Genomic DNA, 137,525 nt, shown 5'->3' on the forward strand with positions numbered 1-137,525 from the left:
GGGAAATTTTATTAACATTTTTCATGAAAACCAATGAGTCATTTATTCGTTCTTAATAAAACAGTTGCATTTAAAACATAAAAATAAAAGGTTTAGAAACCAGAAAGAAATTTCTGAAATAATAGTAAAGATTTTTCAGAATTCGGTCCATTCTCCTTCCTAATCGATTACAGCTTGAAGACGACGGGCATGCTATCAACCAATTTTTCCAGATATTCTCCAGTTGCATTCAAGTCATTCCATTTTTCAGACACAAATAGAAACAGTTCATCACTGTTTCTTGCATCTTTGGCATGAAATTGCATGCCGTCACTGTTATGAGCTTCATTTAAACTAAAAATTAAATAACCCCATAGGTTCTCAATTGAACTCAAGTCGGTCCCTTTTATCGGCCAATCAAGGGCTATTAATCGAATAGCTTGTTCGTTCAACCGTTGCGTTCTATTTTCTCGGTGTATGCTTGAACTGGAAATAAGATTGAAAATTAGTAGATTACTTTTACTTAGAAAATATTTCTATGACTTTTCTTGGAAAAATGTTACAACTTCTCCCGATGTAAAATAATCAGTTAAATAAGGGATAGAGTTCCCTCTAAGATATTGATATATTGGACAGCAGTCAAATTTCAAACCACTCGTCTTAATGGAGTGACGCAACCAAGCCACATTCTGCACAAAATGGAGTCTGTTGAGCAGCCTGTAGTTTATCGCGATTATATCTTGGCTTATTTAGACGTAAAACACAAATTTTACCGTGTACAGACGAGGACAAAGATTTTTCGCAATAAAAAATTACTAAACGACAAAAAAAACAATTGGCATATTAACATAGTGACGTGCAAATTAAAGCCGTCCAGAACGATACTCGTCCTCCATGAAAACATCTTTCACGGCGGCAATTTTGGATTTTATACCAGCAGAATTAAGTCTCCGTGTCATGAATTTCCTTGATAATTGGTCTACACCGGCTTTGAATGCAATATTGACAGTTGTATTGAAATTGTTTACGGTGGCAAAAGGCTCAGCTGTGTCCCCTTTGCATTATCACAAAGGGACGTTAGTTAATCACGGCGCTCTCGAAGCTGCTGCTTGTCAATCTCTAGTCGCTTATACCGCCACCTCCTCTCCAGCCTCCTTGCCTTTCTCTTTGCCATCTAAATTGCCTCCGATCTCCAGCAATTTTCGGGGTGGAATCACACTTTGCCTCAGTGTTCCATGTTTGGCCAGAAAGCTGGCCAAGCCATCAATGTATTGGTCAAGTAGCCCATCTTCCTCAGTTGCTGGGTCTTTCATAAGTGGCAACTCCATGTGGCTCTCTCTAAAAGCCTCTATGTAAATTTTCTTGATAGATCTGAAGTTCGGATGCCACAACAGAGTTCGAAATCAGTCTGTCGGTCGAGCGAGCGATGACCAAGTCTAAGGTGTTTTCCTCAGTGTGAGTTGAACCAATATAATGCTGATTTCATCTAAACGATCCATAGACTGAGAAGAACTCAGCAGGGACACTTTTGCAGTAGTTCTGCTTTTCGAAGTGGATGTTGAAGTTGAACAGCTTGATTTTGAAACAAACAAAGAGTTGAAAAACATCTCCCTCACCAACAATGAGGGTCTTTACATTCGAGCAGGCAAGCCGCTCAAGAAGCAAGGCAAACTCCTCGAGGAACAGTCTGATACTGTTTAATGGTGAGTGAGAAATAAACAAGAGGTCAATCCGAACAGAAAAATGTATAGCATACAATCAATATACTAAAATGACACAACATCACTGCAAAACTTGGCTCTGCTCTACCAATCGTGTTGGCCGTCAGTATTCTGTTTCGGGGCACCTTATACATGTGTAAAGAACAAATTATTTTTTATCGAAAATTAAACAGATTGTTTTTCTCTACGATTGGGTTTATCAAGGAATCTGAATTTTTAGTAGGTTGTATTGTTTCCCCTGACTTTAGCATCAGTTCGCCGACCAGCCATTCAGAGTTATTTGAGGAATGATAATCTATTAATTTTTTTAATTTTTTTAGGGAAATCGCTTAAGTTAAATTGGTTTGGTTGCTATTTTTTTTGTTGGCTCGATTGGGCAGTGTCCAGAAGTCTACTTTTTAGCTCTCTTGAGGGTTTTGCCTAGGAAGTTTCCCTTCCATCGTTCGTGGGGAATTCCCCTTTTCCCATAAAATTTTTTCTCTCAGTTGGCGTTAATGGCCTACAAATTAAGCCCTTGATGATTTATTATTGCATTACTTAATGCCTGAACTGCCGGCTTTGCCTGGCTTTGCACTCATTTTCTGGAAGCTATTAGGGCTTAGATGAACTGGCTTCAGTTTAGGCAAAGCACTCCGTCCTGTGCTTCCCCTCACTGAATCATACTGAAACAACTTCAGAAGATGCTAAGACCATACCTTTTTACCGGAAATCTAAAATACAACAAGAATTGTAGATGAAATAATAAACTTATCAGTGAAAATAAAAGCAAATAATTCCAATGCTTGGTTATCGACATGACTGAAGATGTGAATTCGAATACTTTTATATACACTTATAACAAGTGCAGAACATCTCATGAAATAAGTGTCAGTGTCATAAATTGGGTGCTTGATAGAGTATTATTGCATCCTAATACTCCCAATGAATTTGAAATTTAATTGTTGGGTTGAGACCACCAGATACATTAGTTAAAACTCTAGCATTTGCTTCTTCTAGAATAAGTATTCATCTCAATGATTTGCAGTTTTTTGTCTTTGGCTGTGTTTTTTTAATGGAAACAGAGATAGGTTGTATCCACCAATCCTTGAAAAGTCAAAATACTAGTACGAGTGATCTGTCAAATGTAAATGGTCTTCGTCTTCGAACTAAAGTTCATTCAGAGTTGATAAATCGTTTTCGTCCTCCTTAAATTCATTAGTCACGTCTACCGAATACGCTGTTAAAGTTTTACGAGATAAATTAATTGATACTTACAGCTATCCATATAAGATTGTATTGATTAGTTAGACATAGAAAGGTTGTGCATCACTAGTCATCGAAATTACTCCGATAAACACAAAACATTTACACGATCTTCGTTCTGTGTCGTGTCGAACTGTTTCTTGTTTGTTGCTTTCGTTTTTTTTTTTTTTTCTTGTTTGTTTTTTGTTGTTTTTATTGTGAGCAAATCAAAGGAACAAGAAATTTTATTATTGTTGTTTTCATATTATGGGTAGTTTATAAGTTTAAGTATAGAACATGGACCCTCAACAGAGAAGGGGCGTAACTTAAACTTGGGGTTTGGAGCTTGGCGAACTAAAATTTGGGGAATGGACTACTGTAAAATGGGTGCTCGGGAAATCGACTTGGGGGTCGTCACTCGCAATTGCGTCGTCTGTTCAATTTTTTGTCAATCGCAATTCTTTTCACGTTCCACATTCCCAGACAAGTGAGACGTAATGTGTTAATGATGTACAATTAAAGGTTTAATATCACAATTCGTGCTTGAATGTGAACACACTTGTTGGATTTTTTAGTACGGAATGAATTTAAAAAGACTGAACACCTATTTTAAACTTATTGCTGGTGTCCTAGCTGTTGAAACTCATCACGCTGTCAGTTTTCAATCAAAATGGAGTCAATCCCATCTTTAACAAATGCTTGAGAGGTTGCAGTAAAAAAAAATAGGTAATGCCTTGACCCTGATTGATTTATACATTTGTATTGTATAGTACACCTGAACAGTGAACACCAAGCGCGACACATTCCTTTTCTCATGGCAGGTGTGTATCAACAAAACTCCATTTGTCATTATGGCCCTTCAACAGCAGCAATTACGGAATGAACTGATAAAAAATGAACACCTGTTTCAGGGGGGCATTGGCCGTCTTGATCGGCACAATCGATCGCAGCCTCGCCGCAAGTAGAGTTAGAATGAGTGGAACAACCAAAAAAAATTGCAAATGCTTATCTGCAAATTTGCAATCAAACTGCCGTCACTTCCAACCTTAAACCAATGTTTTTGATTTTATATTACAACACAATAAACAATACCTGAACCCTGATTGATTTATACATTTTTATTTTATTACCCGAACACCAAGCTATTGTCTACGTCTACGGAGAACTTCCAGCTCTGCCTGCTTTGACCAATTCTCCTGTAGGTCGCGTTTATAATTAACATGCCATTTTGGACGTTAATACGGATATTCAAAGTTCAAACAGAGTCACAAATTGAAAATAATTGTACAAATTTGTCAAAGCTTATAAATTGATTTAAGATTGCAAAATAAATATTCAAACGTTTTGTATTCATAACTTAATGCCATTAACAATGTTTTTAAAGAAATGTTTTTAAATTTATGCACAAATTGGAATTGATGGCTTTTTTAATTTAACTTTAACTTTAACTGCTGGTTTCATTTGCCCTGAAGCATTAGTCCCCCCCCCCCGCTATATAGCTCAACTCCCTAGAGACCACGGACTCTGCAATATTTGGGGCTACTTTTTCATGTCGTGTGTGAACTGGGTGTTCAATCAGTCCATCAGTGCAAGTTCACAAGTAACACTGTGTTTTATGTTGCTGTTTGATTTTTGTAAAAATTAATAAAACCTTGCTTTGTTCCGTGGCACGACAAGTGAATAAATGATTGGGGGATCTCAAACCCACGGGCAAGGGGCCATTTAGACCTTCTTTATAATAGGCATACATCTACACATGGAAAGGGTTTCCAAATAAGAAATTTAAAACCACAACATGATATTTATCCCTGATGGATTTATTGAGAAGTGTCGATCGAAAGTAGCCAAGCGATAAGAACCCGAGCCACTCGCAAGGCGCTTCGTCTCCTTCCAGGCATTGAGCTTTCCGAATTAAAACTAAAAGTTTAGCCTATAGGAAAAGAAAAGAGGGAAACGGAAAAGGATTTCGGAAAGCAGGGTGCACGTTTGCAATACTCGGTTACTTTTAATTTGTTTTCATTTGCTTCTTCCTAGCAAGCGTTGGACGAATAAGTCGAGACCCTGCGTCTGAATGAGTAATTTGTAATAATTATCTCTTTTTTGTTTAAAGAAAAGTTATGGAAAATTAAATTATCGATTAGCATTCCTGTAACATATCCCTTCACTGTAGGTTTATTGGAAAATTGGGATTCACAAAAATGTTTGCCTACACTTTCGGCACTAGGGTTGAATTTTGTCACATTTTGCACTATACAGTAAAACCGACTCGGCACTGTCAACAGTTTTGAAGTACATCTTTCCAGAAAGGGTTCGGTTGTATCGATAAGTTCTTCACCAGTGAACATTGTAAAGTTCGGCACAAACACCTTTCCCTTGAACAACTAGAACTCCGTTAGCCATGAAAAAATACTGATGACGGTTTAATTCCTCCCTTTTCTAAAAACCGCAGATTGTGATACTGTAGCAATAATAATAAAAAATTGTTTAATTAGCATTTCGTACAATATAATTCGCAAAGGCAAATTTAAATTTGTTATTAAATGAGCGATCTTCCCATTTAGATCTCCAGGAGAATTAGTCATACATCCAACCATGGACGCGAAAGTTGAATGGTAGAAAAAGAGATCGAATACATAACTTGCTGGAATGCGTTCTTGTTCACTTGTATTGCGCACACGTATGTCGCTATGGGAGAGTAGTGAAAAGAAAGAGCCGTTGTGACCGATTTCGGCGATTATATGTACATCAAAATCTAATTCAGTTTTGATTTTGCCAAAATTTATATAGATATCACAAAACAGTTAAGATAAAATATACAACATTTCAATCATTGTAATTGTTTATTTTTAACATAAAAATAAAAAAAAAAGGGTGATTAGCTGGGCCAACCCAATAAGCTCGTTCAACAGTATTGCTCATTCGAAAACCCCTTTCCCCAAAAAATTCTGATGAGAAATGGTCTTGCCGCATCATTCCCGATATTCTAATCTATTCACGCAGCGTAAAAGGTGATAAAAGCGATAAATGGCGAAACTGACACAAGAAGTAGCGAAGAAGAAAAATGAAATGAAAGGGAAGTCTTTCTTCCTCTTCATCAATAGGAAGAGAGACGGCGGTTGGTCGTTTGGCTTATCTTTCCTATCGAATTTAGAGATTTAAAAAAAAAGGAAATAACTAGGAAGCGATTTTTTGGAAACAACATACTTACATACCTTTATTTTGTTACAATTTTCTGTCTTAGGTTGTCGTATAGTTTCTGCGGTATTTCAACACCACTTGAGGAACGAGATACAAGATGAACTATGAAGATTAGTCAAGTAGAAATCAACGGAATCAATTTTGGTAGACTCCATTGTTATTTCAATTGTTTAGTTGGCGGGCCAAACCGATGACCGGTATCACAGAAAAGGTCTTTTACTAGACTTTCTAAGAGTTTCTTCTCTTTTCTATATCTTGGGGCTGTTCTCATTCTCTTATTCTCCTCTCTATTTTTTCCTCTTATTCTGACCCATAGAATCTTAGAGATGTGGTTTTTACGGATTTTAACGGCCTGACGGCCTCAAGAACAGCCTATATAAGTTTCCCCTAAAGCCATATAGCGATAATATAAAGCCCACTTGGCTATACGACAGCAATGTGGGCCTTGTTATGAACTTATGACAGCGATGTGGACCTTTTTGAGAAAGCATTGCCATATTTTAAAATAAAACAAAAAAATATGGCAACATGGTAATGGTATAACATTTTTGCTGCCAGAATTTCCTGGCGCAAAGGGGATGGGTATGTTCACCACGTTTTTTACACGGTGCGTACGTGTTTGTGTTTTTGTTGCAACTACCTCAATTGAAAATGGAAGCCTCAATTGGAACAGAATAAAAAATCCAAAAGAAAAACAAATAAAAAAAAACAATGTTCAAGTAATTGAACAGGAGATGACTTGTTTTTGTGCTTTACGGAATTCGAATTGTGAATACTTGAGTTCGATGGCGGGGAAATTTGACAAGTTCTGTAAGTAATTCAAAGCTTTTTTATGTATAACTGATTTGACAAAAAATAGAAAAGTGGGCAAGTTCACGCCGGTCTCGTTATATAGACAGAGAGCAAGGCCGTTGTCGTAATCCATTGTCTGAGCACTCGCTCTCAATTCCGTCCAGTATTATAGACTCGGCTAATATAATTAAACAAAGGTGATGCATATCGGGTTGCTTTTCTGTCATTGTAGTGTCAAAATGTGTTGCTGCCTTTCAAATTTGTTTTCAAATCAAGTTCATAACAGGAGGCAAGATTTAAATCGTAACTATAGCTTCTTTTGCACTCCTTTCCATCTTTGCTTCGCTTCTTTTCGCATAGAAACCTTCCCCTCCTCTCGCTTTTTCGGTTTTCTGATCTCCTTGCGCTCCTTGGGCGCTAAAAGAACGGGAGCGCTTCTTTTATTACCGTCATGTCCACCGGCGAACTGCTAGACGGTGGTTGACGATAGCACTCGCGACGGCTCGTGAACGTTGGTTAACTGGAGTTTATCCATCGAGAACTGTCAGCAGAAGTTTGGCGTGGAAATGGAAGCGCAGTTACTACTACTCTGATACTAGGTTAGTTTATTACGCCGCACATTATAAAGCGGCAATTACTACACGTACTCGGAAACATAAAGAGCAAAACTGAGGGGAGGAAAAAGGGCGGCAACGGCAGAGAAGATTACAGTGTTCTGTCGTATACACTTTTACAGTCCGTTTTTCCTCGTTTTGACGGCGGTAATATTCAAAAGAAAGAAAGGGTAAGCAACTCTTCTGTGGAAAAATTAGTATAGGCATCTAAAAGTTTATTCGACAGAACACTAGAAGAAACGGAATAAAAAAATTATTCGAGGAACAACAAACGGTTGAAAATACATTGGTGGGAGCTGTATAGCAACGCAGCTTGCCTTAACGAGGGAGGGTTTAATTCACTTATCTTATGTATTCGACTCAAGTTCGCCTCTCTCTCTATCGACGGTCCTCTCTCCTGTTAACGGTTGAAACACAGATTGCTTGGCGGCGAGAGAGAGAGAAAGGAAGACGATGGTTGTGCTAGTGTAAATTATTCGGCGAAATGGCGCATAGTCATCGAGGCTCGCCTTCTTCTTGAATTAATCCTCAGTCCAACACCACCACCCACCACTTAGTCTCCCATACATAAAAGATATATAATATCTAATTTGTAAAGTTTTCTTCGCCGGAAAGTGGAAGTCACCAAACAAACTTTGCTTCATAGCCAAAGCTACGTTTTAGTCGGTTTTAGTAAGTTTTTGAAAGTTAAAAACCATATATCTGACATTATCAATGGTTTAAAGGAATGTGCCAAGGGATCACTATTGGGTAAACCTGGCCAACAGTTTCTACGAAAACATCGAATCCTATGATCTTCGACACTTATTTTTTTTATAAAGTACCCACCAAACTATTAGGTACACCCCCCTATTTTTTTAGTGCCTTCTTATGGCACTACGTGTTTAAGACAAAGATTAAATGGCTTAGGCTAGAAATGTTTCCCTTATTTCCGAGTAGAACAAAAGACGACCTGTATTTCTTAAATTCACGAAATTCGTGAGTAACCCCCCATAGCGTTACGCCATCGTTCCCTTTATTAGGTACACTCCTTTTTCCCTCAAAAGTGCCGTGCTGTTTTTAAAAATATAAAAATGGTACTAAAAACCGGAGTAAAATCCTTTTATTTTTATAAAAAAATAGGCACAATCTCTTTCTTTATCTAAATATAAAAAGTGATTTACAATCAAACAAACTAAAACCACCCTCCCGTGTACCTAAAAGTGTTTTACCTCAAATTCAATACGACAAAATCATGATTGGTGCTTCCGTCACCAGGGGCGATGCAAGATACGGTTGTTGCTACAAGCCGCTAACTATCACAGATCATAGATAGATTCACGAAGAAAATTTTATTTTTCAATGTTATTGTTTTTAAATTATTTCCCACTGAGGATGCGAAGTAAGATATAAAATTCAATCCCAAAGCATATCCTATGATAGTTGGCAATTCTAAAAGTAAATTTTTAAATCTGCTATAAGAATTTCTAACTGTAGACCATAAAATTATTTAGATATGGATAAGGAGTAAAAAAAAGGGATGCTATTACAAAATTGATTGTGTCTTTGAACTTATCATTATAACAGTATAGAATCCTAATTTTCATTGGACTTTTACAACTTGAAAACCTTATTGTACCGCCTTTACTTGTAAAAGTTGATGCGATAAGTGATTTTGTTTTGAAAAAATACTTGGATTCAAAATTCTAAATAAACAGTTGTTTGTAAATGAACCGTTCTCTCATAATTTCTCGGTATTTTTTTAAGCCTAAAAAAGAATTGTATCAGTCCAATTTTATCTTAGTTGTATGTTATATTTAAGACCTCCGTTTTTGGAAAAAGCCATCGGAAGGAACGTATCAAATAATATCTTCGACCACTAACACAATATTGCGATGATGTGCCGTCTAGAAAAACATTTTTGAAACTCAGTATTACTGTAGGATAATAAAATACTTAAATCGAGTAGTAAACCAAGGTCGGCAACGTTGTAGATTCCAGTCAGATTCAATGCCATGGAATTCTATTGTTTCATTTGCATTTTTAGAGGAACATTTTTAAGCTGCTCCAGACGCCTACGTTGTGATTTATTTTAAAAAAAATTTAAATAATAAATTCATGATTCCATTAAATAAACGACGATAAATCTTTTGGCGTGAAGAAAAGTTTTTGCACACCCTAAACCATATGTTAAAAATGATCAGCGTAACGAGATCTACAACCCTGTATCAATCTTTTTTCGATATTAGAAAACCTGTGTTGCTAGGGAAGAGCCCATTTTCCTTATAAGACAACTCTTAGTTTTGGCCCTTTGTAGACTCCATGATGGGCGAGGAAATATTTTGCTTCATCTTCCGCCAGACGGGACGCTTAACCATGATCTAGCCTCTCCTTCATCGCGGGTCGGTCATCTGCATCAGATTTGGGTTTGAGCACAAATATGCACAGGAGACTACTGAAACGATCCTTAGCCACCCGACGATTATTCGTTAAATCCGGCTCCCCTTCACGCCATGTTATCGGAATTTCATATCGTACGTCCAGGTTTCCAGTCCCGCCCTGGTCCCGCCGTCTAAGATTGAAACGGTCTGCCTCTCGTTCGTTGGCATGCCGACCAGTTATTGTCGGTCTCGTAATCCTCTGTTTCGCAGAAACTCCTCATCTCTTCAGTTATCTTGGTAAACTGTAATGATCCGAAGACGGTGTGTCCTCGAACGGCCGTAACCATGATGCCATCCTGGACCGCTTCCCTAATGAGCCATTCAAATCTATTTCACGCTGCAGTTTGCTCGTTGGCTCCATGGGCATGGAGAGACCTAACCTACCTAACCTCTCCATACCCCTGGTTCTTCGTACAAAAATGGATTCTTTTCAAAAATTAAATTCATTTTTCAATTTCAAAATTTGTCACAAATATTATTTTTTATTTGAAATAATCATGTTGTTTTTTAATTTTGATTTTGTTTCCATTTTTAATTTTAGAGTTTACTTTCAAAATTATTTTGATTTTTGAAATTAATTTCGAATTTTGTGTCACTATTGATTAATTTTTTAACATCGTTTTTAATTTTCAAAGCGTTTTTCAAATTGATTTTCAATTTCAAATTGTAAATCGATTTTTAGAAAAAAAATTCAAAAAAATGATCATTTGGTACCCCATAGAAGGATTCAGTTTATTTTTAATTACTAAATGATTATTTTTTAATACTTATATTGAAATCGATAAACTATTTTGAAAAAAAAATAACTAGTTGCATAAAATGACAACTATAAAAATCTTTACTTGTCTGCAACCACTGTAGAGGCGCTCACTTTCGACGCATTCCTATTCCTAAAAGTAAGCAATTTCGTTTATCTATGAGCAGCATAGCTATGGCGGTATTGCTTACGAGTGGAGGTAAAGCAGACTAAATATTTGTAGGATAGTCCACAGGCTACAGCACTACAGCAGCAGTTCCACTTTTGTTCATGGTTATGTTGCATGAAATTATGAGGGCCATGTTTTGCCACTAGAAGGGCCTAGAAGTTGGGTCTCGCGACTACTGAGTACTGTATCGTTTTGCTGTCATCGCGTGGGTTAAGAGATTCAACAGATTGTACTGAACGTTTGTCGTTTAATTGACATTCGTCAGTTCTGTCAGGCTCAGTGTTCGCCACTTATTCTTCCAATCTCATTGTCGTCCCTATCATTGGTAATATCTAGTAAAAATCTTAATTTACTTAAATTAATAAATTTGTACTAACTCGGTTATGTTTGATGAACACAGGCTGAACACGTGTATATCGACTCGAAATTTCGCATATTAAAATGGTGCCAATTATTAACTTCAAGGAGGGATTATCATTTGCCGGATTTGTTGTGATTGGCGTAAATTTCCTTATTTCCGGATTATTGATTAACTTTGTTCAACTTTTACTGTGGGTTTGTTTAAAACCTCTCAGTCCTTTTTTGTTCCGCAAACTTAATTATTATTTCACTTATGCAGTTTGGGGCCGTAAGTAAATTTATTAATTATATTTATTATTATATTTATCTTTTATCAAACGTTATTGTAATTTAAAACAGAAATGGAGTTTCTTGCAGAGTGGTGGTCGAGTTCTACATGCACAATCTATACTGATGATCAGACATGGGAAAAATTGGGTAGTGAACATGCAGTCCTCCTACTCAACCATTCATATGAAGTAGATTGGCTATTTAGCTGGTTTTTCTGTGAGCATGTTAGGATGTTAGGGGTAAGCATTCTTACCTTTGGTTATTCTTAAATTATCTAAATAATTCATTTATATTTATTCCTTGCATACTTTACTGTAATAATTCAGGGTGCCAAAGCATTGGTTAAAAAATCCTTCAAGAAAGTACCTATTATTGGATGGACAGCCTTTTTTTCAGAAAATGCATTTCTGGAGAGGTATTACATTTATTTTATTATTTTTATTATTTTTACCTTTATTTGCCACATTTTAAATTTATAGGAGCTGGGAAAAAGACAAGACAACATTAGAGAACCAATTATCTGAGATGACTAACTGTCCTGATCCTGTCATGGTAAGTTGAATACCTAATGAAAATAAATTACCAGAGACTACAGTTTTCACATTTTTTAGTTACATTTGTTTGCTGAGGGAACAAGATATACTCCAGCTAAGCATGCAGCATCTGTTGAATTTGCTCAAAAAACGGGCCTTCCACCTTTGAAACATTTGTTGGTTCCTCGTACAAAGGGTTTTGTTTCGTCAATTGAAAAGCTTAGGGGGAAGTTCCCTGCAATCTACTGTGCTACTATGGTGTTTGATATGTAAGGTTAAAAAAAAAAACTTTGGAACATCTTTTTTATGTTGGTATTTTGATTGTCAACAGTAAAGAAGCTGCTGCGCCTGTGTTCAAAAGTTTAGTACTTGGCCGCCCTATCGCAGCCGAAGTATTAATTGAGCGCATACCTCTTGACGACATTCCAGAGGATAGCGATAAAGCAGCTAATTGGCTACATCAGAACTTCCATCATAAAGTATTGGCAAAAAATAAATTACTCTGTTTTATTTTAATGATATTTTTCACGTTTATTTTGTTTGATTGTCCTTAGGATAAAATGATTGACATCTTCAAGACCGAAGGACAATTTCCGTCTTCTCTTCCCGGTCATCACTTCAGTGGTCCCATTCGCAGTCATTATCGTCCAAGACGTCTTTGGACATTGCTAACTATTTTCATTACATCTTGTTTAACCCTTCCTCCTGTGTTAAATGCTTTCTACTCGCTGTTCTGCTCTGGATTCGTTAACATCGTGATAGGAGTTGTTTTATTAGGACTAGGTAATATTGAAAACCTAGTGGCCACACATTCTTCTTAAAATTGATGATTCATTTTTGTTCTATTTTTCAGTGATCGTCGCGTTGCTCAAGTTGATGGATCTTAGCAGTGCTAGCAAGGGATCAGAATATGGACACAGTCCTCGTACCAAGACAAACTGAACTATATTTCAAGAAAACATCACACAAATTTTGTTACATTACGAAAAGTTGTTTGATGACTAGAAGTTGCACATGCTGCTAATTTTGCTACTGATTAATTCTGGAAGTTAGACTTCTTGGATCATTTGGATGCCTTTAACCTTCTATTTCGAACGCTAATCTGTGGTGTTCAATGTTATTTTTTTTTCTTGCTTTGTTTAAAGAATTCAAAAATGTTTTGAGACATTTATTGTTATTGATTGATTTCCTTACGCGTCTTACAAAGAAAGCGTTCGAAATTATACTCTAGTTTGTCATAAAATGAATCTATTTGATTTAGAACGGGAGCTATAACATGTTATACTTGGAAGAATAAAGTTGAAAAAAAATTGATAATTACATTTTATCACTCTTCGGTGGAAGTAGTCTACTCATTAATAATTGATCAACAAATAATGTAATTTTTCGTTCTTCATCAATTCTTTAATCAATAGGTTATTAATTTTGTTTTTAAATAAATGCTAGTCACCGAACTAAGTCAATTCTTGTCTAGAAAAATTAAAACGTGCAGTCTTTAAGCATTGTATTTGTTCTTATTCATGACTAGTTAATTACAACAGATTCCTGAGAAGGTGAATCCATAGGAGCGATCATATTAGCGGTTTCAGATGAAGGCGAGTGTACTAGAGCGGAACTTTTCACATCATCGCTCCCAAGAGATAAATCTGTGCAACGTTCAGCTGAAATTTCCAAAACCTGAACAAACTGTTCGCAATTAATATCATGAGGAATTGAAAGCAGAATATTAGCATCTGAATCAATTTCTTTTAAGTTTACTGAAACTTTATTGGCGTCAATGTGACATACATCAGCGCCAGAGTTGCTGCATGGTTGTTCAACATTAGGCAACGTTAAAATTTGTTGGGTTACAGTAGCGACGTTTTCTGAATGAAAACCTTCGTTGGTCGTAGATTCTGATAATTCGCCAAAAGGAGCCATTTTAATAGACTTTATTTCTGTGATTAATGAAGCTCTTTCTGTCTGCATTGCTCTACAGAGCTTTTCAAGTTGGGCCAGTTGCTTTGTGGTAGTAAGGAGTTCAGAATCCCTTTGTTTCTTTTCACTGGCCATTTCGGTTAGCAAAGAGTTACTTTTCTCCCAACGCTGTTTCCAAAGCGCCGTTTCCTTTTCCAAGCTCTTAAGCTTTTTAGTCATTTCATCCATTTGAGTTTTAAAGCAACTGAACTGTTGATTGCTGGCTTTTAATGCCTGTTCAATTAAACAAGAAATTGAAATAATTTAAAATCAACTTATTGGACTAATTGGATGCCAATTTTACCTTTTGAAAGTCATCATATTTGTCTGTATACATAGACAACTGGTGGCGCAGTCCTACTTCCTCCTCCTGCATGACTTGACATTTCTTTTGATATTCAGTTAGATCCTGTTTTAACCAAACATTTTCAATGTATAGAAAAATTTGTATCATATTAGTAAGATAGGCAAAATGTAACAAACCAGCAGAAGTATCTGCTTTTCTTTCAGCAGTTTTTCCTTAGCTTCCGCGGAATCCATTCGTATTTTTGCAAGTTTAGCTTCATTTAGTTGACGTTCAATGTCATACTGCTTCCCTAATTTCTCCAAATGTTGTTCCCTTAAGCTGTACTGGTCACACAGCATCTGTAATTTTGTAGCCATTTCACTGTTTTCATCACGTAATTTTTGATTCTTATCATTGTTCTGCTGAAGTAATGCTGAAACTTCAGAAAGTGTTGTCTGAAATTTAGTAGATACTTCTTTTCTACGTTCTTCTTCTTCACGTACACGTAGCATGCTCTCCTCTACCAAAGAACATTTGTATTTAGTTGATGAACAGGTATCTTGAATGTGTGGGATGGAATGTAGAACAATATGGGAAAACTACCTTTTACAACCTTATTCTGTCTCTGGAGCTCACGGCAGAGTTCTTCTAATCTTGACCGAGCTAAAAGAGACTTCCCATTTTCCATTTGCAGTTGTTCTTTTTCCTTTTGTAAAACTGTCATATGCTTTTCATTATTTTTTAAACTAGCAGCAGTTGATCTGTTTTCTTCCAGCAATTCGGCATATTTTTGTGTTAAAACCTACCAGATTTGTATGAGATTTTCATTATACTGATGTATATAAGTTAACCATCATAAAAATTGCTTACCTTCAGTTTCTCTTCAGTTGTTAAATTGTTCATTGATTTCAGCAGTACTTCAACACCGCGCATTTCTTTTTTGCGAGACTTGCTCTTTTCATTTTTCTCTCCACCAGCTTTCAAAATATCTGCAATGGCTTGAGATAATTCTTCAGATTTTGAACTACTCATTGTTTAAAATTTCAACCCTCCACTATGGTCCTATTGAATAACTACGAGGCTTGGCAAATTCAACTTCACCGGAATTTCTACTCTCCTACACTGCTTAAAATGGGGATAAAGCTATTTGTTAGTAACTCGGATGAAAAAGGTGTTCCCAGGGAATTCCACGGAGGCACTTTGGTACGTTTCGGAGGTCTCTAGAAATAGAGTAATATGCAACCAATAACAGTAGGTCCGTCTCTGCTATACTACATGGCCGGACATCCTACGTCCTTTTTAGTTTTAACCCGCGAACACCAAAAAAGTTAAAAAAAAAAGTCTATCTCTATCTTGGCCCTTCGCCGTTGGCTGTTGGGAGTGTTGGCTGCTCTTGCCTCTTGGCACTCTTCTCTGGGGGCGGAGTCTTGGTCGATAAACACAAGCAGACGGATGATATAAGTTCTAGTGTCGAACCTCGCCATCTAGGGCATTGTTATTTTAAAATTCCCAACTTCACAATTATATGAAAGCACGAAAATAACGTCTATTAGTATAAATAATTTTAAGCTAAATGTCCAACCAACAATTTTATTACTAGATGTAAGAAATCGTGTGATCAGAGAAAACAATTACCCTTCACAGATGGAAGATAGGTTTCCATTTTCTAACGCTACGAGCGTTGAAAGCAACCCTATTTAAAAAATAGGCTCCCCAAAAAGTGAGACATCATTGGCCGCGATGTCGAAACTGTATAGCTACTACGGATTTACGGAATATGTTATTGTCTTATTAAAGAGCGAATCCATTTATTACAGTGTTTTCGTTGATCCCTAGAGCCAAAATTGCTGCAATTTCATATCGTTAACATCAGAATCAAATCGTCTATAAAACCATTTACACTTTTGATCTTATTTAGAGTCGTCTTAAAATGGATTAAAATTTCAGTGATTGTGTAGTGGGTTTTCTTTAGAACTTTTTACCCCCACAAATTCTTTGTGAAACGTTTGTTAGACTTTAAGAGACGTGACAAAATTTCTTATTATCGTTATTATCTTCCCGTAATGTTTACAATGTCCAACAGTTCACCTTATCTTGTCAACTTTTTGTGTAAATTGATCTTTTTGACATCTGTGTGGGTATGGGTAGTAGAAGCAGATGTTTTAGTAATATCTCTTGATACAAATTCCACAGTAAATGCTTTTCCCAGTTTACCTGCTAATTTTGGGAAAGTCTTACCATTTGATGGATTGATTGGCTGTGTTGTTATTGCTAATCCTCAAAATGCATGTAACACGATAGACCCTCCTCCAAAGTATAGCAATTGTTCTGATAAATGGTTTGTTCTGATCAGACGATATGATTGTAATTTTGTTGACAAAGTTCGTGCTGCTCAGAATGCTAACTATGATGCTGCAATCATTTATAATGTTGGATCCAATCTTATTGGTAAATATGCTTACTTACGATGCATTTATCACTTCTTATAATGATTTTTTTGCAGAGCCTATGGCAGGAGAAGATGATGATGATATTATAATTCCTGCTGTATTCATTGGACAAGATGGTAAATTATGAGTTCTCTTGTTACATTTCAATAGTTTGACTTACAAATTTTTCGTTTGTTTTTCAGATGGACTAAAAATTCAGTCTTTTTACCAATATTATGATGGGTATTGGTCATAGCTATCAATGGATAAACTCAATTAATTAAGCTATGATTTTCCTTAAAAGGTACATGCTGTTATTGACCAATGAATTGCCATTCAATCTAAACAGCTATCTTCTACCTTTTGCCATTGTTGTTGCAATCTGTTTTGCAATAATGGTAGTTTTTATGGTAAGTGATTTGATTCATCATTTATTTATACTTAACAACGTTCTAAGTCATGATTTCGGGAATAATCATTTAATGCCTGCATAATTTTTTAAGTTGATAAAGTGTGTCAAGGAGCGCAGACGATCTAGACGTATTCGTTTGCCTTCGTCGTCCTTGAAAACCATCCCTACTAACAAATTCAAGAAAGGGGATCCATATGATACATGTGCCATATGCTTAGAAGATTACGTAGATGGCGATAAACTTCGTATTCTACCTTGTTCCCATGGTTGGATTGGATTTCATTATTATTATTTGTTATTGTTAGTCTTAATACGGCCGTGATAAATGAAACCAATTTTTATTCACAGCTTATCACACCAAATGCATCGATCCGTGGCTTACGCGAAATCGCCGAGTGTGTCCAGTTTGTAAAAGGCGGGTAATTGCGCGAGGTGAACATCTTTCTGATTCTGACTCCGAAACGGAGGACGAATCTAGGCCTCTTCTTCGACCAGGAACGTATGGAACATCAGGAGGAACGTTCACTGATCAAACCGTAATTGTTTTTTTATAAAGGTAATTCGTTTTCCCATTTTGAGACATATTTTGTGGTTTTAGAGAAATACTGGAAACAGAACCCATGGTGTATCAAATGCGTTGGTGTTGGATGAAGAAGCTATCGATAGAGGGCATTCCGTTCTTGTATCTGCAGATTCGATTGTTATTGAAAACGAGTAAATCACAAAAATTTGAATTGCTTGTATTATAACGCAGAATAATTGATTTAGTGTCAATTTTAGGGAAGCTACGGTTTCCGGAAACGACCAAGACGTCGGACAGGTTCACGGTAATATTGTTGTTTTGTATTGTTTCATTTTAGTTTTCTTATTTTTCCTTGCCGTAATCATAGAAATTGATATGTCGTCTGACGGTGAAGCAGAACAGCCGCAGGAAAACCTGAATGCCGATAGTTCCGTGTATTTAACTCCTGAAAGTCACCGCTCACGGGATCCTATGAATGTTTAATATCTCTTGTAATTAAATCTTTAAATTGACATGCTGTTATATTCTCCTATTCATTATATGATTTCAACCTAACTTTTTTCTTCATATATCTGGTTGTGAGAAGATGAATAAGACAAATTTACAATTCTTCCGAAACCCGAATTCTACTGTGTCAGCGACAAAAGCGCATGACAACGTTTACCTTTACAACAAGAAATTTGCTAAATTTAATCAATACACTACATTCGTATGCGACAAAGAAAATATTTGACGAAAGTCGCCCCTTGAACGAAAATGAAACAAGATTTATGTCTTTCCTCTTTGATAATTTCAAATAATTCCACATTGAACTACGATCGTCAACGCTGTTGCGTCAGTAGAGGAATAGTCATTGAGCGCGTCTCGTGTTAGTGTAGTATGTTTATTACTAAACCGTTATTCATTTGCATTTTTTTTTAATAATAAAAGTATTCCATTAAATCGGTTGTTATTCCCAAATTATAAATATTTCCACAAAAAATTATATTTGATTCAGTTCCTCAAGGGTAGGCGGCAAAACTTTGAATGTTCGTCCTTGAACCTTTTTTCTCCGTGTCTCACTTGAGGGATATTCTACTAGGAATGGATTATAGTGATATGACATTTTTGTTGTGGGAAGGTAGTGCTGTATTTTAGAGAGGTAAATTTATTAGCGCTCGCTGAGACGACAACAAAAATTTCCCTGTGGAAAACGCCGCAAGTACAAGGTTGTTTCATGAGCGCTGCGTACATGCGAAAGATATATATTTGTTTAGAGTGATAGATAAATATTTCTTCAAAGAATTGAATATGTGTTCATCACGTAATGCGATCAAATTAATTGCTATTATGTAACATGTGTGGGTAAGAACGTGCGCGTAGACTACAATTAGAAATTTCGGATCTCGGGTAATTAATAAGCAATGGACTTTAAATGAATCGAACGTATACAGATCAGCAGCTGTCTTAAGTGTTAAAAAATTGTTCGTTGCACTAGTCAATATCTGTAGTAAGCGCAACGAAATATTTCGTTGAATGGCTAGTTAGTGCATTGGTGCAACGAAATATTTCGTAGCGGTTTACTACAGTAGATATTAGGTGATGTATATATTAGTTGACGCTATCACGTTTCTCCGACATTTCTTTGCGTAATCCCCAATATAAGAATTTGTCTTCGTTGCTTCTTTCAATAACTCGCGTATTCCACATTTTATTTCGTGATGTTTTATCAGTTATTAGACTATGAAACCAAAACCGATTGAAATTCCGTGTGTTAAAATTTTACCAGTATCAATTAATCATCGATTACACAAGATTCAATTTTTGTGGCGATTAACCACTTAAATTTAAAATATTTTTTTTATTTTTACTGTTTGTTACTGTGGAAGAGTGGGTGTGTTGGATAAGGCGTCACCTGTGAACAGTTGTGCCTTGCCTTGGGGATGGGAGTTCAAATCTCCCAGTGAGCATTAGAAGTGGCCCCCCAGTGAGCATTAGAAGTGGCTCACACACCCGCTCTGGCGCCACTGTGGTGTCACAAATCTAGTGAATCCAGGCATTGTGTTCTCTCTTCCCGAGTGAAGACCTCCAGTGAGTTCTCATTGAACCTAGACTCCCAATTGATAATCAGGCGCTTCAGAAATTCAGTACCTGAAGAGATGCTTGATCTAAAGTCAAGCTAGAGTGACATTCATTTCGGCTAAAATTGTTAGCATTTCTTTCTCGAATTCTTGTACGCGAGCTTTTAACTTTGATTGTATTACCTCTTTCTTAAGTCTAACATGAGCCAAGTCCATATTGTAATTTGAATTTTTAATTGAAAAATAATGTGAAAAAAATGGCCATGATTGCGGAAAATGCCAACCTTTGCGGATATTCCGTAATTTTGTCCTGGACTCCTTCGATTCTTAATTCTTTTTCGTTGCTACAAAAACAAACCCGAAATTTTGATAGCCCTTCGTCTACAGTCTCGTAGCTCGATGATAAATGTTTAAGTGTAATCCGGTGGTACTACCTAATAGTCGGGTCTTGCCTAATACCCACTGTAAATTTCTGGAGGCGACAGTGACACGAAGCTCTCTGGGCGACAGATTTCACGACATAATTTTTTATCTCACGGATTTACTTTGTAGGGTAACAATCGAGTTTGTAAACAATCACGGTTGATGAAGGACAAGTTTGGCTCTGATTAGTCTGAAAAGTGAAAACTAAAGAGTAGCAAAAAGTTACCAACAACACGCTGGTTCCGCGCATGGATTCGTACGCTTTCATACAGTATTTTAGATTAAACGTGGTTGAGAATTAACCCTTTTAAATAATGCGCAACATAGAACTAATACATTTTTGGTTCGATTTACGTACGTCTGAAAGTTTAATCCACTAGTAGGAGTGCACGATTGCGATCTGTGCGCCGATAGATGTTTGGGAATTATTAATTAAAGGAAACACACTCGGAAACACATCGGATGCGATTAAGTAAAAAGTGATTAGATGACAGCAGATAAAGAGAGGGTGGTAAGAGGGGTCAATCAAAAAAATCAAAATAAAGAAAAAGGACGACAAGGATTGAAAGAAGAACAAACTGGTAAAGGCGCCACCTGGGTGGAGTGTGTCGACCAGGTGTCGACTGTTCTCGATCCTTCTTTGCGGAAGCCTGCTGATACCTCAAAACATCGATGCAGAATGTCGAATCGAAAAAGATAGAAGAAGGGACGCCAATTGATAGTTTAGTTTTTTGCCCATTTAGGCATTTGATTGTGGCCAAAAGTCGTACGTAATAGTAATAAATAAAGAAAAAAGTAGTGATTTTGCTATCGGTATTATGTCATTTCGCCATAACGATGTTTCGAATGTTCGTTAGTGACCCGCAATCTAATCACGTCACTGTTCACCGGGCACGCCCTTGACACACGGTCAATTAATCCCGCACAACTGAGCCCACTCGTCGGCAAGCGCATACAACTTATAACCCTCTAGTGTGACTTTAGATCAAGCATCTCGTCCGGCATTACACCTTCAGCACCTGATTACCAATTGGGATTCTAGGTCTGAGCCTCGCCCCGCGTCCGGGACCTCTGTCTAGAATCACTAGATTCGCCGAAAGTTCCATCACAGTGGCGCCAAGCGGGTGTGTGAGCGACTAATTAAGCTCACTAGGAGGTTTGAACCTTTGCCTCAAAGCGCATCTGTTTGTAAGTGACGCCTTATTCAATTCACCCGCTCGCCAACTATATAATCTATTTTTAAAAATGACATTGTTTAAATTTCAGTGGATGAGAATTTCAGAAAAATTCACGATTTTTTCCTCATTTTCATTTGAATAAGATCCAGTCACGGAAACGGAGTGTCCAAAACATCTAGATATTGGCTGAAAGGCAGCAACGCAGCAACAGCTATTGACTTTTATCTAAATTTCTTCAGTGATAGGAATTTGGGAGTTGAATCACTTGCAATTTGCGAGTTAAACAATCGTGCGTTTCTAGTAGAAAATTAATTGAAAGATGGCCACAACAGTGAATGTGAACTTAAGTTCTGCTTCTGCTGCAATCCTTATTTTCCTTATCAAATCTTTACAATACTACATTAAAAGAACACCTGATGAAACTCTTTTGAAAATTGTTGTTAATTATTTAAAATTTTTAATAATAATTTAATTAAGAGCGAGAGTGGATCGTTGTAAAATAGGCTGCAAAAATTGATTGACAGGATGCTGGTCCTCTGCGATCCAATGGGTAAGCTGAAATATTTAAACAACTGAATGACGATGACTGGACGGCAAATTTATTAAATAAATTCACCTTTACGAGCTGCCTTCGAACCCCATCAGTAATCCGAAAGATTTCAAACCCATCGGCTGACCCGTCAGCCGTTCAAGCGAGCATGCAAAGAGCCGTTTGCCGTGTGAAATATATTACAATATTAGTTAAGTAAAATTATTAGTTTAATAAAATTTTAGTTAAGTTACTCTACTGATGACAACTAGTCAACTACATATGTTATTTAAAAAAAAAACACCAATTTGGAATGACGTAATTAATAAATTTTCGACGCAGCATCCGTTACTAGCTACCTACAAATTGCAATGTTGTGAGAAATTCGAAAGAAAGAGTTAACAAACATCGATCAGTTGTTGTGGGATTGTGGCAATAAGTTCAAGCATCTTTATTATTGAACTATGCTAGGAGTTTTATCTAATGGATTTCAAATCAAGATACAGACGAGAATGTCTACTAAAAGGAACTTCACCTCTACATGTCATCGAGGCTTGTTTGGCAGATGCCATTCTTAATTTCAAATTTTTCCGAATACCACTTACTGAATGGAATCCTATTTTGTCTGCCTTGAAAAGTAGTTTTACTATTAAAAAAATTTGTGTGGCCAGTGATGTTGACCTAGCAGTCAACGACAAAATTCACAAACAAAAGCTGAAACATCTTAATTCATTTATGGAAAGCCTTAGTGTTCATTTGAGCCACAATCATATTTTGACCAAATTGGAATTAGTTGGTTTACCTTTTAGTTATGCAGATATTCAACAGCTTAGTAAGGTATGTTATTCACAGTGCTGTTTTTGTGGAAATGCTTTATGGAATTTTATTTTATTGTTAAAAATTTGCAGGGAATTGTTGATTCGGATTCATTGCAGCATATCAGCCTTGCAGGAAGCAAAATTTGTGATGAAGGATTAATAAATATTTCAGAGGCCATTAAAATGAAACCCAATATTGGTAATATTTTATTTTTTCCATATTCAATAATGTGACCAACACCTATACGGCCAAACATTGTTTTAGTGTGGCTAGATTTGAGAAGTTGTGGCTTGACATGTAGTGCAGGAAAACCACTGGTGTCACTTGTACATTTCCAGGCTGTAGCCAGAGAAAATGCTGCTTGGAAAGCTTCTTTAAGAGGAGAGACTCCAAATTTAGACTTGATGGGAGGATTAAGAAGACTTTCTTTGAGTTGCAACCAGCACCTATGTGATGCTGTAAGACATTTAGCTGTGGTTTTGTATGAAGATCGATGGATTAAAGCAATTGATTTACAATATTGGTAATTTTTTCTACATGTTTTGGAATAATTAAATTTAATGTATTTAATTGATTATTTATTTTATACAGTAACCTGGAAAACACTCATATAGAACAGCTTATAAGAGCTGCAGAACAAAATCAGTCCTTAATTTTTCTTGACATAAACAATAATAATAATTTAAATTCTAAACTGCTGAACAAGTTGAAAGAAGTTCTCAAGTCTAATTCATTAAAGCAGCCTTCTTTCATATTTGAGTCTATCAACCTACCAAAGCACCTTTCAAATTTTGTTTTAGCAAATCAGGTAAAACAAAATTATTTAGTGAAGGATCTTACATCTTCCAAAGAAATCAATCCAATTGCTAAGGCTGAGAATAAATCAAATTCACGAAATCAGTACGTATGAATAAAAATAACTTTTATTTTTTTATTTATTTTATTTTTTGCCTTACTTTCATCGTGTGTACATAACATAGTTTGATAGTCCGCACATAACTTAGCTAATCCAAGATTTTTTTTCGTTTCACTATAGTACAAAATGTTCCGACGCAGCGATCGAAAATAAACCTCTGGAAGAACTTACAGATCCGATGTAAAGTGACATTTTAAGTTTGTTACATTTCAGATCAAATTTTAATGTGTATTAAAATTCTTGCAGGATTGACCTATTGAACGAAAGGAAGTTACGGAGCGTTGCAGAGCAACAAGTGATCAAAATGCGTAGTGAAATGGAGTCGGCAAGAACTAGGATTACTAAATTAGAGGAGGATGTCGTACATCTTGGCGCTAAACAAAAAATGCTACCAATGAAACCCATGCTTTCTGATCACCCTAAGGTTGTTAAAAACGACATTTCAAATGATTCCTTGACCCAAAGTTTTCTAATTTGCTTGGAGCGACTTCAGGACGTTTTGAAAGAGCTGAAGCTTACTTCTGCTGTCTCCCATCGTCGTTCGGATACAAAAGATCCAAGCCAAGAAATTCAAGGAATCCTCGATTCCGTGTATGCTGCCGTTCGCGAATTTGCCCCCAAAATGAACCACTTGATATTAGAATCATGCAAGCCGTTGACAAAGGCAGAAGAAACAGCATCAAACGAAACGATTTCAAGGAAAGGAAAGGGGAAAAAACCTGTCGAGCAATGCAGTGACAAGCAAGAAAATTCTTCATTCTCATTCGATCAGAAGGTGAAAGAAAGATACGTATACTCGGAAAATCTCTTCGACGTCTTGGACAAAAATCACCGTTGCGAATCTGTTTCTACAACAACGAGTGGTAAAATGCATACTTCAGTGATGGTTAAGGGCGGTCTCACTCGAGACATCAATTTAGTTAAATCTGCTTCTCCTAAACCTCCACAATTCGACGCACAACAAAAAGGGCAAAATGATGTTTCATTGGCTAGCTCACAAGATGCTTCGAGAAACGTTACAAACAATTATTGTGTAAATTCGCTCAAAAGTCTACAAAGCAATTTAGAGGAAATATTGCAGGAGCTCAGTGAAAAAATCGACAATGCTTCCTCTGATGCAACGAATTCAAGATCTCAGTTATTAACTATCAATGGAAACTTATCCGACTTAACCAACCAGGAAGCAGAACCACACTACAGCATGGATTTTGATTCCTTTTGTACGTCGAAAAACTCCGTTTCGATCATTTCAAATGATGAAAAGTGTCGCCCTTCGAGTTCTAGAAGTAAAAAGCGGAGAAATTTCAGTTCACAAGAACCTAAGGCCTTCTCATCGTCATCTTCAAGCATTAATTTGTCATCTATTGTCGATCTGTTGGGAAACTTTAGTGTAGAAGATATTGGCAGCAGCACGTTGACACCTCCTTAAAATATTAAAAGAAAATCAAATTATGTGAATTAAATTTGTTCCGAAAGGAATATTGTGTCTTAATTATAAAATATAAATATTGGTCTGTTGCTTAACGAACAAATACTATAGAAATTTCAAGGTTTTTAATACATTTCAAAGCAGAAGTCGCATAATATAGAATTTTTTTATAGTCTTTCCTGCATAGTAGCTAGTCTAGCTACAGCCAAGTGCTTAAAAAGCTGAAAACGTAGAGAACAAGAACAAGAAAGTTTTTGACACGATAAAGGAAATTATTTTTGCGTTTTTAAATATGTATTTTTTTATTGGCTTGAATGTAAATAACAATATTCTAGTCTAGGCATCCGAATATTCAGACATAAAAAGTGTAATGGCTACATCACCGATGTACATAATAATAAGGTTAGGTTGACGGAATATTATATGTACTCCTACTTGGAACATGACAAGTGTTCTGTTTTTACTGCTCTGTTTTTGTTTTGACTGTTTTTAAAAATATTTTCAGAATCAGACGAGGTCGTGCGAATCACCAATCATGGCTCATGATGGGTGAAAGTGAAATGAGCATATAGGGAAATTTTGTACGCGGTTTTTACAAAAAGGTATATGAAACATAGGGCTAGATTATCTTTTATAATTAATTTATCAATCAACCATTTATACAGGGAAATTAAAATTTACGTTATATTTCATTGATTTAGTTCTCATAAACAGAATTTGGAGTTATTTTAAAAAATTAAAATTAATAATATTTCGATTCGAAACCGACAATTTGGGGTTAAAATCACCGATAATCGACAACATTTGAGTAAAATCGGAAATTTGACTAGGCCGACCCACGGACCCCGGAGTTGAAAGCCTTCCGGCTTAACCACTAGACCACGATTTGATGCAAAAGTACTACAAGCAATAGTTATTTTTAGGGACTTTTATGGTTTTATAATGCCTACCAATATAAGATACGTCGTAACAGCAACAGTTTTTCGGTAGTATCGAACTAACCAAAATAGTGACCTTTATTAACGGTGAACTTGTTTTCTTGTGTCTGCATCTGCAATCATCTATTGTTATTCAATCATCTAATTGTTACAACCTATCTGTTCAGTACCTTATGCACAAATGAATTAAATACAATTGAACAAATACACAAAATTGGTGAAATTGTTCTTTATTTCAGTGTACAATAATTGATTGTACAAAAATAAAAGCCGTCTCAGTTGAACAATTTTTGTTTTGATGTTCTTGTTGACTTCCGCTGTGTCTGTTTCGTTGAGGCAACATTTTTTGAAACAGCGCGTTTCTTTTTCGTACTTGTTTCACTTTCGACACACTTCTTCCGCTTGTGTTGATTGAAAATCGAAGCGGATGCAGAATCCGACGACGCCAATACTGCATTGAAAAGGATCATAGATTATGGTACAAGAATAAGGTTTTAAAATACAAAAACAAAGACTATAAATTAAACTTGCTTTACCTCCATTTTCCTTTACCCATTGTCCAGTTTCAGGGGTTGGTAGTTCGGGTGTTTCACTGCGAATAGTGACAACTGAAACCGGTGGACTAGGAGAAGAGATAAGAACTTGCGTTTCACTCATAGTTACAGGAGGGAACGACGAAGGATTCGAAGCGGTCATCGTTGTTATTTCAACCGGCAAATGATTTTGAGACTCTTGTTCTTTCTGGCGCACCTTCTTTCCTGCAGTTAAGTCTGTTCATAAAACGTAGCTTATTAATACAAGAACAAAAAATAAGAAAAAAAAAGTCTACTATGATCTACGAATAGGAATCACATTCGTTTTACCTTTATTTTTTGTAACTGGTTGTCCGGTTTCACGAAATCGCAACACTGGGTTTCCAATGGAAGTATTAGCAGCTGAAATCACCGCTGTGATCAGAACCTGCGCTTCACTCGAAGTTACAGGATGGAGCAGCGAAGGATTGGAAGCAGCCTTTGCTGTTAATTCAGCCGGCAGACGTTTTGGAGAAGCTTGTCCTTTAGTTTGTGCATTCTCTCCTGAAGTTGAGCCTAACGATGATCCAGATTCCAGAGGGAAAAACCTGCGATTCGCTCGAAGTAATTCGAGCTTTTAGCGAAATGTCTGTCAATGGTTGCTCCATAGAAATGGCAGTAGCAGGATTTTAGCTTTTAGTTTTTTTCGAATTATTTTGGCGTTTTTTCTTACCATTTACTGGAACTGGAAGTACAGACGCAGCCACATTTGAAGCCCCTGTTCGATCGGATGTCGATTCTATTAATTAAATAACAATATGAAGACATAAGAAATCCAATTTTTCTAGGGGATATTAAATTCGATTAAATTGTGTCACCTGTTGCAATTTCAAGCAACAGCTGTCCTGATGATGGTGGAGCCAGTGTATTAATTATGGGTGATGGTGACACACCTAATCCCCAGGCATCTAGTTGATCTATAAATAATTGTCAAGTTTGTTATAGGCTATTTACTCAACGCAATCAACGATTTACGGATAATACCAATGAGATGTGGTGGTGGTAAATATGTGCCATCTTCACTTTGTGTCAGTGTAACGGTAAAAGTACTGGACGGATGTTGTGTTCCATGAATCAAGTGTGATGGAAAATGTTTTTGCTCAGGTTCAAAGGACTTTTTGTTTGATGACTCCACACCACCAGCTTCTGACTCTTTATTTGTTAGCTCCACACTTTCACCTTCTGAACCAATGTGTGATACATGAACACCAACAACTTCTTTTTCTTTGTTTAACTCAACATTTTCAGTTTGTGGTTCTTCATTTTCAACATCAACATTGGCCTTGTCTGGATTTTGACGTATATCTAGGAGAAAAAATTCTATTATCTCACTTTAATTGAATAACAAATTTGTCGCCATATACCTTCTTTTAATGAAAATAAATTTTCCCAATGTTCAAGAAAAGATTTGGCTGTTGGTTTCCTTACAAAATTTTTAGTCTCTTCACCAAATGCCCATGCTGCACAACTTCCCACAGTAACATTTGGGAAATACCCAAAAATGAGTAATTCAACACCGGCGTCTCTGGCAAGCTGGTTAGCCTAGTTTTATAAAGTAGATTATTTCATATTATGTAAACTCTATTATGTTCCAGCATTTATTTAATTACAAGAAACATGATTCGAATCATTCGGTGCTTGTTGGTGTTGTAATTGTCAGACGAGACATCTTTAATGTACTGACTGATTTCTGGTTGTTGAAATCCTCTTTTAACTAATTTTTTATTCAGGTTTCTTTCATCTGAGGCTATTTTATTTTCATCTTCCATTATGGTTCTGAAATACTTTAAGCAATTTTCCTCATGGCTGTTAAATCCTTCAACATTGTTTTCTTCAATAACATGAGCAGGCAATGTTTTTTTATTACTTCTAGATTTCTTTGGGATGTTTTCAGCTGAATGCTTTTCATTGGCTTCTTTGAAAAGGCCTTTTTTCCTCATATCTGTTCCAGAAAAATACTGTTTCAATCTATTCAGTTTTACCTTTTCATTCCTCCTCTTTCGAGCCTTTCATATAAAATTTGACGTAGCAGACTAACAGCTGGCTAAAAAAATTCTCTGTTATTAATTTTCATTCCGACTTTCAGGCAGAGTTGCCAAAGTTCAAAGTCCATCAATGGATTTTGCCACAGGCAATGGATACTTGGATAGGGGTTGTTATCGAATTATTAAATTAACTTCTAATTTATATAACTACAAAATGTTATATAAAATATTCCATATTTATTTAGTTTAAAAAATTTTGGGAAGATTTCTTGGCTGATTATGAGAAAATATCAAAATATCCTTGATGTGGATGTTTATCGTTTGTCTTGAACAAGTAAGCGGAGCAGGACGCAAGTCCCAGTGGCGTTAGGTTAAATGCGTCACTGGTTCCAAATTGTCATAAATAGACATAGGTCCCATTGTCGAATTATTCCAACGACATGCGTACCGAGAGTAAATGTAACCGATTGCTTTAAATTCCGGTAATTGTGGTTATAAGATCCACTGCTCTTATGTCCCGACGACTTAATTTCCAAACGACTTATGTCCCGACGACTTATGCCCCGACGACTTATGTCCCAACGACTTATGTCCCGACGACTTAATTTCCAAACGACACAAGTACCAAATGTTAAAAATCGAATATCTGGCAACGTATGGGACTAGTGACGTTTTTTTTAAATAATCTAGCGCTCAGCTTGAAATACATGATTTTGTAGGGTTTTTTCGTTTTCATTTTGCCTATATGGATCAAGCTCCAGCAGAAAATGTACTTGTAAAGTAACTCGATGACTTATTATCGAAATATCGTTTGCTTTATACAAACATCTCATTTTTATCTGAGATCTCAGCCTTAAAATGCGCACATTTGTATCTAATCAGTAAGAGCGACAAGGAGGACAATGTCGCATTGAAACGTTTCATGTTCATACGGGAGATAATAGAAAGTTAAATAAGAACCTAACAAGTAGTTTCCTTTTCTTTCAACTCCATAATAACACAATCACAATCATAGCGCTAGTTCTATTTTCGAACGCTAGTTGCTAACTCAAACTGCAATCAAGGAATTCCTGTTTAAAACATTATTTCAAAACTCAAACTTTGTTTAAATAAAGGCCCTTGTTTAAATAAAATGTATTACACTTTGATTAAATATCTCTAGGCTACTGAAAAATATTGGAATAAATAAAATGAATCGATTTAAGTTAAAGAAATGTCTGAATTAATAATAAAATTTCCAAAGGTAAAACCACTTAAAATAACGCGCGATGAGATCTGCGAACTGCGACGCGCTGCACGAAAGCATATATAAAGGGGGGGGGGATGCTGTTCTGGGGTAAGAATCAAAAAAGCTCTCGATACATCAAAATGAATAGTCGCACTTTAAACCCTTCAAGATATGTTGCATTTGTTTCATCTCTAATTGTTCTAGGCTTCTTCACAGGCTTTGTTACACTCGATCGACAATCATTGATGGAAACCATTCCGGAAACAGTTTTAATACAAGAAATGCGAATGCCCTATACCGAAGCAGATGAGAAAATGGTAGGTGTGATCCAAAACTTTGCACGACAGATGACACGAGCTGCGACAATGTACGATCCCGAAATTATCATCGATCAGCTCAAAACTTTTCAATTGGATTTTACGAGAGAGGTTAAGGTGGGCGAGTCCCTGAAGGAAACCAAAAGCTATACGCTAATAGTATCCTATTCGCTGTTTGAGAACGTCATAGCCGATGAGGAGAACCAAGTCGATGATTGGGGAGAGCAAACAGAAAGAGGAGTACGTTTCTGTGGCGTTTATGATGATTTCAATACCCCAGCTGATTTTGAAGAAAAACAACCATTGAAGACCGACGGTAAAAATGCCTTCCGCCTTTACCAATTCTAAAGCACTATAATTGTGGTCGATCCATCGCCGGCGCAACTCTTCGGAACGACCAAGAAGTGAGCGTGGCCATCAACTAACTTGATTGACCAACCGAACCGCATAAATTAAATTTCTGGTATGTCAACTTTCGTCCAATAAAAAATATTAAAAAGCCAAAATGTCGCAAAATGTTTTCAAAGAATATTTTTATTATTGTTGTTGTTCAGAATGATAGGTGCGAATTTTAATTGTCTGGCCTGCAAAATTTGAGTTCATCCTTTCCATATAATAATAATCATTTCAGGCCTATACACGCGGTCAAACATCATTCAAATGATTCACAATCAATATTATACCTAAAATTATGTACACTTACACACACGGTATATAATTCTGGATTGACGTGGGACAATTTTTTCCAAATTAAAAAAACTCACGAACTTATCATTTTGAGTCACGATATTATTTTCCCTTTTTTAAATCTTTCTAGACGGCCGTGATCCTTCTGAGCGAGCCGTCCTAATTGGTACCGGAAGAATGACTGCGCTGATGCCTGGGGTAAAAAACACGGCATCATCTTCATCGTCGTCGTCGTCCAAGTGATCCCTGCTGCGACGATGCTGATGGCTGCTGCTGCTCATGTCCGTCCGAGCCGTGAATTCCTCGTCTCCGGGAGTCGTCACGGCAGCGCTGCAGAGCGTGCTGGCTGTCACGTCACGCGGGAGAGTGTTGCAGACGTAGGGCGGCATCTGTTGGCGGCAATTGTTGTCGGCGGGCACCGTCACGTGACCGGCCCCGTGACTCTAGTAGCAAATTGTCGTCTGCTGCTGGTGTAGCTGTACCGCGTTATTACCTCCCGACGATCCGGTCACGACTTTGTAGTTGCTGTTCTCCGAGTCGGTGCTGAACTGGCGCCGATCGTGGACCAGCATCCGGCTGAAGGCCGTTATGTCCGGCATGTCACGCTCTTGACTTTGCTGCTTCTGGTAATTGTGGTGGCGCCGGATGGCCGACAGCGGCGGAGCGGCACCAGTTGCCGGACTGTGAACGGTCACGTAAGACGAACGTTCCATTGCAAGAAGCTGCTGCTGGTAATGGACGGGGCAATCTCTCGGGTATCCGGACGTAACGGCCGGCGGCGGAGTCGGAATGGAAACGGATTCGTCATCGATGGAAGCCACTCCGCCACCGATTGAGGAGCAAGGGTACGGGATTTTCACGAAACCGTTGCACTGATTCGTCGGCTGCAATAAGGATTCGCTGGGATGATGATGGTAACAATGGGGAAGGCAAGCTGGCGTTAGGGGGTTGGTCATGGGGTGGTGGTGATGGTTCATCTGTGACGGCAGGGGAGGCGGAGGAACAATGGCCAGAAGGTGACCGTGGGCTGCCGTGTAACCCAAATCGACTGGCGTCTGCACTAGAGCTAAAGTCATTTTCCGGTGCATTTCCTTTTGGCCAATTTGATTTCGGTGCCAATAAATGAACAGGAAAATGGCAGAAGAACCGGCTACCTGTTTTATCCCAAATAAATATAAGGTATAATAGCCGACCTCAAGACCGCATCTGTTGGAATCAAAATAAATAAACATTAATGTATCCATTAGGAGCCCGGAATAATAATAAAACTTCTCTTACAAGGGATTGAGAGTGTTGAGTCATTGGGATCGGGACTGTACTCTTCCGTTGGGAAATAATCGATGCTGAAACAGTAGCGTTCCGTCTCTCCAGCTGAAAGAAAAACCCGCGTCATTTGAATTCAATTTGATGGTCTTTAAAAATGATTTTTAAAGCGAAATGTTCGATTGGTGTAGCAAAGAGTCCAGAGTCCGCTGACTGTGAATTTGGAGAGGTACTCGAGTTCGGGATCTCCGGTTCGGTTGAATTTCGGGTTGGACATTTTCTCTTTGCTGTAGGCCTAGAGCCAATGGCCGGTGACGAGTCCGATGGCGACGGTGACGAACGCCATGGAGGCCGACAGCGGAGTGAGCAGCCGGAGTAATAGGCGGATTGCCGCATCCAAATCGACAGCGATCGACAGCGATATATGTTAAAGTTAAATATCTTCTAATTCCATATTGCTAATAATAAATTTTGCTGTAAGTTAAGCCTTAAGCTTTAAAAAAGTGCGACGCGGGGTGGCGACTAAGTCGCACACCTTATGATTCACAGATATTTATTGAATGTTCCGATATGTTTGATTGATATCTATACTAAAAAAGTAAAAGTATCACGGTAATTTAAGCGATAAACGAAGCGCGAAGGGGGGAGGGCGGGGGTTGGTAGGCAGCCGGGCACGCGCAGTACTAGCTATTTGAAGAAAATAAATTTAAATTCTGCCGCTAAGCTGCAGGGATGCCAAATTTCAGAATAAATAACTTGGGACTAATGACGAATGGAATAAATAGCTTGGGACTAATGACGAATGGAATAAATAGCTTGGGACTAATGACGAATGGACATTAATGCAATTTACCATTATGGGACATAATTGCATGGGTTCTTTTAAACACTGGGCCTTGTGTCTTTTGGATTTTATTACGCCAGGACATAAATCTTTTGGGACAAATGGCAAAAAAAAATAACAGTGGAATTTGTTACATTTGGGACATATGACGTGTGTGTCATAAATAACATGGGACACTTTACGTTTGGGTCTTTTGACGTATTTTTTTATTTTTGGTGCTTAAGTCGCAAGTTACCAATGACGACTGGGACTTGCGTACCGCACCCCAAGTAAGTTCTCGACAGGTTGGATGAAATGGATGCGGCCGAGAGGCAGAAAAAAGGTGATAATATTATTAAATTATATTTTAATTCAGACTTGATTTCATAATTTCTTTTCTGAGCGCTGACGAGGAAATAGTCAAAGGGGCCAGTTGAATGAGTGTGGAAGCGGAGGAATTGATGAAGACTACGATATATGTTGTAAAAAAAATTGAGTGACAATGAAGTTCTAACCGACCGTCTCATCAAACTTATTGACGGAGTTAAAGCCTTGTATACAATGCTTAAGCGAAATTATGCATACAGCTACTTTTTACCGATTTTGTTAATATTTACCGATTTTACCAGACCTTATGTACACAACGTTATTGTCTATATCAAACCATGAATATTGTTTATATTAATAAATCATTTGAAAGGATAATCCATGCTTAATACTTTTTATTTTCCTGTCTACAAATTGGATTAAAGTTATAGCTTTGGCATCATCAATCTTTGGGATTCTGCATCAAATTTAAGATCCCCCCAAAATGATTCTGCTTTGAATTTTTGTTCCTTCCGTTATGTTTGAATCTTTGCTGCACTTAAGCGGAGAATATGGAAACCAACATTGAAAAAAACTGATTGCTCTTTAAACGTGATTGCTATCCTATAGTTCTCCTACTTCGTGTCGAAACGGAACAGCGATAATGGCGCAAATTTCTTTCAGTGATTATCTGGCTATACCTGCTGATTCGTGTGTGTCCTAGAACTTTTTTTTATTATGTCGAACAGAAGCAATCCGAATGAGAGTACGATTTACCGGTTACCTCCAGGACCAGACCTATAGAATACTATGTACTATGTATTCTATAGCTCTGCCAGGACTATGCGGAAAATAATTTTTATTTGTATTATTTAATTATTCAACTGGGTAAAAAATTATACGGAAGGAAATGCAATTTATACTGACCTAGTGTTGCTTTGTGCTTCATAATAATTTTACGTGTTAAATTTTTATTTTTTAAAATCGGAATTATATTTTAGAATTAAACCAACAATCATGCGTCCCAGTGTTCGTCACTAAAATTAATCAAACCTTTTTATCACAGGAAATCTGTTATGAATCCCAAATATCATTATTCATTAGGCTAGAAATCGAAATAGAGAATAAGTGACTTCCGCGTCAGACAGGTCCGGGAAAGTTTGTGCCCGCGTCGACGGACACATGGAGAATATCCTTCCAAGCTTCCATTGATGTATTATTAATTTTTATTGTTATTTTTATTCAATTTTTCTAGTTAAATATTCCAGTATTAAATTTTTAAACCTTTCGCGCAAATAAAGCTACACGTATTTACCACATTTACCACATGTATTAAACGCATATGCGCAGTAAAGTTAAAAGTATCTTATAATTAATAATCATTTGTGTAATAATAACTAATAACATAACAATGCACACAGGCTATACATATGAAACTTTAATTGCGAAATTAAATTGTAGAATCCTCGGTATAATCACGTACTATCCGGGAACCAATTTCAACAACTTCTGAACCATTGGATTGCGAAGACATTTCAAGACAAATTCCAAACGGCATTTTTTTGCCACGGAAATTGGCCAAGACCGATAAAGCTTCTTGATTTCGGCTGGCAGTATTTTGATCCACACAAACCATTTGGCACCGATAGCACGGACCAACGTTCTGTATAAGATCAAACAGTCCAATTAATTTCTATTTCATTACATTTTTTAAATTGAATTTACCTTAAAAGCGAACGGCCCAATTTTTATTTTCGTCCAGCTATCTTCCTCAAAAGCATTTGCGCCGCTTATCACAAAATTGCCTCGGAATCTTGTCACCAATTCTTCCTAAAAAGAAGAAATACATGAAATAATGCTTCTATTGTTGCGATACATGGAGATATTCATGAAATGGTGATGAAAAACATTAGTTACCGTGGAAATTGGTGCCGATGAGTCATCATTCCTGAACTGCATTTGTAAACTACTGACGCTATTTAGATTGACAAGCAGGAATGAGGAATCGTTTACTAAGGACGAATGTGATTCAAAACATCTTAACAGTTTCAGAGCTGGTTGGCCGATGACCTTAACAATTATTTTTATATACAGTATGGGACAAGTTCATTACTAATATTTTTGCCTTTTTTTACCTTGCTCAGCCATTCATTGACGACGGACTCACATTCAGCAAATCGCATCACTCTTCCACATATCTTGGTAAACTTCAGTTCATTTGTAGCGGATAAGTTACAATCCTCTATATCCATCGTAATCGAAGGTTGTGTAAGGCATTTTAAAATAAGTTTTTTCTCCTTTAGATCAATTTCTGGTCGGATCATACTAATATCAAATCAAATTATCAGAATTTTACTGAAAATCGTAGTGTATAGTATGAATGCAGAATTTAAATAAAAAATTAAATAGTTTATTTACCAAAGCTTCGGTTCTCGCTTTTGTGTCAAAGCCGCTCCAGCTTCATTTACAATAACCCAACATCGATCGTATAATAAACCTGATTTAGAAATTGGCCAGGCTTTTGGACTAAAAGCGCCGCACGATTTAATTGGGTATATGCAAATTCCTGAGAGTTCAATATTGGGTTGGCGCGACACAAGTTGCTCCGGTTCCATTTCCACTTTTTCACACTGGCCTAAAAATTTAAAATTTGTACGTTAAAGTTACTATGATGTAAACCATACAACATACCTTGAAGAAAACACTGGCGCAGAATGTTGACGAATTGAACGACGTCATTTCCCTGTGACATGTAACCAAAAGAAACGCGCACAGCTCCAGTTGGGCGTCCGTCAATCAAATCATTCTCATCGCCACATTTGTGACCAGACTATACATTAAAGCAACCACAACGATCATTTGATGATTAAAAAATGGCCTTAAAATAGATGACTCCAGCATAATTTTTAAAATCATTATGGCAGCATTATGAGGTTAACTTACCAGATAATTGGAGCACAAATCCTCTTCAGATAAATCTAAAAATTTTTGACATGCGGCAGGATTGCAAAAACAGCCTGTCCTCACGTGAATATCATAGAGAGCGAGGATTTTTTCTACCTAAAGTGAAATTATATTAATTTTCCTCGTTGATGAAAAACGCTAATAATAAATTTTTCCAACATGAGCATATCCTATATAATCGCCTTTTTCCGTCATAAGATTGAAAGTGACAATAGCACCCTGGCGATGTCGATCGGTGAATTCCGTGTGGGAATATATTTTCACCAAAGATTTTCCGTTGGCGTATTTCAGCTTGCGCAGGGTTACGTACAATAGCTGTCCCAGCTGAAAGGTATGGATGGATACATTCTCCATTGTTGTAACGAGTCGCTTCAGCTCACGCATTCCATGGCGAAGTGAGAGTATTGCAAGAAAATTGATAGTTCCATTCTCGAATCTGTTTGAGGGTAAAAAATTATTTGATTAATTAAAAAAATTAATTTAATCATTTTTTCAACTAAGACATGGTGATTATCTTTATATTATTTCTGTTTACAAATAACCGCAAAAAACCAAAAATTATTTTTAACAGGACAGGACTGTTTTGTTAATTTTTTTAACTTTTTTTTTAAAGAAGACCATACCAATAAACTTCTTTGAATATGCGAAACGTTAGTAAAATAAAATAAATAAACGACAAATTTTACTTTTCTTCCAGCAGTTGGCGAGCTGCATGAAAGTCTCGCGATGACGATACAACATCCACAGTTCCTCCTCCAACATACTTAAGTTTAACAGTAAAGAAAAAAAAGGAACCAAATAATATTTAAAAGACGGGCATGTTGCCAATAGCCGAATACCTTTTTTTGTAACACACGATTAGCTCGTCGATGCACAATTAAAGCACCTAAACCTAAGAGAGAAATTCATAAGTAGTTAAGATGCTAAATGCTTTTCATGCAAGGCTGATCGTACCTGTTGGGTAACCGAATATCTTGTAAAAAGATACAGCCACCATATCTGGCTTCCAAACGGAAAGGTTTAATTGATTGGTGCCCACAAATGAGGCAGCATCCAAAAGGCAAAACCAATTATTTTTCTTTTTCTGTTTTCTAATTAATTCTCTGTTTAAACACAGATCACTCTTCATTTCGGAGAAGCCATTTTCTTGGGCAAACGCGATTAGCTCTAGAGGATATTTGAAACCACTAAAATTGCACTGGGCAGGAAAGACAAACAAAGAGTTGGACGATGACTCGAATTTTTCATGTTGGTTGGCACTGCATTTCTCATTATGGCTAACTGTGTAAAAAAAGGGGACAAATGGATATTTATTTTAAACAAGCTTGCACGTTGGACCCTCTTAAATATTTAATTAATCACCTTTATTTTCATCGGTATTTGAAGATAAAAAATTTGATTTTTTGTGTTCAGCTATGGGAATAGTTGCGCTTCCTGGGTTTAAGTACGTCGTGATTTCATCACATGGTAAAGCATAACATGGAACAAATGATTTAAAGTATTCTCTCATTCCTATGACAGATGTATGGCTCTCTTTAATGTACACAAAAGAACCACATTCACCAACATCAGGGTCATTTGAAAATTTGAAGCTTTCTGCCACTAGTCTGAGGCTATCAGTAGCACCTATTTAATTTTCAGAGATCAGAGTTACTAAAAATGTTCTTCTAATTTAAATTAAATTAAAAAAAAAATACCTGATGTAAATATTACAGCATACTGGTCAGGGTCTGCTTGAAAGAAATCAAGAAGTTCAATCCGTGTTTGATCAATTAAATCACTTGTTATTTTGCTTGGGATGTTTCGACTATGTGGATTCCCAAAACAATTTTGGGTTAGTTCAGTAAGTGAATTCTCTATTATTGATTTAGAATATAGAGTACTTCCAGCATGATCTAAATACAGGCCTACACAGAGAAAAGAATTGTGTTACATACTTATATTTGATTTTAGTTCTTATTTCTGCTAAGATTTGGAACTTCTGAAAAATGTTACCCTTCACATGATCAAAGTTTTTGTTTATAGATTGCCAAGCCTCTTCTCCATACACATCTTTTTCCATTATTGGATCTTTTTTGGATGTCACAACATGAATCAACTTAAAACAAGTGGTGAGTCTTGGTCCGTAACTCCTTATATAATATCTGAAGAGGAGTACAGTAATATATAAACTTGCAACACATAATAGTGATAGTAATATTTACAAAGGTTTTTTTTACGATTTAACTCAGCAAGAAAGCAATTACCATAGAATTTACGTTACGTACTTTTATGGTCAAATTGCTGTTGTTGACTTGTTGCTCAATTGTTGTTGTTTTTCGTGAATGTCATTTGTAAATAGTCAAACGGGTAAAATCTGTTGTTGCGCTAATTACCATATTGACTAGTGCAACTGGAATTAGAACGGAAGTACGGAACAAAACGGAAGACGGAAATTCAGAAACCATCAAACCATTATATTTTTTAAAAAAAAAGCTTATTAAAAAAATTTAATTTGACTTATTCTGTGGTGGTAATAATCGACTTCGACTGTGGCGCTGTTTTGAATATTTTGTGTTTCACATTTTTTAAAATAGTAAATATTTTATGCTGTGATATAAATATTCATTTCGATAGAGTGTAACATGCATTTCTGATAGGGATAAGGCTAACAACTTATATCGTTAGGTTTACTAGATCCGTATCCGATGTTAATTTCTAGCATTCATCGACATTTTTCTGTTTCTCAAATAGGGCTACTTTGCAGCGCGAAAGATTCTTGCGAATGTGGCTCTCGCTTAGGTGTGTAATGAAAAGATGTCGGACAAGAAGAAAAATCTGTTGAAACAAATAGAAGAACTTGACAAAAGACTTCCAAAGAATACTTTTGATCAACTGATCAATGAATTAGGGGGGCCAGAAAATGTGGCCGAAATGACGGGCCGAAGTCTAGAGTTGTAAAGAAAAAAGACGGACAGCTAAATGGAAAAAATGGAATAAAAACAAATATTTTTCTTAGTTTTGATTACCAAATATTTTGTTTTGTATCTGTAGGTTGAATTCGAGTCTCGCTCAGAATCCGGAGAATCTTCGAGAATCTTTGGATGTCATCATGTCAATGTCCGTGAGAAAAACAGTTTTATTTCGGGAGAAAAACTAGTGGCCATCATCTCTGAAGCTTCAAACATCGGTATTTCGCCATAGATATAATACATAATCTTAAAACATAACCGAGAGTCGAGTCGCAACGTTTTATCTTTTCTTAAAGGCCGATCGATTAGTTAAAAACCAGCGACGACGCCTTCACATAACAATTGAATTACCCCGATAACTCGATAAGGCTATTCAGCAGTTCGGGCGAACACATCGAAGTAACCAAGTAAGGATTAATTTACGATTCCCTGAAGATTTGTTCGAATAAGTTTCATTTATTCATTCACGGGTCAACACTCCAGAATACCTCATATTGATCTCGGAATTAGCTGGTGAGCAGAGATTCGTATCTAGTTTAGCCAAACGGCTTCAAAACTTAGATGCACTTATTCACGGTGATCGACGCGCTGATGAACAGCGAGACCTTGGTCAGTTCAATGTGGAAACTGAATATGGTCAAGCGGCGGTCAAAGCCATTATGGAAGCAGTGATGGGTCGTAATATTACTCCAATTGTATCACCTCCTGCTGATTACGAAGGAAACTTTTTCAGAGGTAAATTTGCATTATTTTCATCCTGTTTTATCCCGCCATTCACTAAAGAATGTTTTATTTTCTTTGTAGATGCTAAAGTTGGACTGAAGAATCTTGGGATCACAGATTCCAATGATATCAACGTTACGGTATTTTTAAACCGCCTTCTAGGCATGCCAGTTGACCTTCAGAAAAGACTATTCCAATATTTTACTGAAACCCTGGCAAGCATCGAAAATCGGACCAAAGAAAATGGTAATTTTGATCTTGGCATCTTGGATTTGGAATTTGCCCCCAAAAAAGTACAAAGAAGAAAAACCTTGAAGTTCACCATCCGCCACTCAACTGGAACTGCAGACACTTTCCTACAAACCTTTCTGATAGATAAAGGAATATCTTGGAGGAGAGCAGAGGAAAAATTTGCAATTTTGGATGGAGCTAATGAAGGCTTTTACGTTTCAACAGGGGTAAGTTTAGTCTTTAAATCGTTTTCAAGTAATCGAAAATAAACCAAACACTTTTTGAATTTTTTTCTATAGAAACCAATAACAGCGCAATTAGTTGCAAAGAGTGACACAACCGGATTTACACCATCACGCGAGTAGAAGTCCTTTCTACTAACGCAGAAAACATTGGCTGATGTTGGAAAGTTGTTTAGGATGATAAGTATAGAAGAAGCTAAACCACTTTGGAAAACTGAATTAAAAACTTCCAAAACAATGTGTTACCATGAGCGCTGGTACATAATATCATCTTTCCTTTTTCAGTTGCCATACATTAAAATTTAAAAAAAAATACTTTTTGCAGGGGAAGAAAATGTGATCAAACGACTGGGTAATGTGACACTGGTCTTCGTTATGACAAGAGCAAAATACTCTCCGGGCCTGTGTTGTCTGTCTGGGCAAAAGTTGAGGCCGTTATAATAGCCTGTGGAAAAATGGATGTAGGTGTTGAATTTTGCTCAACAATTTTCGAAACTTAAAAGAAATTTTGTCTCCCTTTTTAATAGATTGTTCGATTGCGTAGTGGAGGTACGGAAAATATTGGAATTTATGTTCCAAGTAGTTGTATCCCTCAGATAATTGAGTTGCTGACGAAAGAGTCTGAAAATGTCAACGAAAAAATGTTCTAAAACAATTTTTTTCGATTTTTTTTTCATTTTTTTATTCATTTTGCATGCTTTTGACCGTTCACCTTTTAAAGCCTGCTGAACAAATATTTGTGTGTGAATGTTCTGTCAGTCGTTCCGTTAATGAAACAAAATGCAATTGCCACCCGTTTCAGTTTGCAGCACAAGATACAGAAATTCTGTTATTCGTGTCAGAGTATCAATAAATTAATTTTTTCCGTATTCTTCAAAGTTTTAGGTCAAAAATTTTTTCATAGAAAGTTGCCAGTCAGTGTTTTTCCCATTGTGAAAAGGAAATATCATCGTCATTAAATCCAGTCACTTATCCACTTCTTTTGGGTGGTTACTAAACTATCGAATTATAACTACAATACGAATCGGAATTACAATCTGGAATTCAACGAAAAAATATGGAACCTGCTAGGTTGCGTACTTGCGTAAGGTGTCTGAAACTCTGGAAAAGAAAAAGTAGACGAAAAAAATTTAATTCGAATGAATTTCTATGAATTTCTATGTCAAGAAAGATCAGGCAAAAAAAATATAAAATACTATCAAATAGAAATAATATCAAAATCAAATAGAACAATTGGAAAATGCAAAATGGTATTACTTTGAACATTTTGCCATGAATGAGGAATGGAGGAGGAGCTGGTCGGGCAAATTTTTGAGGCGATGATATCTGCCTCAAGGGAAGGATCCGTTCCTTTTTCTGCCACCAGATGACGGAGAGTAGCGAAATCTGTGAAAATCTGGGCTTTCGCTGGTTGTTATCGTTACGGGTTGGCGCAGTCTAGCAGATAAAAAGTCCGTAACGGTGGCAACCAAAATAAAGCCTAGATTTTCACATATTTCATTACACTTCCGCATCTGGTGGCAGAAAAAGGAACGAAAATTCTGCCCGAGGCAGATATCATCATCGCCTAAAAAATTTCTGCAGGGGCTTATGGGAGCAGCGTCTCTGCGTCTCCTCCTTTCCTCCTTCATGATTTTGTAAATAGAGTTGGCTAATGTCCGAGGTTGCCAGTTCGATTAATAGTCTCTTCTACGAGTTTGCCATTCCCGGCAGGTGACAACCGATTAAGTATACTTTCATATTATTATCAGAGCCATTAATAAGGCCGTCGTGAATTTTTGAGCCAACAGACGAATTCGCAAAAACTGGCCTTTTTCCTCCTGCTTCAAAGTTCTTGCACAAATTCATTTTCCGGCTCAAACTTCAACTCGGAAGCAGCAGGAGGAAAAAGGTCCAGGCAGCTGTAAAAGGCGGAAAAAGGAATCAATAAAAACGGATCTTATAAACAAGGGAAAGTTGTTCCATGAAATCGGTTATTATTCCCAAATTATAAATATTTCCACAAAAAAATATATTTGATTCAGTTCCTCAAGGGTAGGCAGCAAAACTTTGAATGTTCGTCCTTGAGCCTTCTTTTCTCCGTGTCTCACATGAGGAATATTCCCCGAGGAATGGATTATAGTGATATGACATTTTTGTTGTGGGAACGTAGTGCTGTATTTTAGAGAGGTAAATTTACTAGCGCTCGCTGAGACGACAAAAAAAAATTCCCTAGTGGGAAACGCCTGAGTACTACAAGGTTGATGTTTCATGAGCGCTGCTTACAATAAAAAAATTGCGAAAGATATATATTTGTTTAGATGAGTAAGTGATAGATAAATATTTCTTCGAAGAAACTCAATATGTGAGCATCACGTCGCGATCAAATGAATTGCTATTATGTAACATGTGTGGGTAAGAACGCAAACTGCAAAGAGAAAGTTCTCGGGTAATAAGCAGCAGCAGGTGACTTCAAATTGAACGTCTATCTACGTCAGATGTCTTCGTGTTAGATAGCTACACTAGTGTATCCTAAATTAACTTTACATAAAACCTAGCCCTCGGGCATCTTTCTATGCTGTGCATCACTACTTTCACCAACGCCCAGCGGCCATTGGATGACGCTTGGGAGGAATCATAGACTTTCACTCTTCCAGTCGAATCGTAGTCAGCTTAGTTGAAACACCTGTTTCTCTTGAACTCTCTAGTTTCTGCTGTGTGACTAGTGATTTTCAAAAACTGGAATTGGCCATTTAGGAGGGAGGGAGTACGGACACTAGGAAACCATTTTATGTCATCAAATTCGAGGAAATAAAAATTTATGGAAACTTCACCTGATAAATATTTAAAAAACTGAAAAGGTAAGCAATTTTTCAATATTGTGAACTAAGTTATTTGATTTTTAGATCACGTTAGGTTATTTAAAAAAAAATGCGACACTGTAGTAGCAGATAAGGAATTCCGAATTCGTAACATTTTAGGGTTTTATTTGTTATCGTTTTATGGCCTGCTGTTACTTGTCGTGAAGCAAGAAGTGAAACTCAAGGGTGCAATCCACACTAGTTTTGGTTTATAGTTATATCGAGTTATATTGATTCATTTTTTTTTACTAGACCACGGCTGATGTAGGGCTTGGCTAATCATTAGTAAAAAAAAATGTATTTCATTATTTTAAACTTGACGCTAGTTAATATAGGCGCTTGATTAGCGCAGTGGGTGTTTTTTGTTTTTGTTTTTTTAAGCACTTTTGTAATGTACGCAAATTTAATTGCGAATAATTGTATAATAATTTGCATAAGCTTGTATCTGTTTTATTTGTTCTACAGTGTTTTTCCAAGTCAAGAATTATAATATTCAAAAATGATTAAATGTAGATTTGCGCGATTTCTAAATTCTGCTGTTCCAAATCCTCTAACAAATTTTTAATCATTTGAAAAAAAAGAGCAATGCTTGCGCAAATCAAAACTGCTGGGACGTGCATCATATTCTTGGCATTGTTCGTATGTTTCATCGTCTCCGGATTATTAATTAATGGAGTCCAACTTTGTCTGTGGTTAACAGTAAGACCTTTAAGCAGATGGTTGTATCGCAAGATTAATTATTACCTGCTTGCCTGCTTATGGAATCGTAAGTAGCGATATTGCAATTTCTTCGACCCGATGGATTAATCATCGAATTTCCTTTTTTCAGAGGTTCTCTTGATTATCGACTGGTCGGGATCAGCTTTTAGTGTTTATACTGATACTGAAACGTGGACCAAACTTGGAAAAGAAAATGCGCTGATCATCCTTAATCACTCAAATGAGCTTGACTGGCTAGTGGCTTGGGTATTGGGAAGCCAAGCCAACGTTCTGGGGGCAAGTATTTTCGTTTTCATTTTATCTGCACCAAGTCATCTTTGAATATGGAATATGGACTAACGTGATCTTCGACATTTAAAAAACAATCTAGAACTCCAAACTGTTCATTAAAAAAGCAGTTGAATGGATTCCTATTATTGGATGGGCTTGGAAATTTGCGGAAATTGGGTTTTTAGAAAGGAACTGGGAAAAAGACAAATCAACCATGGATTTATTCGTTAAAAATTTGATTGAATATCCCGATCCAGTTTGGGTAAAATATTTGAAAAATTTCCATTGTTTTTTTTTCTGCGGACAAGTATGTCAGACTAAAGATGTTTTCTCTTAATTTAGTTGCTATTCTTTCCGGAGGGAACCAGATTTACAAAAGATAAACATAACGTTTCCATGGAATTTGCCGCCAAAAAAGGTTTACCCCACTTAAATAATTTATTGATACCTAGGTAGGTCATTATGTCACATAATATATGAATTGATTGATTACTACATTTTTAAACCCATGTTTTCCCAGGACGAGGGGTTTTTTCGCTATTACTCAACAGCTCAAACAAAATTTCGACGCTGTTTATTCCTGCACTCTTTGTTTTAATACGTAATTAAATATTTCATAATGACAGAAATTAATTAAAGTTTCTCATCATTTTTATTAACTAAAAAAAAAATTCAGTAAATTAGGTGCGTTTCCTAGTCTACTGAATGTGTTTCTCGGTCGTCCAGTTTTCGGAGAAGTCTTTTTAGAACGCGTTCCTTTTCAAGATATCCCGAGTGAAATCAATCAGTCTGCGGAATGGCTTTTAAATAACTTCGAAAAAAGAGTATGTGCAGCTCAGCAACCGCCATTAAAAATTTCTAAATTTCGTAATTGAAACAATTTGCATAACCCGTTTTAGGATAAGCTGATGGATGCTTACGAGAAGAATGGAGTTTTTCCAACTTCTTTAGCGGAAGAGGATTCAAAATACTTTAAGGGGCCAATTAGATGGTAAATGGAACTTAATCGTATTTTTTATTGTGTTAAATAATTGTATTAATTATTAAATGTTCATTTTGAAAATTATATTTAGCCATTACCGACCACGTTCAGCATTGCCGTTTTTGCTATTTTGCCTGTGGACTAGCTTTTGCTTACCGCTCATGTTTAATTCTGTCAAATGTCTATTGGGCACAGGGTTCTCAAGTTTACTGGCGATCGTTTTTATCATTGGAATAAGTATGTGTTGAATTCTAAATTACCTGTGAAACATTGTTTTTTAAATTGTCATTGTACATCTATATTTTCAGCTGCATCATTCATCTATAAACTGATCGATATCACACTGATCAGTCGTGGATCTAGTTATGGAATCGAAGCTCCAAAAAAAGATAATTAAGCAAATAAGTGACCGATAGTGAAAATTGTGAACTGTTCCTTGCTGCACAATTTATCTCTGATATTATTGAAATATGAAAATGATTTAGATTTTCTTTTGTCTGTGGCAACTACGGCCAAAATAAGGTTGTAAAATGAAATAAATGGATTAAAATTTGTAAAATGGAAAAAAAAAAATATTCAGATTGCCATCGGGGAAAATAAAATAACGAACAATGACAATAAACTAAATTTCTTCAAATTATTCTACAATTTGACAAATCGGATAACAAACTTCAAATGTGTATTTTTTAATAAATTTTGTAATTCAAATATAATTGAGAAAAAATTAAAGTTCGTCTCCAGCAGTTTTAGGAATAAATTTGCGATGAGATTGTCTTTCCGAAGAATTCTTTTGAATATAATTATTTCTGTGATATTCTAAAATCATATGGGCAGCTTTCTCTCCGATCATAATAACAGGCGCGTTTATGTTCCCATTGGGAATAACGGGTATCACCGAAGCATCAGCAACTCGTAAGCCTTTGATTCCATACACTCTATGTCGTGATTATTCAATGTAATTAAAAATAATCATATTTAAAGTTAACTTCAGTGCAGGACTATAGTAACTTGAAATTGATAAGCATACCTTAATTGAGGATCTACTACAGCTTCGTGATCTGTTGATGGACCCTGGATAAATTTAGAATTTTAACACATTTTTAAAAAGTTATGTTTAAAAAAAATTGTCAATTCTAAATGAACGTACCATTTTACAAGTCCCTACCGGATGGTGCAAAGTAGCTGTCATGTATTGTATAAGGCATTCCAAGTACGGATGCGAGTCAATAGGGAAATCCTGGCAATTTGGAAGACGAAAATCATAAAGATGTAGGTACTTTTTCATTGCTGTCGTGTTGAGTGTTTTCTGCGCGAATTGAAGAGCTGTTTTTTTTAAAAGATAAGTTACCTCGCCAAGAATTAAAATTATTCGCCTTTAATTAGATAGTTATACCTTCTAACATCACTTGAGCATCTTGAGGGTGACTGTAATATTGTGGGTCAATAATTGGTTCATTCAACGGATTGACAGAACGAAGGCGGATCCAGCCTCTGCTCTTTGGTCGAACTAGCGTTGCGAAGATCGAAGCGGTATCGACGTAAGATAGTGGTTCGAATAATTCTTTCCATGCGGTCTCTTCTAAACCAATAAGATGCCTCACGCAAATCTGCGTGGAAGCCATTGAATTAAATGATGGTAATATACACGAATTGCCAAGCGAAGGAACGAACCCCGTGATCGGAAGCGGCTGAGTATGACACGAAATGAAGTTGCATGTCTGGCCAGTCCGGCTCACATTTTTCTGAACTTTTAAAGGCCATGCCATCTACGCCATTACTTGTGTATTGACCTGTTCCGTGAATAAAATAATCCCACCATGCCTACATATAAATAAAGTTAGTAAATCTAAAATAAATGAATAATAACTAATACAAAATTTTAATATTTTTAGTTTTACCATGAGATCAAATGGGCTCACTAGCGAAGCGGAGCTATCGTTATGGATTAGTGGAGTCAAAGGCACGTAAACTGGCAATCAATAACGTGAAAAAAATATTACTGTTACATTGTTTTCATAAACCTTTCAAGATAAACGGTAAAATTACTGTGATCTTGAAGGTTATCACCGACTCTCAAGTCGGACTCCACTTTAATCTTTATAAAATAAAAAATCGATTGCTTACCGGCTAACAATAACATTGATTAAAAAAAGGAAATGGAGCATTACTTCAAGCCGTTGCAAATCTTCTTTGGGCCCGATGCCAGACAACATTAGAATCTGAGGCGATCCGATTGCACCTGCTGACAAAATAATTTCTTTTGTCGCCAAAACTGTTTTAAGATTGCCGTGTCTTTTATATTGGACCCCATACGCTTGCTTTGATTCATCGATCAAGATTTTTTCAACTTGCGCAAATGTGACCACTTTCAAGTTGGGCTGATCGTAATGGGAATTTTTCAAAAAAGCCGAATACGTGCTCCACCGAGCTCCATCTTTGGCTGTCAACTGAGGGATAGTAAATCCTTGTCGGTTCAAATTTAAAAAAAATTGAGTTTAGTGTAGTCTAGCGTAAATACTAAATAATGTAATGACAAAATTCGTAAGTTAGAAAAATAAAAATTTAGTGCCTCACCAGTTTGATTACGTCCATTGATATCCACGTAATTGAATCCCAACTCCAAACCAGCATCGATGAAAGCTTGGGGTAAATTTGATTTCCACGCTCGATCTTCTACTACCAAATTTCCTTCTTTTCCGTGGTATTCCTCTGTTAGAAAAGAAATCTATGAAAGTCGACAAATGCCATGCTGGTTGCGCCACTGTACGCACCGTCGATAAAGCTTCCAGTATTGGTTTCCGACTTAATGAAGAAAGGTAAGACGTCTTCGTAGCTCCATCCTTCGTTACCTAAGGCAGCCCAGTGATCGTAGTCGTATTTATTACCCCTTACGTAGAGCAAAAAATTCAGTATGCTTGATCCGCCAAGTCCTTTTCCTCTGGGCCAATTTGATCTCTGAAATTTACATGGGAAAAATCAAGGTGAACCAAAAACAGGCTTACTTTTAATATTGTTGCTTCGTGAAGCATAATTAAAGAAAATACTAATTTTACGCGGTTAATTGAAGCTGAAAGACCAAATTTCTGCGGCTCAGTTTGGTAGTTCCAGGCGAAAGGTGTTGACGGGAAGATACCAGAAATCAGTGGAATATTAACTAATGGAGACGGATAGCCTCCAGCTTCAATCAACAGCACCGAATAGGTTCGATTTTCAGAAAGTCGAGACGCTATTACTGCTCCAGCCGATCCTGCTCCAACTGAAAGGCAACAAACCATGACATAACATTTCACACTAGAAATATAGAAAACAGCTGATTAAATATGAAGTTACCAACAATAAAATCATATGTGTTTGCTACTTGATCCAGTTCAATGTAAGAGGCTGTGTTCCAAAACCAAAAGTGCAAATAGCAGACTGTTATAATACCAAAGGCGGCTGGTATTTTGAGTAACCCAGAAAGCCACGGTGTAAGCTTCATTCGGAATAGATTTTGTAAGTAAGGTTAAGTTCAGAGCAGCCCTAAACAAAAGTTACACATTTCATTCACTCAAGCTTTACATAACTTAAAAAGATGGTGAAGTGAATTTCTGCATGCTGGTGAAAAAACATTATGAAAAACAATCAATTCCTAAAAAAAAAATCTTACAATTTATTTAGGAATTCTAGACCCTGTCAGGCTGTCAACCTGATTGATTTGCTTGTAGAGCTCCTCTGTGTTCAAGCAGAAGCTACGAAAAAGGTGTTATGAACCGAAACAAACAAAAATTTCTAAAGATTTTAAAAATTAAATTAACAGATAAATAAACTGATTTTACATCGGGCGATCGGGGTACAGAAAAATACTTGATAGTTGATCACACACAAACTTAAGGGTTTCAATTATGCAAATCTGGACCTGGTTTGAAAACAATAACAATACACTACGCCATCTAGGTAACAACGTAGCACTATAGTCACTTAGTCAGTAAAAACATTTGATTGAATGATGAGTAAATAAAGATTCGTCATTCGTCAGTCCAACGTTCTCGTTCTCGTAAGAGATTAAATTATTAACATATATGAACATCTAAAAGAAGGTAGGTGGAGCAATTCAGTGACCTTATTTGCATTGAGATGTCCAGTTCTTTATCCTTTGTCTAATTTCTAAAGTTTTTCTCTTGCCAAGAATAACAACTAATGCTGATTTGATTTGTGATTTGAATTGATAAATCGCCATAACCGAATTCTTATCCTATCCTAATCAGCACTTGTGTTGTACAATCTTTCAATTTTGTGAATGCAGTAAAATTTGATAGCAATCACACAATGGCGCAACAATTCTTTGCACAACTGGTATTTGAAACATTTCTGTATTAATGAATCAGTGTCACAACATATTTTTACTTTCATTATAACATTAATTTCTGTAATATTTTCATAATTTTAACAAGATGGGGCTTGGTGAAAGTAAAGAATTGAATCAAGAATTGGAACTCTTTCCAACTGAAGAGCGTGAAATTCTCAAAGATAACTTCACAAAGCTGTCTGGTGGCAGTAAGAAAATTGATCGCCAAACTTTACAAGTATATTCTTTTTTATACAGTTAATTAAGAAATTTTAATAACTTGTTCCATTTTTATTTTAGAATGCTGTTAAACAAATACTTCCTAAACCAGAAGCAGATATTTTTGCTCAGAGAATATGTGACCTAATGACAGGTCAAATAGCAACAAATAACACTGTTACAATTGAGGGTTACATCCATTGTGCAGCTGTAATGAACAAAGGAATGTTGGAAGATAAAGCAACCCAACTTATGTATTTGGCAAAGGGGAGAAAAGGGGACACTACATTTGAAGAATGTTTTAATGTATGTAACTGAGTATTTTTTAAATTCTTATTTTCCCTCTTTAATTTAATTAATTTGTTTTTATAATTATTATTAGTTTTCAATTCAAATAATTCGACTCACTTTTGAAATAATTCGTCATCTTCCGGCATTTCGCTCTTGGGATGGACATTATATCTGCAATTTGGAAGAGGTAATAACTCATTAGTAGTGTACAGTATTAGGCTATTTTGTGCTTTTTTCTATTCATCAGTTTTTTGTATTTTTTTCTAAGGATTCTGTGAAGCGTTTGGCGACGGCCATCATGAATGAATTAGAAAAATCTGATTCAGAAAGCATTGACAATCAAGCAGTTAGCGCGTGGCTTTCAAAGAGCGGCTTATTGATTGAGTAAGCTTTTGCTTTTATTAGTTCAAAATAAGTTTAATTTTAAATATATTCAAAAATAATGCACAGGTTTTTCGGTATGATGTCACATCATATTTTCCAGTTTCCTATGACTAAAGGAAAGTCTTTAATTCCCCTCTGTCGAGGTATTCCCGCCCAAGTATATCCTTCGGTAAACAAAATTCATCTATATTTACTATAAATACGTTTTTTTCCTAGCAAATCGTAGTGAGACAAACTCTAATAACCCCCTTCTTTAAAAATTTATAGTGGTTATCGCTTTCAGATATTCTTTTTATTAACTGTGCTTTACCAAGTGAATTGCGAAGTGAATGGAGGTTTTTGTTTTCTAGCCGCATACACGGCGAAAGTTTTTCAAGGTTTGAATTTTTTTAAGGAATTAGCGTTAGTACGTACATTACCTCATTAATTCCATTTCGTTGTAGCCTCATGGGTAACATCATCGATAAAGGACCGTCTGTCGTTTTTATTAAAGACTTTGATGGGAATATTTTTGGCGGGTTTGCTTCTACAAGTTGGACTGTGGGTCCGCAATTTAAAGGTATGTAATCACTAACCTGTACAAAAAAATGTCAATGCGCAAGTTTTTTAAGTTTCATATCGTTGTACATAGGCACAAAGGACAATTTTGTGTTCTCATTAGCACCACAAATGGCTATATATAATACAACAGGATTCAACGATCACTACCAGTACTTAAACCTACAACAACAAACTTTTCCCAATGGAATGGTATTCAATCTGCCTTTTTAAAAGTTTATTCTAAATTTCTGGATTCTAATTCTTACTTTAGGGAATGGGCGGTCAACTGGACTATTTTGCCATCTGGGTTGATTCGGAATATGGTAATTTTGATTAAAATTCAGTTGTAATTCAATATTGAAAAGTTTTACTAGAATAATTAGAAAACGCCCTCTACAAATTCTCTATTTCTATAACGCCCAAGATTATACGCATAATATGTCGCATGTAATTTTTATCCGTTTTTTAAACAACATTTTGACAGCTAGCGTATTCATATCTTAGATTGTAACACCTTTTTTTTTTTTACAGGAAAAGGGAAGTGTTCACCCAGTTGTACGACATTTAGCTGCCATCAGCTGTCCGGTAAACCAGAGTTTTCCATCGATATGATTGAAGTGTGGGCCGTTGGTCCAGAACCAACTGAAGACGAAGATGAAACGGTAAGTTATTTTCTCTTGGTTGTAGAGCATACCTCATGATTTTTTACTAGTCAATGAATCAACACATCAACAAATGGAAATTGTCTTAAGAGAATTTCTAAATCTGATTACGACACCGCGAGTAACTTTACATCTATTACTTTAAATAATTACATTATTGCCGCTCGGGGTGACTGAATGAAGGTGAAAAGAAGAGACGGCACAGGAAGCGTTTTGGACACAAACCAAGAAGACAGGGCCATGCTCGATATAATTGGGAAAGAGAGGCACAGCGAAGGATTACGCGAACCAGTAGACGAAGATTGATCGTTGGGTCAGACCTTTAGAAGCTCTGTTAACATAAATATTGCATATGTATTTCAACCCGCTCGCTCGCTCACCCCCCGTAGTTTTGTTCTTTTTTTTAAACTTTACTAAATCATATTTAGTACCCAATTATTCGCTTTGATTTGATTTACCCGTTCCTGCCTGTCTTTAAATTAATCTGAGAACGAATTAATAATACGCAATTCGCTTTTTATATCGTCGAAGTCTGAATGCTCTTCTCAACTAATCTTGTGTAAATTCATTAATTGCTCGCTCTTTCGCTCATACTAATTTTTTTTTGGCTTTATCGTATGAAGTCCTGTACTAGCAAAATGATTAATTTCCACATTTAAATATGTTCTTTTAGGAGGCACGGCCAAGCATTTTGGACGTAGACGTAGAGGGTAAAGGTACGTAAATATTTCTTGTAAATTCGATATTTCTATTTAATTTAACCGATTTAAATATTTTATAGCCATGCTAAGAATGTTGAATCGTGGACCAGTTTCAGAAGGAATGCGAGGTAAAATAAGAGTTAAACTAATTGTCCTTCTGAGTTTTATTTTTTTCTTTACTTACTTACCTTATAATTTGTTTGAAATTAATTACATTCTCAGAAAACCCAACATCTGATGATCCCGAAGAGAAAGAGCTGTATGTGTCATCGGTCTCATCTCAATAACTCGTCACCGATGAGTTTTAGATCCATTCCATTTCTTAGTCAAAACAATTTATTGCTCCGTTGTCTTTGAAGATAATAAAGCCAAAATATAATTATTAGAATATGCAGTTTAAACAAGTTTCTTTATTATTAATTTTTGCGTTTTCTGGTGAAGCCTTATTGCCTTTTAATTGTCCTACCCGGCAATCGTGAATGTTTAAGGTTTTTATACATATTGATTTTTTAATTGAATGTATTGTGAGCACAAAAGCAAACTTTAATTGATCTCATGTGCACCTAATTTCAGGAAATATGAACTGTACGTTAAAATTTAAAATGAAAAGTTTCATATAAAATGAGGGACGACGATTCACTCAAAGCATGGTTAAAAATACATTAACCAAAACAACAAATCGAATGTAATACAAGCGAAGTTATAGGACACGTATCGAGAAATGGCCAGAGGCCCCGTCCCCTACTTTCGTGATTATCACAGACGATTCGGATCAAATATATATTTTCTATATATGTTAGTTGGATTTCGCAAGGAAAGGTTCAAAGGTCTCTGGCAGCCTAGCATTTTTTGTCCAATGTCGATAGGCTCTTAGGCTGCCACTGCCCTCAGCATTCGCTTTCAAATTGATAGATGACGGCGCCCTTTCAGTCGGTTTATAGAGTTACAAATCTTAAGAGAAGGGCCTAATTTCAGCCCCATATACTTCATCATCATTTCCGAGGTGAGAAGAAGTAGGGCCTTTCCGTCAATTTCCTGCCACACACGGATGAAATAATGCTTTAGTAAAATATTTGCAGTAATGAAATAATAAATAAAAATCGAATTACATGTTTTTGAAAGAGTTGAGAGTGTACGTTTAGACCTGAATCAACAGAAGTCAGATAGCGCATCACGTCATCGACCGACCATTCAGCAGGATCGGATGGTGTACAGGGCGCCTTCGTAGTCGCAAGGGCTGTCAACGCATTGATCTCAGCTTCATGACTAGTAGTAGATGTGGCTCTTTGTAGATCAGGCCGTTGTAACTCGGGGCTCGATTCAGTTTTAAGTGTTGTTGCTCTCCCGTTCAGCGCTTTAGTGGTTAAACAACTCTCGGCCGGCAGAATGTGCGGAGGAGAAACAGTTTCGCGTCTGCTATTGATAGGGTCAGTTTTGGGGCTAGTCATCATTTTCTTTTTTGAACTGACGGGAGTCTTGATGTATTCTCGAGCTAAGATAAATCCGTGCTGTAGCAATTACTGAAATAATATCGGACAGTAGATTGATACCTTTCCGTTTGTTTGCACGACAGGTGTCTGGCTTGATTGAATGATCGGCCAAATTGGCGACGCATTTTTTACAATTAACATCGGCGACTGTACTAATCAAATTTTCACAATAACCGAGATCTTCGCACAACAGTTCCAGGTAGGTTTCAAGCCCCACTAAATCGTCAACAGGAGGCAAACGAAGCGTATGAACTACATTTTCATATTTAGCTAACGAAAAGAAAACAGTGTCAGAGAGGCAAATTGAAATTTGGATTAAATGATTAATTGTTCTTACCACGAATGATAACGTCTCCGTCACCTTGACGTGTCCGGAGGATTGAGAAGGTTTGTTTGGTTTGTAGCGCGGCGTCAACTAAACCCTGAACGGTGTCCCGCAGAACTTGGCTCGGCGTTCCAGGTCCAATTGATCTTTTTAGCTGTCGTATTTTATTGGGATCCAAGTGAGATCCGCAGTTGCACGAGTGGTTGACATAGATGCTCACTGAAAATGTTTAAAACATATCCATTTTAAATAGGGCGGGAAAAAAGTCATTAAAACATAAGAAAATCTTACCAATTGCTGCTTCCCTTTCAATCGAGGACGTATCCGGTTCAGAAACGACGACGCAAGGTTCTGTTTTAGCTCCAGTATCTGAGGACGAAATCGCCAACTTTTCAACTTCTGTCGGCAATTTATCTATTCCCGATGACGAAGATTGTAAAGGAGGAGGAGGAGGTATGTTGAGAACGCGAGATTTGAATCGGCTTCCAGTCGTTAGAGCAACTAAGAAATTGAAAAGGTTCGAATTACTTAATGAAAAGAAAAATATTTAAATTAAGCAAGCGGAGATTACATTTCTGCCCGGGAGGTTGAAGTGGGTGTCCAACCATTGCACAAAACCCAACAGGAAAAATGTCTCTAGAATCATATCGGCACCAGTAATCAAAAGCGCCTTTCCATCCATCAAATGTAACAAAAATACTATCATTGTTTACAGCACCTATTTAAAAAGAAATATGTCAGATTGAGTTTCAATACTACGATTTAGGTTGAACTAATAAACACTGCCGGACTAGGTCATACCAACTGTGGCAGCACAAATTAAATGTGGATTTTTGCGATCAACAGCTTCAAGTTTTTGGCCGATTCGAAACATGTTGTATCGGGGTGAAAGCGGCTCTTTTTTAAAGTAGCAGCTTGGTGCAGTTTCAGCTCCAGTGAGAGTTTTCGAGAGGAATGTACGCCAAGATGAGGCATTCATCCGGAAACCTAAAGGAGGCTGCAACATTCCCCCACTGCTTTCACAGTGTCCTGATAAACATCCAGAGTAATTATTGATTCTGTACGGCTATCAGTATCTAGTTGTGAGACCCTTACCTATTGGATGTATGTCATTGGAATCAACCAATCTCCAGAAATCATTTTTGTTATCAGAACCATCGAGACGTAAGCGGAGCCGGGGGCCAATTACTGCGACAACTGTAGCAATGCAAGTTGAAGTCAAATTACGTGGATCTTGCGCTTCTAGCTTGACTCCAAAGAGAAATTCATTGGTTGGTGGCTTTGCGTGCTGTTTCCAAAATTCGTCCGTAAAAAAATAATTGCAACAATGAATAATAAATAGTAAGCATAATAGATGAAGTCTGAATGGTAAGCCTTAATGGTACAGATAAATTCAGCAATATACCTGTTTAAAACAAACTGGCGGAGCTGCTAAACTTCCAGTTTCTGCTAGATAATCCTCCCATGCAAAAGTGTAAGGGTTGACACTCAATATTAAAGGTGATTCAGAATGAACTGCTGGTGATGCAAGTGACACATTGGGACTGGTCTGTAAACTTTCCACTGAAGATGAGGGTTTCATTTGTTTACTCAGTTCTCTCTTTTTTAATTTTTGGTAACACTTTTCGCTACAGAAATCTCTTGTAGACAAGTTCACAAGGCTTTGAAATGGTAAGCCAGAAATTGCTTCTCCACACTGAAAGCACACTCCTTTTCTGAATTCTGATAAACAAGTTGCAGAGCAAAAAATGTGTCGTCCATTCTTCAGTGGCAGAACATATAGGTTGGGTTTTTCTGTTTGGCTACACCAACCACAGGGTAAAATACTTCCTTCAGCAACCACTGGAGTACCATTGACTTTGCTGTGCTCTTTAACAAAAAAATAGTTTTTAAGTAACATTGTAAAGTGCATTGATGCTATAAAATAACCAGAAAACATACGAAATAATGACTGATGGCTCATTCTGCTTTCAAATGATGAATTCTCAGCACCTCACACTCCTCACAGCCAAGACAATTATTGAATTTCCAAAGCCACCTAAATATATTCAGTTATAAAGGACAGTTGTACACGACTCAAATTAATTAGAAATTCTCAAAAACAAACCTGAATTTGATTGATGACAGAAGCATGGAAGTATGAAAACAGAAATGGGGATCTGTGAGATCGATTCTCAACTGTCAGTTGCTCAGTGCTGCGGTAAATCTAACTCAAGGCAACGATGATCTCGTGGAAAATAGAATCTTTCTTGAACTAGTACGTTAAAATAACTTCGATAAAACTTATTAAATTATGTTAAAATGTTTTTATGTACGTCTTCCATATGCCGACGCGACCGTTGTTTTTCACACCAACCGTTGTGCAGAAATTCGATACAATTGATTTGAGAAAATCACGAATCGTTAACTATCGATATAATTTCAGATCGATAACTGACTTTTTATATAATTATTATTAAATACTCATAGTCATTATGTTTTATGTTTGCCAGTTCGAACTGGTTCGGACAAAATAAAGAAAGCATTGTCTGTTTTTCTCTGGTCAAGAGTCAACATAATCTACGACAGAAAACATCAGTGATCGAACCGCCATTACTTTAATTTCCCACGCTAATAATTCTGTTTACATAAAATATGCTGTAAACTGCAAATCATTCGCCTTCTAAATATTTAACGCAGTTTGGAAATAGATTTAGATTGTTTACGTAAGAATCGACATGGAATCGATAAGACTTTTTTTTTATTTGCGTTTTAATTTGGCAACACTATCACACACGCTTTTATGATATGCATTTTGCTTAGATCTGATGAATATTAGAATACAAAGAAAGTAGTGTGTTGTGTTGATAAATGATAGTAACATTATTTTAATGAAAACTTCGTCGTTTACTGTATCCGTATCTGTGTATTTTAATTTTTAGAGTTTAAGACTTGTTTGAATTCAAACCGATGAACGTCGGCACTCTCATGTGTCATATAGCCTGTAGTCTAGGCTACCGGAGATTGGCAATCCGCCATAATCCATTGATATTCTTTCAAAATATCTTTGCGGGTTTGTAGGAGTTGGCGTTTAATTAATGATTCGTCATCCTCTTTCATTATCAGAATGATTCCAAATGCTTTTAGACCTTTTTCAGGATTACGGCAAATGGATAGTGTACGATTGCGGCTGGATTGTCTCAGGTAACATTTTCGAATGGCGAGTTTCTGCTGTGAAATTGCACTGATGGAAAATACTGACTCAGTCTTGACACTGTTATTTCGATCTTCAACGCTTAACATGTCAGTAATATATCGTTCAGTGACGCTAACAAATTTTGATGCTATATTTTCGATAGAAAGTGATCCTTGCTTGACTTTTTCAATGCGGTTGAGCAGGTCTCTTATAATAGCATGTTTCATGTCGGTATGATTAAGTGATGTTTCCGTATTCCGGTGACTATTGCCATTGATTCGAGTGATTTCCATTAGCGAAAAGCTCCCCATAACAGTTATTTTACTCTCGTATGCTAACTTGGAAATAAAATTTGTCAGTTTGTCCCAACTCTTTTTGTGTTGGGTGAATTGGTGCAAGCTTTCCATCAGGATTTCGTTGAAAGTCGTCCCCTCATTAAAAGCATTGGCTTTTTCCATGACTTCGAATATTTTCTTTAAGAATGGCTCCGTTCGTTGCCACCATATTTTCGTTGTCTGTTCATTAAGCTCAAGAATACTTGACGCTATTTTGACTAGTTCCAATTTCCGGTCGCGTTGATGTTGATGCATAATAGTGCTCATATTTGGGTTATGATTTAGATCTTTAAATAATAAGTTGTTTTCTTGATTATTTTTTTGAATCAGTTTGATGTGTCGATGGGCAATCAAAGAAGCCAGATCATCCATTTCTTTTGAACCGGGGCAATTGAGCTGCTCTGTTTTCGGATGTTTCAAGTTCGTTGTACTGGGGGGTTTTATTTTAGTCGCCAATTCCTTAAAAGTGGTGGCGACCTTTTTTATTAAATCGCAGTCGCTTTGATTCAGGATGCCCAGCGTTTGATTGAGCTTCTTCATCAACTCTTCTACTTCATCATCGCCGTTAGTCTGACACTTTTTCGTAAGTTGATGCCCAGTTGAAAGCAAATCAAACAGCGGCAAGTGGTTTCCTTCTAGACAATCATCCTCATTATAGGCAATCTCTTGAAACAAATACCTCCAATTTCCAGCCCGAAAGAAAAATTCTGAACGACGCTCATCTTCGGACAAATTTTTGCGTTGCCTCTTAATCGATTTTGTGGGGTTTTGTCGACTGATGTTATTGGTGTTAAAGCAGCGGTTGTCAAGCCAAGTTTCCATGTAGATATTCGGCTGCTTGTTTTCGAAATTCCTCCACATCTTGTCCAGTAGCCAATTTTTTTCTTGGTGCCAAACAATCTCATCCTCCCTTGACTGTTTGGCAGCAATGACTGTTTTGTTCAATGGTCGAACCTCGACGAACTTCTCTTTTAGCCTGGCATTACATTCTCGTATGATTTCAGTTATCGATTCAATGACCATTTGGTAACTCTGGGCTACTTCATTAGACATTTCTTTGCTTCGCTCCGCCAACTCGATCAGTGGTAGCAACGTTTCCATTAGTAGATTGCCAGTAATTTCTTCTTGACGAGAACTGGTGGACGTAAGGTAGTTGGTAGCGTTCATGGCGTGATTTTGAATTTGAACCTTGTTTTTTTGAATTTCCTTCATATTGGCGTAAGCTTTGCGAAAAGACAAGTGGGCACGTCGAATGATTGGCCGCAGTGCGGAACGAAAGTACTCTGTGTCGCCCGTTGAAGTAGTGTTTGTAATATCTGTGTAAAGGGTGGCAATGGACCATTCCAAAAGACTACCAATAGCACCGGTAGTCAACAAGTCATTCCAGTTGTAAAAGACTTGCATAAAGAGCGCAAGTGATTCGTTTAGACTCTTTCCGTCAAAAAGAAGTGCCCCTTTTTCTTTCATCTTCATTTCACACGATACTGCAATTAAAGAAAACAAAAATATTGGGTTAGTTTATTTTTATATGTAGGTATTGAAAAATCCACGAGCGAAAACTGGCGAAATTACGCCAGCGCTCGCTATTTGTGTGTACGTATGTGTGCTTAGTTTTTTCTCGCTTAACCGACAAATTTTATTTTTACATAACTATAGCTACTCAAGATAAACAATACATGCAATAAAATTCGAAAAAATTTAATAGTCATATGTTTTATTATACTTAATGCATTAAGTAAAAAAAATTCTTTCCCATGCTGGGCAAGATGAAGCAACAATACAGATGAGAGATTTTTCAGCATGAAACGAACCTAATTCCGAATTTTTGTACTTGCCATTTGAATGTGTTTTTGTCAAATCAGCTGCTGATAAACCGGAAGTAAGCGTTACTTCAGAATGAATATTTATCACTAATAAAAGAAGGATAAGGCAATATCTGTATTTAACAGCCATATTTCATTCGCAATTCTTAACTTTATTTCAGAAGGCAGACGCAGACGACTGTTGAACTGGCGCTTACTGCCAAGTGAGCACATAAAAAACGTTCAAATATGATCGTCGCGATTTTTTTTTTAAATTATTATTCAGACCATAACACGGACTTTGTCAGCTTTGACACGAACGGTATCTGAACTAACATATCATTTTTCATCACACATAGAGAAAAGGCGTGAACTTATGGTAAAACTACAATCCTCCATTGCTACATATTATTTAAAATGTCCAGAACAATTTTTTAACACAGAAAAAATTGCTATAGATCTTGAACGACAAACTTTCTGCCGTATGGTTTCGAGTGCGTGATCAGCAAATCAAAATCGTGATTCATCAACAAAACTTATTACGACTACATTTTGAACCGCTGAAACAGTAGTTTTTCTCATCAAAATGTCCATTTGGACCAATGCGCAAAACAACGTTGTGTTATAAATTATGGCAGTAAGCGCACAATCAATTAATCAAAAATTTATTATTTAATAGTTATTTTCCATTACGATGACAACTCAGTTATTTTAGCGCCGATAAGGCAATAAGTCAGTCATAAGGATTCCATCCAGCACTCGAATTTACTACGACGTAGTAATACTAGCTAGCCTACATATTTGCCTTTTTGGAACCTTCGTGATCTTTTTCTTTATCTACGAAATAGGAGTTAGGTTACAGGTCATCATTATACTGATAAGAGTTCATCATGAAGACTACAATTTTTAAAAACACCTCGGGGTGAATCGGTTCTAATCACAGATTGCGCGTATTTAGTTCGCCACTCCCTGAATAGTGAATATTGGATGACAAGAAAACAACTTTAACATTATTTTTATATGCACCAGAGAACATTTTCAAACGTAGTACGATTCCACCATCTCAACATTTCGGATAGTATAGCCTACATATTCTGCCACAGATAAACCTTCCATTGTTCACAATTTTACTAGCCTACTGACCGATCGTATATTATAATGAGACGTCAAGACTTACAACTGAATTGGTTGTATTTTTTTATTATACCGATGTTGTGCGCATTTCTGGTTTCGGCATCAATCGGGGAGGTTTTGTCATCTAGTTCTGCTGGTGAGTCACCCTTTTATTGTTACGAGATTTCTTGATCTCATTAACACAACGGCAAATTACCTTTCCAGCAAGTTACCTTTTACTATTTAAATTATTTGTCTTATTATGGACGATTATGAATCATAAACTTTAAACATAAAAAAATGCTTATGTTGGATTATTTTATGCGACAGATTCAAACCAGGATTCAGTAGCTTTGCGATGCGCTGATCGTTTACAACAAATGGTGGAGGCCGTCAGTCCTGCCTTTACCCACGCAATAGTTCACTTCGATCGTTTAACTGATTTGATCCTTGATGCAACAATGTCGATGAAAGAGCATCTCAGAAAAAATGCGTACTTTTCAGAATTGCCAATTCAAAGAGCTATTTATTGGATGTTCGATTCACTCAATGAAGCACATATTTCTACTCTTTATCATTTGAAACGTTACGACGACAATTATATTCGGTTATCTCGCGAAATAAGAGATACAGAGGGTATGATTAAAGTAGACAACGATCTACTGCAGTCTCTGAAGATTAACATTTCATGGTGGGCGGAAAAATGTGAAGAGTTTCAAAAAAATAAGAAGAATTTGGACATAAAAGTGCAGGATGCCGTCAACTGTGTTAAAAGAGCGGAAATGGAAATCGAAAAAAAGATGACAAATAGAAACGGATGGATTGTGGCCGCCGTTTTCACTGTTGGTATACTGCTTAATTTTTGTTTAATATGTGAAAAAGGATTTTAATATATTAATTTATTTTACCAGGATTAGCTACCCCTGGTCTCATACACAACGAAAACAAACTTCAAAAAGCGAAATTGAAGCGCAAGGTTTACCAGGATAACGCCAATGAAAACCGCATATTACTGGAAGAAGCAGAGAAAAACTTGAAAACATTCGAAGCCGAAAAACTAATTACAGAAAATTCACTGAAGGAAAAAGAGAGAAACCTCACACTCCTTCGTTCAAATAAAGAAAACTTGGGCAAGCAGTTTGCTTCCTTGAGAGCATTGGAAGAACACACCAGAAGTACTACTACCTTCATGTCCCAGTTTCGATTCGAAGTTGAAGATTTGAAAAATCAGCAAGACGCATATGTGCTCTTGAACCCTCTTTTTCAGTTAGTCGATAAGTTAAGTGAACTAATAGGTAGTAGTGCAATTATGTTCATTTTATTGGACGAAGAGGAAATGGTTTCAAAGATCCGTGACAAAATTGGGATTCTACGATTGCAAATGCAAAAATAAACGAATCATTTTAGGCGGATTTTATGCTGTATTCAGCTAAGTGGACGTTTTTTTTTACACGGGTTTGACCGGATAGTGCGAAAAACGAAAATGAAACATCCGCGGGTGTTTAATTTCCGTAATATTTTTGAAAATACAAACGAACGTATGGATATCGAGGTTCGTTTATGTCACAATAGTCCTATGCTGATTTTTTAAATAAAATAAAACACATAATAATATATATACATACATAATACATCTAAGGGTACCCTTAATTTTAAATTGATTTTTTTGATTTTTTTGTACCAGTTAGCATTATTTTATTTATTTCTTTTTAACCAAGCATAACAAGATTCCTTCGGTAATGTCCTTCGGGAATTTTTTTAAACGTTAAAGAGACAAAAAATCAAGGTTAAATAGTAGAAAGTAAATAGTATACATACTATTATGTTTGGAAAATTCTGTTTCCCTTTATTCTCTTAAATGATTTGATTCTTATTAACTAATTGACTAATAATCTGTCAATATTATGAGTGGTGCGACTTACTTAGGTGTGGCGGAGGTATGGGGTATGGGGTGCCGTTCTTGGGATTAAACAATAAATATCAAAGGAAACATTACCACTAACAGTTAACCATTTGTTAACCTATAATCTAACGCCAATCTAACATCTTATAATAATAATTAAAATTAAAAAAACAGTAAATGAAAAGGAATTAAATTAACAAAATATTTATCTTTCCATCAAACAATTAAGGTAAAATGAAACATCGGATGTAAGATTTAACAACAATCTAACTTATATATTAAATCTAATGAAATATTTAATGTTGCATTTAACATTTAATCTGGATTAAACATCGGTTATTAGCTGTAACAACAATCCAACCTATACATGTAAAATCTAATGTAGCCTAAAGTTTTATGTGATTCTTTTTTCAATTTAATGTAAAATGCTACCCTTTAATTGCAAAATAAATCAATCGAAATAATTAGAATTATTCTTTAATATTATTTTGCATTCCCCCCCCCCCCCTTTTTTACATAAAACCCATTAAAGTTATTCAAACGGGTAGCCATCTAGCGGTCCAAAAATAGCCACATTCACTCTCCCCCTTTATGGCTACGGATGAGCGCTGAGCCCTATCATCTCAAAAGAAGCGAGGACGTTCTCGCCCGGTTCCTACAAATCCCGGCAAATGTAGAGAAGCATATTACGAACGGGGAGCGAAATGCGGCAACGGCCACAGCATCCACCACAACCGGACGTGGCCCACGATTACGATTGCGAAGACGGATCGAAACGTAGGGTCTGAATGCAACGGCAAATTCCACACCAGGTCACCGACGGAAATCGGCTGCAAAAACGCCGTATGCGTAAACAAATCGCATCATTGAGAAAAAAAAAAAACAATAGAGCAAACCAACAACGCGTCCCATTCTCCCTCTTCTCCCCGTTCTTCCCTAAAAAAAACGTAAACAACACGTTTCATTAATTTATAAAAAAAAACGTGAATTCAAAAAAAAAAAAAAATTACATCACAATATTCCCTATTAATTTACCTATTTAATCACTGCTATAGATTACTTACAAGATAAACTTGGAAGAAACTACACTCTATCTTCGGAGAGACCCTCACAAAACCCATAAGAGCTCCTCAAAACATTAACCCAACATGGCCGCCGCGAGGTTGCCATGGCTGGGGTACGCGTTGTTGGTTTGCTCTATTGCGGCGACTGGTTGGACGAGTAGCGCGCGCCGTCCGCTATTTTATCACTTAGTGCCGCCCGTCCGCTGTAACAGGCGGGTGTCTACGCGAAAATAATAAGGTTAAATATTTCGCACTAAAAGCTCTAATAAGAGCGCAGGGCACTTTTGATTAAATTGCGCGCAATAGGATCAATTTAGCACAATTCATTCCATCGTATAATTTACGAAAAGAACAAGCGCTAAAATAAATATTTAACGCTATACATATCACGCATTGCACTAAATTTAATTAAACGGACGTGTAAGTAAACCAACAATTGCGGCGACTAGTTGGGCGAGTATTAGAGCGTGCCCTTTCGTTATTTCGGCGCTTATCGCGGATCCGTCCATAATTTTTGTGCTGTCGATCGCCCGTCCTCGGTTTTTAGCGGCTCGCAGGAAAAATAATTAAATTAAATGTTTCGCGCTAGATAAGCGCGCCTGGCGCTAGTGATGTATTTTTGATTAACTTGCGCGCGAAGCGCTATATTTAGCGCAATTCACTTCATCACATTATTTATAAAACGTGCAAGCACTTCCGTTATTTAACGGTTGCGACAAGAAAAACAATTGCGGCGACTTGACGAGTTGCGCGCGCCCGTCCATTATATTAGCACTAGTCGCTATCGAGTCCGTTCTCTATCTTAGTGCTTATCGTCGCTTGTCCACCGTTTAGGCGGCTCGTTGGGCGAAAAATGTCAAATGGTTCGCGTTTATCTAGCGATATCGTAGCGCGTATGACGTTAGTGATCTACCTGTGATTAACTCGACTACGATGCGTTGATTTTAGGGCAATTTTGTCTATCATATGATTTACCAAACGCGCAAGCGCTAAAATAAATGTTTAGCGCTAAATAATGCGCATCACATAAAACTTGATTGAAGGAAAATTCTCGGCTGAAATAAATTGCGTTTATATTTTGCCGTTCAATTCCGGGCTGGCCGGACTGCCCTTTTGTCGACGACACCCAGAATATAGAATGATGAATTTGTCGACGATTGATCTGTCCCATATGAACAGCGGCCCATCTTTGACGGCTTTTCCTATTTACGGCCGCATGCCTTCGCTGCTCAATAAATAAATTAAAGATGACCCACCTTCAACACCGGAAGCGGTTCGAGCTGGAGTAGCCCCACTTGGCCAGCGCCACCGAGGTGAACAATTTCAAAAACTCAGGTGACTTTAGCCAGATGTAACTGAGAAGCGTCTTCTTAGCTCTCAATAGCAAATGGCTGTGAGCGGTAACCGCTGAGTTTTTCAAATGTTTCGCCTGTGTGGTGCTGGCCAGTAGCCGCTGCTGGTGTTGGAGATGGGCCATCTTCAATTTATTGGACAGCGAGGACATACGGCTATAAGGAACGACGGGTCGCTGACGATCAGCTCGATCACACTCTCGTCCTTTTTGGGCGTACAAAGGGTGTACATACTTGGTGTTAAATGAAAGTGGGTACAAGCTTGTACACCCGGGTGTACATAAGGTGTACATATTTTTTTTGTACACCTTTTGTATACCCGGCACGAGGTCATAACGTCTTTGTTTTATCAAATTCGCGCGACCACCGTTTTTCTCACCCATCCCCCACTTTCAAGAATGAAAGGAAAAAATTTTTGCTTCCCTCTATTTTATCTCTATTAACCTTTACTTCATTTAATCTGATATTTTCCTCCTTCTCATTCTGTAATTTATGGCTTTCTAATGTCTTTCACCAATTGCCATTAACGTATTTGCTTTTATCTGGAGTCGAACCTGGAACCTCAGATTTACAAGCCAGTATTTATCCGCTGTGCCACCAGCTATTGATATCAAGTTGGGAAGCTTGTAATACCAATTAATTCTTAGGACAGAGAAAGAAACTTCTAATTTCAAGATTTCTATTGATTGCAATCATTGTTGAATTAAAGAGCTTGGTAACAATATATTAAGCCAACAACTTATCGAGTTTTCATCTAAAAGCACCATTGAATTTCGGTGATGGGACTTAGAAACATTTTTCGTTTTTAGCCGCCATTATGGATTTCCATCGCGCGGCTTTTCAAGAAAGAACTTGAGATTAGGGCGGTTAGGGATGGGAGAGAAACGAAGAAACGAAGAGAGAAAAAAAGATTTTTGGGTCTCTTCCTTTCGCTTAAAGAGTGAAAAACTCGAAAAAACCTAATTTGCATACTTGTAAAGGAGGCGTACAAATCGTTTTTTCCTTTACAGTATATACAAAAGGTGTACAAAAGGTGTACAAAGACGAATTTGTACACCAGCTACAAATATGTAGCCTAAAAAAGGACGAGAGTGCAGCTACTCTGGGTGTCATCGACAAGGGGCAGTCCGGCCAGCCCGGAATTAAACGGTGAAAAACTAGCGCAATAATATTAAGCCAAAAAATGTAGGTGAATTTAGGCCCGGTTAATTAAATTTAAAACGATGAGCTTATTTTTAGGGCTAAATATTTATTTTAGGGCTTGCGCGTTTCGTAAATTATACGATGAAATGAATTGCGCTCAATTGATACTAGCCTATCGTGCGCAACTTAATGATTAGCACCCTGCGCAGTGCAAAATATTTTACCTAATTATTTTCGCGTAGATACCCGCCTGTAACAGCGGACAGACGGCGCATAGCGATAAAATAGCGGACGGGCTACTCGTCTAACTAGACGCAGCAATCGTCTTTTTTTTGTCTCAGTTATATGATTTGGCTACGCAATTACGCATGCGACGTTTTGGCAGGCGAGTTCCGCCGGTGAGCAGGTTCGGAATTTGCCGTTGCATTTCGACCCGACGGGGCGGGCGACGGGATCGTCTCTAGCTATAAGAAGGAAAATAGTTCTCTTTCCGGTTAATTTAATCTTCTGAATTGAATTCCTTACAATTCTTTAAATTGGCTTGTTTATTTCGTGATTGATTCAAACAGAAATTATTCTTTAGAGTATCGTTTATTATAACGCTAAGATTTTGTGATTGATTCACAATTAATGATTAGCATACAGTTAATATTAATATTTCGTTTAATGTTAGATTGAACAATAATTTATGCATTTCCAATTTCTGTGATTTGTTTTAAGTTAACAGTTTGATTTCGTTAGTGATTTATTTTTCCCGATTGATATTCCTGTTGCTTTACCATCTGATGTTTCGTTTAATGTTACGTTGATCCATAAATTATTCATTTAATGGAAACGATTTCCAATATTTTTTTATTTAACTTAGCGGGTTAATTTCCTGATTGGTTTATTAATAACTGTTATTATTTTTTTTTTTTTTTTGCAATTGAATGAATTGATGGTTAGTGTAATGTTACGTGGTTGAATGAATGATAAATTTAGTGCAAATTCAAACTAATGTGTGTTTAATATTAATTTATAGATGGCTTGATAGAAGTTACCTTTAATGTTTCATTTAACATTAGACGTTTGTTTTGTAGTTTTGAAATCTTAGTTCATTGTTATATATCGAAATTCGGTGTTAAACAAATGTTAGATTCGTTTGATGAATGTTAGAAAGGGTGTTAGATTAGTAGTTAACGGTTGGTTAACTGTTAGTGGTAATGTTTCCTTTGATATTTATTGTTTAATCCCAAGAACGGCACCCCATTATGGGGTGCCGTTGTACCTTTTTACCAACAAACCTATAATCTAACATGAATCTTCAATCAAACCTATAATCAAACATGAATCTTCAATCAAACCTATAATCTAACATGAATCTTCAATCAAACCTGTCATCTAAAATGAATCTTCCATCTAATAAACAGTAATAGATGAAACACAAATAAAAAAAATGATCAAGAGTGCTGTAACGGTGTAACCGGGTGTAACTTAGCATCTAACACCGATATTAGATCAATGACGATTTTAATCTACAATAAAATGTGACCGAATGTGACATTAAATGAAATGTTAAATTTAAAGTGTGTTCGTTGTTAAACTTTTCATCTATCTGTCATTCATTATTTGAATTTAAAAAAAAATTGCAACCATAAGTTCTATTTTTTTTGCGCTGGCGGCCAGAAATATCGATTAATTTGTAATTATTTCTGTAAGCTTCATGATATAAAACTGGAAATTTGTTTAAAATGCAGCCGGCGGTAAAAAAATCTAACTGCATGCTTCACCTTCACCCCCTTTATAGCCAGTTTGTATCCAGTAGGCCTACTACAAACGGGAGATTCTTACACGATAAGCGCATGTTTGAGCGTTTTATTCCGTTTTATTTATAATCACATAATTAAAAAACTAACAAGCGCTTAAATAATGTTACTGAATGCGCGTCGCTCAAAAATATTTTTTTTTTATTTAATGCGAAGGGAAACGACTGCGGCTGACTGCGGCGACTGGGTCAGACGAGTAACATGATGAGCCCGCCCGTTTTTTCAGCGCTTATCGCTGGACCGTCCGCTATTTTAGAGCTGTCGCCCGTCCGCTGTTTCGGCGGCTCATTATACGCGAAATATAATTCATTCAAATGTTTTGCGCTAGATCTAGCGCTATCTAAGCTCGCGTGGCGCTAGCGATGTGTTTGCGATAAACTTGCGCGCGATGCGCTATAGGCCTATTTAGCACATTTCTTTATTCTTCGCATTATTTAAGAAACGCGCAAGCGCTCCGTTAATTTAAATAAACGGTTGATGCGACAGGGAAAACGATTGTGGCGACTGGACGAGTAGCGCTCATCCGTTCATAATATTAACGCTTGTCGCGAGTCCGTGCGCTATGTAAGCGCTAATCATCGCACCCCTCCACTGTTTATATTAAATAATTTACAAACGCAAATAACTTGCTAAAATAAATATTTTGCGCTATATATCTAGCGCTTTGCAAGCGCGTATGGCGCTAGTGATTTACTTGTGATAAACTACCTGCGCTTAATTTAGCGCAATTCCTTTTATAACATAATTTACGAAACGCGCAAGCGCTAAAATATTTAATGTTTAGCGCTACTTAATGCGCATTACATAAAATTTAAATTAAGGCGTAAGAGTTCATGTTCGCGTTCTTCTCATAATATATAATAAATAAGAATAGATTTTAGAATAATCGGTGTTGCACTCGAATTTGGCAAGTTTATATTGAGACGAGGAGCATCTTGAACGACGTCGAGCTAGACGCCTAAATTCGTGATCCGTTTGGATGAAGTCCGACCGTGTTTGCGTGCAACACCGCGTATTATAAATTCATATTCTAAATCACTAGCGCCATACGCGATTACAAAGCGCTAGATCTAGCGCTAAATATTTATTTTAGCAAGCATCAGTGCGCGTTTGTAAATTAATATGTGATGAATTTAATTGGGCTAAATTTACAGCATTGCGCGAAAGTTATCTTAAATTAATTATTAGCGCAATGCGCGCTTTAGATAGCGCTAGATCCAGCGCGAAAAATTTGACATTTTTGGCTCAGCCGGGCTCAGCGAGCCGTCTAAACAGTTAACGGGCGACGATTATCGCTAAGATAGCGAACGGACCCGTGACAAGCGCTAATATCATGTACGGGCGCGAGCTACTCGTCCAATCGCCGAAATCGTTTTCCCTTTCGCAACATTTTATTTAAATTAACGAAGCGCTTGCGCGTTTCGTAAATAATGCAATGAAGTAAATTGCGCTACGATCACTTAAACTAGATCGCTTCGATAGCGCTATAGATCTACCGCAAAGCATTTGAAAATATTATTTTTCGCGTCGCCAGCGCCGTAAAGCTGAATTTCTGTGAGTACGTTTGTCTTCGGAACACTCCGGGCTGGGTGACAGCGTCCGCTGACTTTTCCAGTCGCTGGTGTTGGTCCGGCTGGACGAGGCGGAATGAAATGGATCGGTCATAGCGAAAGGTAGCGGCCACTGCCGCCTCTCTCGTCTTTCCACAGCAATACTTTCCACTATTTTTCGTGGAAAAGATCATGAATCGATATCAACGCATTGCAAATGCAAACAATCGATATATAGCCATTCGTTCTGCCGTGATTTCAAAAATAAATAGCACTAGTCGAGTGCTACAATTTTAGGGGGTCATTTTGCGTTCCATAGTTTATAGGATTATAGTGATGGACATCATTGGGTTTTGCCGTATTGGTTCTTTTAATACGGCATGTATATTGATTTCATTATACATTTTATACGTATATGTTTACTATAGCCGTTTTCTTTACATTTTTCTTTAAATAAAATGTTTGATAACATGATTTATTAATTTCTCGCGATTAATTAATCTGTTAGATAGCGAATGATGTTAGATATAATGTTAAGTTTGCCAAGACATGGTTTATTTAATAATAGCTTACCCGAAAGATTGATTGTTTTTTCGAATGTTAGTCGATAGACCGTTTGATTAATTTTACATTTAATTTTTTATGTTTTATTTGAATTACCAAAGTGTTACTTTGGCGTTTTAAGTGTTTAATGTATGTTAAATGAATGTTAAATGAATGTTAAAATTATTTAATGAATGTTAGATTTTATGTTATAATAAAATGTCACGATTGATTTAAGTTATTATAATGTTTCATTTATTGTTTAATATTTCTTTGTTGGTAAAAAGGTACAACGGCACCCCATACGATATGGGGTGCCGTTTTTCCCGAATAACAGCATATGAAAGAGTCAAACAGCAATCAAACAATGAGGAAACATAGAGGTAACTCAAATTAATCTACCAAACTAAAATTAATCCGAATCAAACAAAGATTAAACAAAAATCAGTGTTTTTAACAGCAATCAAACACATCTAACACGCAGCTAACACAGATGTAACCGAATCAAACGTGATTTATTGATTAATAATCAATTAAATGAATTGTACGGAAATTGAAACGAAGTATTAAATGACAAAAGATGAAATAAATTGGCAAAAATATTATAATTAATTAAAGAAAACGGGAAATATGATGAATACAATAATTCGAAAAGTAAACATAAAATCAAATGGCAACATTTGTATAAAACCAATGGGCTTTTTTTTAATTACCCCACAAATGTTATAAATAAAAGTCACAATGTTCTGAAACAACAAATGAGTGCCCATTATTCAATGAAAAATGTGTATTTAAAATTAAACATACAAACAATGAGTAATGTTTAATAAAACAAAAGGCTTTTATTGTAAATATTCCACGAATCTTGAATGAAAAATTCACAATTTAATAATTTAACTGAATGGAGTCAATGGACAAATGAATGAACAGTGTTCAATAAAAAAGTACATATATTTCAAACGTGCAATACTATGAAACTTGGGAAATGTAATATTTTAGGAGAGAATTATTATTTTTCTTAAAAAAATGTCACGGCCATACAAGAAATAAAAACAAAAATGAACTAAACGTATTAGCGTGTATCAGCATAGCCTATAGCATGCAAACCGTATGTTGGTTTACTACGGCTTTACTAGGCGTCTAATGATCTACCTTAATACCCCTCAGCTAGATATTCTTATTGAAGAAAACAATTATAAATTCAAAAATGAAAATAAATAAATAAATAAAAATAAGCTGGTTACGTGAATTTGTATTAGTATTCACATAGTTTCACGTGGAATAGTGAATGGGAATGGGAATGGGCAGAAAAACAGACTAGTACCTTGGTAAATGCCTTTGGCTCTACCTGTGGTCTACCTGTAATTCGCCAACTTGGCCCTGAAAATTACAAATAAATTGCACCATGTTGTACTATAATTGTAATCAAAATACACTAGTAAAAAAACATACCAGGAGGGGGAGTACGGAACTTTTGGGAGCGTTGTTTTAATCTCGAACCACGATCAAGAGCTTCAGGAGAAACGTAACCATATCCAGGTAGCACAAAGTTCTGGGGGCCATTATAACCAGAGGCACCTCCAATTGAAATCGATGATTGTTGCCTTTCATTTTGATTCACGGACGAGCCAGCAGCCGATGAAGAGGTTGGATAACACCCTAATTGTGGCCGAGGCGGTGTTTGTCCCTGCTGACCACCGGTAAATGATGTTGGAGCTACCACACTGCCACTTGGTGCTTTAGTTTAAACGAATATGATACGATTCATGTTTGGTAAAATTAATAATTGAAAATGGTTTGTACTTACGGTTCGACGATGAATGGTTTTGAAGGGCAGATTGCAGGGCATTGGCCAATTGCCCACTTGCCAGTGTAGAAGTTAGTAAACGGCTAAACGCGTCGGGATCCATTTCCAAACTAAACGTTTAGATGCCAGAAACGCCAACCAGCAGACATTGAAACAAATGAAAATGGGAGGGAAGACCGGGAAAAACGGGTAGGTGCTAGATTGTCAAATTTGTTGACAATAGGTTAATGGAGGCGTTTTTATTTATATATTTTCCGCATATAATCCCACTCGCTCCCACTTGAATTGCATCAACAATAGAAATTCGAATTCAAGTGAGTGCCGGGAGCCTAATATGTGTTACCATGTAAAATTTTTATTAATCAACGCCCCGCGCTAGGAAAGGTATTTCCGCATGTTTCATTATCTGTTCGCCGTGCCAAAATTTCGTGAGAGGATCATATGGCACGTCCACGTTATTGCCGCCACATCTATTCGATTGATCTAACCGAATTTTTGATCGATCTGACATAGAATTTTAAATAGACTTATATCACCAGACAAAAATGCAAATCAAATTCTATTTGTATTTGTCGAAGGAATCGCGCTAGATCTAGCGCCATCTAAGCACTTATGACGCTAGCAAAGTTTTTTTGCTATTAGCTTGCGCGAAATGCGCAAAATTTAGCCCAATACATTTTATCACATTTACGAAAAGCGCGTGCCCGTCCGTATTTTAGCGCTTAGCTTGGGTCCGTCGCTTATTTAAGCGCTAAGGTCGCCCATCCGCTATTTTTGGCGGCTCAATCTGGGCGAAAAATAACTCATTCAAATATTTTGCGCTAGTAAAGCGCTATCTAAGCGCGCGTGGCGCTAGCGATGTGTTGGCGATAAACTTACGTGCGATGAGCTATATTCAGCGCATTTCTTTATTCTTCGCATTATTTACGAAACGCGCAAGCGCTTCTTTAATTTAAATAATTGGTTGCGAAAGGGAGAACGATTGCGGTGAATGGATGAGAAGCGCGCGCCAATACATGATATTAGCGCTTGTCGCAGGTCTGTTCGCTATCTTAGCGCTAATCGTCGCCCGTTCACTTTTTAAGACGGCTCGCTGGGCCAAAAATTTTAAATTGTTCGCGCTGGATCTAGCGCTAGCGCTAGCGCGCATGGCACTAATGATTAATTTCAAATTAACTTGAGCGCGATGTGCGAGCGGGATAAATAATGGAGTGAAATATGTCGCGCTAGATCTACCGCTATCTAGGCTCTATTACCCTTATTATGATTTATTTGTGATTGACTTGCGTAAGATGCGCTAAATATTGCGCATCGTAGTTAATCACAGGTAAATCATAAGCGCAATACGCTCTTATACAGCGCTAGATCTAGCGCTAAATATTTATTTTATCAAATTATGCGCGCGTCGTAATTTATGTAATGAACTTATTCAGAGCTGAATTTCAGCTAAATTTAGCGCATTTTTCGTTGAGCGCAAGTTATTTTTAAGTTTATCATTACGCTGCGATATAGCTAGATGCAGCGCTACAAATTTGACATTTTTTGCGCAGCGAGCCGCCTTAAAGTCTTAAACAGCGGACGGGCGACGATAAGCGCTACGACAAGCAGCCTGACTCGTGATAAGCGCTGAAAAATGGACGGGCACGTACGAGCTACTCGTCCAGTCTCCGCAATGGTTTTCTTTTCAAGAACAATTTAGTTAAATTAACGAAGCGCTTGCGCGTTTCGTAAAAAATGCGATGCAATGAATTACGCTAATTTAGCGCATCGCGCGCAAGTTAATCGCATATACATCACCAGCGTAATGTGCGCTTAGACAGCGCTATGTCTAGCGAGAGACATTTGATTTAATTATTGTTGGCGGAAAAAAAAACGGATGGGCGACCTTAGCGCTTAAATAGCGACGGGCTTACTCTAAGCGCTAAAATACGGACGGGCACGCGCATTTTCTAAAATACATTATAATAGGAATTGCGCTAAATTTAGCGCATCGTAGTTTATCACAGGTAAATCACTAGCGCCATACGCGCTCGAACAAACGCTACGAACTTTATTTTTTTTTTGAATTGCATGGTCGGTAGCTCGAAAGAGTAGCTCGGTCGGTATTCAAACAAATCTTCATGTATTAAGCCAATCAATACAATCATGTTGCCACTTATACTTCAATCATCTTCATAGTCCTCTTTCTCTCTCTTCCGTTTAATTATCGCCCTACACTTCATCAGTCATCAATTTGTTTTTCATCATGGCGGAGGCTCGTCTCACCGCATCACGTGGAGGCAATCGTGCCGCTGCGACTCGTTTAATCAACAGGATTAATACTATCGTTGCAGATGTTGCCATAACGAGAGCCCAAAAGATCCACGAACTTCAAGACAAAATTGAAAGTCTTGAAGAAAAGATAGCAACCATAGCAAACATCGACAACGCCATTCAAGATGAATTAGATCCTGAAGATGTTCAAGCAGAGATTGAAGCAGCCGATACGAATAATCAAACTTATCGTGACGCTAGAGCCGGCTTTACATTTCAACTGAAAACGCTGCAAGATGAAGAAGCTGCAGCTAACGCAATTCTCGCTCTCGCTACAGCTCCAGTCGTTCCCGCCGCCGCTGCTGCTACACCTGGTCCTTCTGCCAGTATGCTCCCGAAACTTGATTTGCCCTCATTCAAAGGCGACATTCTTCAATGGTCCAGCTTTTGGGACGTTTTTGAATCCGAAGTCGATTCCAAAAGCTATGGCGGCGCTACAAAATTCAACTTTCTCATCTCTAAACTCGAAGGAGAAGCAAAGGCCTCTCTTCTTGGTCTCACCTCTTCGAATGAAAACTACACCAAGGCTAAGGATATCCTTCGATTACGCTACAGCCAACCCAGGAAGGTGATCACCGCTCACTACAAGGCGCTAATCAACCTCCCAGTCGCGAATGCTACTCGTTCAAGTCTACGTGCGTTCGCCGATCAACTTGAATCCCACATCCGTGGTCTCGAAGCCCTTGGAACGGCCCCTGCCTTCTACGGGGATCTTCTCGTCTGTTTCTTAATTGATTAACTCGCCATTGATGTGCGTCGTAACCTCACACGCCATCAAGGCAATGCAGAATGGACTCTCGACGAGTTACGGAATGCCATCGCGCGAGAAATCGAGATTATGGGTGACACGTTTGAGCTTCCACCTCCTCGTCCTGCATCAAAGCAAGTTCTCTTCAATTCATCGTATCCTTCCCAAGCAACAAAGAAGCGCATTTGTCCATTTTGTTCTGGAGAGCATTCGCCGACAAGATGCTCCGAATTCAAGACACCGGAAGATCGCGCAAAAATTGTGAAGATAAAGAAGCTATGTTCCAACTGTCTTCATTCAGGACACACTAATTTGAAAGACTGCCCTAATCGTTTTCGGTGTCAACACTGCAATCAGCAGCACCACACCAGTCTTCATTTTGAAAAGAGGCCGCCGGGTACTCCCCCGAAGTCTTCCTCTTCTCATACTGGATGTCTTCAAACCAAAGCAGTTTCAAAAGTTGTGGCAGCCATGGTGACTGAATCTTTACCATTTGTTTTTCTTAAAACAGCAGTTTTCCCCGTTTGCTCACATCTTACTTCTACATTTGCTAATCTACTGATCGATGATGGATCACAAATCACCTTTATCACAGCTAGACTAGTAAAATTACTCCGTCTTTATCCAATACGACGAGTATCGCTCCTTCTCTCCGGCTTCAAAGGAATTTCAGCATCCTCCATGGAACCAAGCTACTACGACGTCGTCCATTTCTGGCTCCAAGGGTTAAACGGCGTCTTAATTCAAGCTGTTGTTCTTGACTCGATTGTTGAACCTTTAGAAGACCCTCATCGAGCAATTCTCTCAACTCTGCCTCATCTACAAAATCTTGAGTTGGCTCATCCTACGTCAACAGATGATCACTTTTCCGTCGATATCTTGATTGGAGCTGATTCGTATTGGTCCATCGTTCGCGATGAAAACATTCATGGCAACGGCCCTACAGCTGTCAACAGTTTTATCGGATATCTCGTTTCTGGTCCACTTCAGGATTACCATCCATCGACTCAACGATCCTGGTTACGGCACCAAATGTCGGGAAATTAACGACTTTGTTGTGTCTTTGTATTAAACAGACAAATACAATGGAGAATTGAACGGGAAAGAAACTGAGAGTTTAGACGAGAGAGAAAATGCGGAGCTAACGACCAGTCGATTAGAGAGCAGGACGCGAACTGGGGCTTCTAGAACAAAGAAAGGGGGTTCTAGCAATTAGGGGGTGAGAGAGGGTGACAAAAAATGAGGGGGGGGGGGTTACAACGTTGCAATATAAATTTGGGAGGGAAATAATATTTCCGACATACTCCCGGCCCGGAAGCTTTCTTCTACTCTTCTGCCATATTCCGGATCCGTTTTTCGGCGGCGATGGCCGCTTTCCGACGAGGTCTCGTTGGTACAGAAGAGGCGGGATTGGGAAGAACTTGAGCGCTTGGAGAAGAATCAATTGGCGCAGTCACTTCCAGCGGATACAGATTTGAGACCGGACGGTTTGTTTTTCCTTCCTCGGTGCGGATGTTGGCTGCTCGGATTTCTCCATCCGGGCTGATGATGAGGCTTTCTATGTTATGTTATGTTATGTTTCAATTTATATAGCGCCTTTTCCACTCGTTTCCAAGTGCTCAAAGGCGCTTTTTCCAGTTTATCAAGATGTGATACACATCACAGTATGTTTAACGTCATGTTTCTTGAAAGCAATCAAGAAACTGTGTTGGCGTGCAGCCGCTATAGGGCGCTTCTAACAATTTTTATGACGGGTTCAGCAGGGATTTGAACCCAGGGCCTCATTACCTTTTTGATTGAAGCTTTGATGCTCTAGACCATTCACCCATGCATCCCCTTATCCCCCTATCACAGCCAGTTTCCAATGGATTCGGGGTCCTTCGTTATGAACTAGAACCACGTCACCGACCTTGATGCTGGGCTTGAATTTCTCCTTGCATGTGATGTGTCGTTCCCGGAGGCTGGTCAAGTAGTCCTTTTGCCAACGGGACCAGAAAGCTTTGAGGATTCGTTGTCTTCGGCTGAACATGTCAAGGAGGTGGGAAGGCTTCTCACCGAAGGTGGGATCAAGCAGCTCCTCTTCAACGGCTGGGTTGTGCGGGAGTGGAGTCAAGCGATCACCATACATCAGATGAGACGGTGTAGGAGCTTGTGGGTCGTTCAAATCTGACGACACATACGTGATCGGACGATCGTTCAGGATGGCCTCGATCTCTGTGACGATAGTCCGGAACTCAGCGAATTTGAGTTTGGTACGACCGAACATTTTCTTGAGAGCTTCCTTGGTCAGGCCGACAAGTCGTTCCCAAAAGCCCCCATACCAAGGGGCACGCTTCGGAATAAAACGCCATTCGATTTGACAGTCGGAAAGATAATTGGTAACTTCCGAACTGTTGAAAATGGACTTGAGGGCACGAGCGGCACATTCGAAGGTTGTGGCATTGTCCGAGAGAACCATTGTTGGGGTAAAGTGGTGGGAGATGAAACTTCTGAAGGCTAGTATAAAACTAGCTGCCGTGAGGTCTTCTACTAACTCCAGGTGGATGGCACGAGATGTAGTGCACGTAAAGAGGCAAATGTAAGCCTTTAAATCTGGTTGGCTAGATGGACCACGGACTGGAAATGGGCCAGCAAAATCGATGCCGGTAACGGCGAAGGCCTTGTCTCCACGGACTCGAAAACTTGGCAATGTAGCTGGATTGGGGGCTCTGTAAGGAGCCCCGTTCACCCGGTGGCAGCGAGTGCAGAGGCGCACGATGGCTTTCACCTGTTGGCGGATGGATGGGATCCAAAATCTCTGGCGGATGCTAGAAATAGTGTAAGAAACACCGGAATGAAGAGTGCGCTCATGAAAATGTTGAATTATGAGGCGGGTGAGTTCGGTATTCTTCGGTAGGAGGATGGGATTTCGAGCATCACTCGATAAATCGGCATTATTTAAACGGCCACGGCAGCGAATGATCGAATCAGCATCCAAATAAAGATCCAACTGGGATATCAGTGCTGGTCGACGTCCCTTGTGGTCTCCACGTAGATACTCGTATTCGTTGGCAAAAAAACGAAATTGAAAAGAGACGATCCATTTGCGTTCCGCTTGGATGAGTTCCAGTGTGGAAAGAAATTCGCGATTCCATTCCGCTTTCGGTCGTTGAAAATTGCTAAATTGTCGAGAAACATATGCCGTTGTTCTTTTCAACGAACTCCAGTTGAAACGGACGATGTCGATAACTGTTGAAATATCCAGTGGCAGGGGGAGTCGTTCCGGAGCTGCGATGGTGGAAATTTCTGCAAGATGAAGAATTTTAATTTGACTGAGGCTAGAGACGCTCCATTGCGGCCATTCATCTTCGGAAGATAACCATAGTGGGCCCCGTGTCCAAATCGAAGACGTTTGAAGTTGCTGGAGCGTTAGGCCTCTCGTTACCAGATCAGCTGGATTTGAAGCAGTGGGGCAGTAATGCCAACTGGCTTGATGAAGACGGTTGAATGTGATGATCGTGGAGACACGGTTAGCGACGAAGAGATTCTTCTGTTTGTCGTTTTTTGACAACCAATATAAAACAATTTGACTATCAGACCACATGGTGACTGATAGAGAGATCCCGAGGACTTGGAAGGCGGTGATGATCGTCGTCGCGATGCGAGTTCCAATAAGGGCTGCCATGAGTTCTAGCTGCGGAAGAGTCAACTGAGGGCCGTTGCCTTTCAGCGGGGCGACTCGAGCCTTGGAAATAACGAAGGAAGAGTTCTAGCCGTCAAGGAGATAGGCGACAGCACCATATGCTTGCTGACTGGCGTCGACAAAAATATGAAGAGATTTTACGCGAGACCTATCACCGAAGTAGGAACGGGGAACCTTGGGTTTTGCGTCAGAAAGGGAGCTGCATAAACCAAGCCAGCGATCAGCGAAAGAAGCCGGTAAAGGATCGTCCCATTGTAATTCTTCTCTCCAAATTTCTTGCATAAGAATGCGGGCAGGAATAGAAAGAGGCGTAATGAATCCAAGTGGGTCGTAGATGGAAGAAAGTCTGCGAAGAACATCACGCTTGGTGGGTGAAGTGGAACAAAACGGCGTTAAAAAGAAGAGAGGTAGCTGTAGAGTGTCTGTAGTGTCAAGCGATCCCACAAAAGACCCAAAGTTTTGGTGAGAGTCGAAACATCCGCCACACCTCCCGAGATAGCACGTTCGTTGAGAGATCGATCGCTGAAAGCCCATGATTGTAAGGATAGCGATGCGGCTTGAAAAGTAGAGAGTGATTCAGCGTAGTAATTCAATGCTTCTTCTGGAGTTTCACTTCCCGAAATCAGATTATCAACGTAGATATTAGCTTCGATGTCAACACTGATGGGAGTTGAACTACGCTTAAGATGCTTTTTGATCACTGAATTTAAAATGAATGGACTGCTACTTGCTCCGAATGGAACAACTTTAAAACGGTAAATGACAAAGTCGGAATCGGGATCGTTGTCATTGCTGAGCCAAAGGAAGCGAATGAAGTCACGATCAGCTTCGTGAAGTTGTACCTTGTGAAACGCTTTCTCAATGTCGGAAGAAAAACCAATGCGATGCACACGAAATCGAAGCAGAATGTGGAGCATATCGTTTTGAAGAGGAGGACCAATGAGGAGGCAGTCGTTGAGGCTTGCACCATGTCTAGTTTTGCAGGAGCAATCGTACACGATACGAATCGGAGTTGTAGCAGAATCCTTTTGAACAGCAAAATGCGGAATGTAGTGACAACCGTGTGGCGCCTGTTGAGTACGAGGCACCCGCTCGATGAATCCGGCAGAAAGTTGGTCACGGATAATTTTACTGTACAGCTGTAAGAGCTGAGGTTTTTTCAGAAGACTCTTGACCGTGTGGCGAGTTCGTCGTTGGCAAATGAGATAATTAGATGGCAGTTCTGGATGGTCATCTTTCCATGGTAGCCGCGCTGTGTACTGGTTACCTTGATAAGTAATGCAATCAGCTTGATAGGTTGCCGCTGCATCTGCGTTCTCGACGTCAGGAAGAATTCCTAAAGTTTCATGTGACCATAAACGAGTGATGTCGTCTAGTTGAACAGCGGAGATGTGAAAACTGGACGACATCACTCGTTTCACTCGCTCACAAAGCGCTAGATCTAGCGCGAAATATTTGACTTCATTATTTTTCGCGCTAAATATATATTTTAGCTAGTTATTTGCGTTTGTAAATTATGTCATGAATTTAAATGTGCTAAATTTGACGAATTGCGCGCAAGTTAATCTTAAGCTTAAAAGCGCAATGCGCGCTTAGATACAGCTAGATCTAGCGCGAACAATTAAAAAATTTTGGCCCAGCGACTCAGGTTTGCAGCTATGAATTTTAGCCCGATGTTAAATGCGCTAAATTTTGTAGATCGCGCGCAAGTAAATTAGAAGTAAGTCATCAGCGCCATGCGCGCATATAAATAGCGGAAAAATAGGCTATTTAATGTAACATATAAATATGTATTTAATTGTTTTTCACGCAGCAAGCTGCGTAAAACAGCGGACGGGCGACGCTTAGCGCTTAGAACACTTATTTATTGGTCACTTTGCCGTTCCATAATATGGTATTCCTTTTTTCAGTTTTTTTTTATAAAACAAAAAAGGAATACCTTTAAGTCATCAAAGAATCTCGAAGTTTAATATTAGTTGTATGTCTTCTTTTATCAATTCCCATGTATCAATCATTAATCAACAATTAATAAATGATTCAACAATGAGTGATATAGGTAAATGAAAATGTATAGGTTTTATTAACGTTTCCTTTATCAATAAATATTTAATGGTTGATTTCTTCGTATTAACTGTGGTTTCATATTTTTTTATTTATTTCGATTAGCTTGATTTATGTTTGATTATTTCATCAACGTTTAATAATTAAATACTTATATATTGGTTGATTTAATCATTTATCAATGCAAATTGATATGTTTAATGATGACGCGGAGTTAAAATAAATTAAACGATAGGCCCTACATATGTTGTATAAAGGGAAAAACGGCATATGGGGTGCCGTTGTACCTTTTTAACAACAAACCTATCATTTAACATCAATCTATAATTAAACAAACAACATTATATAAAACACTTATCTAAACAAACATCAAAGGGTAACATAGCGTCAAACCAGGGATATTAGATTTATCAAATCTAACTTGCAATCAAACCTAACCTTAAAATCAAATGTAAAATAATAGCTTCGTAAACCTGCATCAAACCTTTTATCTATTATTCAATCGGGCAAATTAAAAATAAAACAAAAATTCAGAAATAATGTAGCCTATACTAACCCCGGAGCATTAACAACTCATATGGGATATGGCGAATGGTTTTGCCTCCATTCTTTTCTCCCCGCCCCTTTTTTAAACTTTGTCATCTAGCGGTTAGAATCACGCAACACAAAACACCAATTATGATGCTGTTGCACTTCTAATTTTGTAATTTGATTTCTGTACTTGATTTTCATTATATTTCATGCCATTTCGTTATGTCTAGAATGGCGATCTACCATCATCCCCATTCGCCCCCATCATTTTTACGAAAAATTATTTCAGATCGTATACATGTACCAGAAATAAGGAATCGGGAAATTGACTGGCTTCACGCAGAGATCAGGGACAACTTTTAAAGTAGCAAACAAGGTGCGTCAGTCATCAATCAATTTTTTTTTTATTTTTGAAAATGCACTGGTGGAACGTGTCCCTGGATTTGCGCGTGTTGGTTCACATTCGTTTTAATATGAAAATTATTTTCTGATAACGAATAAAAATTTTAAATCCACGTTCCCAAATATATTTTGTATCAGAAAATGAGCGTGATATAAAAACGAATAAATGCAACCAATATGCGCAACTGTGATGGGACAATTTCTCCAGATTTCCGGTGATAGCTTTCGATATCGGCACGGCAAAAATGCATGAATGCATTTTCCTACAATTTTGTGGAACTATCTAGAAATTCTGCCATGTTCGTTCGTTTTTTTTGTTGTTGTTGGAGTCCTCTCGCTGAGTTTCCACGTTTATTTTAATTCGCCCTATATATGAGCGGGACAAATTTTGCTTGTTGCGGACGGTTGCGTATATATAATATGAGTAGGCTACTACGTGCGTATGAGTACTTCTGCGGACTTCTGTTATTTTATGATGCCTCTAGTGGCCTGACAGAGAAGTATTCCACAAAGCCAATGAGTCTATTACCCAACAAAAAAATGCTTTGCTGATTCCTTAATTGTTTTTCAAACTTCAATTACATTACAATTTTAATGATTCTTTATTTCTAATTTTTAGGTTAGCCTCTACACTTCATTTGTTAATTGATTTATTCAAGGAATAGAATTAAATATTCATTTTCAAAATTTTAACCATATCTATTTCCTTTAAATTGTTATTAAAATAAACTGTTTGATTACATGATTGATTAATTTATCGCAATCAATTTATCTGTTAGATTGCGAATGACGTTTGATTTAATGTTAGGTTTGCCAATACATGGTTTATTAAATAATAGCTTACCCGAAAGATTGATTGTTTTCTCCAATGTTAATCGATAGATGGTTTGATTAATTTTACATTTCATTTTGTATGTTTTATTTGAATTAAAAGAGTGTTACCTTGGTGTTATTGGTATTTAATTAATGTTAAATGAATGTTAGAATTGTGTAATGAATGTTAGATTTCTGTTAGAATACAAGATCACGATTGATTTAAGTTATTGTAATGTTTAATTTATTGCTTAATATTTCTTTGTTGGTAAAAAGGTACAACGGCACCCCATAATATCGCCCCGCCACCCCACGTCACACTTCATGTTAATATTAAGTTAAAGTAACACTTATTACTATAGTAACAATACAATTATATCATGCGGTCACATGTTGCATTACATGAGTCTTGGCTAATAGATAGCGAGCTACCATCATACCCATCCCTTACGGAAAAATCTCATCTAATTTTATGAGAAATCATAAGTTTTCTCATGACACTGATGATTTTTTCATAATTTTTTATGATAAAAATTTTATCTCACTAAAATCTCACTTTTTAATGAGATTATAAATCGTAAAAACTGACCTAAAAAAATTTCTAAGTCCAAATCATCAATCTCATATGAGATATCACTGATTTCATAGTTAAAAAACATGTGAAAATCATATTAGAATCTCATATAATAATCATGAATATTTCTCATGACATATAGGTGTGAATAAGTTGAGAAATTGGAATAAAATCATGATATTTCCTGATGATTTAAATTTTAATAGCATTAAATTTTCCATTATTTATCATGTATTTATCAAGAATATTAATCATGAGACATAAATGATAAACTAGTAACAAACTCATTATATTTTTATGATTTGTAAAATGTTTGTATCATTAAATGTGTATTTATTTATCATGCATTTATCATGAATATACTCATGAGATATAAATGATAAACTAGTAACAAACTCATTATATTTTTATGATGTGTAAAATTTTTGTATCATTAAATGTGTATTTATTTATCATGCATTTATCATGAATATACTCATGAGATATAAGTACTAAAGTAGTAAGAAAATCATGATTTTTTCATGATTTGTAAATTTTGGTATCATTAAATGCGCAGTTATTTATCATGGATTTATCATGAATATACTCATGAGATATAAGTACTAAAGTAGTAAGAAAATCATGATATTTTCATGATTGGTAAATTTTGGTATCATTAAATGTGCAGTTATTTATCGTGGATTTATCATGAGATATAAGTACTAAAGTAGTAAGAAAATCATGATATTTTCATGATATGCAGACGAAATGTACACTACTGTATATAGTTTAGAGAGTAGTCAACCGTGCGTTTTATATCGGATATACATCACTACATTATTGAATATATTGCTGTGCTAAGATGGATTTAGTTGATGAATCACCTACAGGGAAACGTAAACGTGGAACATATCACAACTACCTAACCAATAATGGAATAAAAATTCCTCGACAAACCCTTTACAATCAACGAAAAAGAGCTAAACAGACGAATGCAGAAAGACAACAACAACAAACAATTGCTACTGATGGTGCAACTGCTGATTTCCAAACAACTAATGTTGCCAATGAGCCTAATAACTTATCAATAACTGCTGGTGTAAATGAATCAGATGACTTTCAAGAAAACCACATTAAGGGCAACAGCATTAATAATAATCCAATTCAGCAAGATGATACACCAAGAGACGAGCTATTAGAGAACTATTTCAATCAAATAGATGACGAAGAGCAGGAGTTTTACGACGAAAATATTTTGTTTCCTGCTGCCAATGTAACAACAGCAGAAACCGATGATGAAATTAGAGGCAAGTGTGGCTCATAATTTCATTGCCAAAGTTTTTCATGCTAAAATCATGATAAATCGTCTATAAATCATGTTTTTCAACGATAACATCATAAGGACATTTTTATATCTTTTTAACAGTTAATGTATTCATTTCATCGCTCTATCCAAAACAGATGAAGCTGATGCTTTTGGAGTGGATCCAAATATGCTCTTGTATCCCAATAGTAAACTTACACTAGCGCAAGCTATCTTTTTCGTGTTGTCATTTTCCACCTACTGTTCAATGACGAGAGATTCCTTGCAATGTTTATTGGATTTGCTGTTGCTGTTTCTTCCGGCAGACTGTACACTTCCGCAGACTGTTTATCTCTTAGAAAAACACAGTAAACAGGAACTTGATAAGCCAACACATGTGTATTTCTACACGTCATGCCTAGAAGATATGACGGAAGAACAAAATGTTTTGCTTTGCCGTACTTGCAACACTCAGGAAACAAAACAAGAGTTAAAGGATAAAGGCGGACACTACTTATTGTTGTCGATTGAAAGTCAACTTCGTCGTTATCTACAGGTATATGTCCAAAATCATTACTCTCACGATATTAAACCACCTTATAACTAACATATATATTTATTTTAGGATTATAAACTTGGAAGTGAGCTTTTGTATCGTTTTAATCGAAATAACAGTGGCAATAACATATGCGATATCTATGACGGAAGCTCGTACTCCAATTTCAAGGAAGGAAAACTTAATAAAGATCCTAGTGCCATATCGTTGACTAAAAACATCGATGGATTCCCTGGATTTAATTCCTCGAACACATCGTTTTGGCCGATACAATTTACGATTAACGAATTCCCACCCTGGTTACGGAAAAAGTTTATTATTCTCGGTACAGTGTGGTTTGGTAGTGGCAAACCTAATTTATCAGCATATTACAAAAAGGTAATCGATTAAATAAAAATCAATTACATGATATGCTACTTCTCATGATTGTATCATGAGTAAACATGATAATTTAGTATTTTTTTATGAGATATCAATGAGATAATGTGATATTAATTGTTTTGTATTTTTTTTTACTCGTGATTGTATCATGAGTAAACATGATAATTTAGTATTTTGTTATGAGATATCAATGAGAAAAATGTGATATTAATTGTTTTATATATTTTTTTACATTGCATAGATTATGGCTGAACTGGGAACTCTCGCAAGAAATGGCTTCACATGGATGAATGGAAACATACAGATAACCTCTACTGTTGACCTACTGATGGCATCTGTTGATACTCCCGCCCACGCAATGGTTCAAAATTTTGTGCAATTCAACGGCACTTATGGATTTTCGTGAAACAAGTGGCGCTCGTGTAAAAAAAGGTAAAGGGAATGTTCAAACTTATCCGAATGAGCCTCAACCTTCAAAGAAAAGAACTTACAAAAGAGTAAAACGGCATGCAGCTTATGCTATAGAAACAGAATCCCCTCATATTGGTGTTAAAGGATGGTCGCCATTTTATAACATTTATGATTTTGATGTGGTTGAAGGATGTGTTTACGATGCAATGCACGATGTAGATTTAGGGGTTTCTAGACAGTTAGCTAGTCTTTGGTTTGATTCCAAAAATAGTACGTCAGCATGGTATATTGGGACACCAACAGAAATTGCACGAATTGACAGTCGTATTGCAAAAATCATCCCTCCTTCTAATGTTACCAGGCTTCGTCGTTCTCTTAATCAGAGGGCTTACTGGAAAGCAGCTGAATGGCGAAATTTTCTTTTATATTATGCCCCTATAGTTTTAAAGGATATTTTACCAAATCGATTTCATAGACACTTTGTTAAATTAAGTGAAGCTATTTTCTCCTTGAACAACAATTATATTTCTCCAATGGATTTATATTTAGCTCGAAAAAAAATTGAAAATTTTGTTGAGGAGTTTGAAAATTTGTATGGAAAAGAACACATGTCATTCAATGTACATATTCTTTTACATGCATGTGATTGTGTAAGCAGATGGAGACCTCTATGGGCATATTCAGCCTATGGGTTTGAGGACTCTAATGGTCGGCTTGGAAAACTATTTAACGGTACACAATCAGTAGATCTTCAAGTCGCATCTAAGTTCATTAAAATCCAAAATTTAAAAGCGAAGGGAATTCATTTTATTTCAGACAGCGAAAATGAAGTAATAAATAACCTTGTTCAAATCTTGCTCAGAGACATTCCAAAATTGAAGCGACATGTCACCATGAATAACTGTTCTTTCTTTGGGAGCGGAAAAAAAAGTTTGATTTTGAACGACGAAATGCTCGTCTTACAAAATAAAGTTATGTCGGATCATGGTTATAATTTCCCTGGAGATGTAATGTTTATGAGGTGTGCTCGATGAAAGATATATTTTCTATGAGATCCCACAAACTTTCGACGAGAAGACAGAACTGTTACGTCACAACTACCAACGGCGAAATCCATGAGCTACAAAGTTTTTATTTGCCCCTCAGCTCAACAGCTTTACTAGGAGAATGCTTAATTTTTTCCCGTCGTCTATCTATTAGAAAAATCATTTCTTCACTTTCAATGCACATAATCGAAATAGTTGGCACTGGAACCCTTGTTTTATTATCGATAAAAACAATAAAGTGTAAATGTATTGTCCTAAAAAGAGAACCTCTTTTAACTTTTGCTGTGTTATCAAATTTAGTTGATAGAGATTAGAATGCATTCCAATCTCACATGTCACATGATATTCTCATATGTTATTCACATGAGATTAACATATCAATATATGTGATATCTCACTTGATTTCTCATGATTTTTCCGTAAGGGTGTTGAATATAACATGTACTCTCATAAACGCAAAATGTTAATAAATAGTAGAAATTTCAAAAAAAATCAAATTACTGTTTCATTTTGTGACGTTGAAGGAAATTGTGATCGGACGTATTAATATTACAAACAAAAATGACGAAACAAACTTACTCGATAGGCTCTTTGATGAGGCCGTTGGTGAGAGTTTACGGAAGTCAAATTTAACCATAGCAATTTAAAGTCAATCGGCAATGTTGCAAATGGCGTCATTAGAGCTAAGCGTCATTAGTGGCATTATACGACATACGATTGTGCGAAATATCTTAGCAGTGTCAATATGTCTGGTCCCAAATATGTGTCAGTTTATTGGGAACAGAAAAAGAAATTTACAACACAAAAAATATTTTGTGTAAGAAACCCAAGCCAACTAAAAAACTCGAAACTTGATGATGTTGAACATCAGGGGAGAGACAAAGACAAACCACAGAATGGCTGGCAATGCTTTCCAGGAAGAATCATAGCAATTGGAGGTGAGTCATTTAAAACTTATTTACAACCAGAATCTACTCAAATAATAAATAATTTTCATTTTTTAGCCAAGAAAAAATCAATTGAAGCAAAGGGTTTTCTCAAGAACCAAGAAATTACAGCAGCAGAAAGGGAAGGTGGTGAAATCGCAGGGAATCAAACTGTTTTGGATTCCAGTTCAGCGGAATCAGATTCATCTTCCTCAAGTAAATGTTATGACAACATTCCTTCGACATTTTTTGAAAGTCAGCTTCAAGCTAAGGTATATGGTCAATGGAGTGTTTGTTTTGTGTGCCGTCATTTTTAATTTATACTCTTGGTTTACAATGCATAGCTAAATGAGGATATTCCTTCAAGTCAGCAGCTTCAATCTAAGGACAAGGCAAAAGCTAAGATCACGTGCAGGCATTGGAGAAGTTAGCCGTCAAAGAAATGGTGTTGTTCTGTGAAAACCGCAAAGTTTGTCGAAACGTCAGAATTGCACATTTCTTAGATGAAACACCACGACCATATGATCGTAATTCGTCAGCCGTTTGCGACATTTGCGCATCTGAAGTATGTAAACGTTACGCGTTATTAACATAACATTTTAATCTGTGAAATTTTAATTTAGGCCATATATAAAGAAGTTGACGTCATACAACATGTTTGTGATGTAAGGGAAACTGTTATGTAAAATTTCTCGACTCGTTTCACAATTTCATTTATCGTGGATGTATTCCGTGCCGACAAAAAGAGGAGCTTGCATACCGGCGGTAATTTAATTTGTGTCGATATGTTTTCAACAAATTAAAGTAATCCAATATATTTTGTTATTTACAGATGTTAAGGATTGTGCACTGTACGGCAAAGGTTCAGGTTGGAAAACTGATAATGCCTTTAGATTAGTTCAACAACTAATTCTGGATAACGTACTGGAAGAAAGGTTGGTGTGTGAAAAAGGACGACAAGCGTATGCAATTATTCTCATTGGAAGCAACTGGCCTTTGCAAAAGGTTTTATAAATTTATTAATTAAAAATAATTAAAGGGAATAATTTAAAGGGTTAATTAAGAATAAGAATAAGATTAAAGAAGAAGTGGCCAAAAGAGTAGCAAGAATTTTTATGAGCACTCAACATATGAGCTCCTCAAATATTTCTATGCGAGAACATTTAGAAGAAGGAAAGAGTGGGGAGAGCTCTTATCATGCAGTCGTTGGCATTGTGAGTGAGAAAGACGCGTCGTCTGCTACTGGCTTTCGTTTTGATCTCAATTCACTTACTCTCAGCTCGGTTGCCATATTGAATTAAATCAACTTGGCAGTTTCTACTTAAATTACTTTGCAAACAAATTTAGGCAAATTGTTAGATATAGTGTATACAAATAGACAAAATTACCACCTGGTTTTAGCGAGCTGCCCGCAACTCAAACAGACCGTTTTGGGGGATTTTCAGAAAATCATTGCTAGGATTTTTAAAAATAAACAAATAGATGGTTTATTTTGTAAATTTTTTTTCGCTTAGTCGATTGGTGAAAACCGCAATCGCCTACCTCTTTTTGGTTTGGGAGTATCTCAGAAGAACTGTGGGTCCAGCCAAAATTTGATTTTTTTGTTTTTGTTTTTATACAGCCGTTTTCTCTTCAACTGCTGCACCTAAAGATATTCTTATTAGTTTAAAATGATGGGATAGCCAACCTCTTCAAACAATCACATTTCAACTTTTTAAATACTCGGCTCAAAAGCCGAGGTATGAACGATTGAATTTTTTGAAAAACATTCCTACAAATTTATTTGTTTTTTGGCCATGCGGGTCTGAAAGCCGGCAAAAAAAAATACCAAATTCCGTTAATAAACGGAATCAATCAACAAATGATTTCGCAGTCTATTTATCGGATAATAACAATTTTTCTAGTTTTATTTTTAAATTCACCTGTAATATTATTTTCAGTTGTTTTGTTTCTGCCGCCAACCTAACTTCACTGTTAAAACCACCACACTTTTTACGGGGTAAAAAACCAAATTTTTCCGTTTCACCAGATACGGAGTTGAAACCCCGGAAATAAAACTAATTAGTTCCTCTCGAAAATTGAAGGTTATCGAGACTTCAGTGGGATTTGAACCCACAACCTGTGACTTGCTAGCTTAGCTCGCCAACCACTACAACAATTGGCTTAATAATTAAATATAATCCTTTTGATTAATCCGTAGTTGAGTGCATCAACAATTAGGACTTGTAAATATTTTCAAATTTCACATTGTGAACATGGAAAACAGTTAGCGGGTGTGACCACGTATATATAAAATTGGCTATACTCACAATTACTAACTTTGATACAAGCGTACTTGAAATGAAACGTGTGCTAGGCTATATAGTGTGACGATGATGAGCATATATTTTAGTATTAAAAAAGTCTCTGATGATATCTCTGCTACTGCTGATAATTTAAACCGTTCCCCATGCCCAGGAATTTCATGGATTTTTCCCTAAATATTTACATAACATTGGAAAAATTTGAATGATACACACATTGTTGGTAGAGTACTTAATCTTTGCGAAAAATATTAAAAAGCCGAATTCATACGGAAAATATTTTTTAAAAATCTTAAGTCCTAAATGAATTACTGAAAATCGAGTCTTTAAGTATATATAGTCAAAAATTAAGTTTCCTAATACCACTGTGTTAGATAAAACCATGGGTTTTGTTTTAAAAAACATTTAATTTAGGTGTTTAAACCCTTAGATTTATGTTTTGGAAGAAATTTTTGTGGGTTAAACACCAAGTATTCTGTGTCCACCACGAATATTTCGTATGAGTTACGAAACATTCGGTTGGTTACAAAATTTTCGGGGTTTCAACACCCAAAAAATCGGTACTAAACTTTAAGTGTAAAACACTTATAACTTGTATAATACACTTAACACCTAATATTTGGGGTATAAATTGCTGAAATTCCTGTTGCAAAGGTAATTCGTAGTTTAAAACCAAATTTTTTTGTAAAAATTCCATATTATCGTGCGAAGCTATGAACATTTCGGTTATTGGGTACATTTTTTACGGGTTAAAAATAGCTGAGAAATTCGTAACCTTTTTAACAGTGTAAAAAAACCTTTAAACCTTTAACCTTTAAAAATTCTCCGTTCTATTCCAATATTGGTCATCTTTTCTGGTTTACATTTTTTCAATGTGGGGCACCATCTGGTGTAAGACAGGGAATCACTGAAAAAAAAATTGTCGTTTTTTCTTGTTTTTTTGGCTTTTCAAGATTCAAGGAGTTATATAGTTACATGTTTAAGTTGACAAACCGTTGTGTATTCACGTTTGCTAACTATTTCATACCAAAAAATCAGCGTTTCATTCAAAAAATTGAAACTTTGCCCAATTGTAGATATAAGTAACAATTTACAAATTTGAATTTTTGGCAATTTTTTAAGTGCCACGCCCTTTAGTATGGAAACATATAGCAGAAACGCTAATGTTTCCAAACTTAAAATCTTTAAATTTGCGAGGAAAGTGCTATTCACAAAAATAAAAAAAACAAACAGTGAAAGTATGTTATTCCCTCTACAAGAGAATTTTTTAAGTTTTTCTTTGCGATAACTCAAACATGACTTATCGCGATAAAAAGGGGAACACTTTGGCCCGTAAGCCGCCGTTTTAAAAGCATGGAAACACTCGTCGAACCCTGTGTGTTTTTTCAACGGGACGTATGAAAAGCTCTACTAAAAGGAGCCGAGATCACCAGAGGCGACGCCTCTGATGACAAATAAGCTCAAAAGATGGACTAATCAAAGTTGATGGCAGGCATGAGTAGGCAGTCCTCCCAACTCGTACTCCCCATTCCATCATCATCCAGTCTCATCGTCGAGGATCTCCATGCAAAATTACATCACACCGGCGTAGGGCACACCCTCAGCGTTTGTCAAAGGAATTTTATATACCTATTTTATAATAGATGGTGACGAAAAACCTTCGAAGTTCTGTGCCAATGCATCAAAGGTAGAATTCAGCCTTCGATGCCACAGCCATCACGGATTACCAACTTATCAACGTCTCAAGGGTTTTGTTCGCATTTTCACCAACATAGAACTTGACTGTTTTGTACCGTTTCGCGTTGACATCAGAATAGGAACAACAAAGAGATAGAGATTGATGTCTTCTTTGTCACCGTTTTTTACCATTTTTTAAAAATTAGATTTAAAAACAGTGGAAAACCTGTTAAGAAGTTATCTGATGTTGAATTAAATCAGAACAACCAGCCGCGGGTGGAAATTAGAAGAAAGAAACGTCGTAATCGGATTCGATCAAGCTCTCCAGAAACACGCGAACAATCCCCGTCTATTCCAGATTGCTCTGACGTACCAATGGAATTAGTAATTGCAATTGTTGCAGATGCGAATGACAACTCTTCGGATTCATCAGAAGAAGAAATTTCTACTGAAGAAATGGAAGAGCATGGCAAATGCATCTGCAGCAATTGCCACATGCGTCATTCCTGGCTGGTTTTTTTTTGTGCCATATCAGAAACAGCAAAGGAGAATGGTAATATTTTCTAAAATAATTTAAAAATTCATGTTTCTTGTTTACTGATTTTGTTTTGTTTTGACAGAATTGTCAGCTCCTTCCGGGCCGCCGGTGCGACTAGTTACAGTCGGTGAAGAAATGCAAGTAGTGCCAGGTAGTCGGACATGCTACCACTGCCGCGTAGTGGGACATATCGCAAAAGATTGTACCAATCCCACTTATAGAGGTAACTTTTTGGATTTATTATTATTCAATATGGTAAAAATCATCAAAATCGTAAGTTTTACAAACTCCCGCTCGAAATGAAACAATTTTTGAAAAAAAGAAATAAACAATCAATTGTTGCGTATTAAAACAGTGCACGGTTTTTTTTTCAGCACGGCAAACGAGTTGTGCGCCATATGGCGCGTTATGCGGACGACACGGCACGGCAACTATTCGAAGTCATGGCATGGCCCGGCACCACCACCCACAAAGCGCTGGTATCTGGTATCCGCTTTAAAGTTTTGATCTTCTGCAACAAGAGTTTGACGGCAAGAATTGCCCATGGCTATTGGGGAAGCCAAAGATTTTCTTTTTCAACGCCTGCCGCGGACAAGCCACAAATATTGGTATGTTTTTTTAAATAATCAGTTGCATGTTGTATTGAAATTATACAATTTTTTTAAATTTCTCAGCCCATGTTCCCACAGAATTTTTGTCGAGTTCCAAAGATGTTATTAGAATGGAGATGGTTCCAAATGATTCGGAATCTTTGTTTCTTGGGCCACAACACCAGGATATAAAGCTTATGAACGTGATTGTCAAAATGTTATGTATTTTAATTTTTCTGTTTTCCTGATTTAGACCTACTTTATTCCATGGAAAGATGTTAACCTGGTTCTCCCGGCTCTCCATTCTTGCAACAATTGTTTTTTGGTTTTTCTACCGTTTTTTACCATTTTTTAAAAATTAGATTTAAAAACAGTGGAAAACCTGTTAAGAAGTTATCTGATGTTGAATTAAATCAGAACAACCAGCCGCGGGTGGAAATTAGAAGAAAGAAACGTCGTAATCGGATGCGATCAAGCTCTCCAGAAACACGCGAACAATCCCCGTCTATTCCAGATTGCTCTGACGTACCAATGGAATTAGTAATTGCGATTGCTGCAGATGCGAATGCCAACTCTTCGGATTCATCAGAAGAAAAAATTTCTACTGAAGAAAATGGAAGAGCATGGCAAATGCATCTCTAAACCTAGTTTATTACTTAGGTTTTTTCGGCGTAAACTGATTTTTTTTAGATTATGTGTGCTACGGTGGCGTTTGGATTGGGCATAAATAAGCCAGGTACATTTTTTTCTAATTTTGATTGGATATTCAATAATAATTTTTGATTTTCTTAGACGTCCGTTTCGTATTTCACCTGTCAATCCCGAAATCCATGGAAGGGTATTATCAGGAAATTGGTCGTGCTGGTCGAGATGGACAGTTGGCACACTGTGTCATGTATTACAAGTTTTCGGAATCTCATGTCCAGCAGAGTATCATTGATTATGGTAACTTTTAATTACCGCAATTTTAATAAGAACCAACGTCTTGGTGCAGATCGAGTCGTTTTAATCCTCGTGTGTGTGTTCCCGTTCGACAACCAACGTCTTGGTGCAGAGCTGACTGAAGTCACCACACCTGTTGACGGATTAATTTGTTGATCAACAGACACAGTCGTTTGTTTCTTCGTTTGTGTGTTCCCGTTCGAAAACCAACGCCTTGGTGCAGAGTTGACTAAATCACTACACCGTTTGACAGATCGCGTCGTTCTTCACAGGATATACGACGATTCTTCTTGTGCCTGTTTTCCGTCCGACAACCCAAGTCATATGGTGCAGAGTTGACAGAAGTCACCACTCCTTTGACGGATTAATTTGTGGAACAACAACTTTTCACCGACTTAATCGTTCGAAATCTTCCTTGAACATCCAGAATGGAAAAGTTTGCTAGTACAGTGTCTTCTAAGGAATATGATCTAGAATTCACAAAGTTGCTAGATCAAAAAATAGTTTCATTGAAAAGTCCTGTGGAAGATCCTGACATTGATCAAGAAACAAAGTTGTTCATGTGTCGTGGAACTGCTGCATTTAAGTGCCACCATGAATTGGGGCCCTACCATTTGGAAGTCAAAGGGGAAAAATGTGATCCCTCGTACGACCAATGGGTTCTAATTTGGAAACTGCTGAGTTGTTCCGGTGCTGTTCATGCGGAATTGATCGACAATTCGTTAAATGATTTGATTAAGAAAACAAAATGGTATCTGGAGGATGATTTAATGATTGGGATATTGATGGTAGCAAACTCAAAAAAAGTAATACCTTTCATTGAAGATACTTGGTATCTGGAAGAAAGTGATTTGCTCTGCAGTGTCTGTCTAAGACCTGCCCTCCGTTTTTTTTTGTACAAAAACAAGAAAATGCGATTCGTGTGCAAGACAAAATTTTCGGAGACTGTTAGACAAAATCCATTATCCCACAATGCTCGACAATTTTCATGGAAGAATGCTGACTATTCCACCAGGAATGGATGCTTTTGTGTTCCCAGTAAATCGAATGTCATCTAGCCGTCCGTGCCCAATTCAATACTTTTATAAGTTGGATAAATTTTTACAAAAATGTGTTCGGGAAGGAATTGTACCTGGCAAATACTTTAAAATGCCAAATACAGTTGAAGAATGATGACCAAGGATCACAAGGTGGGAAATACACCCCCTTAGTTACACTAATCCACCGTATCGTTTACGTGTACACCAAGGGGAAACCCATCTTCATATCCATGCTTCATCCAAGTGGATTTGTTGTCGGCTGTTACGGACTCATGGAATGGATTACAGCCCTTGAAAACTATTCAGTCGATTTACGGGACATTTACTTCCTTTTTTACGGACTAAAACTCATTTATCATTTATCATTGATTATGGTAACTTTTAATTACCGCAATTTTAATAAAGAATTGCAATATTTATTCAAATTTTTAAATTTTAGATGAACACGGGACTAAACTTGCTCACGTGCAGGCATTGAGAAAGCTCACGTGCAGGAGCAGTTAGCCGTCAAAGAAATGGTGTTGTTCTGTGAAAACCGCAAAGTTTGTCGAAACGTCAGAATTGCACATTTCTTAGATGAAACACCACGACCATATGATCGTAATTCGTCAGCCGTTTGCGACATTTGCGCATCTGAAGTATGTAAACGTTACGCGTTATTAACATAACATTTTAATCTGTGAAATTTTAATTTAGGCCATATATAAAGAAGTTGACGTCATACAACATGTTTGTGATGTAAGGGAAACTGTTATGTAAAATTTCTCGACTCGTTTCACAATTTCATTTATCGTGGATGTATTCCGCGCCGACAAAAAGAGGAGCTTGCATACCGGCGGTAATTTAATTTGTGTCGATATGTTTTCAACAAATTAAAGTAATCCAATATATTTTGTTATTTACAGATGTTAAGGATTGTGCACTGTACGGCAAAGGTTCAGGTTGGAAAACTGATAATGCCTTTAGATTAGTTCAACAACTAATTCTGGATAACGTACTGGAAGAAAGGTTGGTGTGTGAAAAAGGACGACAAGCGTATGCAATTATTCTCATTGGAAGCAACTGGCCTTTGCAAAAGGTTTTATAAATTTATTAATTAAAAATAATTAAAGGGAATAATTTAAAGGGTTAATTAAGAATAAGAATAAGATTAAAGAAGAAGTGGCCAAAAGAGTAGCAAGAATTTTTATGAGCACTCAACATATGAGCTCCTCAAATATTTCTATGCGAGAACATTTAGAAGAAGGAAAGAGTGGGGAGAGCTCTTATCATGCAGTCGTTGGCATTGTGAGTGAGAAAGACGCGTCGTCTGCTACTGGCTTTCGTTTTGATCTCAATTCACTTACTCTCAGCTCGGTTGCCATATTGAATTAAATCAACTTGGCAGTTTCTACTTAAATTACTTTGCAAACAAATTTAGGCAAATTGTTAGATATAGTGTATACAAATAGACAAAATTACCACCTGGTTTTAGCGAGCTGCCCGCAACTCAAACAGACCGTTTTGGGGGATTTTCAGAAAATCATTGCTAGGATTTTTAAAAATAAACAAATAGATGGTTTATTTTGTAAATTTTTTTTCGCTTAGTCGATTGGTGAAAACCGCAATCGCCTACCTCTTTTTGGTTTGGGAGTATCTCAGAAGAACTGTGGGTCCAGCCAAAATTTGATTTTTTTGTTTTTGTTTTTATACAGCCGTTTTCTCTTCAACTGCTGCACCTAAAGATATTCTTATTAGTTTAAAATGATGGGATAGCCAACCTCTTCAAACAATCACATTTCAACTTTTTAAATACTCGGCTCAAAAGCCGAGGTATGAACGATTGAATTTTTTGAAAAACATTCCTACAAATTTATTTGTTTTTTGGCCATGCGGGTCTGAAAGCCGGCAAAAAAAAATACCAAATTCCGTTAATAAACGGAATCAATCAACAAATGATTTCGCAGTCTATTTATCGGATAATAACAATTTTTCTAGTTTTATTTTTAAATTCACCTGTAATATTATTTTCAGTTGTTTTGTTTCTGCCGCCAACCTAACTTCACTGTTAAAACCACCACACTTTTTACGGGGTAAAAAACCAAATTTTTCCGTTTCACCAGATACGGAGTTGAAACCCCGGAAATAAAACTAATTAGTTCCTCTCGAAAATTGAAGGTTATCGAGACTTCAGTGGGATTTGAACCCACAACCTGTGACTTGCTAGCTTAGCTCGCCAACCACTACAACAATTGGCTTAATAATTAAATATAATCCTTTTGATTAATCCGTAGTTGAGTGCATCAACAATTAGGACTTGTAAATATTTTCAAATTTCACATTGTGAACATGGAAAACAGTTAGCGGGTGTGACCACGTATATATAAAATTGGCTATACTCACAATTACTAACTTTGATACAAGCGTACTTGAAATGAAACGTGTGCTAGGCTATATAGTGTGACGATGATGAGCATATATTTTAGTATTAAAAAAGTCTCTGATGATATCTCTGCTACTGCTGATAATTTAAACCGTTCCCCATGCCCAGGAATTTCATGGATTTTTCCCTAAATATTTACATAACATTGGAAAAATATGAATGATACACACATTGTTGGTAGAGTACTTAATCTTTGCGAAAAATATTAAAAAGCCGAATTCATACGGAAAATATTTTTTAAAAATCTTAAGTCCTAAATGAATTACTGTAAATCGAGTCTTTAAGTATATATAGTCAAAAATTAAGTTTCCTAATACCACTGTGTTAGATAAAACCATGGGTTTTGTTTTAAAAAACATTTAATTTAGGTGTTTAAACCCTTAGATTTATGTTTTGGAAGAAATTTTTGTGGGTTAAACACCAAGTATTCTGTGTCCACCACGAATATTTCGTATGAGTTACGAAACATTCGGTTGGTTACAAAATTTTCGGGGTTTCAACACCCAAAAAATCGGTACTAAACTTTAAGTGTAAAACACTTATAACTTGTATAATACACTTAACACCTAATATTTGGGGTATAAATTGCTGAAATTCCTGTTGAAAAGGTAATTCGTAGTTTAAAACCAAAATTTTTTGTAAAAATTCCATATTATCGTGCGAAGCTATGAACATTTCGGTTATTGGGTACATTTTTTACGGGTTAAAAATAGCTGAGAAATTCGTAACCTTTTTAACAGTGTAAAAAACCTTTAAACCTTTAACCTTTAAAAATTCTCCGTTCTATTCCAATATTGGTCATCTTTTCTGGTTTACATTTTTTCAATGTGGGGCACCATCTGGTGTAAGACAGGGAATCACTGGAAAAAAAATTGTCGTTTTTTCTTGTTTTTTTTGGCTTTTCAAGATTCAAGGAGTTATATAGTTACATGTTTAAGTTGACAAACCGTTGTGTATTCACGTTTGCTAACTATTTCATACCAAAAAATCAGCGTTTCATTCAAAAAATTGAAACTTTGCCCAATTGTAGATATAAGTAACAATTTACAAATTTGAATTTTTGGCAATTTTTTAAGTGCCACGCCCTTTAGTATGGAAACATATAGCAGAAACGCTAATATTTCCAAACTTAAAATCTTTAAATTTGCGAGGAAAGTGCTATTCACAAAAAAAAAAAAAAACAAACAGTGAAAGTATGTTATTCCCTCTACAAGAGGATTTTTTAAGTTTTTCTTTGCGATAACTCAAACATGACTTATCGCGATAAAAAGGGGAACACTTTGGCCCGTAAGCCGCCGTTTTAAAAGCATGGAAACACTCGTCGAACCCTGTGTGTTTTTTCAACGGGACGTATGAAAAGCTCTACTAAAAGGAGCCGAGATCACCAGAGGCGACGCCTCTGATGACAAATAAGCTCAAAAGATGGACTAATTAAAGTTGACTGCAGGCATGAGTAGGCAGACCTCCCAACTCGTACTCCCCATTCCATCATCATCCAGTCTCATCGTCGAGGATCTCCATGCAAAATTACATCACACCGGCGTAGGGCACACCCTCAGCGTTTGTCAAAGGAATTTTATATACCTATTTTATAATAGATGGTGACGAAAAACCTTCGAAGTTCTGTGCCAATGCATCAAATGTAGAATTCGGCCTTCGATGCCACAGCCATCACGGATTACCAACTTATCAACGTCTCAAGGGTTTTGTTCGCATTTTCACCAACATAGAACTTGACTGTTTTGTACCGTTTCGCGTTGACATCAGAATAGGAACAACAAAGAGATACCGTTATTCTATTATGGCTCTTCGACGATTCATCTTTTTTCATATATTTCAGAAGATCATTTACTGATAAAGGCACAAACATAGTTGCTAGTGAAAAGAAGCTCATTCTAGGCATTATAGACCAAAATTCTGCTTACACCATTGGAGAAGTGGTTTATCTTGGCATTTACTGGTGGAAGTAAGCATACTTACCTGTACACACGAGGGTCTTATTGGATCAAGGTGATGCGTGCCATTCAGGAGTCTCTTCTGTCACAGACGAGGTTCCCCGAACCATATTTGCCGAAGTCACGCTTCTTCTTTACAGCCGTCCGCTGACTCATGTACATACTAACTCATCGAAACTCGAACCATTTCCAGATACTTAGCCCTCTCCCCACCGTTCTCAATGTCGAGGAGGCAATTGACGGTATAGACAGAAGACGATGGAGACAGGCTCAATTCATGGTTAACCAGTTCTGGAGGCTCTGGAAACGCAAATATGAACCAACTTAAAAATTATAATACTATTGCCATCAATTTTGAAAGTACAGATGGAGTGAAATATAATAACTCTAACCTATAAACATACAACTATTACTCTGGTTATTGTATACAAAAAAAGGTTACAAAGTTTTTTACTACAGTTTCCCTTCATTTACCAATTGATTAATATGCAGGGAACTCCTTCAGTGAAATATAATTATTTATTAATTTACATTATGGTTATTAGCTTTTTCATTGATACATATTAACGATGCACTAAAAACGCGATAGCTACTACGTAATAAGTATTTGAATACCACATCGCGTAAAGTAAGTTATAACTTTATTTTTTTAATCACAGAAAATCAGCCCCAACAGAAAGTTTTTTGGCAATCGGTGCCGATAAGGTCAATGTTTTCCTTTGTTCCACAATTCAGACTTTTCCTTGTCATTTTTTATGCCACTACGTCAACTGAGATACACCAATGCTTCTAAAATTTTATTTATTCAGCATAGTTCGTTAAACTTTATGCTCAAGACGATTGAGAAAGAATCGGATTAATATTAAGGGATAGCAAAATTTCTTTGGGCTACTCGCAGGGCAGCACCAAAATGGCCCATATTTTGAATTATGGACTAGAACCAGATCTTTCCACTTGCTCGACGATAAAAGAGGCAATCTACTTAATAAAGTTAAAGGCAGGGTCATTGTTTCACAATTTAAATGAACTGAAAACAAAGTTATAAAGCATGATTAGATGGATCTCCACTTTAATGTTTTTTTCATAATCATGCCTGATAACGAGTTGTTCTTGAGTGTTGCAAAGCAAAAGATTTATTGGAACATTTGAAAATCAGTTTTGCTGGTATGTCATTTGAAAAATTTATCCAGGTTTAAATTAATGGCACAAACGCAATTTTTTAAAAAATATTCTTGAAAAGAACTTGGTCATCGGATTTACTGAAACAGGTATCGTAACTCCAGGTAATTTTTCAAAAACTAGAATCATGTTGCCTGCACGTTGGTCACAAAGTAGTTAGATTTGAATGCTTTGTCTTTGAAGACATCAAGCTACAGTCATATAGTAGATTGTTTAATTAAACAATCACAATTTTTTTCCACTCGTTGTATAGAGAACGTTAACTCAACTGTAAAATATACTTGAAATTTTGACATACTTAAAAAAAGCGAAAAAAATCAGAAAGGAGAGTCTGAAAAGGTGGGAAGATTTTGAAATGATCTTTTCTACGAAGCAAATTGCAATTCTTCACTTCTGTCGGGAAGGAAAGGGAGCCCTACAAAGTTGTCACAGTAGATTTGACAACGCATTTTTTCATTGGATTTGCACCACTACAAAATAATTGTGCTACCAAAAACTGTTATCTAGCCAGAATTCAAGTCCAGTAAAAAAAATTATCACAGACATTTTTTTGGGGTTAAAAAAGTGGCTTTGTGTTAAAAACGTAATTAAATTCCTTTGTCATTTAGTGGGGATAGCAGAAAATAGTTAAGTACTTTCGTTTTTTTTTGCCGATTGGCTACACTATAGCTTTTTTAAGCGTTATGTAAAATGTTTTTGGGTTAAGCAACCGTTGTATGGAAATGTCCTGGTCAACCTGACAAGAAAATTGCCACACAAAATAGATTCAATATATATTAGATATGTGCGTATATTTTGTTTCATGTAAATTGATAGTTTTTTATTGCTATATTTTCCGTTCACGACTACTTAAAATAATACCAGAAGTCCGTTTTTGTGCCGACAGATGAATGTTCAAAATAGCAGCACCATTTACGGTTTGACGATGGATCCTCCACTGATGTCCAAATCCATTTAACTGAGGAAAACTTAACCAATAATGACGATTCGAACGATGAAACGATAGACGTCATCAATTTGGGTAGGGAAAAAGGTAGAAACCAAGAACAACTGTAATATTGAAAAAGTCAACAAAAGCAGTCGTGTCCCGCTAACTAAAGAGGAAATATTGCTTTTTATTAACATCTGTTTTATTCACAAAAAGGTCTTTCACTTAGTGTTCTTGGTGAAATTGCGAAACTCCTTACTGATTTGGGTCATAATATCCCAACCGTTCCAAGAAAAATAACGAAAATAATAAAAAATTAAAGACGTTAACACGTCTTTTCACAATTTTCAGTTTAGCGGAATATGAAAATTTTTAAATGGAATTTAAGACCCAGGCAACAATGTGGTTACTATTCATATCAATATTGACGGTATTCGTACTTTCAAAACTAAAACGGTCGAGATGTGGCGTTTGATCATTGATCTTCTCGTTTGATTATTGCTGTCGACAGCGATCTCTTTGTTGTCAGCATGTTTATGGAAAGAAAAACCGACCAAGAGTATGAAAATTTTTTAGTGTCGTTTGTTTAAGATGTTACAGCCCAACAAAAAAGTTAAAAACCCCGCACATAATCAAGATTGAAGCCATGATTTGTGATGCCCCCCCCCCACCAGGCAATTTGTGACTTCCATCAATGCTCTTAATGGATATGGTGGTTATGAGAGATGCACCCAATAGGGCGCTAACAACAAAGTTTAAATGTGTGTTATATACTAATTTTCATGTTTTCTGCCCTCTGCAACAACTTTTTTTTCACAAAAAACTTCTAAAAAACCACCACGTTGTTATTAGACCATTGAACTATTAAATATCGATATGATTTCCTAACTTCCATTGGATTATATACACCTAGTTTTTCTCGGTATTTTCAAAAGACTTATATTAATTTGGACTGGTCAACGGCATACAAAATTTAAACATAAGCTTGGAATTTGAGAAAGATTGTACATCGATCGAAGACTTTGAATATTAGTAAATCGTAAAAGAGTATTTTCATCGAATACCAATAACAATGGAATAATAAAGAAATGGGAAGTAATTGGATTTCGATCATCTCTTCTCAATTCTAACCCAGTAATTTTGAAAGGCTTCTTCTCGGCAGAGAAATACAAATACTTTCTGCACCTTCATTTTGGTATACGCATATATTACTATCACCTTGTGCATATACACCATTATGCAAGAAGTATTCAGCCTTGGCTGGCTACTTCTTCAATGAATTAGTTCGTATAAAAATTCAGAAAAATTTAAGGTGTGAATTATTTTATCTTCAATGTTCATTTATTGGTACATATCAACAAAAAATGCGTCACTCATGGTATCTTTTGATGGGTTTTCTGCCTTTCCAAATCCCCATCGAAAACTACCTAAAAAATTAATAAAGCTTATTATTTCTCAAAAAAAACTTACAAAAAGTACAAATTAAAAAAATAATTTATGTGAATTACATTTTGACATGCGACAAAGATGTTTCATCGTTGGTTTTCAACACTGAAAAAATTTTAGCTCTGAGTCTGAAAAGGGTGAGGGAGAAACGAGATCTGATTTTGTTTATTTATGCGTTCATATTTATGAACGGTTAATAATCAAATTGAATGGATTACTAAAACGCACTTCATTTGAAGAGTTTTCATGGATCTCAAGAGTGTTTAAATGAAGCCGATATCATGAAATTCACTTATTATTTACAAATTGGCGGGGCATTCGCATTCCCAAAGAGCGACTTGCCTGGTCCATGAAACATTTGAGAAAATAGCAAATTGTGGCTTTGTACGAAATGCTGGGTTATGCCATATGAGGATACATCATCGTCCTATCCCAATAATACATCTATACTATCATGATAATAGGTTCGCATATGTTAACCACTATTATTTTTTTCTAATTTTAAACTAGCAAAGAGTTGATCAATTCGGACTCCCAGGCATATGAATCCTCCTGAAACAGTCAAATGAATATTTTCTTACTAACCAAACTGTTGTAAAATTTTTTGTTTAATGTGACGGAGTTTCTTACAGCAAAAGCAATAATAGCCAAATTGTTAGTGTCCTTAAATTGGAAGTTGCTATAAACCTGATCTAACTACTTTACACTTTTCTAACTGAGATTGAAGATTTTATGAGAAAAGGTTTTCATTACAAGCGCCATTACGTTAAAATTGCAAAAAAAGTTCCCAGCGATTCATATCACAATTGGTGATACCTGGTAAAATTTGTATTGTAACAAGCGTTTTTTTAATGCTTAAACTTGAATTTCATTTGGAACACTAGTTGATGTTGTTATTTGGTTTTCTCTTCTACTAAATTAGTTTTGTAACTTTCATTATTGGAAGAAAACGTCTGTACTGAGACAGGGACTTTTCAGCCCACTAAAAATCTCTTTGTCAGCAACTATGGTTTTTCCAGAGAGTAATCACTCCAGTCCGACAGCAAGTACTATACACATTTCATTTTTAGTCTTTTCTTTCTCTATGAAGGTGTTATGTGTTGAAAGATATCTATTGTATGCATCTTCCACTAAGTAACCATGAACATACTTACATAGACAGTATTACCTTAAACACTCACACTCTAGGCACAGGAGAATCTGCAGAAGGAAGAGAGAGAGTAGGTGCGGAACATGTGGTGTGGGACATGTAGGTGTGGAAAATGACACTCATCACATTCCTGTTATTGATGTTGAATAATCTTGAAGTTAACTGGATAGACTGACAGGACGATCGTCCTTTTTTTTAGAAAACAAGAGGGGAAGGGGGAAAAGTGCTGTAATCTCCAACATTATTTCCTTTGATTTCCTTCAAGCGAGGACCCATTTTGCATGGGCCAAAATGGACGTTGAATCCGCCCAAAGGGAAGTTGTTGGCAGGATTCATATCAACATGACAAAACTTGTGATTGCTGTGATGGAATTTTTCAGAATTTCAATCACTACGTTCACGTCATCAAGTTGAAGGAGGTTTATTATGGTAATAGATGTTAAATAGAGTAGGAGGTGGTTTTACTGCAGCCTCTCCATCAGCATTGACCATCATGGTATTTTTTAAATTATTGTAATATTTCTTGTCATCAACGGATTTTTTCTATTATTTTACACTATGTAATTAACCAGCACCACCACACAAAACGAATCCGAGAACGAGGCCTACGTTTGATTTGCCCAGGTTTTTTTTTCTTTAATGGTCACCTCCAGCACGTCTCATACTATACGTGAGCTACTATACAGAATGGAGTGGTTACTGCAGTTGCTGTCCCAACTTTTCTGGGAGAGGCTTTCGCAGCCAGTAATTGTAAACCAATTGCACTACTGCATTGACTCTTTCTACGTGTGTTCCAGCAAGGCTATGTCGCTGAAGCTGATATAAAAAGGGCGTTTTCAAAAAAACAAAAAAAAATTAAAACAAGAAAAAAGTGTCCCTCCCAAACTCCCTTATACACCTTCATAGGAGAACCAATTTATTGTATGGGTTGAAATAAGAAGAATGCGAATGTCTTCCAAGCATACCGCTAAGATACCTCGTTTCTTTTTGGTTACCCCTGAAGATCTGATTCTTGGAATATGTGTCATAAAAAACTATTTTGAATTACTAATTTGTGAATGCAAGACATGTTGTAATTCATCAAAGACTTAATGATAGCAAACATTCAGCATCATCAACATTGGACTTCAAAAATTTTGTCGTCTGACTGCACGGAACTTGAAGATAGCAATGTTTAATCTCATATCAATTATAAGATTTTGACACTTCAACTGGTGCCATCTTGCGTACATTATATCGTCCAGATTTTGTATACTTGGGTGTCCCTTTTTTTAAAGACTATAAATCCAGCTCAAAATGAACCATAGAAATCTTAATATGGATGGATTTCAAATGTCCGAAATCTAGTTTTTTCTACGTCCATTGCCAAATATTATTTGGGTTATCAAATCTAGTTTAAAATTTTTATTAAAGAAATATTTTTGGGAATCGCCTGATTTCATTCATTTTAAATTTTAAACCATTCTTCAAATAATTTATTTTAAACATGAAATTCGTTAAAATCTATATATTAGCTTTGGTAACTTCTGGTATATTCAATCGCTTGGTATTATATTTTTACCGATGCTTTGAAGATTCAAACCTAAGTTAAAACGAAAGTTTAATTTGATAAATTATTGCATAGAATTTATAACTAACGAAGTACCTTCACACCCCCCCCCCCCCCACGGTTGAATCGCTCCTTTCTGTCCGTAATTGGTTTTCAGTTTCACCACCCTCAAAAAAGATTTTTTTTCAAGAATGACTCAGAAATTTTGATAAATAATCAAGTAAGATATTTCCAGGTTCGGGCAGAGCGCGCTCAATTTACGCACCGATCACCCGATCGATCAGTGATCACTGAGTGGTGATTTGATGGAACCAGCAACCCAAAAATGGGATCGTGATCGGGTCGATGCGAATAATTATCTCGATCAAACTTCTGATCAATTTACAGTGTTGAATATGATAAATGCTTGGATTTTTATAGCAACGATAAGGGTAAGAATGGTTTTCTGATCACCGGTTGTATATGAATTTCTAGTTTTCTAAAATAAATTTAACAAAATTAGCATGTAAAATTTTTTTTTCATTTTCATGCAGATACGCTTAGAATTAGCAAATATATAGCTAGAATTTTGATTGGAGCGTTGATCGGGATTTGATCGGGAAATATGACCAAATATTCGATCGGCTTACGGAGCGGGATAGAAAATTTGGGGAAAGAGCGGGATTGGAGCGCGACAACGAAAAAGCGTGATCGTGTCCAACCCTGGATATTTCATAATAAAAATGAAATTCTTCTGAATAACTTCTGTAAGATTACATATACAAATGATAGTTAATAATAAACCAAAAATTAGCCCAAAATTTACCGAAAAATAAAATCAATAAAGAATAATATAATCAATAATCAATAATCACCCTTGACTTATTGGGGTATGTATCACTGAAAAGAGCTTTGGAAAGGAGTGCCTTTACATAAGAATATACACGTAAAGAGGAGGGGGAGTTGGTGAACGGGAGCTATGTGAACAGACCTCAACACTACTATTACAAATCAACAGTTAATTGTGGATGATTAATAAATACACTATAACACCATTATTTAACTAAAATTTAATTGAAATTCTTATGCACACGAAGCTGAACTTCTACTATTTCAAATAGAAAGCTTCGTAGGGTATTGGAAATTTTCTTCTGGGATTTTTTTCATAGATGATTTCAAAATGTTTTATTTTTATTTTCTTTGATATTGATTACAGGATTTTAAAGCAAACCAATGGATTCACAGCCCAGCAACGAATTGACTAGTAGTATTGTTTAGTATTTCTTAGAAGATTAATTCTCCGTCTTACCTTAAGATGTCTTACCTTTAAGATCTAAGACTGTGGTACGCTTTTACTCGGTTTTCTAAGATTTAAAAAAAAGTAACAGTAAGTTTCATGATGCTTGTATGACTATGGGTTCGAGTTTAAATGCAGATTCATGAACTTCAAACAATACCAATAGAAACTTGGCATTTCAGTTTTTCTGAGATATCTCCCAAACGAAAAAAAGCTAGGCGATTGCGGTTTTCACCAATCGACTAAGCGAAAAAAATGTAACAAAATAAGCCATCTATTTGTTTATTTTTTAAAAACCCTAGCAATGATTTTTGAAAAATTCCCCAAAACGGTCTGTTTGAGGGGCGGACGACTTGGTAAAACCAGGTGGCAATTTTTTCTATTTGGATACACTATATCTAACAATTTGCCTAAATTTATTTGCAACGTAATTTCAGTAGAAACTGCCAAGTCAATTTAATTCAATATGGCAACCGAGCTGAGAGTAAGGGAATTTAGATCAAAACGAAAGCCAGTAGCAGACGACGCGTCTTGCTCACTCACGATGCCAAGTTGCCAACGACTGCATGGTGAAGAGCTCTCCCCACTCTTTCCTTCTTCTAAATATTCTCGCATAGAAAGACTTGAGGAGCTCATATGTTGCGTGCTCATAACAAGTCTTGCCAATCTTTTGGTAACTTAATTCTTTAATCTGTAATATAGTTAAAAAACTATTAAACACCTGACGACGAAAAAATTCGTCATCAGGCACTCGTTTGTTGACAAGTGTCATCATTGTACACAGATCTAGTGTCTTTTCAGCTTTTCATAAATTGAAAAATCTTTCAACTGAAAACAGATGAAACACTAATTTTTAGTCTATAGTGTCTGGCTATTCATCAATGAATACTAGTCATTGAAACTACTAAAAAATTATACAAATTCCGTCGTGGGGCACTTTTCGATTGACGTGTCATCATCGAAAAAAGATCCAATTTACGCTGACAAAAGACATCACACAAGTGTTGCAAGAATGGAGAACCGGGAGAACATATTAAATATTTCATAGGTTAACATCTTTTCATGGAATAAAGTAGATTTAAACCAGGAAAACAGCGGAAAACATAAAAATGAAAATACATACCATTTTGACAATCACGTTCATAAGCTTTATATCCTGGTGTTGTCGGCCAAGAAACAAAGAATTCCAAATCATTTGGAACCATTTCCATTCGAATAACTTCTTTGGAAGTCGACAAAAATTCTGTGGGAACATTGGACGAGAAATTTAAAAAATTGTCTGATTTCGATAAGAACATGCAATTGATTATTTTAAAAAAGCATACCCATTTGTGGCTTGTCCCCGGCAGGCGTTGAAAAAGAAAATCTTTGGCTTCCCCAATAACCCTGGGCAATTCTTGCCGTCAAACTCTTGTTGCTGAAGATCAAAATCCATTGGGGAGTCAGCAGTCTTAAATTTGTTGTCTTGCCCGTGGGACGAGATGGCAATAATTAACCAATCCCGTTTTTACAGTTCGTTTATCTTCGTCTGAATCTCTTCTATGTTTTTTTCTCCTGTTGCTCGACTTTTGCCCCCAGTTTTTTAAAAGTGGCAATTATTTTTTCTTGATTAGTAAAACAAAAATAAATAAATTATATTTTGACCATAAACATGACTTGTCTTTCACCACCTAAAAACAAAAACAAAAAAAACAAATACCAGTTTGATTAACGATTTCAACGTCTGACCCGCTGGATTCCTCGCTCGAGTCTTCGTCTTCAATTGTAGTGCCCATCTCCTGCTCCAGTTGGGCTACTCGGCGATTGAGAATGCTAATTTTGTCTTCAATCTTCGCTAATTTCTCTAAAAATTTGCAGGCACCGTTTCATTTCAATTTCGATCTCCATTTTTGTGTAATAAAATCAGGAGTATTCTTTGCTTAGGTCTAGACTTCACAGCCAACAGTTTTATAGAAACCCAATGTTGCCAGGCCACTTCCTGAACAGACAAATTTTTCAATAAATTAAAAAAACAAAACCCATATAAATCAAAAGAAAAATTACTTCACAATCCTTAACTGAATATTTATTCTTTATTTTTACCAATAATACTAACGTCCCTTTCAAATATGACCTCCTCACGGCGCCATATTTCACACCACGCCATGCATAATCCCATACCCAAGGGAACCTACGAATATCTTGCATGATGAAAAACCATTATAATAAAAAGAAAGAACTCGGATAACTACTGGTTTTTAAAAAATTTACCACAATCTCTTACTTATAATCCTTCATCTATAGCCATCTTGGCTATTTAGAGCGCCACGCCAAAATTTTCAACACCACGCCGAACTTTTCAGCACCACGCCGTGTTCTTGTGTCGCACCATGGCCTCTTAAAACAAACTGAATTCTTGGCCATAAAATAAAGATCAACGATTGAAAAAGCAACACAATAATCACATTTAGCACTATCTTCTGATAAATAAATCAAATTTAAAACAAGGGGGAACCTATAACACAGCTTGTTTGATAAATCACGCTTTTTACGACTGAATTATTTAAACATGAAATTCCTTCAAATCTAGTAGCTTTGTTTACTTTTGGCGTCGCGTGGCATTTTATTTTTACCGATGATGTGAAGGTTCAAACCTAAATTAAAACTAAAGGTATTATTTAATAAATGATTGCATAGAATTTATAACTAACGAGGTAGCTTCGCCCCTCCCCCCCCCCCCACGGTTGAACCGTTCCTTTCTGTGATAATTGGTTGTCAGTTTCACCACCCAGAAAAAAGATTTTTTTTTTGTCAAGGATGACTCAGGAAGTTTGATAAATGATCAAGAGTAGGATAAATTTCATGGAAAAAATGGAATTCTTTTCTGAAGACAATCAACCTCTGTAAGATTAGAAAATAGAAATAATATAAAATAAAATATAAAATAACAAAATCAAAAAATTTGTCCGAAAATTTACCTAAAAATAAGCCCACACTTAAGTTGCTGGGGTATGTATCATTGAAAAGACCTTTGGAAAGGAGTGCCTTGACATTATAATTCACACGTAAAGAGGAGAGGGAGTTGGTGAACGGGAGGTATGTGAACAGACCTTTACACTACTATTTTTTTTTAACTGGGCTCAACTCCGAAAACGAGTACCACTCGAATGTATTTGTGATGAAGACCCGCGTGTGTGTGAGTACAGTGATACATAATAATTTGATGTGCATGTAGGTATTGAAGTTTTAGAAATTCATTATACTACATAATGATAAAAATAAAACAGAGAGCGTCGGGGTTTCTGGGCCTGCTGGACATATAAGTTCTTGCAAGAGCCGAGGTTACCTTTCAGAGAATTTCCATTCGAATGAGAGTTGGGTAGCCAGCAGTGAGACAAACAGCAGTACCTGCCGACTTGATTGGATCTTCAAGATCGATATTCAGGGATCGCCGGTATAGCCACCACCTCTGGAAAGGGTTTGTCCACAATCCCCGGGTGTCAGCGAGATGTGTCTATTCGTGTGGTTTTGGCCAGTCACCTGGATGCATGAATAAAGTCTCGCATCGCTAGAAAAACTTGAGAGCATGACTTGATAGCAGTCAGTTGAGGTGGACAAGATGTCATGGTTGACATGCAGCGGTCGCGAAAATTCTCTCGAGCCGCAGCAAAATTCCGCCAATGAAAGAGAAAGTGCTCCGTGGTCTCTTCCGACTGACCACATGCGCATGCCCGGAAGTCTAAAAATTGAAAGTGGTGTTGGTGAACGTTTAGGAATGAGTGACCAGTTAAAATTTGGATGAGCTCGCTAGAAAGATGTTGATTTTTTATTAAGGCCGCCGAGGTGACGGATGGAAAACACTTTTTCGTTGAGCAGCCAACTTGAGAAGAGTTCCATTTGTCATTCCAAAGCTTCAGTGTGAGTGCTCTTAATGACGATTTAATTGTTTGCTTAGTTAGTGGTGGTTGTTGCTAGTCGGTATTCGTTTCTTGGCAAGTTAGCCGGCAGTACTCTAAGCTCGTAGTATCTTTAACCCCATTGGGGTCTTGGAATATATGTAGGCAATGAGCTCAAGATGATTGGTCACTGAGAGAGTGCTAAGATTTGCCAGCTGCAGTCTATAGAGAAACTTCCTATGGTATAAAAAGGAGAAGGAAGAAGGAGCTTCGGTGACTAGCTCCAATTCAGAGAAGTCCAAAAAGTTGTTGTTTTTCTTTATCAGGACTTCGTGTATGGAGCACTGGACTGCTTTTTGTAGAGTTGTATTTGCTAGGAGTGATTTGTTGAATATTTTCTGTGCTCTTGCAAAGGTTACCGTAACCACACAAAAACTCATCGATTCTCCCACTTTTTTCGCCGCGGAGTGGAGCCACAAAACGCCCGGATCGTCTTGGCAGAATGGTATTTCATTTGCGCCGGTCGCGTGAAAGAATTTGTAATAAGCCCTCAGTTTCTTTACTCCCCTTTTCGACTGCAGATAGAAAGCCCGTACTGAACACCCTGCGTACAAAATTACCGGCTCAATAATGGTGGAGACTGACATTTTCAGCCAACATTGATCAATGCCCCAGGTGGCACGCAGGTAGTTTTTTAGGGCAAAGAACGATCGCTTTGTAACATTGATTGAGACATGCATAGCCCATTTTAGTCGGTGGTCGAGGGTAAACCCAAGAAAGTTAGTCTCAGTCGATGGGTAGATGCAAGCTTCGTTGATGACCAGATGGTGATCGGCAAAGTCGTTGGGCAATGAACGCTTTGAGAAAATCGACTTCTCCGAATTTAAACTCATTTGGTTTTCTCAACACCAGTCCAATATAGGATTGCAGATAATCTGTAGATTTTTCTTTGCAATTGTGGAGTCCTTGTGCGAGGTGGTGACCGTGAGATCGTCGGCGTATGCAATAATACGGAACAGAAAAGGGAACGATAGCCTCAGAATGTCATAAATCATCAAATTCCAGAGAAACGGAGAAAGAACCCCGCCCTGAGGACATCCTAAATTTACGTTTTCTAACAGGGTCGTACTGTTGTGCGAAAAAATTGAAGTACTGTTCGAGAGGAAGCTGCGAACAATGCAGACTAGGTAACGGGGGCAGTCGCGCTTTATGAGTGTGGCAAGAATTGCTGGGTGCCAGGCCATGTTAAATAAAAGATAAGTATATAAAGTAATATATAAGTATATAAGTAATAAGTCTAAAGATTGTCATCTTTCTGCCTAACACGTTTTGGGACTTGTCCGTCCATCCCGGCCCCTAGTATCTGTTTGACTTCGGTAAAATAGACGCGATCTGCTGTTTTGGCTCCTTCCACGTAATTGGCAATGAGAACGGGACACGCCTGTCCCCTAACTGCAGTTGCATACGTGTTTTTGCCTGGTTCAGGAACGGGCAGAGAAGTTTAGCCGGCCACACTTCTTTCCTTATATGACTGTATGGCGTTGTCGGCAAACGCCAGCTTGATGATGACGATGTCCTTCTCTAAGTTTCCAATCTGCCCCTGAAGGCTAAAAACTGTGCTGTTTTGTTGATGTAAAGGATGATGTAGAGGATGAAAAGGCCAGGATGCTCCAGCTTCTTTAAAATGTCTTCTTTTGTGAGACAGTCTGGGTCGAATAGATCTGGGTCTGACACTATCTCCTCAAACTCTGTTGCGACGCCGCCTTGGCCCAGTTTGGCTTTTTTGCTAGCGTTATTTGCCGCAAAACCTGAACCGGCCGGTGAAGATAGGGTGTCGTGGCTTCTTTTTCCCTTCACTTTTGCTCTAGCTGAAGTGAAGAAACTCTCATTGTTCTTTTTAGAACGGTTTTCCTGATAGCAGGCAGAGTTGCAGTACTTTTTACTAGGGTTGTTTGGCATGTTGACTTTGGGACAGCCAATACATTGAGCTGTTGGTGGAGTGTCCGAGGACAACGACGTCTCTCCGTTTGGATCCTCTGCGTTGCTGACGTCTTGGTGTTAGGAGTGGAGTAGTTCTTGCTTCCAACCGGTTGCTTTTTTTCTGCCTTTGACATCTTGGAACACTGTAGCGTGCAGAACTTCTCATCTGGGGTGTTTGGTTTGAATTTAAATGGCATGTAGCATCTCGTGCAATCCTTTATTGTTGTGACAGCCGAGGTGGTGGAGCCACCGTCGTCGTCCGCGTCCATTCCACAGGGATTACTAGCTTCACGAGATAAAAAAAAACAAGCGTAGCTCTTCAGTCAGTGGAAATATTGGATACACGGTGAAAAACTGTTTAGGGGATTCAGGCTGCACACGCAGTTCACCGCAAGAAATATCTATAAAAAGGTTGTGTTCTGAGAGGAGATAAAAAACGTACGTCAGGCTGAAAAGACGACGTATCGACCATTACTTCCACTATTATTACAAATCAATAGTTTAATTGTGGTTGATTAATAAATCTACTATAACACCATTATTTAACTAAAAATAACTTGAAATTCTTATGCCCCCGAAGCTGATCTTCTCCTTTTTCAAATTGAAAGCTTCATAGAGTATTGGAAAATTTCTTCTGGGATTTTTTTTCAAAGATGATTTCAACTTTTTTTATGGGATTTTCTTTGAAATCGATAACAGGATTTTGAAGAAAACCGATGGATTCACAGCCCCGCAACGAATGAACTAGTAGAATTGATTAGAATACATATAAATTGTGTATTTAGTAAGTCCAGTGTCCCTTGTTGGATGTTCGCTGAACGTTTTACTTAAAAGATTCATTCTCCATCATGGTTTAAAAAAAGTTTTACCTTTAAGATCTAAGACTGCGGTACGCTTTTACTTGTTTTATCAAAGAATTTTTGAAAAAAAGTTACAGTTAGTTCCATGATGCTGGTCTATGGGTTCGAGTTTAAATGAAGATTTATGAACTTATAAAGAATTACATTCAGGAGTTTATTGATGGCACAGGAAACTATAAAAAGATGACTTCAAACCGTACAGTTATATTTTTACGAAATTTACAATGGTACATTCAAGTACATATAAAAAAGAAGTAGCAATAACTGTTTTTTAAAACAGTAAACTGATTCGTCTCAATGAAATTTGTCAATAGCAACTTGGCATCAATAGCCTTTTCAACCTTATTAGGAACGCTGATATTGAAACCATGTTTTAACGGATATTTCCTTGAAAGAGAAAGATCATTTTTATGGCCTCCAATAAAGAGCGTCTGCATTCTATTTATATTTAAGTATTACTATTTAAATGTAAAGTTTTGATATGTTTTTGTTGCAATAAAATGAAAAACTATAGAAAATATTAACTTAAAACGTTGCTATTATGTAAAATTATAATTATTTTTTTATTGAATGGATTTTAATAACATTTTTCAAACATCTATTTACCTCGCGTTCACACCATGATAATTACTTTACGTATAATTTAAAAACATATGATTTAACACATGAATTACACATATTGTACATACATATTGTACATTGTACATATTATACATATTGTTTAATAAAAGACTAAAACATAACATTAAAGCTTCGTTTTTATAAAACCAACTCTATAAACGATGAACTAAATGCACTGTTAAATATCCCGTAGAAAAATTTTGGGCTGAACATTGCAACCATTAGTGTTACTGACATGTTTGTAAAGTAAATATTCGTAATTTTACTTTTTTATTTCTTCAATTTTTCCGCCACATTTGCTTAAGAATCCTATAACAATAAAAATTAGTTGTTGCCATCTCTGTTATAATTTCAACAAATATTGTCACGGGCGGGTATATGCGGGCTTCACGTTGCTGTGGCCGACCAGTGCTGCAGTTTCACGGAGCTGGCTCTACGATTGCACGAGCCCAGCCTCCGCCAAAGCACATGCACTGCCATCACTACACATCGACGACAGTGCCCAACACCAGTTAACAGAGAGCCCACACACACGACTGGCCAAACTCGTCTCTCCCTTACGTCTACAGAGGGTCGTCTTTTAAGTAGAGGGAACCAAGGTTACCTTATGTCATCGTCGTCAGTCTTCCCCTTATCGTCATTTCCAAGAATCATCTCTATGATCGACGTCTGTACTAAACTGTACGCGACATTTCCCCCCTCCTTAATGGAATGATCGCCCTCGATCATCGAACTTAACGGATGCGAAGGTCGAAGATGTCGGCGGCGGATTCATTGTCTGGCTATGGTGACGCATGACGACGCAATACGCAACGCTTCGCAGTTGTAAAATTCGGCTGTTCGTTTGACTCGCATGGCGACGACCCTTTAAGTGCAGTTCTCAACGTCTACAGAGGGTCGTCTTTTAAGTAGAGGGAACCAAGGTTACCTTATGTCATCGTCGTCCGTCGTCCCCTTATCGTCATTTCCCAGAATCGTCTCTATGATCGACGTCTGTACTAAACTGTACGCGACAATATATTTACTCCTTGTCTTCAAGTTAATTGAGTTGACTGGTGTCCGTCTCCCAAAGTAAACACCCCACTTAGGTCTACCATTGTCACTATGGAACAAAAACGAAAAAACACAAAAATGATGAGTGAATTTGAATTACAATCAATAAAATAATGAAAATTATACCTTAGAGAAGGAATAACACACAGCAAATTCAATTCGTCACAAGCAATGACTTTGAGCCAGACCTTTTTTAGATAAGTTTTTTTTGTCACTGTCTTTTAGATTTACTGGGAACATTTTGTTTCAATCCTACAATCAGTGAAAATAAAATTGAGAATGAATTGAAACGACAAGATTGAGATCGTCACAAGTTGAAAAGGGAACATAAAGAATTAAGCTTGGGAAATGAGAAAAGTGATGACGATATATCTATGTTCATATAGACATATCAGTTTTTTATGCATCGATATCGTTGCTAGTGATGACGATTTTCAGTATCTATAGATATAGATATCGTTCGCCATCCAGCGATGATAAAACTTATATGAAACCCCTTCCTTCTTTAACAGTTGACCATCAGCTCTGAATTTTTACCGTCTATATACAAAATAAAATCTACTGTTATTTTGCCAATTTTTTTGTTTACCACTTTTTTAAAAAGCATGCAAAGTTCATCATGGTTCTTTATTCCTTTCTTAGATTGGATTCGAACATCATCTGAAGAATATCATCCACTATACCAAAAGAATTTCGTTCCTGTGCCAAGAATATTAACCTGCATTTTTTCTTTAAAAAATTGACAAAAATTAGCATGTCGTAAAAAACTACTTTTCCCAGTTATAGTTGTTGTAGTTGTGGTAAACGACTATCGTCTACCGTTTGTGCAAGTTTCAAGTAAACATTTATATATTTCAATATTTTTGTAATTTTTTTATTGACACACTTTAGCATGGAAACATATGGCAAAAGTGCCGATGTTTCAAAACTTTTAATATTTTATATTGGAGGTAAACTACTGTTTACTATGATTGAAAAAAATCACAGTTAAAGCTTATAATTCCCAATAGGAGAGGATATTTTTAGTTTCTCTTTCCAATAACTGAAACATGATTTATCGCGAAAAAAGGGGGAACACTTTGGCCCGTATTTCACCATTTTAAAAGCGCGGAAATACTTTCTGTGTTTCCAAACTTGAAACTGAAAATTCTAAAAAGTCTCTGTTCCATTACTTCATTATTATTAATAGTAATAATTTATTACTACAGTACGAGAATGCAATGGAAAAATCTACAGAGTTTATTCTTCGATACCATAAAAACCCGTAAGAAATACACAGACAACAAAAATGACGTGATCCCAAATTTGGTCGCCGAGTGGTTGCCATGGGCACGCGATGTTGGTTTGCTAAAATCTTAACAACTTCAACCAGGAGAGTTCCGGGTTTCCCATGGGAGTCCCTGTTTGGGTATAGTTCTGTCTGGAAAAGTTAAACAGAGAAATAAGTAAGACAGATATATGAATGAAACAAATAAATGAAATAGAAAAAAGTCGGGTATCATTATGATGCACCAATTATCAATTGCTTATACACTTAAAAAATTTGTTAATGCTTGCTGATTTAACTTTTATCATACAGGCAAGTAACGCTATGACTTCAAATAACCTTTCAGTGACATTTTGGGAATTCATTTCCAATTCCTGGATGATGTGTGTTGCAATCGGCGACGTTTACGCTGCTGTCGTGTTTGAAGGAAACGGCAAAAGTGATTTGTGCAACCCTTCTCATTTTTGCGACGAGTGTTTGGAGGCGAGATTTCATCTTGTAATTCCATTGATCCAATTGCACAGTTTTGAGAATAATGGCCTTTTTATTTGTTGCTAGTTGCCCGTCTTGACAGAATCTCTTCGCTGCTCGTGCCTTGCTGTTCCTTAGGTCTGTGCTGCAAATGGCGGCATTTTCACCGCTAAGGTGTAACCTTTTTGTTTCAAGTGCTTGAAGGCAAGATTTCAGTTCGTGACCCCATTGCTCCAATTGCGCAGTCTTGAGAATAATAACCTTTAACTTTGTGGCTAATCAAGCTTCTTAACATAGCCTATACACTCTGTGTTAACCATGCCTCTGTGTTAACAATGGATTGATCAGTCTCTAATAGGGCTCGAAGACGGGTTGTGGTTTAACTTTCAAATGTGTGTTACTCGATACGCTGCGATCATAGACTTTGGCGGCTCGATAAACGATTTACTCTTTAAATCGTGGATTTGTTTCCAAGGTAGCTGCGTTCCACGTTTGAACCGTACCGCGAATGAAATTTTTACTTTGAATTATGCTATACAACTTCATTTCGTAGGAATACGAAATTATTTTCGGATTCTTCACTGCCGCAAAAATCATTTCTATGCCAACGATGACTCAAGAAGATTGATATATGATAAAGTATTACATTGCATTTGTAACGGTTCCTTAACCGTACACATAGCAACAGCCGAGACACTCTCCTTATTAGGCGGTAGCAGGCAAGCTACACGCCAGATGCACCTGAACGATCCCTATCTGGATTGTCTGGAAACTGACCTACAGTCTGTGCCCTCAAGGCACAGCCACGTCAGCATCCTCACTAGTATATAAGCGGAGTCTACCTGAGACTCCGCAGGACTGTATAACCCAACTGTTACTGTATGTAACATGTACATCTGTGTTTCATACCAATACAAGTTGTCTCCCATACTTTGAGTTCGTCCATTTACTCATTGTAACTACCTGTTACATTTGGTGAACGTGCCTGCGCGAAGCTGACATCTTCAACATCTTTCAGCCCAAACCTTCCATCATCTTCGAGACAGCTCTAATCACAGACCAACCGGTCAGGCCCTTGGCTCGACGTCGCGGACGCCTTCCTGCGTCTTCAGTCCCCACGAACACAAACCGTGAGTTATGAACAATCTACCTGTCGTAACGCCACATAGTTCTGATGCACTAGCCTTGACGTATACCACACCACTTAGCATCGAACCACCACCTACAACCTTATACCCCCTTTTATCCATCGAATCAGCAGTTGATGCTATCGAACCTATTTCCATCGATCCTCCAGCCTACAACAATCTTCAAATACTACCATTTTGCCTAAATCCTTTTGATACCTCAACAACCGCCCCAGCAGTTCGCTCTCGAACGATTCGACCACCCACACCTAACCAACCTGGCCTTTATCCTCCCCTACCACCAATTAAACGAGCAAGAAGTGCTGATAGTCCTCCGACCTCAACTTCCCCAACTTCCATCCAAACCCTTACCCATTATTACTCCGAAGAAACTTTGCCAAACGAAAAGCGAAATAGACTCGTAGACGACCTAATCTTATATAAATACGCCGTTGAAAGTTGCCAATCGTCCATTAAAGCCGTTCAACTCCAAATTTCCCAAAGTACCGATAAGAAACAAACATCTATATTAGTTCAACAAATTCAACACAAAAAAACTGAACACAAAACGCTTAAAAAACAACTTAAAAAAGCAGAAAAACAAATTGCCCAACTAGAATCCAACACAACCCGTTTAGAACTTTCAAACGAGGCCACGGCCCGAACAGCAAACTTTCACACCAACGAACTAGCAGAACAACTACAGATTACCTTTAACGAAAAAGCTTTCCTTGCCAGCAACCTTCAACTCTCGTTAGCAACAAACGCAGACAGCACCGCTAGACTACAAGACGCTCTTACAACTTTTAGTAATAAAGAACTATCCTTTCAATCCGAATCCGCAGCCTTGCACAAACAAATTTCAAGTCTTCAGAGCCAAATTAAATCAGTACAGCCTTATACAAAACCCAACTTGACAATATCACCGTAGAAAATCAAACCATCAAACGTGAACTAGCCGAAAAAGAATTATTATTAGCAGAATCACAAAAGAATTTATCTTCTGATAAAGCAAATCTTGCAGACGCCGATAAAGAATTAACAGATATCAATCTCCACTACAAAAAATCTCTTTTAGCTAATTCAATTTTTTCCAACGAAAACACATCTTTAAAAGCAGACATTCAAGCACGCACCACTGAACTTTCTAACGTAAATCAGAACTACGCCCAACTTTCGGCCCAATATAAACTTGCGCAGCAACAGCTGACCTCAATCGTGCCAGCTTTTACCCACCCAACAGTTGATCACCTTGAACACACAAACACTCAACTCAGACAAACCTTGGAACAAGTTTCCGACGAAAACAAGATCTACGAGACTCCAATCAAAAATTTAAAGGGGCAAATTGCAGACACCAATCAAACGGAATCCATACTCCATCGATTAAAAGAAGAATATCTGTCTGTACGAAATTCAAACGCAGCCTTAACTTCACAAGTTACAACCCTACAAGACTCATTGTTAGTTTCCCAACTTGCTAACGATCAAGCCATTAAGATATTAAACGAACGTAGCCAACACGACCAAATTGAACCTGACTCACCATCTACCGACTCTGACCAGCCTATGATTAGCCCTTCCCCACAACCCCAGATATCTGAATTCTTCCTACAACCAAACCCAGAGGTAATCGCTCCCCCAGTCATGGCGGACGCTCTAAGGACCTCATCACGGCCCTGAACCGGCGCGAAGACACACAAGCCATTTCCTCCTTCAGCGGCAACGCAACAGACCAATATATTTCATCATGGCTATCTGAAGCCGAAGCAATCGCTATTATCCACTATTGGAATGACGACGTTAAGAAACAAAATTTCGCCTCAAGACTCAAAGGCCCCGCCCTTAAATGGCATTCCCAGCGCACCCGCGCTCACCCGAACGAAGCTCACGCAGCTTGGAAGCAAGCGCTCAAGGACCATTTCAAACATCCAGCTGACAGGGACAAGCAAATTCAAAAGCTTGAAAATCTAACACAGAAACCCAACCAGCCTGTTAGAATGTTTATCGAAAAAATCAACAGCACTTACAACGCTATCTACGACGACACGACTAACAACAATTTATCAATCAAAAACGATCTACTCGTCAAGATCCTCCTACGAGGAATACTAAAACCAATAAAAACTCTTATGGTTTTAAACCAAATGCTACCGGAAGTCACCACTTGGGACGACGCGCAAAGAGCGGCATTACGATGTGAAACTACCCTGTACAAAACGCAGACAAGCAATGGAGTACTCGAACTACCCACCTTCGCCAGTTCCAATATTGATACCCTAACAGCCACGGCTCTACAACAACAAAATCATAAAATAGAGGAATTACAATCCAAATTAAGTAAAATCAATTTTATAGGAGAGTCACCAGAACCAAAAGAAGACACCATTTTCTACTTGGGACCCAATCAACGCGGAAGACCACCACAACGTAACCAGCCCAACACTGCCGTTCGTTGGTCCGACAACACCAACAACTACCCAAACTCCGAGCAACGATACCGCTCCCAAAGCAGAGACCGCCAATACCCAAACTCGTCCAACAACGGATACTACCAACCACAGCCACAAACACCTCAACAACAATACAATCAACGACCCAAAAGCCCTGCCAATAGACCAAATACACCAGGCGCATCCTCGCGTTCCAACAGCAGAAACAGCGACCCTCAAAATCTTCAATGCCATCGCTGTGAAAACTTCGGACACGTCGCTGCAGAATGTCGGACAAGAGACCCCAAAAGACTGCGTCGACCCGTAAAATAAATTACAAACATAAAACTTATAGTCTTTTACGTGTACCTGTAGTATTCCATAACATTAGTAAATTTGCATTAATTGATACCGGAGCTTCTGCCAGCTTTATATCCGATGAGTACCTAGCTACCATACCAGACGAATCAATCAATCATGAAATCGCCAACACCAAGGATCGAGTCTTCAAAAGTGCAAGTGGTGAAACCATGCATATCTCGAGCATGTACAATTTAAGAGTGAAACTTTCACCTGATTGTGCAGTAAACCAAGTCTTTTATGTACTACCTAAACTAGAGGAGGAGTGTATCCTCGGAATAGACTTTCTACACAACAACGAAATCTCCTTGGATGTTTTAATAAAGAAATCAGAATCGGTACTCATCAGGATGGAAAGACAATCAAGCTTAACCGGATCACAAAAAAATCTTTTCCTCTTTATCGTATCGTCGATCAACCTCACCTAGATTTTGAAATAGGTCACCTTAAAAAGAAACCACTGTATGTAAAATTTTTAAATCTTTTATTATCATTCACTTCATTGTTCGCCAGTACATTACTGGATCTTGGAAAAACAACAGCTATAAAGCACCACATTGTAACAAATGGAGCCACAATCGTCCTTCCGTCGTACAAAACTTCGTTCGCCCATAGACCACTCCTTAAAAAGAAAATTTTGGAAATGGAAGCCGGTAAAATCATCGAACGCAGTACCAGCGCGTTCTGTTCCCCTCTACTAATCGTTGGAAAGAAATCTGGAGGAATGAGAGTCTGCCACGATTTCCGGGAACTCAACAAAATCACGATCAAAATAAGATATCCATTGCCAATAATCGAAAGCATTTTACACCTCTTACACGGAGCAAAATACTTCACAACACTGGACCTGTTTAGCGGATTTTGGCAAATCGAAATCGCAGAAGAAGATCGACACAAAACCGCATTCTCATGTGAATTTGGACACTTTCATTACATTCGAATGCCATTCGGACTCTGTAATGCCCCAAGCACATTCCAGAAAGCAATGGAAACAATTTTGGAACCCATTCTTAACAACTTTGTAATGGTATACATCGATGATATTATCGTCTTTAGCAAGAACTTAGCGGACCATATCTCACACCTCGAACAAGTTTTTACACTTCTAAACGAGGCAGGTATGAAAATTAAGATTCAAAAATGTCGTTTTGCAAAGGATGCAGTCGAATATTTAGGACACATCGTCTCCCACGAAGGCATAAAAGCTGACCCAAAAAAGCTCCTAGCAGTGAAAGAATTTCCAATACCAAAAAACCTGGACATTTTAAGATCTTTTCTAGGATTTGCTAATTACTACAGAAAATTTGTGGATCAATTCGCCGAAAAAGCCCACACACTCACCGAACTTACCAAAAGTAAAGTGTCGTGGAAATGGGGAACTGAGGAGCAGACGTGCTTCGAACGCATCAAAGAAATATTGTGCTCCTCTCCTGTCCTCGGGTATCCCGACTTCACTACCTGTTACACATTGTAAACAGGGAAGATGATTTTCCACTCGGTTCAAATAAGAAGTTTCTTCGGGTATTGGAAACATTTCTTCTGGGAGTTCAATCATCAACATTTTTATAGATGATGTCCGAAATTTTTTCAAAATTTTCTGTGGCATAAATTGCAGGATTCTTTTTTAGAAAACAAAGAATTTGCAGCCAAAAAGAGAAGCTAAAACGAATTTGTTTGTGTACGTAAAAATTGTTGATTTATGAAGTCCAGCTTCCCTTGTTGGATGTTCACGGAACTTTATACTTAAAATATTTATTCTCTATCATGATTTGCTAGAGTTTTTCTATAAGATCTAAGACTGTGGATTGCTTCTATTTAGCATTCTACATAAATTTTAAATAACAACAGGTAAAAAAGGTCAATGACCCCATAGTCAATTGACTATGGGGTCAATGGGATAATACATCTGTGTATTAATATTTAAATTTCAAAGTTTGATATGTTTTTGTTGCATTGAAGAAAAATAATTAGAAAAATTTGTAAACTAAAAACTTTGCTATTATATTTTGAATCATAATTAATTCAATATTGAATGGATTTAATATCTTACATTCAAATAAATTTTGGATAGGATACATATTCTTACTACAGACATACATTTAACTATATAACAGAATTACTTAAAGCAAAGGGTACACTTGAGCTGTTGAAGGTATGTAATTAAATATTTTTTAAAAGTAAAATATTAGATAATGTTATCTCGCGTCCTCCTCAAATGATTAATTTTTCCAATAAAAGATTTTTGGTCAAGAATTTTACAAAAAAATTATCTTTAAATTTATTGAAAATGTGGACCTTTGAGAAATATATATTATCATTTAAAAATAACAGTTCAGCGTAGGTTAAAAATTCGTTGTTATTGCAAATCATAACACGTTACATAAAATAGCTCGATAATTACTATGCTTCGGTAAGATAACAAAGCATGTCATACAAAAGATAACTCTATACAATAAAATAAATATGAATAGCATCACAATTAAAACATTATGTCATACATTTTTATTCTTAGCAAAAACCTTTTTTTTTCCTATAGAAACATCACCAGGAAACTATCCATACTAGAGCCATTACTTATGGTTGTGCGTCTCAATGTTAAAGGCTTTCATAAGCTTTTGGCGTCGTCTTGAATTCCTGACGACAATCTCTGCCACCTGGTGGGTGTGTAAAACACTCTGTCGCTCTGATTCTGTCACGCGCCAACCTTACTACCAATTTGAAATGTCTTAACATCTGTGACACGTTTGGGTGTTTTTGCTTTTTGACTATGAAATTTAGTACTTAAACTTAATAGGTTTGGTGTTCTATCTTATTAATTGGATTGTTATGTACTGTTAGAATATAAAAATAAATATTTTATAACAATAAATGAATTGTAAGCAACCAACTGATTTTATTATGGTGTCAACATCGATCTCAAAACATTTTGAAATACAATACATTAAGCGAGCTTTCCTTCCTTAAATTAAGCTTTTACTTTAGCTTTTTGCTTGGACAAGAGGAGTCCTTCGAACCGGTTAAACACATACCTTTAGTTGCGACTGAAACTAATTTCTGTCTTATTTATTTGCAGTGTCGGACAACTCAAACAACTCCGTCCCGAAAAGTCTATTCGTTAAAGACCCGCCTAGGGAATTAGACGAATCGATTGCTAACATTCGGGCATTCGCGGAGGAGCTGGTCTTCGACGATCACAAAGGAAATATCACAGACGCAAAACGTCAGGGTTGGCGCCTGTTGCAGCGTTGCTTCCCGCTGAGTTTCTTCACACTCACGGGTTCACCTCCGCCCAAGGCCTACCTGACCGAGACTCCCAAGTCGAAGTGGGAGATCTTGAAAGCTGAAAGGCTTGAGAGAGAAGCATTGACTCTCCTGACCCCAGAGCAGAGGAAGAAGCTCGCCGAGGACGAAGCTATCATCCGCAGGGACAGAGAGGCGCAGAACGCTCTAAGAGAAGAGGTTCGCGCAGCCAAAAAGAGGAAGTGGGACGCGGTGGAGGAAGCTAAAGTTCGCCTGGCAGAGAAGGAAGCAGTAGAAAAGCGAAAGGCGTACGAACGTTCTAAATTTCGTAGGGTTGACCCTCTAGCTGATCAGGGTAACTCGGTAGCCCTAGTCAAGATTCCGTTTGTTACACCAAGCGGAGACCCGGTTCTGCCAGGAGACTCCTTAACCAACCTGTGGGCGGCCATCGCCACAGGAAAGTTCGCTATCCCGGGTTCGGCAAGCGACCCGGTAACCTCTGAGGTTCTGGCAGTGCTGGCAAAGCACCAGAACCAGGCACAAACTCTGCAGCCATCGGCCTCGACGAGTCAGGCAGACACTACGCAGCCATCGGCCTCGACGAGCCAGGCAAAGGTAGTAAAGGCACCTAGAAGGCAACCGGCAGCTGGAAAGAGAAAGGCTGAAGCTTCGAAAGAAGTCCAGGCCCAGATCTTGAACCCTCCGGTCCTTCTAAGCCCAATTAGCCCCAAAGCCAACGAAAGGCAAGGCTATAGCCCGGCCGAAGTCCGCGGCGAAAAAAGCGCCCGTCGCCAAGACTACGCCCGCCAAAGAGTTGAGGCTGATTATCAAAAGGTTCGACGTGGATAATCCCGGCGTTACGCTGGTAAAACTCCCGAAGGGCCGGCGAAAATCAGCCATCAACCCTCCCACACAGGAGTTGGTAGAAGCGGCAGTAAAACAAGCGGTGAGGCGCAATAGTCTAAAATCTGCCAAAGATTCTGAGCCAGGCGAAGGAAACTCACCCGTTACTAAGCCTGTTAACTTAAGGGGAAAATCAAAGGAGTTGTTCGGTGAAACGGACAGCGCCGAAGAGGAGCTTCTTAAGGAGATATCAACCCCGACTCAAGCCTCAACTCCATTGGAGGAGCAGATCGCAGCAGCAACGAACGAACTGCTCGGCCCGATCCCTCAAAAATCCCGCCGACTCAGCTCAGATTGCGAGTCTGAGCCTGAACTAAGACTCACGGAGGAGGACGAACAGGAAGTCCTAAAAAACGCTGCCCTGAGTTCGATCAGGCACGACAAGGCGGTCGATACGCTAGAAGAGGCGGCAAAGAAGCTCGACTTGGCTTCTGGGCCGATGACCAATTGAGTCTCGTTATTGTAACAAAATCCTGTGTTATTATCGATAATAAAAAACACTTGTATAAAAATTTGAAATTGGGTCTGTCTTTTCATTTCGATTAAATGATGCACTCTGACAAAAAACGATCAAAACGGAAATCTTTGTATATTCCATTACCATATAAGGAATCAACGCTTCTCGATGTTGTTCACAGAATATGGGGATAAAATACAAATTACAAATTTTTGTTATGCAATGTTGGAATGTATCGAGAACGTAGAAATGTTCGCGGCTATTAAAATGCCATTTGATAACCCCTTCGATTTCCCGCATGGTTTAAAACATAGTGATAGTAAAAAAACGTCAAAAAGCCTTTCGATCTCATTTTTGTGAGGTCCGCCGCTAAAATATCATCTGGCAAATCTAATTCGTCTGCAACAATCGACTTTTTACATTCTAGGCAATTGGTAAGACTAGGACGAGCATTGCCCAAATATCCAACAATTCATACATAGCAACATCGTCAAAATAGTCTGATTTTGCTTTGGGGTTAATGACATCACCAACAAAACGAATACTCAACTCTTCTAACAGTTCTTCTTTCAGGCATATCTTTATCGTTGCGGCAGAAATGTCAGAAGCTTTGCCTTGCTGTTGAAGACACTTGCTTAGGGACACGAGGCAATTAACACCTTCATCCCCGTCGATGTTTGCATTTTTCGTGCAGTATTCAGCCGGTATTTAAGTGTAACATATCTAATTATCTGCAACCAGGAAGATGCTGATGGATGAGGGTTCACCGATCGAATTATCCCAAACAGTCTCTGTTAAAAACAATATCGTCTTAATCGTGTATAATTAAATAAATTCTAAACCTACTTCGAGTGGATCTTGGTTCCATTTCCCCGTTAGAGCATATGCAAAAGCGGCATTTAATTGTTCTTTGATCAATGCCATAGCACTTCGTACGGAGAGTCTCCATGCATGGATCGTTATTTTTTTAACAAAAAATTTTCTTTGTTGAGTCTCGTTCAAATGTTCTTTCAGTTTCTCCAAATACTGCGAACATGGAATACAGAATGCGTTTCTTTCCCTGATTTCCATCAGCTCCAACTTTTAAGTCATACCAGTTTTGAACCGTAATCGCCACCTTAGGATGTCTACCATTGAGTACAGTATCCTACAAAAAAATCCGAACGGCGATTTTTTTGTTTTGTGCCACCTGAATTCTTCTAGTACTGTCTTCAAATCCCCTCAACTGTTTAAACCAGTTGGGAACGTCAACGTCATCGCAAACATGCAGTTTATCAAATATCAGCTCGTTGACTATTCAAATGATCTAGTGCGTATTGAAACTTTGCAGTGCAATTCGTGAAAAGCGATGCACGAAAGGTTCATTTCGACCGCGTAGTACAACGGGTGGCTGGCCGCGTCAATGGTTAGCCTACCCAAATGTACAAAACTAACGGCATATGGCAAAACTGCTTTAGCCATTTCGTGCAAAGCAAATGAAGTAGATTTCAGTGTTGAACTATCGGCTTGCGGGCCACAACCAAAATACAAAAACTTTACCATCAATCGCGATGGATGGGAGCTAGTGACCTTCACCCCATGCTATTGGACAACGGGATTTGTCAACTTCAATGACAAGCCCTATTGATACCGTAACAAGACATGGTACCCAATAGAAGCGAAAATTGTAGTTCCCCAACAGACCCTGGCGCACCCTTTCCGTTATGATGAAGTGCGGTATTTTGATTACCTTCCGTTTGTATTGCTCGTGGGTGCTGTAGTTTGTTTATTTTGAATTGCCGTTCTTCAAAATCTCGTTCACACGCGTAACCTGCTTCCGAAATGGAATTACGGGGCGTAATTCCACGGGGCCGAGAGTGATGTAACGGATCATGTTGCACCAGATTTATATTGAGTAATGATGTCATGTTGTTCGTGTTTCTGAGCGTTGCAGGTGTTCCAAACGTGCTGATTGAACGTTTGGCGTATTGTGGGACTCGTATGGAGGATCCATGAGTTCAAAGTGCGTGACTTTATTGTAATTGCATTTCCATTTAAGTGTCATAAAATGTAACCTAATCATTTCTAGAACTGCGTAGTTAGACGTCAATTAAGTGGCAATAGAAATGTTTGGTTATAAAAGCTGATGTTTTTAAGTTAGTTTTTGGCACTGATATTCCGAGACCAGACCTGAGTTAGTTTGAGTTAGAACTGTCAGTTGAGAATAGCCAATATCAATCCAGTTGCTGTGAGTGTTCTTCCCTTTCTCTTCCTATATTTGGTATGTACTCACTCCCTTTTTAAAACCAATTCACCATTTACATTTTGGGGAAATCGCCTCCGGCATTTCATGTTCGTTATTATTTTGTGTAAAGTTCTTTTCTTGAAATCTCTTGAAGAGAACCTTTACATGATAAAAAGTATTCCAAACGAAATTTTTTAATCACATATATATTAAAATATATAAATAGAAAAACGTCGTTTTAATGCAAAACTAAAATCAAATTGCCTTATTTCTGTTAATAAAATTAATAAATAATTAAAAATAACAATAGATGTGATCAAGGGTATAGTGTTAAATTAAAGGTGATACTGCGTTGGAGTTGAACCCTAACAATTACACAAGGGAGATGTTGTGTCGGTTTTGACTTCAATTTATTGAGAGGGATTAAAAGACGGGGGATGTGGTGTCTACCATTTTTTTTTTTAGTTTTTTTAGGAGATGTTATGACGGGGGAAGACTTGTCGTTATGTGGGGTATATAACGTCGACCCACCTAGGGGATGTAAGGTTGGGTGATGCAATATTCTCATCTCCAATTCGTGATGCCACCAATTGGTTCGGTGGGAATCGGAAATCCAGTTACCGTGACCCGAACAATGTCTTGAAAGATCAAAATGCAACAAACTATTCGCCACTGTAATTTCGTCTACATGCTAACCGTAGTCATTTGCAACAACTATATATGACAAGTTCACGATTGTAGCATTCAAGATTTCATCAATAACTTGTAAACCCGCCAATTTCCCGTCAGTGTACCTATCATTGCTCAGTCAGTGCACCAAAGATATCAAGGCATGTCAACCTCTGTTCAGGAAATGCGTTACCCAACGCCCGCACCATCACCGTCCCATGTACATGAATCTCCCGTCAGTGCACCTTTAATCCCTCAGTCAGCTCTCTAAAGGTATCAAAATCCACATCCAACCAGTAATACCAGGGCAAATGAGCTTGATGATCACACAGCTGGTGTTGTTCCATTGCATGGTAATAATTTAAATTGAAAATGATGTCTAATATTTATAGTAATGTCTAACGATTTTTACAGGGAAAGTTGCTAAAAAAAGAAATGTTCATGTCGGCTTTAGCAAAAATTAACGACAAGCTGTCAGTCATAGAAAATTCGTTGAAGCCAATAAGTGATGAAGAATCAAGTGACATTGGTGATGGATTTAATGCTCTTCCTTTGCAAACTTTTGAAGATTTTCATATTTTCGAAAAAAAAATTAAGAAAGACGCCGTTATGTACAAGAAGCTCGTAAGTTTTATTGAACTAATTTACGAAAACCATACTAATTTCTGTGTTTATTTCAATTTAGGTATCCCGTATTCGGTTGCTAGGGAAGAAAAATTCAAAGAACAGTGCCGCCGATTACGTTCGTAGAGCGTGGGCAATAGTGTTTGCTGATTCTCCGTCCAAAGACGAAGTTGGCTCGGGAGACGCGAAAAGAGAGTGAACAACGGTTAAGGAAAGAAAGGAATTAGTTCCTGTGTCATCACCGAGGCAGTGTTTGGAAATTAAGGGATGTTACTGTAATAATTAAAGTCATTTTTTCTTTTTTAATTGGAATAGGTTCAAAAAAATCTTTCCTTGAGATGGAATACGAATTTTTCGTTAGGGAAACGAAGCAGCATACGTGTAACGCAAAGTCCAGTTTTGATTCCGCGAAAATGGACCTTCAATCGGATGAAGATTCAGATTACCATTAAGAAGTAATTTTTTTTTATCTTATCCTAGTAAGTTATTTAAAAAAATTTATTTCACGTTTAGTTTTCATTCATTTATTCGTCGTCCTGAAACTCACCTTGCCTTCCGTGTGTTCCGTCTTCACGAATATTTATTCTTTTTGACCAAGAGAAGTCTTAAAAAAATCAAGAAATGTTTACGTTAATAACTTTGTAAGTGTATCGTCATGATAACACGATTTGTGGTTATAAAAAAGAAATAAAGTGTTTTGTTTTTCAAGTTGTGCGCTTAAATCATTTATTTCACTATTTTTTATTGGTGGCCGAAGGTACCCTTTTTCTGGTGACTATTGGATATCGTAGAACGATAGCTTTAAAATATCTCCGTAAGATATTTCATAGCCATGACATTTCACCAGTGCAAAGATTCAACAAAGATATTGAAAATATCTTTTTAGTAGATATTACGATATCTCTAAGCTATCTACAAGATATCGTGTTCTACTAGGGCATTCTACGGAAAGGTAAACATCAACTACGTCTCCCATTCAAGTTAAATCTCTGCTTCAACCATTTATTTTAGCAAGGCATGCTTGGATAAGAGTGCTATCTAGACATAAAGTAGTTGGATAAGGGAAAAGCTAATTCAAATAATTCCCTCATGCACACTTTAAAGGAAAAAAGCGTATTGATAGAAATTTCTAGAAATCTTAGTCACCGAGAGCGTATTTTCCGTGGTTCAACGGAAGTTGAGGCAGTGGACCTTGATTTTACGCTACTCTGTTCATTAGTCGCCAGAATGAAAAACGATGGAACGGCAGAACGTCTTTATTCAACATTTAGAGAACTAATACACTGTTCACTCAAAATCAAATCAAGTTTTTTGCCTACTGAATTTAGGTCGGTGGAGTAACTAGAGCAACGCGTGCTTTAAAGAAACGACATGGTTGGATTCTCTGAATCAACCAAGGTTCTCCGTAAGTAAGATTTTTAATATGTGTTCTTAATACAAATTTAAATTACCGGTCAAGGTCGAGCAAGGTCGGTCGAGGTCCAAGACCAACATTCCCAGGAAAAAAGGGGAAAGGGCCCCACGTTCACCATCCCCAACCCCGCCAGCCACTGAAAACGAGGATCTTGTGTGAGATTTATTCGGCTCCATTACCGAAGAAGAGGATCAGCTCCTCACTGATGCCCCAGCAGCTCCTTCAATCGATTCAACGGTAGCAATGGATAAACCGGCAGGCCTAGAAAAGGCCAAAGTAGACCCGGTAGAGTTGGAGCTTCATCCTACCCCAGGCGACGGACTCATATCCCTGGCCATGCAATATAGAAGAAGAGACTCTAATCAAATTAAGAAAGGCAATACATCACACTCGTTTATCAAACTAAGTCGCAAAGACTACCTCTAGGACCGGCAAATAATCAGAAGGCCCCGTCAATTATCAATTGTTTGTTACTTGTTGTATCGGGCTTCGTTTATAACAGCATTTTTTTTATTCACCCAGAAGTTCCATTGTATTTGTTTAGGCCTTGCCTACTTACTGTGTTTTTGGTTGACCTCCCAGGCTACTCCTGGTACCGGTTGCTCAATAAATAAGTTTACAATCAAAACGTGATTGCTGTTCCTATCTAAATGGTTATTGCGAGAAAAACTACCAACGCAAATCGCGGAAAAGGCAGCGTGCAAACAACACCAGCCAAAAGAAGCACCGGTAATGGCCAACAATTCGCAGAGCTCTTACGCACACGGTTAATGAAGACTAATAGAACTGAGCTCCCACCGAGCTCAAGCTCTGGCTCAAGGTCAGGGGAAAATGCAAGCCCCAAAAGCATCTTAGTCAGTCACCTCTCTACACCGGAAGTTATAGAAGAGATCCAAAATCTCCAGCCTTATAAAAATGGGCAAGATCTAGGGTCCCCGATACTTCCAATACCTAACATAGTGGGTTAGAAAGAAACCACCAAACAAAGAGTTCGACAGCTCAACCAAAGAATTACACAATGCCACGAACCATACAGACGCCCAGGTAGAAGTCTTGAACGGCAACATACGAGAACAGTCACTAAATTGGCTCACAAATGCATTACCTGCCGTCCAGGGAGGAGCATACGTGCCACTTTGCTTAACGACACTACAACTAGAATACGCGCGTCAGAGCAAACTTTGGTTGAAACTATGACGGTTTACAAAGTCAGTTTTTTGTTATTGTTTTCCATTCGGCTCATAGATGGTGTTTAACGCGGTCATTTTTTCAAATTCAAATAATTTAGGTGGTGTAAATGGCGAGAGAGCTCATTTACTTTGGATTCTACAGTTTTTTTTACGTTCTGGACTGGTATTCCAGCTCGGCCAATACCGTATCTTTTAACTGAAATAACGAATTTTTACGCGAATTGATCCGTGTGATAACACTATAAATGACGTCATCTGACCACGGTTAAGTCCTCCCCGAGCTAAACTAGAGGGCGTAAAAATTAAGCTTTAGCTTTGCTTATCTTTTCTTATGCAGCGTTGCCTGTCACACGAAATTGTTACTCGTGCAGTTTCAATTAATCCACAAGTTGACACTTGGGAAACTGTAAACGTTCTTTACCAGTTTTCTAAATGGAAAAATAGAAGAAATAGCGTTGGAAGAATTACATAGTCTAAACAGCAATTGCAACTAACCTGATCCAAGAGAAAAGAGAAAGCAACAGAATACAGACTTTGTATAAAAGGCAACGTCGCATAAGCAAAGCTTAAGTTGAATTTTGACGTTTGAAAGCTTAACCTTACGAAGCTCCCTTCTCCTCCTCGGCTTCTATCGCACTCTCACTGAGAGAAGGTCGCCAGTAAACTCTCCCGATTCAATACAGATCGATCGTTCTCTTTCCTCCCGTCTAACTTCATCACTTCATAATGATCTGGAGTACTCTGCTCTGTATATTTTATGATATTCTAACAATTTTTCAATACATGATCAATAAGATTTTTTTAAATTTCACCAAAGTAGGATACAGAAATAACTCCATAAATAAAAAAGCGATAAGAAAGACTTTTCATCAAAGAAAGACTTTTCATTCAAATTGAAAAATACATAAATTTACAAAAAATTTAGTAATTTGTTCTTGATTTATTATTTATAAAAGATTTTTAAAAATTTATCTGGATTTATTCTGGTATGATTAACTAAAAATTACAAAAAAAAAGAAATTGATCTGTGTTTAAAAGAAAAAGAAAGTTCAAAAAAATAGTTCTGAGTTTTTACAAATTCAAAAGAGACAAAAACATTTTTTTTTTGTTTTCATCCATTCTTCTTATCCTCGTCTTTACTTTTGGACCAAATAAACAGTGAAGGGAACGCCATTTTTACGCCTCATTATCACTTCTGAATTAACAAACGTATGCCCCATCCTCTAAGCCTGCTCTGCAATAAAGTCTCGAATCATTTGAAATCTGGGATCCAACCCCGGCAGAACATCGACAGCAGCCTCCTCTTGGGGAGCGCTGGCCTCCTCCAAAATTCTCTTCACGAGATCTTCAAAACCGGGTTTCCGGAGAGACTCTTTCCTAAATTCCGACTCGAGACTCTCGGATTTTGACCAAGTGTAGCCCTTCCTTTTGTCGCAAAGTTCGGATGGTCCAATCATGATCTTTTTACACCACGTCAAACTTAAACTCATCATTCAACCCATATAAACCCTTCATTTCATGCATCACCTTCACAAAATCTGCTTTTTCAATGGTCCGGTACACGCCATTGTTCTTAAGATACAGAATGGCTATTTTCATGGCTCAGAACAGCTGGTGGAGGTCCAAGACTGCCTCCGAGACCACTTTTCCATTCGGTGTACCGGGTTGACGCTTGCAATGGGTAAAACCCTCTATCCGGAGTAAGGTTGACAACGTCAAATGCACCCGCGTGTCAACCCCCTCCCCACTTTATCCACCCTCTTATTATACACTCGACCATCCCTTAAAAACAAATCGCATTGGCCATTTAGCCGAGGAAATCTTCTCTAAAATCAATCCCTCTTTTTCAACTTCGTCCATAATGAAAAAAACAAAAAATAAAACACTTGAAACAACTGATCTTAAAATTTCTCTGCGGAGCAGTTGTTAGGCACATCCGTTCAGCAAAGAAGTCTGCTTCTTCTCCAGCCCAGCTTTATTATTTAAAAAATTAAATGTTCGACATAAAAGCTATACACAAGATAAATTAAATTGAATAATTAAAAATTGTTGCTTCGAAAAATGTCGTCATTTCGTTATTTGGATGAAATCCACTGGTTACGTCGTCACAGGTCCACTGTTCGGTAGTCAGTATTTTGATCGGTAGTTTTTTTTATTCACAGCCAAAGTCTTTTGTCGCCAATTTGGTGATTTGGGTGGACGTAACTGGCTTGTTGTAACGAGTTGATTCTTTGGTTTCGATTTTGGTGGTATTACTACAGGGCTCATTTCAAGGTGTCCATTTGCGTTTTCGTAAGTCACAAAGATCTTGGACCATAAAATGGATGCGGTTGGGCAATTTATTTTCTTTTGTGATCGTTTCCAGTGCCTGGAAAAAAGAATTCATTATTCCGATGTTTTTCGGACTCTTCAAGCCGTTTCCGATTGTTGTTAATAAGCGACAGAGGGACTCTATCGCTTCCTCATCTGACGGTGTTTGAATAATCCAACGTATGCAATTGTGCATAACATTTTCAGTTATATTTCTGACTTTGTAGAGTTCTCCAATAAACTTGATGTTGCCTAGAGTAGTTCTTAGGTTCTGGTCTACGAGAGCAATTAGTTCTGTTTGGAGAATTTTCTTTTTCTCTTTCGTGTCTGCCTTTTCTACTTCTTCTTTCTTCTTTTCAACGTCCTCGAGAGAATCGCTATCCTTTTGGAACACTTTTTGGCAGTGTGAGAGCAATAACTTTCGGAATGATATACTTTCCGTTGGGTCGGTTAATGAGACGACTTGTTTGGTGGCAAATGCCTGGCACATCTGAGCGTACGTGGCGGCATATATTGGTTCATCTAGAGCTTTTTATAAAAAATGTTTAATAATTCCAGAGAGACTTTCTTCATTATTAATCTCCAGCGCTAGAATCTTTGCCAAGAATCGCTCGTGGCTGGCCGGCGTCATCTTGTTTAAAATACCACGTACCGTGCTGAGAAGCACGTCTGTTGCTGATGACAAAAAGTGACTGCAACGGGCGTTTCTCTTCTTGGCTGCCACACTTTTGATGTATCAACGACACGCTCTGATGGTTTCGTATCGGGCAGCTTTATCTGTCTTCTTGGTGGTAGTGATTCGGTTATTTTGGATGAGCTCATGCCCATTGTTACTTTACGGACAATCTCAGAAGGAAGACATCCGGGTGTCTTGATGCCAAAAGATTTTCTCTGCATCAGAAATGCACGATCGTAGATTTTCGTTAGGGAATAAGGCAAAATTGTTGGCTTGTTGGTCTGAGTACCCTGAGAGAAGCCTACGTTCGGCACTCTTTTTTTCTTCGACTGCAAATCTGAAATCACGTTTTCCAATTGGCAAACTGTTTCCTTGTGGTTTTCTAACGAGGAGGAAATTGATTTGACATCGGACTCGGCTTGTATCAACTTCACAGCGAGATCTTCTTTCTTCTTCGTTAGTTGTAAACAGTTTTCCTCCAGTTGAGAAATCTTGACGTGACTGTCACGTTCCATTTGGGCGTGTTGGTGACACAAAAGTTTGTTTTCGAGTTTCGATTGATTTAACTCAGCAACTAATTCATGGTGCGAACGATTCAAATCATCAAGTTCTTGGTGGTGTTTGTGTTGCTTGCGGATTGAAGACATCTTCAATAAATTGTAATTGACACGCAAGCTGTCGCGAGCCAATAATGTTGATACAAATTTTTGTCGGAGTATTTTTTGTCGTAAACAACTGTCCTCCAGTTCGGAAATCTTCAAGTGAAGTGTTTGTTCCGTTTGAGCGTGTTGGTGCCCTAAAATCTCGTTTTGATGTTGAGATTCATTCAACTTAGAAACTAATTCATTGTGGGAAAGTTTCAAGTCTTTTACTTCTTTCTCGAGTTTTTGTTGCTTCGAGAGAGAATATTTCCTCAATTGAGTGTTCCTGATTCGCAAACTGTCGCGAGCCAATGACGAAGTTACGAGTCGTTGTTTGAGACTGTTAACTACGTTATGAGACACACGGTTGTTGGGTGTGTCCGTCGACGATCCTGGTAGAGAGACCGGGAATAGCAGGCGTGGATCTGCTGCGATGGTGACATTCGGGGAAATGGATCGCATCCATTTGAAACAACGGATGGCCCAATTTGGGAAAAGCCAGTCTGGGAAAAATCTGTCGTCCGATCTGGGATGTGCCTCAAGGGACATTGGGGAACCGGGTTGTGAGTCCGGTTAAATGGTAATTTAACATGGGGCCATAAATTAAATTATGTTAACTGTCGAGAACATCTTAAAAAATTTACTTTCCAAATGAAATTAGGCAGTCTAGCAAATAATAATAAACTGATAAAAAACAGCAAGCAAGGGAGAATTCCACCAAACACGACCAACTAACACCACACGCCTAAGAAATATTAGACGGAAGCTATTTAGACATGTGACTCTTCTTAGCTAAAACATAACTATGGAACTCACTTTGGAGAAATATCCGATGTGTTGTTGGAATAGAAGTATAACGAAAAGAAAGTTACGAGGGAAAGAGCAATAAATTGAACCAGGATCTACAAGACAGTCAGAGACAAAGCGTGACAGCAACTTCTACACCGACGACGCCATTAAAACTGTGAATCTGCTGTCTGCTAAACAAAGAAAAAGGGGGAAAGTAGGAACCAAACTAGTGTGCTACCTAGCGGTTTATTTTCAAAAATCAAATCTGAAACAAGAATAGCAACGAAAAATGGGATATCCAATCTCCATTACCGTATTAATTAATTGACCTCCGTGATCCAGTAAACCGTATCGTGTTTTATATTATTACGTAAGTCATTTAAGGAATCTTTGTAAAGGACTAGCTGAGTCAAGCAGTGAGGGATGTTAATAGTCTAAAAGACCTTATGTTTTCCTTAACAATTGCCAACCAAAAATGAAGATTTTATCAAACATCCAATAAAAAAATGAGGTTCCTGCAACAGGGATAGAAAATGTTTTAAATGAATAACGTTCACGAGCACGCAACATATACATAACTTTAAGATTAACCAGCAATACATTAATGAAATGAAATGATGACTCATTTACTGAGACCCAAATCACCAACTTATTTCGGGACAAACACATCTTTTTTAATAAATTGATTTTCATTTCCACTTCAGCATCCAACCAGCTTGTCGACTTGCAAGTCCAACTAGGCACGATGCCTTGAGCTTGATATACATGATGTTAATAAGGGCCCGGTAATCTACCATGGCTGGACTTTAACTTCAAAAATCAGCGCATTTGACGTTCTACAAGACATAGCAGAAAACTACCAAACTGGTTGAATTAAAACTATAAAATTTACTGGAAAATCTCCAGAATATGAAGAAATGCGCAACTGCAAGATGATAAGTGAGATGGTAAATTTTGGATCTCAAATGAATCAGTGAGCCTTCCGGAAATGGTATAGAGAAAAGTGTTTCAAATAATGCCTTATGCATCGAGAGATCAAGTTCATTTGCGCAAGTTGATTCAAACTTGCTCAAAAAAATAATGGATGTGATAATAAAATTTGTGTGAATATATGTCGAGGAAGATGATTGCATAAGAAACCCCCCATTATTCAAATAAGTAAATAAAATAAACAGTGAAGGGAACGCCATTTTTAAGCCTCATTATCACTTCTGAATTAACAAACGTATGCCCCATCCTCTAAGCCTGCTCGGAAATAACGTCTCGAATCATTTGAAATCTGGTATCCAACCCCGGCAGAACATCGGCAGCAGCCTCCTCTTGGGAAGCGCTGGCCTCCTCCAAAATTCTCTTCACGAGATCTTCAAAATCGGGTTTCCGGAGAGACTCTTTCCTAAATTCCGACTCGAGACTTTCGGAGAGTTCGGATGGCCCAATCATGATCTTTGTACACCACGTCAAACTTAAACTCATCATTCAACCCATATAAACCCTTCATTTCATGCATTATCTTCACAAAATCTGCCTTTTCAATGGTCCGGTACACGCCATTGTTCTTAAGATACAGAATGGCTATTTTCATGGCTCAGAACAGCTGATGGAGGTTCAAGACTGCCTCCGAGACCACGTTCCCATTCGGTGTACCGGGTTGACGCTTTCAATGGGTAAAACCCTCCTTCACTCTTTGTCTATCCGGAGTAAGGTTGACAACGTCAAATGCACCCGCGTGTCAACCCCCTCCCCACTTTCCCCACCCTCTTATTATACACTTGACCATTCCTTAAAAACAAATCGCATTGGCCATTTAGCCGAGGGAATCTTCTCTAAAATCAATCCCTCTTTTTCAACTTCGTCCATAATGAAAAAAACAAAAAATAAAACACTTGAAACAACTGATCTTAACATTTCTCTGCGGAGCAGTTGTTAGGCACATCCGTTCAGCAAAGAAGTTTGATTCTTCCCCAGCCCAGCTTTATTATTTAAAAAAATAAATATTCGGCATAAAAACTATACACACTTTTGATAAATATATTACTTATCATCTCCACTAAGTTTTT

The 137,525-nt window shown here is 37.4% G+C and overlaps 18 protein-coding genes and 1 long non-coding RNA gene across 33 annotated transcripts; 10 read left to right on the forward strand and 9 right to left on the reverse strand.

The window, feature by feature from the left end:
* Positions 1-4,549: 4,549 nt before the first annotated feature.
* LOC124325504 lies at positions 4,550-6,562 on the reverse strand. The gene is made up of 2 exons (XR_006915427.1): positions 6,134-6,562; positions 4,550-6,059 (listed from the first exon to the last, which is right to left on the reverse strand). It is a non-coding gene; the product is annotated as an uncharacterized LOC124325504 (long non-coding RNA).
* Positions 6,563-10,895: 4,333 nt separating this feature from the next.
* LOC124320613 (1-acyl-sn-glycerol-3-phosphate acyltransferase gamma-like) lies at positions 10,896-13,346 on the forward strand. Its single transcript, XM_046783458.1, has 9 exons — positions 10,896-11,196; positions 11,272-11,499; positions 11,571-11,740; positions 11,828-11,916; positions 11,981-12,053; positions 12,113-12,303; positions 12,366-12,513; positions 12,589-12,817; positions 12,888-13,346. Exons 2-9 carry the CDS (start codon positions 11,313-11,315, stop codon positions 12,974-12,976), a joined length of 1,176 nt encoding a protein of 391 aa, XP_046639414.1. The 5' UTR covers positions 10,896-11,196; positions 11,272-11,312; the 3' UTR covers positions 12,977-13,346.
* A 175-nt stretch (positions 13,347-13,521) lies between these two features.
* On the reverse strand, positions 13,522-15,659 carry LOC124320611 (alpha-taxilin-like). The gene is made up of 5 exons (XM_046783456.1): positions 15,147-15,659; positions 14,880-15,078; positions 14,474-14,796; positions 14,295-14,399; positions 13,522-14,224 (listed from the first exon to the last, which is right to left on the reverse strand). Exons 1-5 carry the CDS (start codon positions 15,306-15,308, stop codon positions 13,559-13,561), a joined length of 1,455 nt encoding a protein of 484 aa, XP_046639412.1. The 5' UTR covers positions 15,309-15,659; the 3' UTR covers positions 13,522-13,558.
* Positions 15,660-15,995: 336 nt separating this feature from the next.
* LOC124320612 (E3 ubiquitin-protein ligase RNF13-like) lies at positions 15,996-18,370 on the forward strand. The gene is made up of 9 exons (XM_046783457.1): positions 15,996-16,724; positions 16,780-16,842; positions 16,909-16,948; positions 17,010-17,115; positions 17,209-17,383; positions 17,466-17,653; positions 17,716-17,831; positions 17,898-17,944; positions 18,008-18,370. Exons 1-9 carry the CDS (start codon positions 16,340-16,342, stop codon positions 18,121-18,123), a joined length of 1,236 nt encoding a protein of 411 aa, XP_046639413.1. The 5' UTR covers positions 15,996-16,339; the 3' UTR covers positions 18,124-18,370.
* A 3,798-nt stretch (positions 18,371-22,168) lies between these two features.
* On the forward strand, positions 22,169-25,143 carry LOC124326461 (centrosomal protein of 78 kDa-like). Of its 2 annotated transcripts, XM_046785319.1 has the most exons (7): positions 22,172-22,667; positions 22,739-22,847; positions 22,914-23,172; positions 23,241-23,549; positions 23,686-23,745; positions 23,812-23,989; positions 24,059-25,143. In XM_046785319.1, exons 1-7 carry the CDS (start codon positions 22,314-22,316, stop codon positions 24,992-24,994), a joined length of 2,205 nt encoding a protein of 734 aa, XP_046641275.1. In that variant the 5' UTR covers positions 22,172-22,313; the 3' UTR covers positions 24,995-25,143. The 2 variants fall into 2 exon arrangements, with proteins under 2 accessions (XP_046641265.1, XP_046641275.1); XM_046785309.1 differs by having other exon boundaries at positions 22,169-22,667; positions 23,812-25,143.
* Positions 25,144-26,073: 930 nt separating this feature from the next.
* On the reverse strand, positions 26,074-28,578 carry LOC124349894. The gene is made up of 9 exons (XM_046800857.1): positions 28,115-28,578; positions 27,869-28,046; positions 27,489-27,809; positions 27,323-27,421; positions 27,139-27,243; positions 26,796-27,020; positions 26,469-26,702; positions 26,306-26,383; positions 26,074-26,102 (listed from the first exon to the last, which is right to left on the reverse strand). The coding sequence occupies exons 1-9, from the start codon at positions 28,442-28,444 to the stop codon at positions 26,074-26,076; spliced, it is 1,599 nt and encodes a 532-aa protein (XP_046656813.1). The 5' UTR covers positions 28,445-28,578.
* A 5,907-nt stretch (positions 28,579-34,485) lies between these two features.
* Positions 34,486-38,594, reverse strand: LOC124327772 (molybdenum cofactor sulfurase-like). 3 transcript variants are annotated; one of them, XM_046786770.1, is made up of 15 exons: positions 38,345-38,594; positions 38,073-38,221; positions 37,775-37,984; positions 37,440-37,703; positions 37,032-37,358; positions 36,917-36,969; positions 36,764-36,840; positions 36,237-36,513; positions 36,057-36,173; positions 35,805-35,943; positions 35,532-35,748; positions 35,249-35,438; positions 35,031-35,183; positions 34,839-34,943; positions 34,486-34,776 (listed from the first exon to the last, which is right to left on the reverse strand). In XM_046786770.1, exons 2-15 carry the CDS (start codon positions 38,137-38,139, stop codon positions 34,564-34,566), a joined length of 2,409 nt encoding a protein of 802 aa, XP_046642726.1. In that variant the 5' UTR covers positions 38,140-38,221; positions 38,345-38,594; the 3' UTR covers positions 34,486-34,563. The 3 variants fall into 3 exon arrangements, with proteins under 3 accessions (XP_046642726.1, XP_046642742.1, XP_046642734.1); XM_046786786.1 differs by having other exon boundaries at positions 38,324-38,594; XM_046786778.1 differs by having other exon boundaries at positions 38,282-38,594.
* Positions 38,595-38,873: 279 nt separating this feature from the next.
* Positions 38,874-41,093, forward strand: LOC124349975 (protein strawberry notch-like). The gene is made up of 7 exons (XM_046800975.1): positions 38,874-38,981; positions 39,111-39,246; positions 39,479-39,763; positions 39,833-40,209; positions 40,282-40,481; positions 40,550-40,685; positions 40,752-41,093. The coding sequence occupies exons 1-5, from the start codon at positions 38,874-38,876 to the stop codon at positions 40,345-40,347; spliced, it is 972 nt and encodes a 323-aa protein (XP_046656931.1). The 3' UTR covers positions 40,348-40,481; positions 40,550-40,685; positions 40,752-41,093.
* Positions 41,094-42,840: 1,747 nt separating this feature from the next.
* On the forward strand, positions 42,841-45,622 carry LOC124320185 (1-acyl-sn-glycerol-3-phosphate acyltransferase gamma-like). Of its 2 annotated transcripts, none has more exons than XM_046782866.1 (10): positions 42,841-43,064; positions 43,630-43,830; positions 43,894-44,060; positions 44,155-44,316; positions 44,397-44,506; positions 44,575-44,655; positions 44,731-44,878; positions 44,954-45,045; positions 45,128-45,273; positions 45,345-45,622. In XM_046782866.1, the coding sequence occupies exons 2-10, from the start codon at positions 43,650-43,652 to the stop codon at positions 45,431-45,433; spliced, it is 1,176 nt and encodes a 391-aa protein (XP_046638822.1). In that variant the 5' UTR covers positions 42,841-43,064; positions 43,630-43,649; the 3' UTR covers positions 45,434-45,622. The 2 variants fall into 2 exon arrangements, with proteins under 2 accessions (XP_046638822.1, XP_046638823.1); XM_046782867.1 differs by having other exon boundaries at positions 43,648-43,830.
* A 77-nt stretch (positions 45,623-45,699) lies between these two features.
* On the reverse strand, positions 45,700-48,934 carry LOC124320182 (glucose dehydrogenase [FAD, quinone]-like). Its single transcript, XM_046782860.1, has 14 exons — positions 48,852-48,934; positions 48,683-48,764; positions 48,367-48,555; positions 48,090-48,292; positions 47,808-47,991; positions 47,611-47,745; positions 47,205-47,500; positions 47,083-47,131; positions 46,935-47,005; positions 46,708-46,857; positions 46,430-46,643; positions 46,184-46,359; positions 46,064-46,107; positions 45,700-45,971 (listed from the first exon to the last, which is right to left on the reverse strand). Exons 3-14 carry the CDS (start codon positions 48,512-48,514, stop codon positions 45,761-45,763), a joined length of 1,881 nt encoding a protein of 626 aa, XP_046638816.1. The 5' UTR covers positions 48,515-48,555; positions 48,683-48,764; positions 48,852-48,934; the 3' UTR covers positions 45,700-45,760.
* Positions 48,935-49,009: 75 nt separating this feature from the next.
* On the forward strand, positions 49,010-52,551 carry LOC124320184 (MTOR-associated protein MEAK7-like). Of its 5 annotated transcripts, none has more exons than XM_046782861.1 (15): positions 49,025-49,112; positions 49,186-49,368; positions 49,467-49,598; positions 49,661-49,885; positions 49,962-50,057; positions 50,139-50,254; positions 50,321-50,423; positions 50,522-50,631; positions 50,698-50,813; positions 50,886-51,004; positions 51,066-51,117; positions 51,326-51,456; positions 52,130-52,172; positions 52,238-52,285; positions 52,380-52,551. In XM_046782861.1, the coding sequence occupies exons 2-15, from the start codon at positions 49,342-49,344 to the stop codon at positions 52,442-52,444; spliced, it is 1,383 nt and encodes a 460-aa protein (XP_046638817.1). In that variant the 5' UTR covers positions 49,025-49,112; positions 49,186-49,341; the 3' UTR covers positions 52,445-52,551. The 5 variants fall into 5 exon arrangements, 4 of the variants coding, with proteins under 4 accessions (XP_046638820.1, XP_046638817.1, XP_046638818.1 ...); XM_046782862.1 differs by having other exon boundaries at positions 49,202-49,368; XM_046782863.1 differs by having other exon boundaries at positions 49,319-49,368.
* A 107-nt stretch (positions 52,552-52,658) lies between these two features.
* On the reverse strand, positions 52,659-56,356 carry LOC124320181 (polycomb protein SCMH1-like). The gene is made up of 12 exons (XM_046782859.1): positions 56,288-56,356; positions 56,080-56,226; positions 55,914-56,010; positions 55,378-55,841; positions 55,068-55,260; positions 54,774-55,001; positions 54,544-54,690; positions 54,264-54,473; positions 53,985-54,191; positions 53,708-53,917; positions 53,267-53,649; positions 52,659-53,192 (listed from the first exon to the last, which is right to left on the reverse strand). Exons 3-12 carry the CDS (start codon positions 55,933-55,935, stop codon positions 53,058-53,060), a joined length of 2,199 nt encoding a protein of 732 aa, XP_046638815.1. The 5' UTR covers positions 55,936-56,010; positions 56,080-56,226; positions 56,288-56,356; the 3' UTR covers positions 52,659-53,057.
* A 339-nt stretch (positions 56,357-56,695) lies between these two features.
* On the reverse strand, positions 56,696-59,597 carry LOC124327948. Its single transcript, XM_046786922.1, has 2 exons — positions 59,318-59,597; positions 56,696-58,966 (listed from the first exon to the last, which is right to left on the reverse strand). Exons 1-2 carry the CDS (start codon positions 59,433-59,435, stop codon positions 56,961-56,963), a joined length of 2,124 nt encoding a protein of 707 aa, XP_046642878.1. The 5' UTR covers positions 59,436-59,597; the 3' UTR covers positions 56,696-56,960.
* Positions 59,598-60,296: 699 nt separating this feature from the next.
* Positions 60,297-61,942, forward strand: LOC124320724. Its single transcript, XM_046783588.1, has 3 exons — positions 60,297-60,554; positions 60,728-61,243; positions 61,309-61,942. The coding sequence occupies exons 1-3, from the start codon at positions 60,443-60,445 to the stop codon at positions 61,788-61,790; spliced, it is 1,110 nt and encodes a 369-aa protein (XP_046639544.1). The 5' UTR covers positions 60,297-60,442; the 3' UTR covers positions 61,791-61,942.
* Positions 61,943-70,703: 8,761 nt separating this feature from the next.
* On the reverse strand, positions 70,704-71,696 carry LOC124327132. The gene is made up of 3 exons (XM_046786052.1): positions 71,565-71,696; positions 71,210-71,494; positions 70,704-71,137 (listed from the first exon to the last, which is right to left on the reverse strand). Exons 1-3 carry the CDS (start codon positions 71,665-71,667, stop codon positions 71,013-71,015), a joined length of 513 nt encoding a protein of 170 aa, XP_046642008.1. The 5' UTR covers positions 71,668-71,696; the 3' UTR covers positions 70,704-71,012.
* Positions 71,697-73,809: 2,113 nt separating this feature from the next.
* Positions 73,810-74,616, forward strand: LOC124350050. Its single transcript, XM_046801088.1, has one exon. The coding sequence runs from the start codon at positions 73,810-73,812 to the stop codon at positions 74,614-74,616; it is 807 nt and encodes a 268-aa protein (XP_046657044.1).
* A 1,846-nt stretch (positions 74,617-76,462) lies between these two features.
* Positions 76,463-79,716, reverse strand: LOC124350138. Its single transcript, XM_046801199.1, has 3 exons — positions 78,795-79,716; positions 78,449-78,729; positions 76,463-78,349 (listed from the first exon to the last, which is right to left on the reverse strand). Exons 1-3 carry the CDS (start codon positions 79,714-79,716, stop codon positions 76,463-76,465), a joined length of 3,090 nt encoding a protein of 1,029 aa, XP_046657155.1.
* A 7,326-nt stretch (positions 79,717-87,042) lies between these two features.
* Positions 87,043-93,906, forward strand: LOC124310671. Of its 3 annotated transcripts, none has more exons than XM_046775855.1 (12): positions 87,043-87,302; positions 87,369-87,562; positions 87,635-87,855; positions 87,914-87,955; positions 88,037-88,055; positions 88,123-88,295; positions 91,532-91,823; positions 91,891-92,031; positions 92,183-92,416; positions 92,483-93,134; positions 93,191-93,343; positions 93,453-93,906. In XM_046775855.1, the coding sequence occupies exons 3-9, from the start codon at positions 87,733-87,735 to the stop codon at positions 92,305-92,307; spliced, it is 915 nt and encodes a 304-aa protein (XP_046631811.1). In that variant the 5' UTR covers positions 87,043-87,302; positions 87,369-87,562; positions 87,635-87,732; the 3' UTR covers positions 92,308-92,416; positions 92,483-93,134; positions 93,191-93,343; positions 93,453-93,906. The 3 variants fall into 3 exon arrangements, with proteins under 3 accessions (XP_046631811.1, XP_046630984.1, XP_046632304.1); XM_046775028.1 differs by having other exon boundaries at positions 93,191-93,328; positions 93,393-93,906; XM_046776348.1 differs by lacking the exons at positions 87,043-87,302; positions 87,369-87,562 and having other exon boundaries at positions 87,726-87,817; positions 93,191-93,328; positions 93,393-93,906.
* A 68-nt stretch (positions 93,907-93,974) lies between these two features.
* LOC124312516 lies at positions 93,975-106,336 on the forward strand. Of its 5 annotated transcripts, XR_006910644.1 has the most exons (7): positions 93,975-94,754; positions 94,820-95,018; positions 95,077-95,118; positions 95,200-95,218; positions 95,286-95,458; positions 105,245-105,440; positions 105,543-106,336. XR_006910644.1 is itself a non-coding variant. In XM_046777759.1 (6 exons), exons 2-6 carry the CDS (start codon positions 94,896-94,898, stop codon positions 105,308-105,310), a joined length of 423 nt encoding a protein of 140 aa, XP_046633715.1. In that variant the 5' UTR covers positions 93,975-94,754; positions 94,820-94,895; the 3' UTR covers positions 105,311-106,336. The 5 variants fall into 5 exon arrangements, 2 of the variants coding, with proteins under 2 accessions (XP_046633715.1, XP_046634466.1); XM_046777759.1 differs by having other exon boundaries at positions 105,245-106,336; XM_046778510.1 differs by lacking the exons at positions 105,245-105,440; positions 105,543-106,336 and adding an exon at positions 96,075-97,051.
* The last annotated feature ends 31,189 nt before the right edge of the window (positions 106,337-137,525 follow it).

The sequence above is a fragment of the Daphnia pulicaria genome, chromosome 1 (genome assembly GCF_021234035.1).
Source record: "Daphnia pulicaria isolate SC F1-1A chromosome 1, SC_F0-13Bv2, whole genome shotgun sequence".
NCBI classification, from domain to species: domain Eukaryota; kingdom Metazoa; phylum Arthropoda; class Branchiopoda; order Diplostraca; family Daphniidae; genus Daphnia; species Daphnia pulicaria.

Bases quoted from the DNA above. Each gene is read 5' to 3' on its own strand.
- LOC124310671 (XM_046775855.1), top strand. From the start codon at position 87,733: ATGGTGTTGTTCTGTGAAAACCGCAAAGTTTGTCGAAACGTCAGAATT. The intron at 88,296-91,531 runs GTTTTATAAATT...GAATTAAATCAG, and splicing joins GCAACTGGCCTTTGCAAAAG to AACAACCAGCCGCGGGTGGA. The intron at 91,824-91,890 runs GTAATATTTTCT...TTGTTTTGACAG, and splicing joins AGAAACAGCAAAGGAGAATG to AATTGTCAGCTCCTTCCGGG.
- LOC124320612 (XM_046783457.1), top strand. From the start codon at position 16,340: ATGTTTACAATGTCCAACAGTTCACCTTATCTTGTCAACTTTTTGTGT. The intron at 17,384-17,465 runs GTTGGATTGGAT...TTTTATTCACAG, and splicing joins TATTCTACCTTGTTCCCATG to CTTATCACACCAAATGCATC. The intron at 17,654-17,715 runs GTAATTGTTTTT...TTGTGGTTTTAG, and splicing joins GAACGTTCACTGATCAAACC to AGAAATACTGGAAACAGAAC.
- LOC124326461 (XM_046785309.1), top strand. From the start codon at position 22,314: ATGGATTTCAAATCAAGATACAGACGAGAATGTCTACTAAAAGGAACT. The intron at 22,668-22,738 runs GTATGTTATTCA...AAAAATTTGCAG, and splicing joins ATATTCAACAGCTTAGTAAG to GGAATTGTTGATTCGGATTC. The intron at 23,746-23,811 runs GTAAAGTGACAT...AAATTCTTGCAG, and splicing joins GAAGAACTTACAGATCCGAT to GATTGACCTATTGAACGAAA.
- LOC124349975 (XM_046800975.1), top strand. From the start codon at position 38,874: ATGTCGGACAAGAAGAAAAATCTGTTGAAACAAATAGAAGAACTTGAC. The intron at 39,764-39,832 runs GTAAATTTGCAT...TTTTCTTTGTAG, and splicing joins CGAAGGAAACTTTTTCAGAG to ATGCTAAAGTTGGACTGAAG. The intron at 40,210-40,281 runs GTAAGTTTAGTC...TTTTTTCTATAG, and splicing joins GCTTTTACGTTTCAACAGGG to AAACCAATAACAGCGCAATT.
- LOC124320613 (XM_046783458.1), top strand. From the start codon at position 11,313: ATGGTGCCAATTATTAACTTCAAGGAGGGATTATCATTTGCCGGATTT. The intron at 12,304-12,365 runs GTAAGGTTAAAA...GATTGTCAACAG, and splicing joins GCTACTATGGTGTTTGATAT to TAAAGAAGCTGCTGCGCCTG. The intron at 12,514-12,588 runs GTATTGGCAAAA...GATTGTCCTTAG, and splicing joins ATCAGAACTTCCATCATAAA to GATAAAATGATTGACATCTT.
- LOC124350050 (XM_046801088.1), top strand. From the start codon at position 73,810: ATGGCGGAGGCTCGTCTCACCGCATCACGTGGAGGCAATCGTGCCGCT.
- LOC124320185 (XM_046782866.1), top strand. From the start codon at position 43,650: ATGCTTGCGCAAATCAAAACTGCTGGGACGTGCATCATATTCTTGGCA. The intron at 43,831-43,893 runs GTAAGTAGCGAT...TCCTTTTTTCAG, and splicing joins GCTTGCCTGCTTATGGAATC to AGGTTCTCTTGATTATCGAC. The intron at 44,656-44,730 runs GTAATTAAATAT...AAAAAAATTCAG, and splicing joins TGCACTCTTTGTTTTAATAC to TAAATTAGGTGCGTTTCCTA.
- LOC124349894 (XM_046800857.1), bottom strand. From the start codon at position 28,444: ATGAGGAAAAAAGGCCTTTTCAAAGAAGCCAATGAAAAGCATTCAGCT. The intron at 27,810-27,868 runs GTATATGGCGAC...TTTTTCTCCTAG, and splicing joins TTTATTTTCATTAAAAGAAG to ATATACGTCAAAATCCAGAC. The intron at 26,703-26,795 runs GTAAAACGAATG...TTTTATGAACAG, and splicing joins ACCAGTTACAAAAAATAAAG to ACTTAACTGCAGGAAAGAAG.
- LOC124327772 (XM_046786770.1), bottom strand. From the start codon at position 38,139: ATGGAAAAAGATGTGTATGGAGAAGAGGCTTGGCAATCTATAAACAAA. The intron at 37,704-37,774 runs GTATTTTTTTTT...AAAATTAAATAG, and splicing joins TGCTGTAATATTTACATCAG to GTGCTACTGATAGCCTCAGA. The intron at 35,439-35,531 runs GTAAATAAACTA...ATTTGATATTAG, and splicing joins AAGCGAGAACCGAAGCTTTG to TATGATCCGACCAGAAATTG.
- LOC124327132 (XM_046786052.1), bottom strand. From the start codon at position 71,667: ATGGATCCCGACGCGTTTAGCCGTTTACTAACTTCTACACTGGCAAGT. The intron at 71,495-71,564 runs GTAAGTACAAAC...TTTAAACTAAAG, and splicing joins AAACCATTCATCGTCGAACC to CACCAAGTGGCAGTGTGGTA. The intron at 71,138-71,209 runs GTATGTTTTTTT...TGTAATTTTCAG, and splicing joins GTTCCGTACTCCCCCTCCTG to GGCCAAGTTGGCGAATTACA.
- LOC124320184 (XM_046782861.1), top strand. From the start codon at position 49,342: ATGGCGCAACAATTCTTTGCACAACTG. The intron at 50,424-50,521 runs GTAAACAAAATT...AAAAATTTATAG, and splicing joins CCGCCCAAGTATATCCTTCG to TGGTTATCGCTTTCAGATAT. The intron at 52,286-52,379 runs GTAAAATAAGAG...TTACATTCTCAG, and splicing joins AGTTTCAGAAGGAATGCGAG to AAAACCCAACATCTGATGAT.
- LOC124320724 (XM_046783588.1), top strand. From the start codon at position 60,443: ATGAGACGTCAAGACTTACAACTGAATTGGTTGTATTTTTTTATTATA. The intron at 60,555-60,727 runs GTGAGTCACCCT...TTTATGCGACAG, and splicing joins TTTGTCATCTAGTTCTGCTG to ATTCAAACCAGGATTCAGTA. The intron at 61,244-61,308 runs GTATACTGCTTA...TTATTTTACCAG, and splicing joins GGCCGCCGTTTTCACTGTTG to GATTAGCTACCCCTGGTCTC.
- LOC124312516 (XM_046777759.1), top strand. From the start codon at position 94,896: ATGGTGTTGTTCTGTGAAAACCGCAAAGTTTGTCGAAACGTCAGAATT. The intron at 95,019-95,076 runs GTATGTAAACGT...ATTTTAATTTAG, and splicing joins GCGACATTTGCGCATCTGAA to GCCATATATAAAGAAGTTGA. The intron at 95,459-105,244 runs GTTTTATAAATT...AGATATTTCCAG, and splicing joins GCAACTGGCCTTTGCAAAAG to GTTCGGGCAGAGCGCGCTCA.
- LOC124320181 (XM_046782859.1), bottom strand. From the start codon at position 55,935: ATGAGCCATCAGTCATTATTTC. The intron at 53,918-53,984 runs GTAAGAACAATT...TCTTTTCGTTAG, and splicing joins CGGAGACGTTATCATTCGTG to CTAAATATGAAAATGTAGTT. The intron at 53,193-53,266 runs GTAATTCGATTT...CGTGTGTGGCAG, and splicing joins CTCAACTCTTTCAAAAACAT to GAAATTGACGGAAAGGCCCT.
- LOC124327948 (XM_046786922.1), bottom strand. From the start codon at position 59,435: ATGGCTGTTAAATACAGATATTGCCTTATCCTTCTTTTATTAGTGATA. The intron at 58,967-59,317 runs GCAAGTACAAAA...CTTTAATTGCAG, and splicing joins GACAAAAACACATTCAAATG to TATCGTGTGAAATGAAGATG.
- LOC124320611 (XM_046783456.1), bottom strand. From the start codon at position 15,308: ATGAGTAGTTCAAAATCTGAAGAATTATCTCAAGCCATTGCAGATATT. The intron at 15,079-15,146 runs GTAAGCAATTTT...CAAATCTGGTAG, and splicing joins CAACTGAAGAGAAACTGAAG to GTTTTAACACAAAAATATGC. The intron at 14,225-14,294 runs GTAAAATTGGCA...TTAATTGAACAG, and splicing joins AATATGATGACTTTCAAAAG to GCATTAAAAGCCAGCAATCA.
- LOC124350138 (XM_046801199.1), bottom strand. From the start codon at position 79,716: ATGTCGTCCAGTTTTCACATCTCCGCTGTTCAACTAGACGACATCACT. The intron at 78,730-78,794 runs GTGTGGCGGATG...TTGACACTACAG, and splicing joins CGAACGTGCTATCTCGGGAG to ACACTCTACAGCTACCTCTC. The intron at 78,350-78,448 runs GTAAAATCTCTT...GTTATTTCCAAG, and splicing joins ACTTCGGTGATAGGTCTCGC to GCTCGAGTCGCCCCGCTGAA.
- LOC124320182 (XM_046782860.1), bottom strand. From the start codon at position 48,514: ATGAAGCTTACACCGTGGCTTTCTGGGTTACTCAAAATACCAGCCGCC. The intron at 46,644-46,707 runs GTTCGTTCCTTC...GCTTCCACGCAG, and splicing joins CAGCCGCTTCCGATCACGGG to ATTTGCGTGAGGCATCTTAT. The intron at 46,360-46,429 runs GTATAACTATCT...TAAAAAAAACAG, and splicing joins TGCTCAAGTGATGTTAGAAG to CTCTTCAATTCGCGCAGAAA.